The 138,455-nt window shown below is 44.4% G+C and overlaps 6 protein-coding genes across 7 annotated transcripts; 4 read left to right on the top strand and 2 right to left on the bottom strand.

The window, feature by feature from the left end:
- The first annotated feature begins 15,529 nt into the window (after positions 1-15,529).
- On the top strand, positions 15,530-25,781 carry papolg (poly(A) polymerase gamma). The gene is made up of 22 exons (XM_036546930.1): positions 15,530-15,646; positions 17,459-17,626; positions 18,154-18,220; positions 18,528-18,609; positions 18,775-18,884; positions 18,981-19,034; positions 19,189-19,300; positions 19,485-19,574; positions 19,701-19,839; positions 20,172-20,244; positions 20,345-20,465; positions 20,599-20,683; positions 20,834-20,887; positions 21,638-21,757; positions 23,009-23,118; positions 23,423-23,544; positions 23,792-23,952; positions 24,122-24,231; positions 24,329-24,549; positions 24,711-24,794; positions 25,334-25,393; positions 25,489-25,781. Exons 1-22 carry the CDS (start codon positions 15,630-15,632, stop codon positions 25,585-25,587), a joined length of 2,259 nt encoding a protein of 752 aa, XP_036402823.1. The 5' UTR covers positions 15,530-15,629; the 3' UTR covers positions 25,588-25,781.
- A 5,158-nt stretch (positions 25,782-30,939) lies between these two features.
- Positions 30,940-45,813, top strand: rel (v-rel avian reticuloendotheliosis viral oncogene homolog). Its single transcript, XM_036546744.1, has 11 exons — positions 30,940-31,109; positions 32,475-32,513; positions 33,329-33,468; positions 34,976-35,124; positions 36,735-36,826; positions 40,872-41,012; positions 42,200-42,304; positions 42,590-42,805; positions 43,526-43,594; positions 43,715-43,783; positions 44,300-45,813. The coding sequence occupies exons 1-11, from the start codon at positions 31,106-31,108 to the stop codon at positions 45,142-45,144; spliced, it is 1,869 nt and encodes a 622-aa protein (XP_036402637.1). The 5' UTR covers positions 30,940-31,105; the 3' UTR covers positions 45,145-45,813.
- Positions 45,814-60,823: 15,010 nt separating this feature from the next.
- On the top strand, positions 60,824-70,806 carry kiaa1841 (KIAA1841 ortholog). Its single transcript, XM_036546927.1, has 21 exons — positions 60,824-61,114; positions 62,197-62,348; positions 62,807-62,996; positions 63,265-63,358; positions 63,646-63,884; positions 64,057-64,115; positions 64,355-64,515; positions 64,759-64,845; positions 64,923-65,033; positions 65,214-65,337; positions 65,698-65,850; positions 66,348-66,496; positions 66,974-67,073; positions 67,322-67,354; positions 67,902-68,001; positions 68,695-68,783; positions 69,064-69,092; positions 69,727-69,800; positions 69,990-70,078; positions 70,363-70,457; positions 70,580-70,806. The coding sequence occupies exons 2-21, from the start codon at positions 62,199-62,201 to the stop codon at positions 70,614-70,616; spliced, it is 2,163 nt and encodes a 720-aa protein (XP_036402820.1). The 5' UTR covers positions 60,824-61,114; positions 62,197-62,198; the 3' UTR covers positions 70,617-70,806.
- A 9,106-nt stretch (positions 70,807-79,912) lies between these two features.
- LOC118789783 (exportin-1) lies at positions 79,913-102,562 on the bottom strand. Of its 2 annotated transcripts, XM_036546389.1 has the most exons (26): positions 102,180-102,562; positions 102,034-102,058; positions 99,544-99,675; positions 98,960-99,061; positions 96,499-96,571; positions 91,303-91,364; positions 91,103-91,147; positions 90,511-90,692; positions 90,184-90,232; positions 89,917-90,036; positions 88,316-88,444; positions 87,938-88,096; positions 87,660-87,857; positions 87,379-87,517; positions 86,754-86,935; positions 86,254-86,410; positions 85,136-85,299; positions 84,765-84,899; positions 84,018-84,201; positions 83,481-83,587; positions 82,946-83,140; positions 82,603-82,771; positions 82,286-82,420; positions 82,028-82,187; positions 81,618-81,714; positions 79,913-80,973 (listed from the first exon to the last, which is right to left on the bottom strand). In XM_036546389.1, exons 3-26 carry the CDS (start codon positions 99,667-99,669, stop codon positions 80,827-80,829), a joined length of 3,216 nt encoding a protein of 1,071 aa, XP_036402282.1. In that variant the 5' UTR covers positions 99,670-99,675; positions 102,034-102,058; positions 102,180-102,562; the 3' UTR covers positions 79,913-80,826. The 2 variants fall into 2 exon arrangements, with proteins under 2 accessions (XP_036402282.1, XP_036402283.1); XM_036546390.1 differs by lacking the exon at positions 102,034-102,058.
- Positions 102,563-112,484: 9,922 nt separating this feature from the next.
- On the top strand, positions 112,485-124,402 carry si:ch211-63b16.4 (kinesin heavy chain). Its single transcript, XM_036547172.1, has 21 exons — positions 112,485-112,491; positions 112,650-112,714; positions 113,040-113,123; positions 113,657-113,807; positions 114,696-114,769; positions 114,861-114,999; positions 115,678-115,761; positions 116,232-116,269; positions 116,538-116,561; positions 116,925-117,035; positions 118,171-118,250; positions 118,482-118,617; positions 119,162-119,245; positions 120,254-120,811; positions 121,772-122,047; positions 122,273-122,437; positions 122,810-122,905; positions 123,140-123,187; positions 123,363-123,592; positions 123,884-124,039; positions 124,270-124,402. Exons 1-21 carry the CDS (start codon positions 112,485-112,487, stop codon positions 124,400-124,402), a joined length of 2,739 nt encoding a protein of 912 aa, XP_036403065.1.
- Positions 124,403-125,993: 1,591 nt separating this feature from the next.
- Positions 125,994-132,197, bottom strand: LOC118790266 (T-complex protein 1 subunit delta-like). Its single transcript, XM_036547171.1, has 13 exons — positions 131,922-132,197; positions 130,911-130,963; positions 130,734-130,823; positions 130,368-130,476; positions 129,769-130,033; positions 129,499-129,631; positions 129,094-129,233; positions 128,810-128,906; positions 128,618-128,728; positions 128,019-128,149; positions 127,305-127,539; positions 126,716-126,850; positions 125,994-126,008 (listed from the first exon to the last, which is right to left on the bottom strand). Exons 1-13 carry the CDS (start codon positions 132,031-132,033, stop codon positions 125,994-125,996), a joined length of 1,626 nt encoding a protein of 541 aa, XP_036403064.1. The 5' UTR covers positions 132,034-132,197.
- Positions 132,198-138,455: the final 6,258 nt, after the last annotated feature.

The raw sequence follows: 138,455 nt of genomic DNA, 5'->3' as shown, positions 1-138,455 counted from the left end.
GAACCGGACAGACAGGTTTCGCACGCGGGCAGAGGGGGCTGAGCAGAGCGAATTTAAACGCTGATCTGGGGCAAAGAGTGACAGAGCGTGTTAGAGAAAGGAGAAAGACATGCGAGCTGGCCCAGTCCAGCTTCAGAGGGAGAGGTTTGAGATTGTTACAGCCCGAGCTTGAATAACATAAGTGTTATTTATAAACAAGACGTATAAAGAAAAGATCACTGGAGCTGACCACTTAAAAATACGGAGGTGGATATAATAAGTTTCAGATGTGCTCAGGTTGGGTCTACACGTGGGGGAGGGGTACAATGGCAGTGACAATAGATTCAAAAATAAAGAGGAACAGAACACCGCCTCATCAGACTAAATAATGACAGCAAGAGACACCAGGCAAATAGAAGCGATGACATGATCGGGGCTGTGTATGAAGTGGGTAGGAGAGGAAAAACACCCGAGCCAACTAATAAAAGTACTAGACTAGCGGCTGCGCGAGAGAATCACAGTAGCGAATTGCAACGCAAGCGCGTGCTGTACTGTAGACGCGGACTGGCCAGAGCGAGCAGGGACAGGGAGAATCAATGGGGGACGAGAGAGCGGATCGGGAGAGGAAGTTGTGCGACGAAGAAAAATGTGAACAGTGAGTGAGTGAAAATATTTGTCGGGTCAAGGATAGTTTATGCATTTGCTGGGCGAGCTCGGTGTGTTGTTGCGTTTCTCTCCGAAAGCGCCAGCGTGTTATGCGACTCTGAGGACTGTGTACGCGGTGTTTAGCTAGCTGTACTTGAGCATACATTACGTGAATTATTCTAAAAAACATTGTCTTAGTAACCATGAAAATACGGTTCAGAAATTTAACATTAACAAAATGACAATGATTCAGAATCGTGTTGGTAAGGTCTCCTTTACCGAAAATGAACTTTTGATCTATACCTCAGAGAAAAACTGAATGTTCGATTCAAAGTATGGATTTCTAAACTTAACCATCTATCCAAAAAAGAAACAACATCTTTTGCTTGGACTGCAAAAGTGTAATGATGGAATATCCCTTTTCCACTGTGTACCAAGGAAAGGAATCCTTACGAAACTTTGCACGTTGGGTCCTGCAGTGTATTTATTATGACGCGCATGTTAAAATCATAGCAGCACAGTAATACTACATTTACTTTAAAGGTGACCCTAGATACTCGAACTACGCGAATTTCCAGGTGTGCTTTCTTTGGTGATTTGGTTAGTGGCATTTACTAATTTATCAACATGAATTGACATAATTTCACTTTTTCACATGAGTGATACATAAACACATAGCCGGTTTTTCGCAAAAATATCAAAATACTAACATTTTTGCAAGTGAGGTGCAGTGAAAGAACTGTTTAAAACACGGTATAGCGATTGAGAGCTGGAGGGGTCAGCTTGTTAGGTCTTTTTAGGTTACGTGTATTTTTAGAAAAAAAAAAAGTGGGATTTGTCGTTTGCAAATAAGGAACATTTATGCTTATAAACGTGTGCTTACGTGAACTGAAACTGATCAGTGAAATAGTTTTACGCTAACACCAGATAATTCAAACAAAAACGTATTTCGGTGGAATTTCAAAAATCCTAGGTATTGAAAAATGGTATATACTTATTTAGTTTTTTACGCTTCATAACTCTACTGGAGAAGAGATAGTGACACACAGACAGTCAATGTCTTACTAAATGATAAACGATGTGTACATTTTAAAGAGACATTTATTGGCATGGCCGAACAATACCCTTACCCTTCATCGCGCGTCTCTCTGCATTTCGAAAACTTCTAGAAGCAGGCAAATGCTTTCCTTTCTAAATTAGCATGCAGTCTGTGAAGTGAATTTATCTACTAACTGATTGATATTACTGTTTATAATCGTTTAAAGGTGTATCAGTTTTGCCCCTCAAAAATTTTGTGATCAGTTGTTTCTATTTTACGCGTTTTTCTGTAAGAGCTGTACATGTACAGCATTACATTATACGAGTGGAAGAGTCATAGAAACTAAATGGGCTGTCTTTGAGAGTTCGTGCGATCCGAACAGACCACGGGGGTTAGCCGTCATACACCGCACACAAACGCTGTAATAATAACCTCATTTTTGTTATATAGCCTAATTTATCTTGTTAGTTGTGCACTACTCGCGTGAAAGACCGCATACGTCTAATGTGACGTAAACAATCACCAGCTAAATGTTACTTAGCGAGCGAATTGGCGTGTATCGTGACCCCTGAAAAGATCCGCTTCACTTTAAGTCTGAAAAGACTTTACTGTAACTAACATTCGCAATATTTGGGCTATTTAAAATCCAATTAAATAGATTACATCTGATGAAAACAAATGCGTTAGACCAACAACGAGTTACGTCTTGGTATCTGATGTTTTTGATCATTTTCTAACAGGGAAACGTCTGCAGAAATCCCAACGAATTGTTTTCATGCGACAGTTTTGAGAAACGTAGTTAAAGTTGGTGCATTTGATTGATACAATGCATAACATTTAAAATTCGCAGCAATCAGTGTCTTAAAGGTGCAATAGTTTTGCTAAAATGTTGACATGTTCCGACTACTAAACATTCTGAACATGGTTATCTAAAACACTGAAACTTCCTAAGGGTTTAGATTCACTCATAAGCAAACAAAAACGCATTGCTCTCAAAGAGTCATCGGTAACAATACGCGTGATAAAACAGCCGGGCTAGGCCAACGTAGCCTACTTGACGTGAATATTATCGAGATTTCCATTTCGCGGATTACGTTCGATACTTAGGCCGAAGCGAGACGCTTAACTTCATAGGTTTCACCATGAACGTTTCAAAGTTTTTTTTCCCCTTTAAAAATAAATAAATAAATAGCACGCCCCCTCCCTAACAGATCACGTGTGCCGCCTCAGTAATGTATCCCTATAATAACAGTTTCAGCATTCAGATGACGGCTCGTTCTGCGACTGCCTTTTGTATTGGGTTTGATTGCGGAAAGCCCCGGTGGGTGCCTCCCAGGCATTGGTCTGTCTTCGAGGCTGCAGCCGATTCAATAGCAAAGAGCGCTAACCTTGACCTCTCCCTAGACCCCACTCCATCTGCTGGCACAAAGCGTTTTTCCCCCCCTCTCCGTTTTTTTTCTTTCCACTCTTTTCCTGCATACTCCCCCTCTTCCTTAAGAGCCAACATTGATCAAAGCAAATCGAACGCTGCGCCTCCCTCATCCCGTTCCTCCAGGAGAGCAGGCTACGCGGGCAACGGCAAACCCGCGTGGACAAGCGGAATCTCAATATGTAAATGACAACCCGACTGATGCAATCATAAATCAGCCAGCCGTTGTTAAACATATTGGAGTATCCATCTAGACTACGGTGCAGTCTGACACGTATCACCCTATTTTTTCATGTGCACGCAAGGGAGGGCGCGCACGCAATGACTGATGGACAAGGGAATTTTTGAGCAATATTTTAAGTGATTGCATCACAGTGCTGCGCACCATTTTAAGACATTTAAAGCAATATTTATTATTCCGTAAAATCACCCGTGACACCGTTCAGTCGCTGTTACTTTTGCACAAGAATCCAATATATGCATTTGTAGCAATCATAAATAAGATTCGACAGTACATGTAAATGTCTGTAACCCTCACTTTTCCAGCGTTAGTGCTGGTATATTTTACAGAGCTAAACAAACGTATTCAAATAAATAAATATATAAGTGAAGGACGCCTCAAGAGGAGAAATGGTGAGCGAGACGCGGGGCGGTCACGTGTGCGCCTTCCACGGGCAGCAGCTCGCAGAAAATTGACTGACTGGCCGCTTGGGCGCATTTCAATATATGGAAATGACCAGGGGCTTACGCGATAAATCAACGCTCAACACTTTGTCATTTTTCTCTTTCTGCTTCACTTTTTTCATTTTTTCCCTTTGCCTATTCATCAGCTGCTTTGCTTTGCGCTTACTCTTAACATGTATAACCTACATGACAAAAATAGTGTGTGTGTGTGTGTGTGTGTGTGTGTGTGTGTGTGTGTGTGTGTCATTGCGCAACCTTGAAAACATCCGCGTTCGCTATGTTTATAAATTATTATTATTGTTATTATTATTATTATTAGGTTATTATTTAGTGAATTCATCCTGAGCTGTAACCGCCTATATATGTACAATAATATGAATACCCTTATAGTAGGGTAAAATGTAGGCCTGCAGGTCGGATGTAAATAGGATGAATAACCCATTACATTATTTTCAGTATATCAGCCCACCTCCAGCCAAATAAAATCAGATCAGTTCCAATTAGAACTGAAATCTAACGTGTTAAATCGGAGTTACAATTAAATCACGATTATATAAGAAACTAAACTTCAGAGCCCATTTTGAACTGACTCGAATTTGTTACTGCAATTACATTGTCCTCTGTGTGGACGGTAATGCATGTTCTCTGAATCATGGCCAACTGAAACGTGTTCCTCCATTTAAAGTAGCGTGAGGAAAATGCACGTTACTTTCGGATTTGCTGTACTTTGCGACACGTGTAGGCTATGTAACTAATATTTGTTTCCATGTTCACATACAGAAGGCCTATTCCACGCCTATTCCAAGTTAGTTAGTGTGATCTGAACAACTATTAAAGTAGGACAAATCTGTACAGCATTCATCTTATTTCTTCTCTATTCATAAATAACTGCATTGTCGAAATACAGTAATAAGCATCTATTATTGTGGTTAGATAATACGCATCTGAAATGTTAGCCTTGTTTGAGATTGCGTCGTGGCTAGTGGCGCTCTCGCTGAGAATGAAAAGAAGCAAGAATCGAGATTAAAACTCTCTCTCTCTCTCTCTCTCTCTTTCTCTCTCTCACACACACACACACACACACAGGTATTTGAAGTAGCCGTCATGTTGTCACACGTTGTGCATTCTTTCTATTTATCCGTTAACTGTTAGCGTTATTTGTTGACATTTAATTCGACATGTGTCAAGTAATTAATTGCTTGGCCCTGGCGCTTGCTTTCGATTTTACGGTACAAAGGAGCACCAACAATCTGCCAATTGTGTCGCTTTTGCGCAAGTATGCACTGCATGGTTTTGTTGGGGTCTCTGTGAGACACTGGGGCACCCAGTCCACTCCAGCTTGCTCGTGTCCTGTCTCGTGTAGACACGGCTGCACTGAAAGTGTTTGGACTCGAGTGTAGACAGATGGGCATCGGAGAGGTTAACACTGCCAGACCCCGTACTGACCTTTCTGGATGGAATTAAATCAATCTGGCCTTGAAGTTGCTACTAAATTACAGCCATGCATATCAAAGATATCACTACCAACATTTCATCGCGCCCCCCCCCCCCCCCCCCCCCCCCTCCGCCCTCCCAGGCTAGCGAGTAGTAGCGAACGGACTGTGAGTAAAAACATCAGATGGAGCAGCGCTTCTGTGCTTTGCAACTTCATTTTACCAGCGATTAATCGGGCAGCTAATCTTGGTTCCCTGCAATGTTCCAGTCGTGCAAAAACGCCCAAAAACAGATTTGGTATGCCTCCTCTATTTATTAGTTGATTCTTTCTTTCTTTTATGACGTTAGCGAAAAGGACAAACCACGCGACCCTTATGTAAAGTGTACAAAGATTTTTTTCAGTCTCGGGGTCAGTTCCTCAGTAACTCAGTTCCTAACATATGTCAAATGTATGCAATCTGTTAATCGTCCATTTTTTCGGTCTGAATGAGAATCCGTGCGTTCTGAACTATACAAAGGCCTGCGTATTCTTCTGAACAACCAGTGCCCTCGTCCTACAAAACAAAATGTGCGGTGAGTCAGTTTGACGGAAAAATGAAAAAAAAAACAGGCATTATCTTAAAATCCTTGGTAAGTCAGGCCTTGCCTTTTCGAGGGAATTTCAAGCTTTAGCAGTTCAGACAGATTCACAGGCTGCCAATTAATATTAATGGATAGATTTCACAATGTGGCATTGTCGCACCGGGCGATGGGTGAGCATGCCATCTGGGGTTTGGCAGGTATTAGATTTAATCAAAGGGATTACTGGGCTATGGGCGAAATTATAAAGCTGAGATGGTTAGACTTTTTATATAAATATCAGGACATGTGCGCGCGCGCGTGCATTCCTCAGGCCCAGGAGAGCACATATGTTAGAACATCACAGACTCACACGTGTGAGCATCAGCGTTCACAATGACTGAGGAAAAAAAATTCCCATACTTGCATTCATATATATCGACACAACTGTTTTGTCAAATTAATTACATTACGCCATTCTAAATTCAAACAGGCATGTTTCTCCGGCGCGAGCGCCCGTCTTCCGCGCGAGGTCTGCGGATTCCACCGAGCAATCTTCATCAATCTGCGGTAACGCATGGCCATGTTTATTGCGGTAGTAGTTAAGTCGTTGTTAATTTTACACTAAACGGTTGTTATGATGATGAATGAGGAGGCTGAGATGGCACGCAGGGGACTGCAGGCATTTATCTGTTGAGCGGGAGGCCTTGCTTTACTTTCGCGCATCTTCCATCCAGGCTGCTACACACGACAATAATCAGGAGTGCACGCGTCGCATATTCCCAGCGTGATTATTATTCCCAGCGCTGCCCGGGCTGGAATGTGTCGGCAAGGCTGCCTGCATGTGTTTGTGTAAAACAAACCGAAAAGATAAAAGATTTTGAGCACTTTTTTGCCCGATATGCGTCACGCTCTATCTGTGTGAAGGCTGTTCAGGGTAACGCTTCGCTATAATTCTGACTCGACAGGTAACGACAAGACGTTCTGTATCCAATTTTTTTAATTATTTTACATAGTAATGTATGGGTGCCATCTTGAGGTCAGAATACGGAAATGTAACGCTGGTTGTTTTTTGTTTGTTTTGCTTTGTTTTTCCAAATAGGCGATCATTATTCAAGAGTCTTCATCACCATTATTACACATATATTGCTGCTATTATGAGCTTTCTCTTGCTGAGCAGAAACATAGGACCTATCCCCATACGCTTGTATTTGACAGTTTAAAGGGATTAATTTTTAAAAATAGGTTTTGTTTTCTTAAACAGGCGAAAGAACTTAACGACGATGAAGGACAGTGGGTTTATACAGTGTGCCTTGGCTCGAGGCATTATTTCCCTGGCTGAAGACAAGAGGATGCTGAGCGATTCCTCTCCGAGTACCTGGCGTGAGCTACAGTCGGTTGCAAAATATTATCAACTAGCAACATTAATTTTTACAAGCGGTCAATCAAGAGGATATTAGCCGTGTAAAGTATTGGTAGGGCCAGTTAGTGCATTATTTTATGTCTGTTGCCGATCTCATCTCTCAAATGAATACATGGGTCCAACGGAGCTTTTTAACGTTGGGTTATTTCATTCCTAGTTTTTCCTTGAGTATTAAATAGGTTACCCTTGACTTACTTTCATTAGCTGTCGCTTTCGTATCTGTTGGACATGTTTCACGTGTAATTGCCGTTGATGTCTCCCCGGGAATCTGCATAGCTCTCCTGTTACTAACAAGGAGGCGATTCAAGCAAAGTCTTTCAGAATTAATAACGATTATGAAGCTGTTTAGATTTTTTCAACAGAAAACGAAAAGCCGAAAACGTGGCTTCATGCATTTCTGTTGGATGGCCCCCATGCAACAGTCAGCTTTGTACAGTTTTACAAGAAGCCTCCACAACTCCAAAGCTGTGCTGTCCGTACTGTACTTGGCCCACGGGGATTTATGGTGGTTACAGTGGACTCGTAACAAAAGCTCCCTCTAGTGTTTAAACACATCAGTGTCCGTTTCCACAACGGTCGGTTGCTGTTATTAGTACCACCATTAGTACTTGTAAGTCGCCGTCGAAGCCGTAGTAGTAGTAATATTTCTGGACTTAGGCTGTTTCTGTGTCATATGCGAAACCTTAATTATACGTATTGTTTTACATTTTTAAAGGAAAGCCCTTTTTCATCAGGCAACTTACACCACTGTAATGTTCTATATGCATTTGTGTATATATAGCCGCCACACCAACAAGTGTGGAAGGATTTTTTTTATCCGAAATATATCTCACTGCAAAAGTTTGGAGACGTCGGATTTGAAAAGAAAATGTCATGTTAAGCGACGCAATACTTTCGCCGAATCTTGAAAGTATTCCCAGTATCCGTCGATTTAGTTTCAGTACCTCAGTCTTAATCCTCAAATGCTAGAGAATGAAATCGTTTGTGACCGAAGCGTAACTGTTCTTGCGTTTATTAAGGTGGTGGAAGTGTTTAACGCGAGATCACAATCGTTTATGATCATAAATGTATAAATCGATAAATGTTTGCTTGCTATTCCTTTACTTGTCGCACGAAATGCTAAGCACACACTTGCTACAAATCGAAGATTATAGATATCAAACTTAATATGTTGTGGGGATGTTTGACAGTGTGCATTTATAGGTAACAATTCACAATTTCATTCCACAATATGCTTGTCGTATTATTTACTCTAAATGAATGTGCGGAATAAATGCTATTGTGCCACTCAACGTAAGCAGCTTTTAAATTTGTTTCTAATTGTTATACTCAAAGGAATAAAAGTGTCTGTGGATGTCAAAAAGAGACTATTATTGCTTCAAATTCATGTTGTTTTTTTTGGTGCACTAAGTCTTTGTATCATTATTATTATTATTATTATTATTATTATTATTATTATTATTATTATTATTATGCATTTCAAGCATATGGAATGATACCGTGTTTAGAATCCCACTTTCTTCCTTTGCCTCTCTCTATTATCCTACAAGGACCTACCTCAGAAAATGTCTCCCCAGCTTTAAGTATGTGTTAATTTCACTGGGTAACACAGAAGAGGTGTATGTGAATTTTTTATTGCTCTTAAGGTAAATTAATTTTTACTGTTTATCCTTCTGCCTAGCGTTTATTACCTTCTGTCCAATGAATGGGATATACCTTCAAGAGATTAGTGATAAGTCATGTATTTTTAATGAATATCAATAGGAGAAACCCCAAGACATAGCTTGCCGTCTAATTTGATTAAACTGTGCTTAAGGCAAGCGTAAGTTACTGACGAGGGAATAGCGTTATAATGACTTTGAGAGTATTATAGCTGGCTGTTTTAATGATTTAATGAACTGCCTATGTATTTAGTTATCGGCTTTTAAATTATTAGTGCCAGCGAAATAAAAAATAACTCATTTTGACACAACCCGCTTGATATGTCGTTTAATGTGAGAGCAACGCTGCGCATGCCGATACAGTGTTCACTGTAACCCCATAAAGGACGAGGCTAATACCGTGCGATGTGGACGCCCTTGACACGCACTAATCAGAGAAATTGAGTATGCTAATTCCTGTTTGGTAATGACCGGTGCGAGTTCAGATAAGGGCAGCTGACCTTGCCATCTGTCACTACACATAAGGTAACTGTCTAATGTAAAGATTCGACGGATTACAGCGCGTATGATAAGCGTCATACAGACAGACAAAGTAACGAAACAACCAGAATCAAGCTTTTCAAGTCGGTTGTCAGAAGATGAGTATGCATCGAAATGATAGTTTTAATGCAGGCATGTAGTGCTTTTCAACGAGAAAGCGGTGGACTGTACGGAGTGGATGGGGTGTTTTAACGCTTCAGAACCATGGACAGCGTCACCGCTTGCGCGCCCCGCCGGTGCTCCGGTAATTCCGCTGTACCGCGCTTCTCCGACTCGTGCAGACGTAGTTAGGTACTACACCATTACCACTTCGAGCTGATATGTGAAAAAGAAACACAGTAAGTCGTGCACCCCTCGCTTTACATCTTCCTGGGCGTGTTGGGTGTTTTTTTTTACCTTTCTGTTCGTTTCTGTTCTTTCTGTTGTCTAGCTGTGAATTAGCATCCATATGACTCTTGATGAAATTAACTAAACAATGTGTGTTGGATTATTCGATACGCATTCATAATGCACACACATCTGAGTACTATACATATCCACAACAAAGTCCTTTAGAGATATAGTTTCTGTGACACTGAAATGTTCTGGTGCCAACCAATCCACCCCTGCATACACAGACACACACACACACACACACACACGAAAAGGGGTGGAATATTGATCTCCAGGAGGGAAAATGAATTAGCTTAACACACTACTTTGTTCCTGCACCCCTAACCACATAGTGTCCCCGCACAGAGGCTATCTGGAGCTCTGCTATCACCCCAGCACTTTAATCGTACCGGCGCTTGAGGCATCTAAATATCGAAACTAAATATTGCTGGCAATTATCTTAATTGGCAATCTAAACTGAGGACTGATGGCAGACTTGTCCTGAGCAGCCATTTACTGGGAAGCTTGAGCATAAAGGTACCAATTGGTGGATGCAGTAGCTGCAGCTGCTGATATTAGTCACCTGATCTTTGATCAGAGGCAAACAGACCCTGAGCCAGGCTTTCCTGTATCCTCTGTGTACAGATTGTCCTGTTTGCGCTGCGCTTACATGGCCATTACTAATTGTTGGCAGAAGTCAGCGTAGTTTACAGTGGTGGGTGCAGAAGTGCCGGCACTGAACAGACAATGATGTGAGAGGACATCTGTGTCAGGCTTATACAGTAAATGTAATATGGCACTGCCAGGAGAGCTGGGGTGGGAATAAACGAAGGGTCTTTCCGGTATGCCTCAGTGTTTCACAGTGACCGAGGAAATATTCAGTATGTGTTCATGTGGAGATGTGATGCTCATCTTTTAATAAAAGTGAATCCACTCAACATCTTGCACCTGGTCATTTTCGAAATGACACAAGTAAAAATTGTAGTTTGGCTTTGTAGTTCTAGTTTTTTTCCAGTTTATTTATCTGCTTTTTGACATCATTAGAATGATGAGATGAATGAGGTTTTCTATTAGCTATGAGCTGACTTTATTTTATTGTATATGTTATTTTTTATTGTATAATTGTGCGTGTAATTTTATGGTGAAAATTTTAAGTACATAATGTGGTTTGATTTATGGAACATTTCTGTGCTTACTAGCTACCATCTCATTCACTCCGTCTACATACTTACATGTTGCATGATTATAATGTCAAAGTACAATCTATTTTATTAAAAGGATTAAATGAAGATTATTTTCAGAAATTGCTATACAACCCATGAAAATTTCACAATCCATCTGTGTTGTATTTAATGTGTCTGTGTTGTAAAAATACAGTTCCACAAAGACAGCTGAAAATAAAACTTTCTAGTCTATATTCTTTGTGAGTGTTGTAGCCTACATTCTTTATATGAAAGATCGTATCTGACTCACTCAGTAAATGTGAATGGAGGAAGAATCGTTTGATAAGAAAAACAGAACCAAACAGGCATACATCATACAGGGAAAGAGGGATGCAGCTTACCTGGGACTCAATGCAGTTTTTACATGAATTTCAGCAAATCCATTTGCTGATTATATGTTTCATGGTGATGCTCTCAGGTCCAGGCGAGGTCCCTGTCTCATTCATCTAAAAAGGCCAAGGTCCCACACAACGGCCAAATCACAATATGACAATTAGCCTCCACATATATATGAAGACTGTCTGTGTCTTATATGTATGTCTTGTGTGTGTGTGTGTGTGTGCGCGCATGTGTGTGTGTGTGTGTGTGTGTGCGCACGCGCATGTGTGTGTGTGTGTGTGTGCGTGTGTGCGTGCGCATGTGTGTGTGTGTGTGTGTGTGCGCGCATGTGTGTGTGTGTGTGTTTTACTCTCTACCCACTGCAACTGAAAGTAATAGCAAAAAGGGAAAAACAAGGTGTGACAACAGTTAGAGTATGGGTAGTGTGTGAGATCAGAAGGCTACGCCAAAGGAGGAGCCCAAGCACGTCAACCATCTTTTTAAGGTGTCTTACCATGGTATGGCCAGAAGGTGGCGCTGAAGACAGGTACGTTGCCTTGAGCTTTGCGGGACCCTGCATCCTGAGGTGAGCTGCGGGAAACACAACAGGTATGTGCAACACACGCACATATGAGATAAAACTCACACATCAATGCTTGTTATATGTACTACAAATTACCCATATAATATAAAATATCATGAAAAATACTTTCAATGTAGAGGTAAAAAAGACTACGTATGAGGATGTTCTCCAATCCAGTGAGAGAGGTGTGTGGAAGAAAACGACACGTGTATTTGACATATGTGAGGAATGCAGTCTGTGCTATCAATAAGTAAGTTCTGTTTTCACTGAAGTCACATTCCACCCTGACAAACCCGCCACTGTACATCACGGTGCTTGAATGTAGAGTAATGTAATATAAGGCGCCGTGGAGTTGTTATGTGGTTGACGTGAAATTACCACTAGGGGGAGACACATCGTGCTGTATTCATTTTTCCGTCAGTTTTGTTTGGAGCTTTCACAAGTCTTCTTTTCCTCAATCTCCTTATGTTTCCAACGCAGAAAAGACAAGTGGGATTAGAGCTTTTTGTTTCATTTCTGTTTCGCTGAAAACAAACTCTCAAGTGACCTCAGGTGTAGTTTTTGAAAATATTGGCTTCTACAGAGTATCTTCAGTTTATATAAGTTACTCATGAAATCAGATTGTTACATTCTTTTAGGAAATTTGTTTGCTTTTGCAGCTTATTTTCTTTAAAATATTTAAGAATAATATAATTTGTCTTTCTGTTATTTTTTGTCATATACTTTTATATAGGCTGTATATTGAATGCTTGTCCTAAATGTGAAGCTATGATGATATACACTAAGGATTTAAAATATGCTACCATTAATTGAATGAGTTTTAAGACTGTTCTACCAGTAACAGGCACTGCAAAAAATAAATAAATAAAAATACAAAAAAATCTAGCTGGTTTATTCAGTTTAACAATGGATATCATTCATAAATTAATTTGTTAAATATGGTCCATATTTACACAATCTTAGGGATCTAGCTTTAAAGCCAAAAAATGAACAATCCTAATGTGAAATCAAGGCTGGAAAAATGCCATTTGGATTTTAATCAGGTGATGGACCCCATAGTTGACCACAGGCCATATGAGACCCACCCCTTGCAGGTCGGTCATGTGCCTGGCATGTCCAAGGCAATAAAGTTAATTTGGAAACTGCAACCCCACCGCCAGGGATTATATTTTTTTCTCTGGCCCATAACACACTCTCCAGGTTTGATTTATTTTTTATCTCCACTTCTGTTGTCTTTTCCATGGTCTCCAGCGATATCGAAAGTATTCTTATATCTGGTCATACCACTGTGCTTCTCCACTTCTTACCTTCTTAATAAAGTTGGTAGGTCCCTGAGGTCAACACTAAATTCTACCCAGCTGCTGGATGTGCACTTTAAACAGTCTTTAAAATCACACATTAATCTTTCTGAAGAAACCAATTCACCCTCTGCCTCTTCATTAGGAGTGGTGTGAGAAGCCATGGAAGCATTCCAGAGAGGTTATATTGTTCATCCTTTGAAGAAAAGAGAGAAATCATACCTAAACAACTTGACTCAAAAAAACAGATTCTGATACCTGAGATTAACTCCAAAGATAATAAGTCATCAGCAAATGTATCAGTCTTGACCCAACTGAAGTACAAATTCAACTCTATTCTCTCCAGTTGGTGGATTTTCCTTAGTGTAGAGGCAGACAAAAGCCATTAGTGGATAATAAAGAGGGGAAGGTGCTTGCTGAATATATCAAAGAAAGGGAGATGATGAACGCAACATGTGCAGTCAAGGTCGAGAGAGGAAACCTTGTGTCAAAACCTTTTGAGATGAATGAGGCTCTCAGGGTCTTTTATGTAAGTCTCCATACATTTGAGCGGTACATATACAGGGATGAAATTAAACTATTTCTGAACACTTAGTCTTCCTTCTTTAGCGAGGAACAGTGTGAACTGGTGGCTGAACCTTGAACAGCGGAGGAGATGTCAGAGGTCAGTACAAATTTGCCAAATGGAAAACCTCCTGGTTTGAGCAGCCTTACAGCCAAATTTTTAAAGGTCTTCACAGCCAAGCTGTCTATATTACTAACAGATATAGTTATTGAGGCACTGGAGAAGCTTAGCCTGCCTCCCACTCAGAGAGAGGCACTTATTTCCTGAAAAACAAGGATTCCTCATATAGTTAGACCTACCAGCCTATCTCACTGATCAACTGCAATAGAAATATTTTACCAAAAAGTTTTGGCTGTCGTTTGAATACACTTTGATCCACTCTGATCAAAATGCAGACAATATCAGACACCTTGTTGATATTATTGAATATTATGGTGAATAAACATTTACATCACAGTTATTTAGCAGATGCTCTTAGCCAGAGCGACTTACACAGGTTACAATTTTACATGTTATTCATGTTTGTACCGCTGGATATTTACTGAAGCAATTCCAGGTTCAGTACTTCACCCAACGGCACAGCTGCAGTGCCCCAGCAGGGAATCAAACCAGCAACCTTTCAGTCACAACCCCTGCGTCTTACCACTATGCCACACTGCCATTCTACCCCACTGGCATTTGACAGATATGTGTGGAAATATCTGTTTCTCACCCTGGAATCGTTTTTGTTTGGGAAAATGTTCATTCAGATACAGCTTCTGTATGACCAACCAAAACAGCAGACTCAACCAATAGCATTATCTCATCTCATTTTGAACTTCATAGGGGCAGTAGGCAGGACTACCTCCTCTCCCCCTGCTCTTTCAGCAGGGAAGGGGCACTAGGGAGGGGCACTAGGGGGTCTAGACTGTCCCCTCTTCCCCTGCTTTGTCTTGGCTGTAGCCCTTGGTCGAGACACTGCACTCCCAGGTAGTTTATGAAAGGTCATACGCACATGACATTCTTCTCCTTGTGTCATAACTACAGTGCTCTCTCTCTCTCTGTCCTACTTAAAATCATTGATTCATTTTCAAGATTGTCTTTTCGCAGTGTCATCTGGCTGAAATAAGAGGCTCTCCCTCTGGTACCCTGTTGTCCAAAGTCGCTTTGTCTAGGGTGACCATACGTCCTCTTTTTCCCGGACATGTCCTCGTTTTGGGACCTAAAACATGCCTCTCTAAAGGAGGACTTGTCCGGGAAAAAGAGGACGTACGGTCACCCTAGCTTTGTCAGACAGTCGGCTTTTGCTGGCCCACGAAAGGCATCAGATATGTTGGCATCACATTCCCTCCTCAGCAAGTAGCCCAGATTACATCAGCGAATTTAAATCTACTGTATTATATCATGCACAACATGGATGACGTAAATTCGCATTCAGGAGTTGATTTGGGATTCGTTTCTTTTTTAAAGAATCGATTAAGATTCTGATTCCAATTCCAAGAACAAAGATCAGAGAGAACTGAGGATTTGAAAGACGCTTTGGTTATATGTCCAGCATCCAGACCGATTCGGTTGTTTATTTATCATCGTCATCACGCATTTAAAATGTAGAACTTAGGGATCAGTTGCCAGGGGGGTAAAGCAGGTTTATTTAAATCACGCAGCCCCCAGGCGACAGGACGTCCCGCCGCACCGGCGTCCCGCATCGCCTCGCATTTCAAACTCGCGAGCTGCGGCTGGCGGCCGCGCAAAGCCTGCCGGGATACGCGGAGCCGGCGGGCGCCATATTGGAACGCAACTATTGTTATAAATACGGACGGGGGGCTGCTGCTGGCCGAGTTTACATGTTTTCAAGAAAAAAATTCTGAATAAAATACAGCGAAAGCTCCTCAGGAGGTCATGAAAGAAATGTCAGCGTAAGTGGTCGCGTACTTTAATGCGAAGGCATCCGTGCTCGTCCGTTGCCCAGAGTAGATGGGGGCCAAGGTTGCCAGCTATGTTTGCTAGCCGCTAGCTAACTAGCATTAACAAAGGCCTGCAAGGTCCGCACACAACACGCTTAATGTCGGTTTGTTTTGACCTTAGACTTTATTTAGAGTTCTTGTTCAGTGTCTACATAATATAACAAGTTTAATATGCGGTTTATTTAACACAGTCATGCAGGATGTGGCCGGAGATACGATGTGTGTTCCCGGTTGACAGGGCGAGTTCCGGTAAAGTTAGCTAACCGGCTAACTGTAAACATCAGCAGGTTAGCCGCACCAACCGGGTAAAACTAACCGGTCTAAGCGCCACTGTTAGCTAAACTACAAAATCCAGAGTTGCTGGATGACTTATGAAGTGTTTTGTCTGTATTTGGAAACGTTTTTTCCTGCTATTGGGACAGTTGTACGTGAGTAAGCTGCCTATTGCGGGGATGGGAAGCCGGACGTGTTTGGCGTGCAGGTGTTTGTTTTTGTGCGGTTGATCAGCTAACGTTATCAGCTAGCATTAGCCGGCTCGCTAACTGTCGCCTTAGCCAGGTTGGCTGTGTTTTCTCTGGATGCTTTTGTGTTATGGTCCGGTCAGTAAAACCCAGCTGATAGCCGGCTGGCTAAGTCTGAGTGTACATGCTGACCGTCACGTCTCTCAGCTGGTCAGCAGCGTGAAAGCAGCTAGCTATCCTCATCCATTAGCGGAAACTTAGCAAATGTTAATTGTCTACCTAGATTGTTAGCCCTGTCACCCGCTTAAATGTAGCAATTTGGCAATTTTACTTTTAAAAATGGGGCTTGATCTGTGTCAGCCTGTGTCGTTCCAATGAAGGAGAGGTTTCGAGCTGAATTCACGATCAAGTTCATTGGGTGACCTAAATGCGTCTGACAGCTGAAATGTACCGGCTGAGTGGATACCGTGTCTATACTAAGGGAACATCCTACTGCCAAAATCCCGTGTGTTGTGGTGAGAGAATGAATCGTTTGCACCTGTTCCAAGATGTGGAGTTATGCTATGGCTTTTAGGGAAGGGGATGTTTTTTCTGCCAGAAAGCATGCACACCGCCACATAGTCATCTCCCGTGGTTTTCTGTATGCTTTTGAGTTTTATAAATGTGTAATCATTCTGGGAAAAGAGTTCCAACATCCCGTCACCTGTCTGTGTTTGGAATATGTTTGAAAGTATGCTTGTGGTTGTTTGCTCATGGGTTTGCTGTGTATTGCCGTACCTCATGTTAAAACTGCAGAGGGTTTTTGCACTGTAGAATCAAAAACCCAGATGCTCTTAATGGCACAATAATGTTAGACACTTGTGGATTAGCTTGTCTTGGCAATTGAACATCTTTGGTAGAACCATGTTAGGTCAGTGTGCCCAAATACTAAATACTAAACTTGGGCCAAGAGAAGGGTCTTGTATGCAGTGACGCTAGACCACATGAAGAAATGCAGAAACGCCTCTGAAATTCTGTATATAGACTCAATAGTCCAGTCTGTCTGCTTTGCACTGAAAGTTAAATCTCTCCCATTGCTAAAGCTATGTGTTCTGAATTTCTGATTTACCCATAAACATTTTTTGTTGAGGTCTTGATTTATGGAGGTCTCGAGTTATGGCAGCAGCACATATAGCACTGGAACCTCCAATACAAGTGCGCTGGACATACAGAAAGCAGGATCGGGATATGTGGTGATCCTCTAAGATGTCTTTGTAGATGCTGTGTATGAGAAGACTCAGAGGCTGTGCTTTGTGTCCTGTAGGAGCAGTAACAGTGTGCTTGGCGGGCAGCAGCCCCAGAAACACTATGGCATCACCTCCTCCATCAGCCTGGCCTTCCCCAGGGAGATAGACCACATCTACACCCAGAAGCTCATCGAGGCCATGAAGCCGTTCGGCGTGTTCGAGGATGAAGATGAGCTCAACCACAGGTGACGTATCTATGCAACAGTCATCCGGGCGTCATTTGGTCAGCACATGCAGGAGGGGTTTTTAGGATTGAAGGGACAGCAGCACTAAGCCACCCATGCTGGCAGGAGCTGCATGGGCTGGTTTCGTTTTATAAAAAGTCCAGAGGGAAGGACTTGCTCTCCCACAGCAATTGGAATAAATGCAATTGTATATACAAAAATGCTTTGTTAAAAAATTGATAATATTGTCAACAAGACTGGGGGGGAAAAACACTTTAATGGTTTTAACAAAATGTGAAACAAAAATAACTAAGTGATATGTTTCTTAAGTGTGTCTGGATTTATTCTATTTGTTGAGTTCTTGTCCTGTTGAATTTGTCACTAGATCTGTTTTGGACACGTGCACTGGAGTTACTGCAGTACTGCATTGAATGAACCACCAAGGGTTGAGCACCTCCTTGTCTTTTCTGCATACTGGTCTGTTTTGTGACAGATTAGCTGTCATCCTTTCATGCTGGTCTGAATGGTTGCTGCATGTGTTGTTGCAGGTTGGCAGTTCTGGGCAAACTTAACACATTTGTCAAGGAGTGGATCGCAGATATTAGTGAGAGTAAGGTAAGTGATGCAATGAAGTAATGTTCATTAGTGTGGCTGTGCGTTGATTTATGGGTTTTGCTTGATCTCTGCTGTATGTTGAGCTGGCTAGCCTGGCTATACTGCATCTGGAATCTGAACCAAAAGTCCTCATACCTCTTGTCTAGTCAATCACTACTCTAAAGCGTAGATGTATATTGTATGTACAGTATTCATCTTTGCAAGAAAAGAATGTTGCTTTCTTGTAGTTACCACTTCACGTGTGATTTTTCTGCTTATTTCTTTGGTTTGCAGACAAAATATTTAAACTTCATTTGTTCTCTTGCAGAATCTTCCACCCTCAGCAGTAGCTAATGTTGGTGGTAAAATATTTACATTTGGATCCTATCGACTAGGCGTGCACACCAAAGGTATGGGAATAAGAGTTTAATGTGCGCTGATACTGGTGCTGGATTCTGGCACTCGCGGTCTGTACCGTAGCATTGTGTTTGCATTTTAAACTTTGTGTGTGATCCTGACGGGGCTGATGGTGGTTGGAGCTGTCAGAGCTGTAAGGCTGCGTTTTGTTTTGTAAGGGGCTGATATCGATGCTCTGTGTGTGGCTCCGCGCCATGTGGAGAGATCGGACTTCTTTCAGTCCTTCTTCGACAAGCTGAAGCAGCATGAGGAGATAAAGGACCTGCGGGTGAGAGTTGTGAGGAGAGAGATTCTGCTCTGATGTGCTTCCCAGCTGTGGCTTCCTCAGTGTGGAGCTGAATGTGTTCCATTTGTTTTGGCACAGGCTGTTGAAGATGCTTTTGTACCGGTTATCAAGTTCAAGTTTGATGGGATTGAGGTAAGGAGTGTTAACATTTCAAATATCAAATACAGTGTGTAGAAAACAGGAACTCGTTTTACAATGTAGCTCTTTTCTGAAAAGATTTTTGCCCATTTACCCGTTAGTGCTTATTTGCCTCTCTCTCTCATCCCTCCTTGCTGTTTCTGGGTAGATTGATCTCTTGTTTGCAAGACTGGCCCTGCCGTCCATCCCTGATAACCTGGACCTACGAGGAGACTCCCACCTGAGGAATCTCGACATAAGATGCATTCGAAGCTTAAACGGTAGTCTGTTCTTTCTGCATGTTTGCATTGAGTTCACACACCATGTCAATAGTGTGTGCTAGGGTTTATATATTATCTGCTGAATCATCTCCTTTGTATTACTTTGTGGGCAAGATAAAGTTAATTCCGGTGCTTATAGAGTGTAATGCCTGTATTTTAATGTAATGTACGCTTGTTTCAACAGGTTGCCGAGTCACAGATGAGATCCTGTACCTGGTGCCAAACAAGGAGAATTTCAGACTGACGCTGAGGGCAATTAAACTGTGGGCCAAGCGTAAGTAAAACTGTCAGAGGGCTGTTCGTGAGCTTCATGTTTTAGTCTGGTATGTGAAGTGTTAAAATGAAAGGCTTGTTGTGGCGCATGTCTGTCGTCTGACTGCACACTGATGTCTTCCTGCAGGTCGTGGGATCTACTCCAACATGCTGGGCTTCCTGGGGGGTGTGTCTTGGGCCATGCTGGTGGCCCGGACCTGCCAGCTCTACCCCAACGCTGTCGCTGCCACTCTGGTCCACAAGTTCTTCCTCGTTTTCTCCAAGTGGTGAGTCCGTGGAAATCCTCAGGGGGGCGCTGTTCCTTTTTGTTTTTGTAGAAGTAAGCTGAGGTGCCAGCAGAAAAAGTTCTTTTACTTTTATTGGTTTTGCTTAGCAGATTCCCATATAAAGGGCTACTAGCATGTTTGGTATATTACCTGCGTATTGGATTCATTCACGTAATGTACTTTGGCTGAAGGCACAGCTGCAGTGTACTTTCCTGTGTTTGAGCCTGTAGACTGCAGGTTACAGGCCAGGCTGCACACAGTTAGCCCCTGACACTGTATGTTTGATTTGGCCTCTCTCTTCCCCTGACTCCTCCCCCTGACTCCTCCCCCAGGGAATGGCCCAATCCTGTTCTTTTGAAACAGCCGGAGGAAAGTAATCTAAATCTGCCAGTCTGGGACCCCCGCGTGAGTCTGCCTTATAGCGATATTCATCTGTTATTTGTTTCTGTGTGTGGAGGAAAGGGGTGTGACCGGTGTCTAACGCCTCCCCGCCTCGTACCCGCAGGTTAACCCCTCGGACAGGTACCATCTCATGCCCATCATCACGCCCGCCTACCCGCAGCAGAACTCCACCTACAACGTGTCCACCTCCACCCGCACCATCATGAGCGAGGAGTTCAAAAACGGTGTGTAGGAGGGGATCAGCACAGCCCGTCTGAAAGCTGCCGATCTCCCTCCACCCTCCCTGATCGCACGACTGTCCTCGGCAGATGCACGCTCCTTTGTGTGCTGAGACATGCCTTTGTTTAATGTTGGCAGGTCTAAGTGTCACTGATGAAATTCTCCTGGGGAAAGCCGAATGGTCAAAACTGTTTGAGCCGCCAAACTTTTTCCAAAAGTACAAGTATGTAAATATTTGTTTTTCTGTTTGTCGTATTTTAATTTACTTTTATTTAGTTCTGTATCCATGTAGATTTATCATCGTTGAGAATGTTTACCTGTTTTCAGATTTTGAAATGCACAACTGTTAACGTTTGCTCCTCTTATTCAACAGGCATTACATTGTGCTGACAGCCAGTGCGTCCACAGAGGAGAATCACTTGGAGTGGTGAGTGTGTGAAAGGGTTTCCTTCAGCTCCAAGCCATCAGCCCTCCCGTCTGCCTCAAGCCTGATGTTTTGATCACTGAGATTGACAGCCGGGTAGGAAAATGACGAGGCGAGAGAGGGCAGGAAGTTTGAAACCTTCACTGAAATAGACTCTCACCCCCAGACCAGTTTGGTCATGTTTTTGTGAAAACTGGCTGGCTGAGTGCAGCTCGCTAAGTTTACCTGTTTATCCGGCTCCACTATGCTGGCTCTGAACAGTAACTGTCTTTTCAGCATCTGTCATTAGCAGGCGACTCTCTCATTGTGAAGCTGTATGCAGGCATATACATATAACCTGTGGGTTCAGCTTTGGTTTCTCTGAGTGTTTGAACTATAAGCAGTTATAAACTGGCTGTAACGCAGTTACACATCGTTAGTGTTGCTCCATCTGTGAAGTCTTTGAGTCCGATGCTAAAAGTGATCGGTTGAAGTTGTGAGAAGCCCCCCTCCCAGCACTCGGAATGATCTAATTAGAATATTGAGACGTGGTGCTGCAGGGGCAGTTAGCCAGTGACGGTTGAAGAGCGGGTCAGAGCAGGTTCTCTGTGTGCTCGTATTAACGTTACTGAATCGGGTCACCTGAGATCTCCCCACCCACCCGACGGCATGCCCTGCCTTCATGGCCACTGTGTGTCTCATCTGACCTCCATCATACCATCATAAACAGCAGCCAGGTAGGATGCTGATCTTGTGCTCTTGTTCTTCCTCTAGGATCGGTCTTGTGGAGTCAAAGATCCGAGTTCTGGTGGGGAATTTGGAGAGGAACGAGTACATCACTCTGGCTCACGTCAACCCTCAGTCCTTCCCCGGGTCCAAGGAGAACCGTAACGAGTGAGTCCACGTTCCTCACTCTGACCAGCAATCGCATGCACCGGGAGCTCCTGGACTCACTCAACCCCTGTTCGGATTATTCTGGATCAGTGTAGCTAAAACCTCCCACAAGGGGGCGATGTTTGTACTGTGTAGCCAGAGCCACAGGTTGGAAGGGAGCTGTTTCTCAACGCAAGCGTGATTGATGACACCAGTGTGACAGGAAAGCATGTGAACCTGCAGGAGGGTGTGATGCAAGGGTTTGGCCCTCAGCGTAAGCACGTTGCTGTGTTCCTGTTTCCCACAATGCAGCTGTGATCTCATGTAAATCCCTCTAAAACTAGTCACTATTGGTGAGCCTGTGTCAGTGAACCACCAGATTGACTGGGGTTCATTATTGGTCAGCACTCTGGCTGAACGCTGTGAAGACCATCAGGCACTGCTGCCGGGGTTTGGAGCGTGGAAACGTGTCCGCTTTTCATTTCTGCTCGTTCACTCATGAAAACAGGGGTCCATATTCTACCCAATATGTCAAAACCCTTTCACACATTTCAGAACTGTTGACTGAACTGTAAATTTCAGAGGAGGAAGAGAATCCAGGGCCACAGTGTTAACTAGATGCTTTTGCCTTGTAAATATTTATTCTTAACACCTTTCTTCATGGTGTTCAGCTCTCATGGTGTTTGTCATTTGAAGTGTAGCTGTATATGAGCAAAACAACTTTGCTCACTTGACTTGGCTTGGTAAAATGGGAATGTACTACACGGATCTGGTCAGGAAACCTCCTGTTAAGTTACATTAGAAATGACCACATGGCTGATGAATGAACATGCCACCCAAGCATTAAAACACCTATCAATGTCATTCAACCTTCTACAACAGCAAAGCTCTGACTACACCTTAACAATGGGAAAGAGGAGGTTTATACTGACAGTGGTCTGGTTTGATGGTGGTAGAGAAGAAGAATAATTTCAAAAGTAAATTGAAAATTTTGAAGTTTGAAAGCTGTCATCACTGTAGTGGATGCACTTCCAGGCTAGGTCACAAGATGGCGCTGAAGTCTTCATGGCTGATCTCTGTAGATGCATGCCTCCAGATTTTGACTTGATGCTCAGTTTCAAGTTTTGCTTTCACATTTACGAAAGGCAAGACCAAATATCCAAGGCAAAAGTTTTAAACACATGAGACCTCTAGAGATGAACATGTGCGAGCTTAGTGCAATAGTGAGGCGAATGTGTGCACATACATAATTTCACTTTTCTGCTGAAACAGGAATGAATTTGTCTCCATGTGGTTCATTGGGATCATTTTCAAGAAGGTGGAGAATGCGGAGAGCGTGAACATTGACCTGACCTATGACATTCAGGCTTTCACAGACACGGGTAAGAGCCACCAGTCGGTGAACTTCTGTCCTCGTGTGATACGTGATATCACAAACGTAGCTTTGCTTTGTGTTCAGTTCTGTTTGTGTTGAAATCCAGTATTTCTCCATCAAAACTTTAAAAAGGTGGGTTCAAATACGTAAGGCTAGATTTCATCAGACTGTAGCGCTGGTGTGTTGTAAGCCTACCGTTGCGTGGTGTCGTGTTTTTAAAGAATGGGCTGGATATGCACGGGGCACAGTTTCCCCCGCTGAGATTTTGACAGTATGTGCAGCCCTGACGAAACCGCTGCCTCCCCCTGCAGTGTACAGACAGGCCAACAACATCAACATGCTGAAAGACGGCATGAAGATCGAGGCCACGCATGTGAAGAAGAGACAGCTTCACCAGTACCTGCCCCCAGAGGTGCTGCAGAAGAAGAAGAAGGTATATTATAGCTCACATGTCATTATATCTATATATCATTATTATATCATTATATATATTATATATATATCATTATAACTCAGCTGGCTGCAGTCTCACTGGAGCTGTGTGTGTGTAGACTTTATTCTGAAGGTTGACTTTGACAGTTGATTGTGTGTTAGTGTGAGTGGACATTTTTTATGAATGGATGCGGGTGTGGTTTCCTGTGCAGTAACGGCCCTGTGTCTCCGCCCCCTTTCCCCCTCAGAGCATGGCGGATCTGAACCGCAGCTCCAGCGGAGGGTCGAAGCGCCCCTCCCTGGATGGCAGCCAGCTGGACAGCTCCAGGGACACGGACTCGGGGACTCCCTTCAGCTCCCCGACCCCTGTGAGCAAGCCCAGGAAGCCGGCCTCTGACACGGACGACGGGTGCGTGCCCTCCTGTCCTTTCAGAAAAATTCTGTTGTTCATATTACATTTTATTCAATTTCCCTCGTACGGCTATGTTATGATTATCAGTGTATATACCGGGTTAATCTGAAGGGGTGCGTTACTGTGAGAATTCTTACCCTTGTCGTTTCACCTCTTTTCCAAACAGTATGATGTCACCCAAAGCCCCGCCTCTGCTGTTTGTGGACAGCTCCCCATCTGCAGAGACCACTCCCCACAGACCTGAGCAGGGCATGTCCATCCCTGTGATTGGATCAAGTGAGTGCTGCTGTCTTCACCAGTGTAAATTTAAAAAAAAAAAAAAAAAAACCCTTAATCCTGGTGGTTTTGCCTAACCCTGGTTGTCCCCACGCAGAGCCAGCAGCCCCTCCGGCCAAGCCCACGCTGCCCCCTGCTGGCAGCACCATTCCCACGGTGGTGGGCAGGAGTGTGATCCCGCGCCCCGGCTCCCTCGGCACCGCCCAGACCGAGCTGCCCAACGGCGTGGGCGGGCTGGCGCTCAACGGGACAGCCCCCAAGAGGCCCCACTCACCCTCCCTGGAGGAGTCGCCCAAGAGGCTCAAAGACGCCGACAAGGTGACCGCAGCCACGCCCGTCAGACACTGTGACACGCGGTACACGTTTTGTGGGACAGCAGCAGACATGTCCACATATACTGCCTGTGATCTGTGTGCTTGTTACTGTAGGGAGCCTAACTGTTCGCTCAGAGGTGACTGTGCTGTTTTCTTCCCTCTCAGCTGCTATATGTGGATGACTCTGCATTTAAAGAACCATACCCACCCCCCAGCAATGGGCAGGACCAAGGGGATGGCCCCTCTGTGGTGAGGACCGGGATCGTGCCCTTTTCACTGTCACCTGTAGCACGAAGCACCCATTTCCACCTAAATGACAGCGGTATAGAGCAGACACTCCTAAGCACATTACTCATGTCTTCTGACTGTCCTCCCCTTTGTCAGACTCTCCCCACCCTGATAACTGATAATGTAGATCATAGCAAGGTCATTGCTGACAGGCGGCTGAAGGTTGAGTCTGACAAATGAAGCGATTGCCACCGCAGTAACTTTCACACCCGTTTCCCTTTTCCTTTTCCTGTCTCGGTATAACCCCTTCAGCTTGGCACTGATGTCACCACAGCTCTGAAACCAGACCATTGTTAGGCTGTGCCAAACATGACTATTTTGAATACTAAAGGTCACATTATGATGTTATGTCAATTAGCAGAGATGAGCCAGTCATGGCAGTCTGGGGTTCAGATAGTGTCCTCACAGGTCAGGCATCATGGTAGTATTTCTTCATCCCACATTTTAGTTGTCATATATAATAAATAAAACCAAGTACCATAAACTTTTGTGTTTAACAGGAGGGTCTGGGAGGAGCCAAGGCCATGCCAATCCCAACCATAGACACATCGAGAACACAGGTACCGTCCTGTCAGTGCAGAGAGTGAGGTTTGCTCAGATACCCGTCAGGTCCGAGCAAACGCAGAGCGTGCTAATCTCACGGTGTCGTCCGCAGAGACTACCCAGCAAGGAGCTGCCGGACGCCTCGTCCCCTCTGCCCACCAGCAACCTGCGCGTGATCAAGAACTCAATCAGACTCACCCTCAACCGATAGCGAGGCCTGTGTCCAGGTGACCCTGCGCAGCTGCGAGGTGAGCCCCCTTTGCTTTCTCAGCGCTCACGCACTGCTGGTCCAGGGGCTGCGGAAAGAGCAGGACTGCCAAGGTGACTGCGCTCCGCTCCGCTCAGACCCCTCTCTGCCCCCCTGTGTGGCCGGGACCCGGCAAATCGCTCCTCAATAAACGGTAAACCGCCAATGAAGAGCATTGGAGATTTTTTTTTTTTTCCTTTTTTCTTTTCCTTTCTTTCTTTTTCCCTTTTTTTTTCTTTTAAAATGCCTTCATGTAACAGAATACTCATCACAATGCTGAGTTAAGCGTGATAGAACAAACAACTTGTACAGTAGGTATGGTTTATGTGTATAATTGTCTTTAAAAATCACTGTTTAGTCTTTTTTTCATACACCTTAATTGTAGTTTTTAACAAAAAAAAAAAGTTAAAAAAAAAAAAAAAAAGTACTGTTGATTTTTTTCCCCCCCATGTATTTGAGATTCTCCGCTGTTGGTCGACACGGATTTTTCTTCTCCCATTGGTTTTTTTTTTTTCTTTTTCTTTTTCTTTTCTCTTTTTTCCAGTTACTGTAGATTTTCCAATACAGTTCATGGGAGGACCTCTCTCTGGGCTCATCCGGGCACGGGCCTTACCAGAACCATGACACACTTGTCGGTCACAACCTAAAACCTGGTTTCCCCTGCAGTTACAGCCCTAACAGTCCGCCTTGGTTCTGACAGTGCGGCCCTGCAGTTTGCCAGGGGTCGGTGGGTTCTGGTTTTGGTGCCGCCTGTGGCCAGGTGCCGTGTGCGTTACCGAGATGGTTGAATGCTTTTGCTGTATAGCAGGATGAGTTTCCTTTTTTTCCCCCTCTACCACTCTAACGCCCTGGGTGTGGGGCGTTGGCAGCGTTTGCCTCCTGTGGAGGTTCTTATCCAGCTCCTCCTTGGCTCCTGATGTAAAGGGAAGGAGACACAGGATTTCTGCTCTCTTTCCACAGTGATCTCACGGGCATCTCCACTCTTCTGCTGAGGTTAGGTGTACAGAAAGCAGGTGTCTATTTAAGACTCATTTATTTTTCATTCTTGGGGTTCTTATCGTTTTATTTATACTTGGCATATTTGTACCGTGTGCTTTTTTTATATATCAAAAACATTGCAGTAACTTTCCTTTCTCATTAACAGTGTAAAGACTGCTCAAACTGAATGTGAACCTTTTTCATTTATCACAGTTTAAAAAAAGAAAAAAAAAGAAAAAAAGAAACTATTTCAGTTCATTTGGGTATTGTTTTTGTAGGGCAACAAATGTATTTGAAAGGGTATTTTTCTATGTAATGTATGATATTGCCTCCTTCAAAGACCATACATAAATCCATAAAACCCCAAAGGTGTCTGCTTGTTTTGTTATTTTTTAAGACTCTAGACTAACACATTTACAAAATGAAGACATTTTTCATGGATAGATTAAAACTTTAAAGGATATCAGCTGGTTATAGTAGTCCAGGGACATTCCTTCTGGTCTGTGAGTTCTCTCATTCTGTCTGTCTCTCTCCTCCAGTTTTTTTGCATTTGAAACCGAAATGCAGTTTTGTAATTAAATTTTAAAGAAGGGTTTCACCAACCTCATGTCTGTGTAATTATGAACTGATGAGTGTGATGACTCTGTTTTCAGATGGGCCTTTTACTAACGCGTTTCAATGACTCAGTGAGTTAATTGATGCCTGTTTATAATTTTACCTGTTGGTTACACCCTGATGAGAGCTGTTTATGCATAGATTATTGCCCCTGTTTTTTTTTTTTTTGTCATTTTAACATTCAACAGTAGACTTATATAAAATATAATAAAGGTTCTTTTACAGTTAACTTCTGTGGGGATTGCCTTGGTTCTTTCGAGAAGCTTGAATTTACTTGTATATCAATCAGTATACCAGTATATAATTTGTTATCATAAGCCCATATGTGGAGTAGTCTTTAAGAGTTTGCAGAAAACCGTGGCAGAGGACTTAAGCGCCACACCTTCACATACAAGGGAAAATGACGACTCCACACCGTTTCGTTGGCTTTTCCGGTCGCTGATGGGCACGCTGCTTTGGAAGTGGAGCAGTCAGGAGGTTCTTCGTTGAATTGGATGCATACAATCTGGCAGCGACTGAGTAAGGGTGAGGCCCTATGGGCACTAAGGTAAAATAGGTTGATTAACATCCCATTTGAAGTTTCAGGCGAGCTTTGGGGGAATCAGGAAATAGCCATAATAAAGTTCACTGTTGACATTTTCTAATGGTTTCCATTGCATCGACTATAGCAGAAATTAAGACGTTATTGTGTTACATCCACTTTTAAAGCAGTATACCCACTGCCGCTCCGAACTAGTTTGTGTTTCTTTTACACAGAAGAACTTGCAAGCTGGTTTACCTGAATCAATCTGGACACTCCAGTTCCGTTAAGAGTCGATAAGAGTACAGATCAGAGTCGAGCATCCTAGTGAACGATCGGTAAATTGTTTTTTATTTAATGGCGTAAAGCGTAACAGTGAATTGGAAATACTTTGGTGCCTACCACCTCGCGTCCAAGTGACCTAAAACTGTCCGACCGGAGCGCTGTTGGCGAACTCGCTGTGCTTTCATTTGCATTGGACCAAAAAGGTGCCAATCGTCTACACATTTTAAAGAGTCGTACATCTTTTTTTTTTACAAGTATATGTATTTTTTCTCATCTCGAAACAAAGCTGAAAATCATTGCCAGGAGTGACACTGTCTAAAATTCGTTACGTTTATGTCGCCCCCGCTGTTTCCCATCGCCTTTTCGCATGACGTCTCCATGCGGCGTGACGCGCTGTGCGGACAGGAGTTTAAGGTCACTCGCTGTTCGCGAAAAGGTAAAGCGTCGGACACCCGCACAAGCCCACCCCCAGACTTTAGGACAAGGATTCATGTGGGTTACTTCATCGCGTATGGGGCGTGCATTTAGAAAGAGCCACGGCGACCGTAAACACAATAGTAGGCTACGTTCTAATTGTAGTTCTGTTAGTGACTCTCCGAATCGCTATGAACAAAACGAAAAGCTACTGTGAATTAATTACTTGTGGATACCGTAACAAAAATAAAGCAGGCACCCAAGGATGTGAAAAATCCCAAAATAATCCATTCATAGGTTTCAATATGATTCTGGTCGGTACTATGTGACCGTCTTAATTCGTGTAAATTTACGGAACGGACGGTATGGACAGATATTTGCTGCCTGTCGTTGTGTGTAAAATGCTTGCTATATGTCTGCTAAATCAGCAGTCCCCAACCTTTTTTGCACCACGGACCGGTTTCATGTAGAATATTTTCCCGGACCGGCCGTCGAGGGGGCGTGCGTGTTGGAGTGTATCGCGACACGACCGGAATATCGATTACGCCTATTGTCTAAGTTTAGTATGGCCGCTTTTTCATAACATTTTAGTTTAAGTAAGTCTAACGTGATGACATTATTAAAAAACGTTGAGTGCACATTTCTCTCAATGACCATATACTAAAAACATTGCAACCCGAAGTGTGTTCCTTATGTCCAGTCTACTCCGTAAATTTCGTTTTTGTTTCCGTCATTGCGGAAAACCCCGCTTCGCAGAGATAGGATATTGGAAATGGAAGCAACGTTTTCAGTGCTTTTGTGCTTTTCTCAGGATATTCAGCCTTGATTTTAACGACTTTTTTAATCATGTCAGCTAGCTAGCTAGCACAAAGTTGGCAACACAGCTCAAGCAGACCGTATAGTAAGTGATGAACTCGCGGCGCGCGCGTTACTCAAGTTCAAAATCTGTAAACTTGTGGGCGTGAGAGATATTAAAGTGGTGCGAAAAGGACCAATATACTGCACCAAGTCCAATGTAATTAATGCCCGAATAGCCTATAATTGTATATAATTATTATTTTAATATTATTTTATTTTACCGATTAAAGAAATTTAAAAATAAATGATTTATCCTTTCCGTGCGGCCCGGTAGCGAATGTTTCGTGGCCCGGTACCGGTCCGCGGCCCGGTGGTTGGGGACCGCTGTGCCAAATGATGCAAATTTAAATGGTTAAAAAAGAAAATAAACTTCCTTGTTCGCATCGCCTGTGGGAGATTCCCAAACCGCCTTCTGTGGGCGTTCAAGCTCGCATGGGGAATACCCTAAAATTGGTAGCATAAGCATGTTAATAAAACAAACATTATTAATATTCTCTGACTTAAATACTGTTGGCAGGCGTTGCAATTATTGTCTTCTGTCTGTTTCGATTGATATCTACTCATTTCCGTCACTCAACCTTTACATTCAATCACCGGTTAACTATCCCAATTGCGCGCTTCGGTAATCATCACAGTTGAAGATCTTGTATATTTTACATCAGCAATGGTTTTACAAGACTGTTGATATAATTTTTAATCATAAATACGCCTGTGTTTGTCACAATATTTACAGTGCTCTCTTTCGCACCTGTAACCTTGTAGTGGTGGCACTGAGTCATGCGGTCTAGTTGACATTTGGACGACGTATGCATGTATGTGCGCTCCGTCTCCTGTGTGACGTCAGCTGAAGCCTACTCTTTTTCAAGGCATTTCAGTTGCTGGTGTCGTAAGTGTCTTTTAGACGTTTATATTCACCTTAGTAATGTTGCTGCATTATGAAATATTGTGTCAGTGTTTCTTTGCAAAATATTATTACAAATCCTTGTTTGTTCTTGATTCAAAAACATCAAGTGCATCTCGTGCTTCAAGTTCAGAGAATATGGCCACGTTATTTAAATGTCCTTTAGGAATCTGCTGAAACCATTTGCCTATTTATTAGTGGAATTGTGTCGTGATATGCTTAACCTACAGACTTGCCGGTAGAACAACCTGAATTTTAGTTACAGTACTGACAGCCATAACTAGATTCACTTTGGCTGTTACCCGTGCACCTTATTCTGTGATTTTGGTTTAGATGCATCGAGGAAAGAATGAAACGATGTTTTATTGTTGTTACAATTCAATGGCGCACACACAACAGGCGCTTCTGTGAATGACAGTAGTTAATTGTGAAATAGTCCGGCTTTTTTCAACATATACTAACAACGTTTTTTCTCCCACGGATAAATAGCCTCTCCTGCCATCATCACAATATATTTCTGAAGGCACCAATCTGTTTCAAAGTGCAAACTCATTAAGCGTAGTCTAAACTTTAATTTATATTTTGAAAATTCCCCCAGGAGCCTCGCATGCCCACCATTGTAGTCGGCGCTGACGTTATCAATGGACAGTCAGCCATTGGTTGAGCTGCGTCGCGTTTGTGTGTATTTGTAGGTGAGTATTTAAATTGTGCTACAGTGCGGCCGGTCTCGATCGCAGAGCGCAGGACTGTCACCCAATCCCGCCCACAAAAGGGCTGCGCCTCAAACTCTCGGCGGAGATAGTGGGGAATTCCCAGGCGTCAACATTTCTCATTTTTAAAATCAATACATCATCATCATTCAGTCCGGTCGTCTCATTCAAACAATATCCCGTGATAAGGGTGTTCACAACATGGGTGAGTACGGACACAAATTTGCATTACAATTCTTTCAAAGCAGAGATTATAAACTGCTCCCTGGCTTGTTTTATGCAGTCGGAAAATTATGTTCTGGTTCTTTCAATCGTACTGAATGAACGTATGGTGTTTGCTGGACTATAGTAAAGTTTAGCTCAATGTCGTCAGATTTATATCTGTGTTCAGTTCAGGTGCGCAACTTCTTTGAGCAGCTGAAGTTACAATGCCTATACGTTTATCAAAACGGATATTTTTAAGTATCGCATGTTTCATGCACACAAACAAATGAGACAATATGAAGTAGAAACAAGTCTTACAAAGCAAAGCAAAACACCAAAGTCGAATGTATTTCTAAGACTGGCTCTGTGTAAACATTTGAAATGCACATCCCAGTATATACTGTATGTAAAACTTGCCAAATAATTGTTACTTGGGACAGAAATGTCATAGATTTGACCAAAATAGTTATTCACGTTTCGTAAGTTTTCTTAGCCCAAGCGAAAACGGATGGTGTAAATGCGGAAGGAAAATTATGTAGGCTGACAGTGGGTGGACCAGAGAAACGAAAGGCTGTATGTTTTCAATATTTTTTAAAAAGTCACATTTAGTAACAATAATTTGAGGCTTTCGTAACATTGTCATCTGTTGTGATTTGATTATGACTGGGTAACGGACTGAATACAATGAAATGCTGTTCAGTAAAGATAGCACACACTAAGGGGGAAGTCGTGAAATTTAAACACATTCACAGTTCGCCACCAAACTAAGATTCATTGGCGCTTTCGTTTAGTCAGACCAAACTGCAGACTTGATTTGTAATGTACTGAATTTAAGTGCAAAACAATTTCAGATCACTGTTACCGCTGGGGTGCATGCGCTTGAGTGTGGTCGTGTGTGTGTGTGTGTGTGTGTCTGTCTGTGTCTGGTTGCGTGAAGGGTGTATGCATGCGCATGCATGAGCGCGTCCGTGTGTGCGCGCGTACTTGCTTGCTGAAGTGAGTGCACCTGTGTAGCGTCTGTGGCTGGAGTTTTGTGCGTCTGCATATATTTGTAGTTTGTTCTCGGCTTGTCCAGCAGGCATTCAAATACCCCACTCAGTTTTAAACGGAGGCAACGTTGCTGCCTTTGGGTCCCTACCCTATATTAGGTGAATTTTAGAGAGTGAATTAATGGTTCAAATTTGAAGGAAAATCAATATAAAAGGATTATCATTTTAAAATGTAAGATTTTAGTTGTTTCTGTGAAACTTTTAATGTCGTTTCTTTCCTGAACACTTTAATTGCTCACTTTTGTTCATCATTTATTTCCTTATTAATTAATTTATTCATTCATTTGTTCATCCATTCATGTGTTCATTTTTTACAGCACACATGCATTTGGTGCACAGGGACCCTCATCCCTTGGGTAAGTCTTGCGCTTCACGTAAACAGCCCCCGCCTGTGATCAGAAGTCAGTCAGTGTTGGATTCTGTTATTAAATGAACAAGATTAACTACAGTAAAAAAAAAAGATGTATCTTCAGCGTTAAAGGATTCAGGTGGTTCAGGTGCCTTCATCAGTGAAATGGCACTCGCTTCTTATATTTAGGCTGAAATAAGAGTGCAGTCAACTTCTGTTAAAGTCTTGAAAACAAAGGAAGGGGAAATCAGAAAATGTTTTAGTAATCTTGATATCAGCTATATCAACTCTCTATCTCTACATGTAATCATTCTGGATGTGGTGTTAAGCACACTTTGTTCTGTCATCATAAATGTTGAATCTAGTCTGTAATTGATATAATATTCTGCATTTTTAAACAGATAGATATTTCTTATGCAGTGTTGTCAATGAGTGTATTCTGGCTCATTTTGTGTCATGCAGTGTCCCAAAAGCTAAAGCTTGTGTTGAGAGGAAGTTGCTAGAACGCTTCTCTTTGTGTTGTGGTCAGGTTTAGCCCAGTTTCAGTACAGAATACGATCGACCACCGCTTCTCCATAACTCTGACTGCAAGTAAAACATGAACATTACTGATGCTAGCACTGCAGATGATTATAGCAAACACCAACGGGCTGTTTGTCCATCCAAGCATCCTTGGTCTAAACAAGGACCTTCAGTTCTTTTGTATGAATTCAAGATGCTTCCAGATAGCATTGCGTTGTCTGCCCTGTATTGTCACTTGCTTTGGTCGGGGGTTGGTGTTTTTGTGCTGCTGCTGCTCCATGCTCTGCCCTCTCTCTGCAGTGAATGAGCCCTCTGTGCGCATCTTTGAGGAGCCCAAACAGAGGGGAATGCGCTTCAGGTACAAGTGTGAAGGGCGTTCAGCCGGCAGCATCCCAGGAGAGAAGAGCTCTGACAACAACCGAACCTACCCCAGCATCCAGGTCAGTCCTTGCAGAGCCCAGAGCTACCTATCGCTGAATGGGACTGATCGGGCCGGAGCAGTGGAGTAATAGTGTAGAATACCATTCAATGCGTAGAAGCATTACAGCCTTTAAATCATGCTCAGTAGTCATGAAAGTTAATCAGGACACCTGTAATAGAGTAGATGTCAGAAATAATGGTCCTTTACAGCACAGGAGCTGAAGGAAGTAAAGTGCATGAATCTGGCCATAGAATGTCCTGGAATGATGCTGAAAAAGGAAGAAAGAAAGAAAATCTTGCTTCTTTTCAAATGCAACTCATCATTACATTGGCATTTAGGAAATGCTTTTATCCAGAGTGGCTTACATTGGTTATAGTTTTTTTAAAACAGGCAGTTGTGGGTTAAGTCCCTTGCCCAAGGATACAGCAGCAGTGCCCCAGCAGGGAATCAAACCAGCAACCTTTTGGTTACAGGTCCTGCTTCCTTACCACTATGCTACACTGCCACCCCCCTGCTCCCTCAATCACATTCGCATAGATGTGTGGGGGAAAGTGGCTGTTACATTTGGGGGAATAAAATTGGAAAGCAACTACAGTTTGTTTCGTCTGTAAAAACTGTTCAGAGAGTTGAGAAGGTTCACTCCTATCTTAATGTGGAATTAAGCTAGTTATGAATAACCGCTCCCAGTTTGACACAACGCTTTGTGAGAGTGTTACATGAATGGATCGGGTGGAGAGAAGGGCTACTCCACTGTCTTCAAAGTGAATGACAGATCACTTAGTTCACTCTTAATCACTGCTATTCCTGGACCGTGTGGTAGCTTTTGTGGAGAGTAGAAAGCAAATGGCTCTTGTCAGTGCTCTTCACTGTGCAGAACCCCTGTGCCTGAGAGACAGGCCCACTGCAGTAATCATGTTGAGAATTTTGATTTCAGAACATTACAGCTGCTCAACATCAGCACTTGTGGTTTCGTTTAAAATCGCTGGTGCAGCCTGACTAATCTAAATTGACATTATTCGTTTCTACAACGTGTCTGAAACCATCCGAAGGTTCTCTCCTGCTTAGCGGGTTCCGTGCAAGCTAACCTTGTAATTAATCGGGGAATCATGACCACATGAGCTACAACTGAGACGGCACAAAGAAACGCGGCACACCGAGTTAGCAATGAACGAATAAACAGTCATACAGCGTTGAAGCAAAAAAAGTTACGTACATTATCGCAGTACATTATCGCGGTACTTTATCGCGGCACAGTATCGCGGCACAGTATCGCGGTACAGTATCGCAGTACAGTATCGCAGTACAGTATCGCAGTACAGTATCGCAGTACATTATCGCAGTACATTATCGCAGTACATTATCGCAGTACAGTATCGCAGTACAGTATCGCAGTACATTATCGCAGTACAGGAAACACATTCCCTCAGTCCATCCCTTCCCTTTTCTTCTGTTCTTTTCAATTCATTCAAGTGAAGCCAGCCCAGGTTAACACTGTCACTGCTCTCCCCCTTCCCTTTTTTCTTTAGATTTTAAATTTCTTCGGGAAGGGCAAGGTGCGCGTGTCGCTGGTGACGAAGAACGAGCCCTACAGGCCACACCCCCATGACCTGGTCGGCAAGGACTGCAAGGATGGTTACTACGAGGCGGAGTTTGGGCCGGAGCGGCGCGTCATAGCGTGAGTCTCCCTCAGCGCTCTCCTCTTTCCCAGACACCTCTGCACACGTTCAGGAACGGATCACAAGCTCAGGGAAGCCGTCACAAGCCGTCAATCATGTCGCGGCCTCTACTTGCATAATAGAAAATCTGTTAACGGTTTATACACCCGTAATTAACCTAGAGGTCAGATAGAACCAAGCTGTTGATGTGGAATTTAAATTCTGTCAGAAAAAAATGACAGAAAAAAACTGTGTCAAATCTACTAATGTTCATACAATTAGATTTTCATGATTCCAAACATACAGATACCATCTTCACATTGTATATGTGTCACAGTGACAGAATAGTAAAACCTATGCAACCAGTACTTGCAGACAATTATGTCACATAACTTCATGCAAACATTTAAAGGGTATTACTAATATTATAAATGGCAACATTAGTTGAATCATTATGTGTCGTTCATGCCATTGAATTGTAAGCCACCCTTTGTACAGTGAATATTCCTCCCCAGATCTGCTGCATACCTGCTGCATACCCTCTAAAGGCTTCAACCACTAGGTTCAAACAGAACAGTGGAAACCAAAGGAGAAAAACTTCACATACAGCCGAATAATGTGCCTCACATCATACTGGGGCTGAAGCCTGCTTCTTAAATCCGTTGGCTTAAGAGAATGCTACTAGCACAGCACAAGGACATTCGTAAACATTGAAAAAGCCTGCATTTGAGAAACTGGGACAGACAGCTGGCTGGGTAGATATACCTGGTGACGTATGGAAAGTCTGTTTTCATCCAGAGAGTACAAGTCTGTAATACCGAGAGGCTTCTTGGCCACCAGATACCAGCTAGCTAGCCAACCAGCTTTCTGGTGAACTTAAAAGTTGTGATATATTTTAAAGTTTAACCTGTGAAGATAAGGATTTAGCTGATGGGGAGGTAATCTGTCACCAGTTTAGCGGCCTCACAAGACATTTCTCTGGTGAAATATCCTGACTCCGACAGGGCCCCTGTTCTGTGTTCTGTTGCCTGACCTCAGTCCTCCCATGATAACCCAGGCCATGGACTGCAGACTGAATCTTGGAGTGTGTTTGTCTGGGCAACTTCCCAGAAAAAAATAAACCTAGTTCAGTGCCTTATGGTGACAGTTGCTCTCGGGTGGCAGATAGCTGAGTATGACGTGTGTGTTGCGGGGCTGTGATGTCATCACATTCCCCAATTCCCCACCCACACACAGAGGCCCAGGCCCCCCGAGGGTTGACCAACCTGAGTCTCTGCCACTGCATTTCTGCTCACAGGGGACAGTGAGGGGATTCCCCTGGAGCATGGAGAGTCATATGCAAAGCATACCACAGCGGTACAATATGACCATATCTGGAAGCTGGGAGATCTCTCTCTCTCTCCAGCTGAGAGGGGGAGACCAAATTCCCACAAACTCACGGTTGACCACCTTAAACACGTTTTCTCAAATCCTTCCATTACAAAGTAGTTTATAACAAATGCACTCTTTCTCAGAGCTTCCCGGCCTCGGTCTGATCTGAGTGGCCCTGTCTGTGGGGCTCTTTATCGCCAGAGGAAATGGCTTTGTGGTGATGAAGGATGAGTCTGACTGTAGCGCACCTGTGTTTCAGCTTTCAGAACCTGGGCATCCAGTGCGTGAGAAGGAGAGAGGTGAAGGAAGCCATAATACACAGGATGAACCGACACATCAACCCCTTCAATGGTAAGAACCCAAAGCAAACATCCGTAATTTCCAGCCCCGTTGGGGGAAAACACCTCTTAGCTGGCCAGCGAGATTTACATTTGGTGGGTTGGGTTTGTGTCGGACCACCCTTACCACGGCTCGCCGTTACTGAAAATCTCTGATTATTTCCCTGTCCAGTTCTTTGGGGGGAGGGGCAGCTGGGGGGGGGGTCACAAATATAAGAATCCACATGGTATCTATTCCAGGATCTGGTTGGTTTTCAAAACAGTGGTCAGATGAGGATATTCCATTTGTTTGATACTTAGGGTCTGGACACATTTTTGTTTCTCATAAGATGGGTCTGCATAGCACTGTGATATTAGGGTTATTTTGTGGAAGGACTTGAAGGTCTTTGAATGCTTTCAATTTGTGGAAATGTTCTTGCAAAAATATTTAACTCCAGTCAGGCACCCACATTTTATCTTGTATACATTTTTTTTCATTTTGTACATTTGGAAAGTTATGATGAAGTTAACTTAAGAAAAGTACTCTTCTTTTTGTAACATATATGTCTGCCTGGTTTGATCCAATAGGGCTCCCTTCCTTTTGTTTAGTCCCCTAGGGTATTTAGTGTTTCAGGACAGTTTAGACTAAACGAGGTTACGCTGAGGAGCAAAAAAAAAAAAAAAAAAACAGGAACCAAGTCAACGCAATTCAGTTTGCACAATAAATCAAAATGACCACAAGTTTAAATGAGGCTGAGATGATTGCAGCAAGCAACACTTTACAGAAATGCGTTCCCTCGTGATTTCTGCTCAAGGCCTGTCCCCCCTGCAGCGGGGCCCAGCAGGGTGACAGAGCACCACACCGCTCTGAAAGAAGTATCACTTCAGCTGTGAAAACCAGCTGCTTCCGGCTCTCAGATACTGACACTCTCAACTTCTCCAAAAAAGCAGCCAGCGGGGCTAGCCGTAGGGGCTTGAGCCTCACTGATATCTGTCAATATCCACACCGAAATTTAAAGGACTTTTTCAAAACAACACTCATCCAGGTTTTCTCTTGTTTTGGTTTTTGGGTTATTTTTTTCTCCTCTGAATGAAAAACAGTTGACAGTCATAGCAGTCGTAGTGCCAGCAGTTTGGAAATGCCTGGTGGGACAGCAGTGTTGCTTAGTGGTAAAGAGCAGGATTTAAAACCCAAAAGTAAAGTGGGCATTACACACATACATCAGCTGTAGCGTGACAGTATAGTAGTAATTGTTAATTTATTAATGTGCGCTGATCAGTTTATGTTGAAAAGGGAATTAAGTGGTATTTTTGAAAGGACATGAAGAAGAATACAGGAACTGAACATTTATAAGGGAATAGGAACATGCCTGTCTCTTATCTGAACCTGCTCTCTGAGGACAGGATCTGATCTCTTTACAAGGCAGAATATCACTGAGGTGTCATCTGTCAATGCAGTACACTGTTTGTTTCTACTGAACTGAACTTCTATGTTCATCGATGGTGTCACATGTTAGGTTCCGCCTGGCACAGTAGTTGTCTTACTGGACTTGCTACAGTAAGACTGTAGGTTCTGCTGTTGTATTCCAATTTCCTTATAGATGAGAGGTCTTTCCAGGAAACATGAAGCTCGCTGTTTCCAGTCAGTGGAGGAATGCCACACACTGTTGAAATCCTTTTTGTGCAATGTTCAGTGAAGGGGGGGGGGGGTTGGTTTTCATTTGAAGCCTATCTAGTTTGGTTGTTAGGACTGGATACGAAATTTAGAAGAGGAAAAAAAAGAACAACATGATGTTGCAAGTCTTGCTGTGAGTCATAAGAGCAGCGCACACAATGGTCAGAGCATTCACACCCTCCCTCCCTCTCTCCCTCTCCCTCCCTCACACTCTCTCACTCTCTATCCCCACTTCCCACTGTCGGTCTGCCACCTCCTCTCTCTCACCAGTCTGGGGTTCCATACCAACACCACCCCCACTTCAGTCTGGGGTTCCATACCAACACCACCCCCACTTCAGTCTGGGGTTCCATATCACGCCCCCCCAACCTCAGTCTGGGGTTCCATACCAACACCACCCCCACTTCAGTCTGGGGTTTCATATCACACCCCCCCACCTCGGTCTGGGGTTCCAAACCACACCCTCCCCCACGTTGCTTGCCCTCAGTATGGGATTCCAAACCACCACACCAACACCTCTCCCCTCCCCTCTCTCTTTCTCTCTCTTCCCCTCCCTCCCTTCCTCCATCTCTCTCTCTCTCCCTCTCTCTCCTTCTCTCCCCCTCCCTCCCTTCCTCCATCTCTCTCTCTCTCCCTCTCTCTCCTTCTCTTTCCCTCCATACCCTCCTTCATCTCTCTCTCTCCCTCTCTCCCTCTCTCTCTCGGTGACTGTGCTGTGTAGTGTGGTCACACTGCGTCAGCCTCGGCCTCTGTCGTTATGGAGCCTGCGTCGGAGTGTCAGCCCCCAGCCAAAAAACCTGCTTTCCTTCATCTCTCACAGACGCTCTTCCATCAGTGGTGACATCAGAGAGAGGGTGGCCGTGTCACTCAGAAACACAGCAGTGGGCGGTGTGAGTGGGTGGATGCGAACGCACATGAACGCATGACAAATGAAAGAGTGAAGGACTGACTGACTGACGTGAGTGTGTGTGCGTGCGTGTGCGAGGGCCCGGAGGGGGGGGGGGGGGGGTGGGGGGGGGGGGGGGGGGGGTTTGGTCATAGGCTGCAAGGCAAGTAACATGCCTTTGAGTGACATTTTTAGCAACACGCTGAACATACTAAACTGTTATGCATGAGGATGTCGGGGCAGAAAAAAACAGCCAGTGTGAGCAGCTCTGGAAAAGAATACTGAAATCAGTGGGTTTGGCAAGTTTGTTGGTCATGCTTCTCTGCACTCCCTCTTCTCACCCTCACTCTCATTCTGTTTCACAGCCTCCCTTTCTCTTCCTCTTTCCCTCACACCCTCAGCGTACCAGCGTACCTCTCTTTCGCACCCCTTCTCTTTCTCTCTCTCTCTCTCTCTCTCATGACAGCAGTTGACCCAGAAATTGGTTCCTGTTCACTTATTTCCTCTTTCAGCTTAGCTGTCTCGTGTCTCATATCACACTCCAAATGCCTAAAGTCACTCATACCAAAACCAAATTTTATTGCAAAAACCTCTGTCCCAGACCATTTTCAGATGTAAAACAGGGAAAATTGGTCGACAGGTGTCCGCTGGCTTTCGTTTAAGTTTAGCATTTATTAATCAGCTTGACTGGGCCAGTTTCGGCCTCCTGTCCACAGTGCTGGCAGGGTATGGGATTCAGTGAGAGGGGGAAAACTCAGAAACCTTTCACTAAAAGATCATCACTCAGAGGGCACCTCACCGTATAAACAAAAGAAAAGCGCAGACACGGTGACTGGTGACAGTGCGTTTTAAACACAGATACTGCCTTCCTGTGTGGTTTGGTTTTGTGCTGTTTTGTGTGGTATCGTGTTGCATGAACAGCATCAGTGGCTGGTTACTCCTAAGTCATTGTATCCAAAATGGCGTAAACACACCGGAACTCTTCCATATTTCTGACCGTTAAAATTGACAAAAAACTATGTAAGACATGAAAAAAGGTATCACTTGACGTGTTACTCTGAGACTGTGCAAAGGGCATTGTGGTTAGGTTGGAGGTCTAGTCCCAGATTCCTGAGCTGTGATTGTGCTGAATGGATGTTAAAAACAGTGCACCCCAGTGCTCCTGGGTGAGCCCGGACAAGGGGCTTCTACTCTGTGATTCTAAAAGTTAGGGGTGAAAAAGAGGGGGGATGTACCATGTTGTTTACACATTTTGGGCAGCAGTGTTGCATAGTATAGCATGGTAAAGAGCAGGATTCATAACTGAAAGGTTGCCAGTTCGATTCCCCACTGGGGTACTGCTGTTGTACACTTGGGCAAGGTACTTAACCCAGAATTGCCTCATTAAATATCCAACATGCAAAGTTACCCATTTACATACATAGTACCCACATACATAGTAACCTATGTAAGTCGCTCTGGATAAGAGCGTCTCCTCAATGTCAGTAATGTATGTTCTGCTGTGCTGTGTGTTTGCAGTTCCTCGGGACCAGCTCCTGCAGGCAGAGGAGTACGACTTGAACGTGGTGCGGCTCTGCTTCCAGGTCTTTCTGCAGGACGAGACGGGCCAGTACTGCAAGGCTCTGAACCCCATTGTCTCCAACCCCATCTACGACAACCGTGAGTGTCCCTCCGATTGGCCGAGCCAGGTCACACAAGGTCCCTCCCTCCGAGCCAGGTCCCTCCACAGAGACGCCCAAAAGCAGAGGAAGTTGCTGGCAGAGAGACTTCCCTCTCGAATCGGCAGCCTGTGAGCGTGTGGCGATTTGAGTAACGGCTGTCTGGGACGTCGGCGTGGGCAGGGCACGGCTAAACAAACAGCAGTCACAGGGCAGACGTGGAGTCCCCTCTCTGACGCAGGCTGCCAGCCTTATCTCTGCCTCTCGCTCTCGGGCTGAGTGTCACCCTCCCGCATCGCACAGGAAGTCCCTGCTGCCTCAGACCCGCACATCCTGGCATGAACGAGAAGCACGCGGAAAAACACAGAGAGACGGGCGTCTGCGCTCGCGGCCGGGCCGCGCGGGGCGGCTGCCGCCGATGGCCCTCAGATAAAGAGTCAGAGCGAAGCCGGAGTGCAGCTCACCGCCTCTCGCCGTGCTGTGTGGGAAGGGGATGGAAAGGCTAGAGGGTCACGCTTCGCTGCTGCTGCGTCAGGAGGAGGGAGGCGGCGGTTTGAGTGGAAACTGCCACCATGCTTTCGCATGCGCGTAAATGTGAGCTCTTAAAAGGCAGAGCGTCGAAGGCCCATCGATCCGCCATGGCGCTGGTGAAGCTGCACAGTTAGCGTCTCCCGCAAAGCGCAGAAAAAAAGGGGGAACTGACCAGGTTCCCCATTATTTTTGTTTGAATATTCTCCAGCACATAATGCCACTTCCTCTTCTGAGAACATGTGTGGTGTTTTGAATTTCTCTGTTGGACAGTGCTGTTGAGAGTCATGCCAGGTTAAAGTTCCCTCACCTGACTGCTTCGGGGAAGGTGCCTAATAGCATGTCAGTCTGATAGTCAGGTCTGGAAAATGGACCATCCACAGACAGTACAGGGGCTCTGTCTTTACTCTGCACAGTACTGATTTTACTTCTGGCCTTGAAATGTATATGTACGTCCTCTTTTTTTGAAATCCAAAATCATAATATCTCTCGTGCCAAATGAATATGTTTTTGATTGACTTTACGTGTTTTTTTTATGAGGCTCTGACTCTTGTTGCTTAGCTATGTGGGGGTATAGGAGCGGCACTGAGCTCTCAGTGCGTGTGACCACCCCCCCGAATCTCCTCTCTCACCTGTGTGCCGAATCTCCCTGTTCCCCAGGAGCCCCCAACACAGCCGAGCTGCGGATCTGCAGAGTCAACAAGAACAGCGGCAGCGTGAAAGGGGGGGATGAGATCTTCCTGCTGTGTGATAAGGTGCAGAAAGGTACGCTCAGGCCTGCTAGGAAGGCACTTATTCATCTTACATTATTATTGCGCAACTTTACTACAGTGGCACAGAAGACACCTTCAAAATGTTTCTTGCTTATGATTTTTTGGTTGCATTCTTTCTTTCATAAATTCACTCATTCACCCCATTGCATCATTTTGTTCATTTGACTCAGTTGTCCGCATGTTCGTTTATTCTCTCCTCATGGAAGTCAATGCATCGTTTGATTCATCATGCACTCATTGATTCATTCGTTCATTCATTCACCATTCCTCATCCCAGACGACATCGAGGTGCGTTTTTTCACTGAGAACTGGGAGGCGAAGGGCTCCTTCTCGCAGGCGGACGTGCACCGGCAGGTGGCCATCGTCTTTAAGACGCCGCCGTACTTCGACCCCTCCATCACCTCCCCCGTGTCTGTGCGCATGCAGCTCCGCCGGCCCACCGACCAGGAGGTCAGCGAGCCCATGGAGTTCCGCTACCTGCCTGACGACAAAGGTGAGGCCTGGGCCTTCGGCGCACACCCGACACACCCGACACACCTGAGACACCCAACACACCTAGCACACCTGACATACCCGACACACCTGAGACACACCTGCGGCACAGGCTGCGTCTCCGCCTCCAGCCCTGGCTGTGTTCTCTTTGTTTTCAATGGGCTGTTACTGCTGATTGATTTATTGGCTAAAGTGGTGGTTAACAGGATTGGTGTGGCAGATAAAAAGCTGTTACATCTACATGGCCATCTGATATTGGAGGGCCTCTTTTAATAGGATGAAGGTATTATGCTATGAATCTGTTTTGTGTTGGAGTGGTGGGACCCATTTTATCTTTGTGTATTCCCTGTGTGTGTGATTGTGTGTGTGTTTTTGTGGATGTGCCTTTCCTTTGTGCATTTTGTGTGTGCTCTCTGTGTATTCACTGTGTGTGTGTGTGTGTGTGTGTGTGTGTGCACGCACACGCCTGTGGATGTGTGTGTTTCCTTCGTGTGGTCTGTGTGTGCTCTCTGTGTATTCACTGTGTTTGTGTGTGTGTGTGTGTGTGTGTGTGTGTGCACGCACACGCCTGTGGATGTGTGTGTTTCCTTCGTGTGGTCTGTGTGTGTTCCCCCTGTGTATTCACTGTGTTTGTGTGTGTGCGCGTGTGTGTGTGTGCACGCACACGCCTGTGGATGTGTGTGTTCCCCCTGTGTATTCACTGTGTTTGATTCATCCCCAGACCCCTATGGCTGTCAGGAGAAGAAAAGGAGGAGAGAGGACCTGATGAAATCCTTCCCCAGCTTCAGTGGTAAGAACCCAGCGCACAGAAATGGGACAGAAATACAGGGGAGAGACATCAGCCAGAGTTCACAGGCGGGAGTCAGAATGTGATCTCTCTGAGTGATCTGTGCTCTCCCCTCTGCCGTAGCCATGAACCCCATGAGCAGAATCAAGGCAGTGCCACGCAGCCCCATGACGTCCCAAAACATTAAGAAAGGTAGGAGATTTGAGCCGCCCTGTTCCTTCACCGCTGTGCATGCTCCACAGAGGCCTAACATGAGAGAAACACAGGATCCCCTCAGGGTCGTTCTCTTTTTCATATGGTTTTCATTCATAAAAAGACATTCATAACTATTTAACATTCATTACTACAAAGACAAAGCACTCAGCTGGATACAGCTCACACCAAGCAATGTTTGCTCCATGTGCTGCATGTTCAGCGCTTTCCCTGATCTTAATTTTTTTGTGAAATGATTGGTGCTTTTAGAGTAATGGCTGCAGTGCTTACATGGGAAATCTTTCATCATTAACCCTTGGTCATTTATTACGTTTTAACAGTATAGTTACAGACACTCAGAAATGGTTAACTCTCTCAGAGCCACAACAAGAACAACTGTAGCCTTCCACTGATGATATTTGCCATGAGCATATCTTGCAAACTGCACACTTTCATACAGTCGTATACAGTGAGTCAGCTGTATATCAGGTAATGGTGTGATGCTCTTCATTGCAGAGCCCCACAGCATGTACATGAAGCTGTCAGCCTCCGGCATGATGCAGCACAGCCCGTCTGTCATGCACAGCAACCCCTCCTATCAGCAGGCCAGCCCTCAGCGGGCCGGCATGGCATCGCACAGAGCCACCCAATCATCGCTGTCCATGAGCCAGGTCTGGCCGCACGCCAACCCCGGCCTTTCCCTGGAAGCCATCCAGATCAACGCCTCCTCCGGCATCGCCCCCGGTAACGGCGGCGGCAACAGCGCTGCCATGCAGCAGCTGCAGCCCAACGCGTCGTTCCCGAGCTCCGGGGACGGCAGCAGCCTGCCGGTGCTCACAGAGGGCGACCTGCGGCAGTGCCTGGGCCCCGAGACGCAGGCCCCCGGCAGCCAGGGGCCCCCCCAGCAGCAGCAGCAGGTCTCTCTGTCACTGCAGACAAAGGAGCCCGGGAGCGAGGGGGCGGGCATGCAGCCCTCCTGGCCCAATTACAGCGTCCCCACAGCCCAGGACACCTTCAACGGCTGCGGCATGGGAATGCAGTACTACCTGAGCACGGCAGACAGCGAGGACTTCCTGCAGAGCATTTCGGATGCCCCCCCGGGGGGGTTCTCCCTCAAGCAGGAGCCCCACGCAGGCCAGGACGCCGCGCCCAACGCCGCCATGATGTCCTCCTCCGACTGCCCCATGTCCTACACCCAGCTAATGCCCCGCCCCGTCAACAACGGGGGTGTGCTGGAAGGTTTCGGGCAGGCCGGGGGCGAGGTCTCCGGCACCCCGGGCCTCAAAGGCCTGCAGGCCCAGTTCCCAGCCGGCTCCGGCACCACGGAGAACCACTTCGACAACTTCAACTGGCCCTGGTGATTGAGCGGAGGGAGGCCCTAAGGCCGTCAGTGAGCATGTGCTCTGAGACCGGGAGAGGAGGTAAACTGTTATGAGTGTTGCTGTTTGGGTGAAAACTGGAAAGCAATTTATGAAATGTGTTTTTGTGGGCTGCTCGTTGAGTTGAATGTATCTTTCATCGCGGTAGTCATGATCAGTAAAGCGTACGCTGCCAAATGAGCACACAGAAAACTGGATCAACTGTTTCTTAAACACTTCTGTGTACCTTTTTCGAAAATTACTGTTAAGGGTTAGGAACAGCCTAACTAATGTCATTTTAGTATTTATGTGTTTGTAAATATATGAAGCCATAGTTGGGACTTACATGCGAAAGCTCTCGAGAGTGGCAACTTATACCATACTTCTGTTCCTTAAAAAGAAGTTATAGGGGATGTGGAATTCCTTGGTAATGGCTATGTCATATGTAAAACATGTAACAAGTTCTCAGAGCATTGTTCCCCAACTCGGTGAACAATATAACCCTGCCACACAAGCAGGGCACAGCCTGTTAAGGACAGATGTTTTTTTAAATGTTGTGTTCATGTTGTATTAATGCTTTTTCAGGGGTCATGCTACATGCAAAGGCTTCATTAACGATTGGATGTTTTTCAGAGAATGACTTGCAGTATGGTATATTTGCTTTTCAGACCCCTCCCCTCCTTGATTTTTACATGTGAGCTGAGTCTCACCTATCAATATCTAACAACATTTTCTTTCTGCTTTTAAAGGTTGCTGAAATGTATTGCAATCTGATGTTTTTTATGATGCAGTTTTGTATTTAATATATATTCCTCTAACATCTTAATGTATCAAAGCATTTCTTAATAAATACATTTTATTCAACGTGATGGGTTTACAGTGGTTTTTGAAACATGCTTAAACAATAGTGAACAACGATGAGGCCCAGATCACACTGTGAACCTTTTGCACAGGAAGTGAAGGTCCTGTCAGAGTCACACTCTGTCACATCAGAGTGACATACCTGCATGACCACAGCAGACTGTGCCACATGTCAATAATACTCAAATAATGTGCCCTCAACTCGACCCTGACTTCACCTGGATCAGTGGGGTCGTGTGTATGTTTACATGCAGCTATGAGAAGCTAAAACTAATGAATAGCCACAAACAATCATCACCAGAGTAAAACAACCTGTTTAGAGCCTGTAAAATTAATGGTTTTGTCTCCGGACCCCCGATAAAGCGAAGGTGTGAGAGATCGTGGTTACTCACAGATCTGCTGCTTTGATTTCTTGCGACACTTTCTACTGACTGGGTTGAGACGAACGCCATTGAGACATGAGTCATGGTGACTTGCATTTTGCACGGAAGAGGATTTCAGTGTCCTCTACAATAAACTTAGCACACATCTTCCCAGAAAGCCCCGGGGACATGACTGCAGTGAACCTGCCCTGGCTGCCGTGCATCACTGTGTGTGTATGCATCAGTATGCGCGTGCACCACTGTGCACATGCACTGCTGGGGTCACTAATACTCCCAGCGGGCTGAGACAGTCAGCCTCAAAACTGTGAGTATGCGCAGCACACCCCATCCAGGAAGAGAATAAACTGAAACTCGGGACAGGAGAAGAGCAGAACGCACACCAAAGTCTCCTAAGGAACTAATAGACAATACTCACCTACATTTTTTCAAAGGGAATTACAGTCCGGGTCTGTTATTTCAGCATGTTATGACACACTGTGTGTTGAAAGACTTTCAAAGCAACATCTTTAATTTGGCTTGACTTATCCTATAAGTAAAACTCTTGGATGTGTGTTTTACATGTTCTTCATGTTTTTTGTATGGGCACAAGCTATTTGCATGATGCAGCATCTATGGTACTGATGTTATCTATGGTAAGGGTGTATATCTATGGTACAGATGTATATCTATGGTATAGATTAATGCCTATGTAAGTGGTGTGGCCCTACAGTCCCTCCTACCGCCTTGGCTTCATAACAGATTATGAACATAAGAAAAATGAAAAGGGGAGGATTATGAGGCTTCCTTATTTCACAACTGAAACACACAGTGCCTCAGTCTTACATTTAATGCATTACAAAACCAGCATTGCTATTAAACAAAAGATTTTCCTGAATAAATGGACCAAACCATCTGCTACTTCCCTCTTGTCTGTGTGTTGTTTTGTCTAATCTCTGCATGTCTGTGAAAAGAAAAACAAGTTCAGTAGAGCTCCATTCATAGTGGCCCATGTTACATTTAGACACGGAACGCATCCATACGCCTGACAAAGGCACATATGTCACATGACATATTTTACTGTAAGATCTAAATGGGTAAAGAGTCGAAAAGGTAAGATTCCTGATTTTGGAAATAAAATTTGTAGGTAACCCCAGCCCCATAACATATAACTTTTCTGTGTGGTAAGCACCACAGTTTAAAGTGAAAGATCAAGTGTGATTGTATTCATTTAGATACTGTACTGTGAGCTAAAGCAGAGCAAAAGGTACATACATTAGTATATTTTTCAAATACAAAGAACATTTTTGAAAAATTACATGAAATTTGACACCCTGAAAATAAGTGTATAGAAACAATGCTGAGTCTTGTTCTCTTTGTGACCTCACAAAGCTCAGGTTTAAACAGAGTCAGTTTCTAAGTTCTCACAAGAAAAGCTTTAAAAAGGAAAACACATGGTTTCCTGTCTACAAGATGCAAACCACAACCTGCACTGTTCTACACACAGTTAACCCAAGCGAAGAGGACAGTAGCATATTGTACTGGCTGTGTACTGCGTTTTGGTTCATTGTTTGCAGGAGAAATGGCTGTAAAAGATTAGAAATCTGGGTACCAAATTTGATTAGAAATCTGGGTACCAAATTGTGCAATACTATAGTATCACACACTACATAATCTGTTGATTAACATCATATTCTATCACATTCATTTTTAACTCGACATTCACATTTTCCATATTCAAACATGATAGCTTGAATATTTTGGTTTGCATAGGAAATGCTCTTGGAAAAAAACCTGGAAAGCAGAAAAACTTAGGAAAATATTTTGCTTTGGCTTTCTTGTCTGGTCTGCTAGCTTGCGTTCTCAAGAGTTGTACTTGGTCTTTGTTAGAGGAGTCAGAGATTTTCTCAAGGTGAAGTAAATATAAAGATAATTATTTCATTAAATGGCAAAGTGCAAAAAAGCTGGTTAGTCTCATTATTTACAACGAGTGGTTAAAGAGAGACATGTAGCTCCTGTCATGGAATGTACCACATTTTTAACCGCTAGCACCATAGCAAGTGTCTAATCTCTTTATACGTATTATACAGTATTTATGTAGTGGGTGTATCAGGGACATTTATTCAATATATTTTAAGTAAAAAGATCCTAAACAATTTTTTTTAATTGAAAAAAAAGTTTAAATGAGGCTGAAAGGTGTGTAAACTCACTGTGGTGATTTCCTTGACCTGCAGTAGGTTGTGACAGGGCTTTCCTGCACATTGCTTTGCTAACTGTAACGAGGCTGTGAGTCACTAAAAGAGAAGTCAGTGGATTTTCAGATTACATTAACTATGACTTAAAACATATGTTTGACTTTAATAAGCATGTGATTTAAATGTGTACACAACTTCAGGAAGAAATGCAGCTCCCAGAGATGGTGCGCTATAACCTTAGCTCCATATGAAATTATGTCATACATACGCATTTTTCAGCTAGAATGTTACATTAGATATCCTAATTCACTGGCAAGAATTCATTTACCATTGATAGTGTCATTCACTGGTGGCCTTTGTGCAGAACATTAATAATCTGAATTTCAGTTCTGCTTGTAAGACATATCTTTTACTCCTGTCTCAATGATGAGGTCCATTTAACTGCCATTTTCTCAGGTTCTCCAAGGACAGCTCTTTATTTCGATGTTAAGTGCCTTTCTAATGTAATTTCCTATCTGATACGAGGAAAGACAGAACTGTGGGCCTGTGTCAGAGATTCGTCCTTCTCCTCCCCTTATGAGAAGACACTTCCTCAGGAGTCAGACGAAAAAAGGGTGTGGCAAAGGAGTCAGACAGACACACGGTGTGTAGGCAGCGGGGAAAGGCACAGCGCACTGTTAGGAGAGGACCCCAAACCGGCCTCATTCCGCCTGCGCGGGACAGAAAGCCAGGACGTGCCGTGACAGGTACGAGTTGAGGTGAGGGGACGCAGAGCAGGCCCCGTCCTCTCAGAAGACTGCTCTGCCTGTGAATGCCAGAGGTATCAGTGCGGAGCTACAGGCTCGAGTTCAGGGAGGCAAACAGCGGCATGGCGAGTGGAAATAAAAGTCACAGCACACTGCTGACACAACAGCGTCATGCCCTCACCCCAGCAGCACACTCTACTCACTGCCTCACTTCCTGCTTCCTGCTCCTTCCCATGCACACCTGTGAGCGAATAACAGGCTGTCCCAGAGCAGCGGAGGCAGCTGTATGGCTGCTGCGACTGGCCACACCCCCCTGCTTCCAGGAAAGGCCCCTCCCCCTGGTTCTCAGCACACTAATGGGAAATGAGCAGGTTGACGTGGCTGCCGTAAGTAATCCCAGGCCTGCAGGGCCCACCTGTGAGCCTGCCTCCTTTATTTCATCACAATGCATCCCCAAACAGTCATAAACCGACAGGAAATATCCATCTATCTATCTGTCCAGCCACTAATCAGACACGCTTTAAAAACACATCTGATCACGAACCCAGATATCAACCTAAACAAATTTTTTTTCCCAAAAAATTGTAGCATGGCGACAACTAACCAAAAATAAATCATTTTACATTTGGATATGCATTTTTAAAAATATTGCTGTTAGACCACTTTCAGTTGATTAATTTTTCATGCCATTGGTTGAATATTCTAACTTTAATGGGTTCTTTTCAATATGAATTGCTTCATGACAGCAGTTCTGCACTCTTTACTGATACTGACATACCACTGAGAGTGAGAAAGTTAGCCAGTATATACAGAATTGTTTTGTTAGATTTTGCCGTTATACGTGTCCTTTCTTGTCTTTGAGTGAGATTTCAGGGTCACCCACAAAAAACTTGCCCTAAAAACTGTTTATTATTTATAAAACTTGATTCATTGAAGTGATCAATTAATTAATTAGGCAGATTAATTCATTCTGTTTTTCAGTTAAGTTTGTTTTTTGTACTTTCTACTGTAATTTTGTTACATTTGCATTTATTGATTTAGCAAAGCTTTTTCCAGAGCGAGTTAAAAAGAGTGCATTCAATGGGGTTAGGCAAGCAGGCGTACAGACTGAATCATTAGTGCCACCCCTAAAAGAGCATCAACGCTTGAGACAAATTCTCAGGGGAATAAGTTCTCTCAAAAGGCACACAACCACATAATGCTACCAACATTTTCCAGCTACCAAGCTTGTGTCACCACAAGCTGGTATCGCTACAGAGCTTTACCACTGAGCTCTACCACACTGCTCCACTAGGCATTCACATTTAGAGATCAGACAGCCATCAGATTCCAACACGTAGCGTTTGCCACTGCGTGAGGACGGGGGAGGGGAGTCAGAGTTCAGGGAACCCTGTCGTAGCCTCAATGGATGGGTTTTGAGTCCATGCCGGAAGACAAATGGTGACCCCACTGTCCTGACAGTGGCCAGAAGCTCAGGAATATAGGGTTTGGTAGTAGATCGATATGAGGATGCCGTTCTTGTTACTGCTGGGTAGGCTAAGACCAGAGTTCTGAATTTTATCCAAGCCATAACAAGTAGCCATAGCAGAGGGTAGGGGTGTCACATGGCAGCATTTTGTAGGTCGGTTGAACTGTTGCATTCAGAATCAGCTGGAGGCCTGTTGGCACTTGCAGTGAGGTCAGAGAGCAGAGAGTGGTCCTGGCTGCTGAGCCCAGTGAGAGGCGCATTGTACCCCCAGACAGGCCTCAGTGCACCCCCAGTTGTCTCCTTATATTTGGATGTCTACATATTAATTATGTTTTTTAAGATATGACCATTTTGTCCCCCCCGTCGATTTCAAGTACACCCCTCCGGATTTTCTCCAGGCTCTAAGCCTGCGGCCAGACCACTATGTTCTGCAACCCTGGGGCAACTGACTGTCCCATCCTGACAGGGTCCCTCCTCTTAGCCACAATCCCTGTCTATACTGGTCCTTAACTGGTGGAATGAATTTCCCACAGGGGTCAGGACAGCAGAAGCACTGGCCATCTTTGACACAGGCCAAAGACCCATCTCTTCAGTCTGCATCTTGGTTCCACCTCAATCCCCAAACCCCTAACACCTGCTGCCTGTGTTACTTGCCACTTAATTGTAGTATCACAATGTGTTTCTGTAGAGAAGCTAGCCAATACTTCTCACATAAAATGAGACGAAAAGAGCTTAAAAAGAACTCCAACAAAACAAGAAAAGGAAACCAGCCTACACCAACTGACAGCAAGGAGAAAACGAGCCACCCTCCTGCTCTCCAGCCACACCTGTATTTAATCAGCCTTCAGTTAGTCAGGTAGGGCTTGTTAGCCAATAGGCTGGTTCCCAGACAAATGACAACATGTGCAAACAATTAACAAATAATTAACACAATTAAGAGTTAGCTTCTAGGAGGAGGTGAAGGCTCTCCACAGTTACAGCTACTGTGAGCTAGTGACTCTGTGATATATGATAGTATATGTATTTGACTTCCCTTAGTTTTCTAGGCTGTCTAGTTTCAGGCTAGCACAAGTTAACTTTGTGGTAGTGCTTGAACAGGGTTTTGCTTGCACTCACTGCTCTGGGAGTAGGCCCGACAGTTTGGGGGGGGTTTAGGGGTGCACTGCACCCCCAGACGGACCTCAGCTCACCCCAGTTGTCTCTTTTTATCCCGATGTCTGCATAGTATTTATTATGTTTTTTTAAGACATTCCTTTTTGTGCCCCCCTCTGTATTTTCTCCTGGTGCCAGGCCTGGCTGGGACTGTGGTTAGCCTGGTCTGAGAGTGTTGCTCATTTAACTTGAATGGGTATGCTTCTGTTCTCTTGTGCTGGAAGTCAAACTGGATAAAAGCTTCTGCTAAATATAATTTAATGAAATGTAATGTAAGGTAATGTCACTGTTGCTATGTTTTCCGTGATGAACAGGTTTTTGTCCAGCACCACCTTAGACACCTGGCAGATGACAGTCACATTTCCCCACACCAACAAGCATTCCTTCAAACAAAATTCAACAAAACACATTTACACCAAGATTCTGCTGACTGGAAGTTCAACTTCTGGAACTTTACACCAAAAGGCTTCCTGTTTCCCTGTAGCATTTTCGCATTTGAGGTCAGAGAGCTCTTTGAAGACGGCTGCTCAAAAGGTCATTGACCTCCTTGATCTCCTCACAAGTTGGGATATGGCTATGAAGTAATTTCCAAAAAGCTGAGTATACTACTTTACACTGCAGTGTCCTTTATTACGAAATAAGGCTGCAGGAACACTGGCCACCCTGCCAGGCGAAGGATGTGTGTCCGTCTTGAGGCAAGTGTAAATCATAAGGCAACAGTTGGAAATTTCCTAAACTGACTGGCATCTTCAGGTTAAAGTATCAGAAAGACCCATTCAAAGCTGCAAGCATGACTGGACTGCAGGGAAGAAGCCTGTTTTTTTACATTACATTATTGCCATTTAGCAGACGCTTTAACAATGTTATCCACTTATACAGCTAGATCTTTACTGAGGCAATTGTGGGTTAAGTACCTTACCTAAGGGTACAGCAGCAGTGGCCAAGTTGGGAATCAAACCGGCAACCTTTAGGGTACAAGCCCTGCTCCTTAACAACTGTACTACACTGCCACCCTGTACTGCCTCTTTTGAGGAAGTCAAAAAAATACAAGGACATTTTGTCCGATAAACCTGACTTCCTCTGCCTAGAAGCTCAATTCTGAACTTGAGCTCAATCAAAATGCATGTTCTCAACTGATCAGCATCTCCATACCTCAACCCAATCAAACACTTGTGATTTGAACTCAAGACAACAGTTCACAAACAAAAACCAAAAACTGACGAACATAAGGCAATTCTGCTGCTGGGTCAGGAATCCCACTCAGAAGTGCCAGAGCCTCATAAAACATTACAGGAAGGATCCTGTCAGTGTCATCCATGCCAGAGGAGGATTTACAAAATACTGATTACAGGGATGTGAATGAATGGAGTCCTTATGCTTTCTGTAATAAAATCAATTTAGTGTGAACAATCCTAATTTGCACAGTGAAATGCTATAGATTTTAATGAACACACTTTATTTCATTCATTTTTTATTACTTTTTTGGTTAGTATTTATTTTAGCATTTTTGTTCCTGTTTAGTCAGGGTATGAGTAAATATGAAGAGTACTGTGTAATTAAGATGATGCTGACTAACAATGAATACCTGGCAGTTTTTTCTTTTTTTTTGCAAATACCCCCAAAGACTTTTACAAAGAAACGTGTGAATTGAAGACTGGTTTTATGCCTTGTTAATACCTGAACTCAAAATAAAACAGAAACATTAACTGTGTCTGCGTCCCCTGCAGGGGGGAAAAGTTAATTTCATCGTAACTGCAGTCACACAGCATAATTCGTATGACTGCTTCATATAATGACAAACTCAGGTTCCAGCAGATGCAGGAATTCCCCTTCCGCGGCAGCCAGGCCTTATTTCAGCGCTGTGCTATCTCCCCTGCCCGCGCCTCACGTGTGGAGGCACGGCCCAGATCACACAGGCGTATAGCAGCACGCCTGAGCACACCCTGCATATAAAATATGATTCAAGCATTTCGTGAGTCATGCAATGAAAACTGTAGGGTGGGGGGGAGGGAGGGGGGGGGGGGGTGTCACAGGTTTAAAAAAAAACTTGTGTCTGTAAAAATAGAGAACAATGCAACCAAAAGTCAGCCGAATGTGCAGCTCTTGGTATGGCTTATATTTGACAAAAAGATGAGATTTGCAGAGTGCATACTGTAAGCCCCTGTGACATGAGGTTCAGAGAGCAGTGGGGGCCAGTTTCCATTCCTGAAACTGCACGTGATGGCACAGCAGTGCAGCGGCCTGCTCCACTTCCTCCTTCACACGCCGCCACACCCCACCGTGCCGTGCGCACAACGACAGAGGGACCGCGGGGACAACAGGAAAGAGCGTTTACCCCGCGGACCCAGCGTCGCCAGGGCAGGTGAGACGTGCCGTCTCACCGAAACGCCATGGCTTCACTGCATAGCTTCTTCCACAACACAGGAGCAGCAAAAAGCACCACCTACTTACAAAATAAACATGTTCCCAAAACTATTTTTATCACTGTCTCTGTTTCCCAGTAGGTCAGTATGCTACAGCTTTGAACACTTCAAAACTCTTGGAGGATGCTGGCCACTGGCAGTTTGAGGGAAAATGGAGGTAAGTGTCACTGGCCGTCTGAGTGCTGTCACGTAAGTGGGCTCTCCGATGCGCGGGGAGGAGGCTGGTGGTGCCGCTGCTGTCCCCGGGCGTAGCGGGGCCCGACCGGGGGCCTGTGGGAGGACACAGGGCGTGGGAGGGTGACAGATGAGCTCAAAGGTCACGGTGCGAGCAGAAGCCCACGCTCACAGTCTGCACGGTCGCCCACGCGGTGACATCCCTCAGCGGCTCCGGAACACCTCGCATCACGGTGCACTGGAGGGGCGCGCAGTCACAGCCCGCGGCTGCAGCGATCACGCCTCCCTTGCACCCCCCCCCCCCCCCCCACTCCCCACACCAGCACCCACCACACTCCCCTCCCCCCACTCCTATCCCCAAAGCTTCACTTCTGCATTTTACCAACAGAAGCAAACAACAAATGGGAACTACACAAACAGACTGATATAAATACCCTGCCTGGACGCCCCCATTTTCATCCTCCTCGTTTAAAGCTTCTACAGGCAAAAAAGGTTCCAGCTGTCCTTTTCCCGGGAGACTGGCGGGGGGAGGTGGCGTTTGGTAATGAAGTAGTCAGTATCTTTCACATTCTGTGAGAACCAAGGCTTCAGCTGTGGAAACCTGACTGAATCTCACAAACACTTCAACCATTTGCTCTTGTTGAATGTTCTATATTGTCTTTTCTCGCTGCATGTTTAATGCCATTTTATTTCCATAGCTTTATACATTTTCCCATTTCAATTAACAGTGTGTGGGGGAAACCCCACTTTTCAATTTCTTGAATAAAAAAAGAATGAGCGCTTAATTTAGCTGAGTCAGGCTCTGTGCTACAGTGTGAGGAGAACCCCTACTGGCAAAAATCAAAAATGAGTCAAAGAATACACATACACTGCTCTCTTTATACAAAAGTTTATATATCTCATAACTTAGGTGTGTGGAGCTTTGTTACAGCAAACATTTATAGTGAGTTTGTATCTTGTATCACACTCATTGTTTATCAAAAGGATTGAATAAAATGCTTTAAAATGACATCAGAATATTTTGCCACATTTAAAGAGGGGTTTACATCTCACAGAAACTCAGAGAATATGTGTAAAAAAAAAAAAAAAAAAAAAAAAAAAAAAAAACATTCAGTGCCAGGGCTTTGGTCTATATCCCCACACCTATGATTCTCACACCTGCATATTCTAAGCATGTAGTGTCAGAAAAAGACTGCTTTGCAAGGCTAGCACATTCACATCTCAGCACTGTCATTTGCCTGGCTTGTCTTCTATGCACGAGACAGCCATACCCATAGGCAGCTGGGTATACTAGGCTGTCAGGATCCAATAACTGGTCCCTTTCTCTGGGATAGTATGCCTAAGCACTAAGCAACTAAGCTACTGCGCACACAGACAGACAGAGGGACTTTGCTGACCCTCAGTGATTATAAAGTGAACGTCTGCCTCTTTCAAAAAACGTAAAATTAGTCCAACATCCAAACCAGCACAATGTATTCCTTCTACTGTCTGGTATTTGTACAGTGAAATGTGACTGCTTTGTTAGGAAAACCAATAATCATTTGTTTAAAAAAAAAACTAGTAAATGTAGGTGACAGCTTAAGCACACGCAGACACATGCAGAAATTCCACCACTTCTCTGTTAGCTAATTTCCATTAAAGGTCAGCGTCTCTGTTCAGAGGCTAGAGGCAGAGGCAGGAAACGTCAGTAACAACCAGCTATGCTACAGCAGGGGCAATACTGGTGGAAATTTGCCATACACCTACATCAGACGTAGTTTTGATGAAACGAACAGTGCCACCCACTCCAGGGTTAGGTCTTCTTGGTGACTTCAGTGACTGGTGTAAATCCAGCTGGTGCACACTGCCACCTACTGTACAGAGTGCACAACTCACGCCACACACACAGGCAACGGCACTGCTGTGTGGAAGCATTGCAGTATGTCATTACAATCTTTAGTTTTGAGTCCATTAAGAATAATCGATTATCGGAAAAATAATCTTAATAAACAAGCACAACAGGTACATCAAGATGGGCAGAGGCATGTGTGATAAAAATAAAATTTAGTGATAAAATGCTGAATATGAGTACAGTATGAATATGTTGAAGTTGATTTCATATAAGGTGATGCCCTATGAATGTATGTGAACATTAACCTTTGTATGACAGACTTTAAAGCCAAAACATAAGGTTTTGTTTAAAAGTCTCTCATTGTATATTTATCAATTAAATTTTTTAGGATGAAGGAAAGTTATGTTTTTCCATTTGCTGGAAAACAAATACAACCTTAGCAGGTACATAACTTCTATTTCCATTCAAAAGTTATTTTATTAGATTGTCAATGCAAACTACATAAAAATTTTAAGTTAAAAGGATATATGACAAGTGGAATTTCCAGTGGATTTCAGAGACATCTAAATGCACAGTGCATCATATATTATGTAAGCATGTAGTTATACTCAGGATGAACTAAAGTGTACTAAAGAACTTTGACAGAGACCGTGTATGTCACCTTAAACAAATTAAGACAACGCAACATTTCATGCTCCTATATGGAAGAACTGAGCCGTTTTAATTACAAAAGCTTACAAATAGTGTACAGCGGGCCCAAAGCTGGCCAAGATGTGCTTTTCCTGTAATATTTCCAATTATGCTGGATGTAGTTTGATCTCTCTGCTCATAAACATCTCATAATATTTCCTAACTGTCTACGCTGTGTAATGGTACAGATCTACATCACACACACTCAGGTAGGAGCACAGTTGTTGCGGCTGCTAGCCTGACACTGCACTGAGCATAACATGAACGTTTATCCTCTACTTTCAATCACATATGAGTTTATGTTTCAACACATACAGAATAAAGTTATGTTAATCCAACTGATTTATTTGTAATTCCATCTTTCAGCTTCCTCTCTTCTGTTTTTTTTCAATCACAGCAATCGAGGATTAGTTAGATGCAAACTTTATTACAGAGACTGTCTAGTAGTCATTTTAAATCATGTAGATTGTGCACTAGCTTTGGATATGGAAGCACATTCACCAAGCGTTCCCTGAATCTGCCACTTAAGGAATGGATCTTGAGTGGACAGATGAAGCCGGCTCTTTGACTGTCACAGTGTAGGTACAATAGAGGACAATAATTGACAGACCCCTTCAGGGACAACTGAAAGATACCGTGAGGTAGTGCGAAGAGAGATGAAGGTGGACTGGGCGATGGAAGAGGGACTCTCTGCAGAATCCCCCTCACCTCACCTGTGCCAGCCTTGTTTTTCCTCATTTTGGCCTCTTCAAGATGCTCATCACTGCTAACAGCTGATCCTGTGTCAGAGCGAGAGAAACATGCACGGTGCCGTGAGTGTCAGGTCACCCCTGTGATGAAGGAAAAGGATGCTGGGGGTTCTCCTCTTACCTGCTGTGTCAGCTGTTTGCAGAATTTCCTGCAGAAGGACTGCAGCTCCTCCACCACATCTTCTGTCTCTGTGAGCTGCAGATTCTTCCCTTCCACAGCCATCTCCAAACACTGACATTTTTCACACTAAATACAGGAAAACACTTCAGTTTACAGGCAATTTATAAGCAATTCGAACCAACCAATTATCTAGAGCAGCGTTTCTCAAACCTCTCCTGAAGTACCACCTGTCCTGCTTGTTTTAGATCTCTCCCTGCTCCAACACAGCTGATTCAAATGATCATTTTCTTATTAGGCAGCTTCAGGAGTTCATAACAAGTTGATCATTTGAATCAGCTGTGTTGGAGCAGGGAGAGATCTAAAACATGCAGGACAAGTGGTACTTCAGGAGAGGTTTGAGAAACACTGATCTAGAATGAACTGATCCTCTTTGCATGTTTGCAAACATGCTTTCTCCTGAAACATGCTGCAGTAAAATGTTTTTGTTTTTTAAGTGCTGAACTGAACAGTCTTCAGTTGTGATTTACTATGACAATGTGAGATGCCTTATGTTTTTCAGTCCTGGCCCTTGTGGACCGCTGTGTACTCGGAGTTTGGTTCCAACTGGGCTCAGTGAATCAGGTTTGACTTCTTAACTGAAACTTTATCTGGATTATTCAACACCGTATGACAGCTATCTGCTATAATTTCACTGTGAGAATTACAGACGAGTTTTGTACAACAAAGATAAAGCCCTAAAGGTCTGAACCAGAACCAAATATATATTTCACTGACATGGGGTTTAGGGAAAAGTACCATTTTTGGAGCTCTTTGGGTCTTAAGCTGACTCTCTAGAATGGTGATCTCCTGTCTCAGGGAAGTGTTCTCTTTGCACAGTTCTTGAAGTTGCCTCTGTCGTTCCCTGAGAATAATGTAAACAATCTGAGACGCACTGTTCCTAAGTTTTACAAGGTTTTATAAATGATTCAATTACATGATCGCTTGTGTAATTTTCCAATGTTCTTGTGGAGTTGATCATTAAAAAGAAAGAGAAAAAACCTTGAGTTCTCCTGAAGAGCATTAGCAATGTTTTGTTTCAGTTTGCAGATTTTTTCCTCAAGGAGGATTCTCTCTGACTCCATCTCTGTTGTTAGGTTTGCCAGGGCCTGGTTGTGCTGTGTAGAAGTTAGAATGCAATGCATATAAAGGCACTTAGAGACGGACTTCAAACTCCGGTCAAATGCTTTGGTGGATCACTGTTTTTACTCAAACGCACAACCCCTACCTGCAGTTTCAGCTCTCTGATGGTGCGTTCATAAGTTAGTGAGCTGTCATGGCTCACATAGGCTCCCTCTGGCTCCTCCACTGTGGCCTGACTGTGTAGTTTCCTCTGAGATTCTCCTTCTCTCCAGTGTTCTGCCCTCTGGGGAATAAGAATATTGTGTGATATACTGTAGGTGCCGTTTCCATAATTATTACTCTGTTGTGCGTTTATTATGCAGATTCAGCAGAAATGCTACCACAATTTCGTTCTACAGCAAACATGCTCACACGAGCGCACTGTTAGCTTACGCTTGGCATGCAAACGCTGAGGGTGTGCATATTAAGGCCTGTCAAAGCAGTTTGTTTAATAGCAAAAGGACCCTAAATAGCAGTGTAATATTTCCTGCATTAATGGTAATTTAGTACAAGCATTCCTCTGTACGCTAAGGGTTACGTCCTATTATATATTTTAAAGTATTTACAGTATTTGTGCAACGATCGTTGCATTATGTTAAAAAGTAAACATTTGGGTTAGAGTACCACATTGTTTTGTTACCTGAACTGATGTATCAAAGGTTACTTTCTTGCTCTTCGTCACTTTAGTGGGATTTGACTGCGCCCTAGGGACAACCAACGCTGGTCTGGTCTGGTGCATAAGGGCTCCTGTACCAGTCACTTGACACTGTCCAACTGTCTCCATCACTGTCAAATTGTGGTCAGATGTTACACTGGACATGACCTTCTTTTCTATTAGATAGCGTGTTTGTTTTAATCTACCATTGATTTCTTAAATAACTAACCAATATTTCTCTCCCTCTTAATATCTGGTAAACGTTAGCTCGAATTCCAGTATTTGTTGTCTACTTTCTATGACAAAACATGTAACTGTAGCTGGTTGGGTTTGCCAAATTAGCTAGCTAGCTAGCTAAAGTTAGCTTGCTAGCTTTATAATGAGTAGAAAATACATGGCTTGCTAGCTAGTGATCTCATCCCCTGCATAAACTCCAACAGGGGAGGACATTAAGATTATTAATAGGACTAAGACATAAGGATCGTAACAAAATAAATCGTGGGTATCTGGATAGCTTTTGCACTAAATTTCGCGTTAGTCCAGCCTCGAATCAGAGAAAGACGTTAGATAGCGAACGTTAAGAAAGGTAGCAACGTAAAGCGTCTGGCTAGTGTGTCCAGCTACCTTGCTATTTTATCTTGCAGTTCGCTTGCAGTGTGGAAAACAAAATAAATTTGCTGATTAAATTCCGAAGCTGCAGCTGGTCAATATAAGAGGGAATCACTCGCATCAGTCTACGACTTCCGTCTAGACAAGGGTGAAATTGTTACTTAGCAACGAGGCGAAGTTGTTACTTAGTAACGAGGCCGAACTGTTGCTCAGCAACGAGGACGCCGTATTGCACCTGCTGCACTGCGGCACCGGAAGCGAACAGAATGAGCTGCAGCGTGGAGAGAGAAAACGGCCGCCCCTCCTGCAACTTTCCCATTCGGCGACTGGAGGCTTTTCTACGCGAATTAGGGGGTTGTTCCTTCTCAGGGTGCCATTCTGATTGCACTCTTTCCCGGTCGATCAAATCGTCCCATTGTTGAATTGATTGAAGGGAGGGGTGTAGTTGGTCCTCCTGCTAGATTGCTGCAGAAGAACATCTTACTGTAAAGTGAAGTGCCTGTGATGCGAACCTCAGAATCACCGGACTGGACAATCTTAGTTATGTGTCTAGATAAATGTAACTTAAAATGTAAAATGTAATATTAAAAGTGCTGGCCGTCCGTCTGTACAGTGTTTTGAATTTGCTAGCCGGCTATTTAGTTAGCTAGCTGAAGAAATTACTTTGATTACTTGGCTTGCTAAAAATGTCGCACCTAAATTGCTAATATTTTGTTTAGTTTTATGAAGCGTCATTTAAGAAGAGGACCATCACTGAACGAAGAGAAATATCTAACATTATAGTTAAGTACCCTAACACGCAGGACTAGCGGTATAACGCATGCTTAGTTTGGCATAAATCATGGAAATGCTTGTATACTTTTTAGTAAAGTAGCTAAAATTTTAACAATTTTGTGCATATTGTGCATATGTTTAGTGGATCATTATGTTGCTTTCTTGCTCAGTTTAGTTGTTAAAGACTGCTTTCCATTATAATAATCATCGGGCATTGCTAGCTGGGTAGCTACCAAACAACGTCACTTTGTTTCCTGGGACACAATGTGAAACGGACACAGCAGGGACAGCGCAGCGATCGATTTATGTAACATATTAAGTAACATCCAACTAATTAACAGTTGTCTAGTTAGTTAGAAAGTATAGCTAATTCGATAACCCCAAAATGTTGGGGTTTAATTGCGTAGTATATGGCTGATGGCTTTTGTGGTACAAAGGGGTTGCTGACGTTAAACTGGTTAGCCCGTCGGCTAATTCAAGGTTAGCTGCGTTTCTAAATGCCTAGCTAATTGGGTAGTTCGTTAAGTTACGCAAGATGAACACCATTGCTGCTGACAGAATACTGTCAGCAAATTTTTTTTTTGGATCTTAACCGAAATTCCCAAATCGCAGTAATACAACCACAGTGATTTCTAGCTCGGCTAGCTACAGTTGTGGGCGGATACTTTGAAAATTGCAAGGTTGTAAAGAGACATCACAGATGTGATGGTCCCTAACAAGGACAAAGCCCGTTCGGTCATGAAGCGCATGAATATAGCTACAAAATATTTAATCCAACACTACATTTGGATGTTTGATATGTTGTAGTGGTAGTTAAGCAAATGAGGGAAATCATTCTATTTTGATGGCAAGTGTATGGGAAAAATTGCATTGTGGCAAGCGGCAGGCAATAGTCGTCGGAGTCTTATTCCGATGGCTCAGTTGGAGCAGGTTATGTACCATGAAAACACAGAATTAAGAGAGAGAAGATTAATCATACAAAATCAGTTATTGACACATAATGCCCCGTATGAAGATCTGTCATGAGATAAAATTCTGATTCTGATCTTAGCTGTAAATATTGCAGCTAAGCATATTTCTCTTTCTGTAGAAATGAGTGGCTTCTGCTCTGTCAACAACAATTTTCCGTATGATAACAACATCCTGGTGCTGGACATGGTGCTGAGTTCTCTCTGGGGAGTCCCGCAGCCCATAAACTGGGAGAACGTGGCAAGGCTTGTTCCTGGTTTTACTCCTAAGGAGGTAATCTCTTCACCACACCTCCTTTCACTTTGCAGCACTGGGGCTTCCCAAAACAGAATATCTTGAGTTATTTAGGCATTAATCTGGCATTAATATGAATATTATGTCAATTAGTGAAACCGGAATCAGACATTACACAGGCTTTGACCTAGCAGCAGTGTGGCATAGCATTAAGGAGTAGGTTGCTGGTTCGATTCCCTCCCACTGCACTGCTGCTGCACCCTTGGGTAAGGTACTTAACTCAGAACTGCCTCAGTAAATATCCAGCTGTATAAATGGGTAACACGTGAAAACACTAACCTATGTAAGTCACTCTGCATAAGAGCCTCTGCTAAATGACAGTAATATAATGTTTGCTTCACAGAGCGTTTCTGAGGCCAGTGCCTGGGTTGTACTGTATGAGCGCAGGTTTTGAGGTAATCTCGGGCCCTGCGGTAGTCACAGGTCTTTGTTCACAGTGTGCCCGGAGGTTCGAGGAGCTGAAGAGCAACGGGAGCTTCCCCCATGTGGACGAGCAGTGCAACGCGGTGACCACTGGGGACAGCTCGCCCTCGGACACCCGCTCCGCCTACATCACGTCAGCCCTGATGGACTTCCCAGGAGAGCCGGGGGAGTCACGGGCCTGTCCCAGCACCATCTCAGTAACAGGTGCCCCAGTGTGTCTCTGCTTACTGCGTCTGGTTGTGCTGTGACTGAGCAATGCTTTGGAGGAGTCCCCTTGATTTCCCAGGAGGCTGTAGTTTCAGTTATGTCTCAGTTATGTAACTGCTCTTTTTTGTGAAATGAGTAGGAAAGATAATCCGGTTACTGTTGCATTCTACCATTTGTCCTGTGTTCCACCGCACACAGTGCTACCCTTGAGAGGCCCCTGCACGAATGCAGTATGTCTTGTTTCTCACCATCTCGTTGACTTCAGGTGTGACCGTGTCTGCTTCCGGTCGAGGCGATGTGGATGAGAGTCAAGTCAGCGTCTCAGCCGGGGAGGGAGAGAAGAGTGAAAGAGGAAAAGGGTAGGGCACGTTCTGTCATACGAAACCGTAACATCTTAAGAAAATCTATCGAAAGGCAGTTTGTTTTTGTCGTTCGTTTCACTACACACTTCGCCAGCTCTGAAACTCAATTGCTGCTTTCATTTTCCACCGAAACCTTGTCTCTGAAGCCCACGTATTGCTGAAACGTGTGTCTTTTTTCCCCTGTTATGCAACAGGGTGGCCCCCAGCAGGACCACAGGTTCTGAGTTTGTTTCTGGTCCAGCAGTGACTCAGTTACAGACCTTCCTGACTGCCCCCCCCCGCAGGCCAAACATGGTGATTCACGTCTGTGACGAGACCAAAAACCTGAAGCAGGACTTCATGTGCCCACGGGACCTGCTCGTCAGCGAGATGAAGTACTTTGCGGAGTACCTGTCTGTGGACACCCAGCGCTGGGAGGATGTGGACATCTCCGTGCACTGCGACATCCAGATCTTCGACTGGCTCATGAGCTACGTCAAGCGACGCGGTGGCGCCGAGGGCGGCAGAGACAGACCCAAGCTAGGTAACAGCAGCAAGCGCATACCACTCCCACCTCTGATGTCACAGGTGCTCGGGCCATCACTAACTGTAGTTTTTTTTTTTTTTTTCCAGTGGTGCGCTGTTTTTTTTATTTGGTCATGGATTGGTGGTGTGTTTGCGGTTGTGTGTTATTGTGGTGTGTTTGTTGGTTTCAGAACCCAGCAATGTGATCTCAATCCTGATCTCCTCCGAATTCTTGAAGATGGATACATTAGTAAGTGTTGTATAGTGAGCTGGGTGCCATGTGTATGTGCAGGGCAGGCTGCATGAGTCCCATTAGTGGGGGATTGTTGTGCATGCATGACTATTAAGTGGTAACATTTACTATAATGTAGGCTACATCTTTTAGAATTCCTATGCTTATTAAATATATATCGTGTGATGGGCTATTTTGACTTGCCGTTTGACGGGCCTGTTTCATAGTCCGTGTTATGTGTGTTTGCACGCCCGCAGGTTGAAGAATGTGTACAGTTTTGCCACCAGCACATGAGTGCTATATTAGCGACACCATGCAACATGAACTGCATCAACAACAACATAGCTACACGCATCGCTGATCTCTTCACTCACAATGAGGCAGACGAGGTCAAGGACAAAAAAGACAAATTCAAGAGGTAACGGAGAAGGCCTGTCAATCAGGCCAGTTATTTCTGTCCCCTAGTGTTCTGCCAACCTACAGGTCAGTTCCTCTACTCATTAGCAGTAGTAACCTTTGCATAGCAATGGTTTTGTATAGTAGATATGATTAATATTTACAATATTTTCATATAAAATCAAGGTCTGCTGCATGTATTTAAAACTCAAAAATCCAAACATATATAACATGTTCTGTATGATTCAATTTCTCTTTCTCCCAGCAAATTGTTTCAAAAGAAAATAGAGAGGCTCTTTGACCCAGATTTCAAGAATCCCGATTGCCCTGGAAACGCCGCAACGCTGTACCGGTGAGTGTGGTTTCAGGACGTGAGGTAATGATCACTCACCGCATGGGCCAAACTGACTGCGCTCCATCCCGCTGCAGGTGTGGACTGTGCAATAAACTTCTGACCAAAGAGGTGGAGAGAAAGATCGCCTGTGTTCCCGGGAAAATCAACATCGACACCCACGGGGGCATCATATACAACCACACCAGGTACCGGCCACTGGGCAAACTCTGCTTTGGGGATGACTGTCTCAGCACATTTACATACATTGAAACATTACATATACAGTGTTAAAAATATGTAGGAGTTAAAGGTACTGAAACATTATGAGGACTGGTTTACTGCCAGTAAGTGCATTGTTCTTTTTCCATTGTGTTTTTGTTGCTAAGGCATAAGAGCTGGGAGATCCATGACTACCTGAGCAGCCTGTACGAGGAGCTCAAGTCCTGGCCCCTGGTGTACTGGAGGATCTGGGGCACCATCAACTTCCTATCGTGCTCTCGCTGCGAACAGGTGGGCGTGGCCACAGTGTCTCACCTGAAATGGCATGCCCCTGAGGAGGGAACTTCATCCAAAGATTCATTTCACTTCAGTTGCAGAACGTATTCAGTCCCTAAACATGTTCTCTGCTGTATCTGTGTTTTTTAGAAACACACAGTTTATATTTCTCAAACTCTCAATGCCCCTGAGATGCATAAAACAGAATGCTTACCACGATAATCATCACCGAGGATAAGTTTTCCTGCCCTCAAGGTCAGATAAACGCACATGTAAATAAATATAATGATTGTAGAGTATAGTCCTGTCATTTGGTTTCTTTGGATCTGTGCGTGCAGAGTGGGTTATGACGTGGTCTTCCTGGTGGTCCTTCAGGTGTTTCCATGCTCGGAGCTGGCACAGTGCAGGTACCACCCAGAGGATGTGCTTTACCCCAGCAAGGCGATGGAGCAGGGCTGGCATGGCACAGGCCTGTACCCCTGCTGTAACCAGAGGGTCATGCGCTTCGACCCCACCTGCATGCCCAAGGTAGGCAGGCCCACACAAAACACACTCGCCTCAATGTCTGCCTACAAATTGTGCAATGACATACAGCATTTACAGGACAGAACCTTCACTTTAGTTTTTTTGGGGTTTAAAAAACAACCTGTGAGTTGGAATCCTTAAAGAAAAGTTCAAAATGAATAGTTTCTGAATTATCACCACTGCCTGGACAACATCACAGTGCATGTCTCTGAGTGTCTGCATGTCTCTGAGTGTCTGCACGTCTATGAGTGTCTGTGCGTCTGTGAGATTCTGTGCGTCTGTGAGATTGTGTGTGTCTGTGAGCCCCTCCGTGTCTGTGAGTCTCTGCAGGTCTGAGTCTGAACGTCTGTCTCTGCGGGTCTGTGAGTCTCTGTGCATCAGTGAATCTCTCCTTGTCTGTGAGATTCTGTGAGTCTCTCCGTGTCTGTGAGATTGTGTGTGTGTGTCTGTGAGTCTCTCCGTGTCTGTTAGACCGTGCTGATGTGTGTCTGTGCCGTCAGGGTTGTAAGGTCCAGGACCACATGGTGAGCCCATCTGAGCCCGGCACCGGTGGGGATGAGCAGCCGAACCCGGCGCAGACCAGAGTGCTGAACGACCTGCTGCTGCACAGAGACGCAGTGTGCCCGCCCGCCGCACCGCTACCAGAGGGGTAAGACTGCAGCGGACCTGCGGCGCGGGGGGGGCTTACTTCATCCCAAGCATGCGACAGAAATCTGTCTCTCAATGGGAGGCAGTGTAGCATAGTGGTATAGATCAGGGCTTGTAACTGAAAGGTTCCTGGTTTGATTCCCCACTGGGCCACTGCTGCTGTACCCTTGAGGAAGGTACTTAACCCAGAACTGGCTCAGTAAATATCCAGCGGTATGAATGGATAATATGTAAAAATTGTAACCCGTGTAAGTGGCTCTTGATAAGAGCGTCTGCTAAATGACAGTCAGGGAATGAAAGACGCTGTAGCTTGGTCGTTTACTCTCATGTTAGTTGAATGGGTGGACTCCCCATGGGGCGGTGTGTAGTCCATCACTCCCGCCACTGTGCTGACGGTACCTGCTCCTCATACCTGTGATGGCCTGTGCTCCTCTGGATTCTGCAGTGCTGACCCGGCTCTCTGTGCTGTGTGGGGCAGGAATGCCGAGTCAGGCCCCGGTGGGGGGCGGGTGCTGGACTGTGACATCGTGCTGGAGCCGGGGGTCCTGGGGGCGCAGAGACCAGGGGAGGTTACAGCGGTGAGTGCGCGTTCCACATTCATGCACAGGAATAAGGATGCATACCCAACATTTATATTACACAGAAAATGCATTCTGCATTATCTAGTACCTTTGCGTGCTTTATGCATGTGTTGTATAGTGCATCGAGATCAAACACTTTTCAGTAATAAGGTAAATAACTATTATCTGAAAATCTATCCAGATCAAACAATAAGGAACATTTAACTGCTCTTTACTTACATCTGTACGTCTGTTGTTTTTTGCAGTTTTCGTTGTTGAAAAACTGGGGCCTTCAGCTGGTATGTCAAATGTTACAATTTGAGTAGATTATGAACTGGCATATTGATTCACTTGCAGTCAAAAAGTTATTCACCACATACAGCAACACATACCTATGTTAAACTCAACAATGGGTATGAGCTGGCCTTCAGTCACCCGACCTGAACGCATTGAGAAGCTTTGGGATTAAATTATACCCATGATGCATCAGCATATCCATGTGAATCCGCTGGGAACTGTGGACTCCTGCTAACATTACACGGGAGGTGCAGCCGCAGGAACGCTTCTTGTTTGATTACACGGAAAGGAACTGTGCAGCCACCGTTGCGTAGCTCGATCTAAAAGTTGAAGATGTAGTGATTCGTTTATGTATGGTGTCATGCATGGTATTTATAATCAGGTTTTTCATAATCAGTCATTTGTCCCAAAGCTTTGTGGTTCTTTTGAACTACCAATTTCATAGCTAACTATTTTTAGTTCACATTTTTTCCTGCTGTGTTAGAAAGCGTTTTTATGATAATGGCTTCAGGAACAGGGCCTCAGTGTGTTACGTGGTTACCCCTGCAGAGACAGCAGTCCCTGTTGTCTGAGGACGAGGAGTATACAACTGGTTCGGAGGTGACCGAGGACGAGGTCGGCGATGAAGAGGAAGTCGCCAAGAAGCAAGGTGAAGTGACTTGCAATGCAGTGAGTTGTTATAGCCACTAGGTGGTAGTATTCAGCTACTTTTTAAAAGGTGTGACCAGATGAAGAAAGCTCAGGACATGTGGACTTGCACAGGATGTTAACTCCTTACCCTTCATGTAAGAGAGAAAATAAATGTCAGGAATAAACAGTCTCTAAGTCTATGTTGTTTTTATGAGGTCAAGATTACTAGAACTTGGTTGCGGGCTGTGTATATTTAGCAGTATGGTGTTTCAGTATGGTGTTGCATAACATAGTTTTGTCATAAGTATGTCACATGATAGTCATAACATTATGTCACGTGCTTTTTGTAAAGACCTGTTCATTTCAACTTCCATACTGTCAGAATAGAATTAAGATCTATGGGGGCAGATGAGTACCCTGACATTTTTGAAGAACTTGATTCACCCTGATAATTAGAAAGGACAAAATATCAACATTCCCTAAGGATACTACATTTTTATGCCAATAGGAGTAACCTCACAAGTTTATTTTATTTATCTTTTATTGGTAATATTTTCACTTTTGGCAGGTACACACATCAGAACACAAGAAACAATAAATGGCTTTTTAATGTGACGTAACCAGGTGTCATATAAGACTACTGCAGTAGCCTATTCATTAAAAAAAATGTAATAGTGGTGTTCTTTTGTCTACAAATGTCTCATGTCCACAGGTGCAAAGAAGGCCAAAAAATCAAAGAGGCCTCTGAAGAGGCAGGTGTCGTCCCCGAGTTTCCAGCGCAAAGAAAAAACAGTGGAGAAGGTGAGGCACCTCCTGTCTGAGGGCTTGTTTTTTTTTTTTTTTTTGGGGGGGGGGGGGGGTGTCAGTTCTGCCCAGATGCTGTGCAGGTTCACTGATTTTTTATAGTATGTAGATCAGTTTATTTAATGACCCTAGTAAAGAGGATGAGTCCTCCAGATCGTTTAAAGATCAGTGAATCTTCACAGCATGTGGCCTGTGATGGCCTTCACGGTTCTCTTGGTTCATGTTGTAGATCCTGTCCTGGGGTCAGGATTCTCACTCACCCTTTGTCTGTCTGTAGGCACCGTCCCGGGACAGTACTCCATTCACGTAAGTATATCTGACAGTACTCCATTCACGTGAGGTGTCTGATAACCTCAGAGGGCTTGCTTTTGCCTCCCAGAATATGCTAGTGTCTTTAGCAAAAGCTACTGTGCATTCAGATACAGTGCCACTGTCTGGTCCCTGCAGGAGTAGTCTGTGTTTGTAACATCATTGTGAAATTCTCTCACCTTTTTAATTGCCTCTGCAGTTGCTTTTGATGATGTATTGTCATTTGCCAGCCATTTGTTTCCTCATCACTGATTCAGTGGCAGTATCCTACAAGCAGTACAATGGTGCAGTCCTTGGAGTCTCTGAAATACATGAAAAATATGCTTTAGGATGCTTTTACAAGGATAAAAGCAAAAAATATTTACGTACCTTTTTGTTTAGTTTGCATTAATGCAAAGTTGAAGGTACCTGTTTGCACTTCTGTAATTATTTGCTTAGACAAAAAGTAAAATCTTTGATAGATTGTGTTTTTATTCATTTTAGTTCAAATGTGTGATCCATTTTTGTAAGTGGTGGCAAATCGGGCATCGACGACTCATGTCTTTTGAGTTAGCAGCCAGGACCTTCTCAGCTGTTAGTGGGTGAAATTTCGGCCGCATTCAGGACCCTGGTCATGGCTTTGTGTTCACAGAGTGAGTCTGCAGAAGAGCAAATGGGATAGTACGCGCTCCATGCGCTTCAACCAGGACGCCCAGAGAGAGGAAGGTACAATGGCTGCATTCTCTGTCCCCTGTCAGCACAAGCTCACTGTTTAATGCGGTTATTCACTTGCGCTGTGTACAAGCTCATTAAGTGTGTCCACATCTCTGAGGCTGATACATCTGCCTGAATGTGTGTGTGTGTGTGTGTGTGTGTGTGTGTGTATTCACTGAGTTCTTTATGTGTATTCCTCAGATCAGCGACGGATGGTTGAAATCATTGGGCACCTCACTAAGATGAGGTTCGGTGATATGGAACAAACCCAATCGAAGGACATAAAAGAGGTAGGTGGATCTGAAGACTGTCAGAGGTCATGACCTTTAGTTACATCTTCAGAGTACATTTCTCAGTGAAACATGATCCAACCTTTCACGTTGTGCCTCTGATCTGTGTTTGGAAGTAAATGGAGTAAGTTACCGTTAATATTCCGTAAGATGGGCTTCAGGTGATAACATTTTCTGAGTCTGTGTGTGAATTGGGATCTCTCCCTCGGTATGCTGTTGAAAGTGTGCCTTGGTAACAGGGGCAGGTTTTGGGGGGGGGTTTGTCATTGTGGCTCTTGTTTCAGTACGCAGGGGGGATCTACGCCAGACTGGAGGCCCAGTTCAGGGCATCCTCACAGAATGCCAGCCGACAGACCAGCTCAGACGGCAAGACTGTCAGGTGAGTCTCTCAGAGGGAAGCACTGTACCTGCAGTTGTGGAGACCTCCTTTTAAACTGTGACCGCTCAGTGAAACAGCTGCTGACTATTCTCTCTGTGCCTCTGGTATCACCTCTTTCCCAGGGCTAAGGCTCGCATAACACAGGCCCGGCCCACCTAGAGACCGCAGAGGCGTCTGGAGAACAGGAAGGAAGCGGAGGCGCACTCTGGCGGCTGTACTGTGAAGCTGTTTGCAGAGAGGCTGTACTGTGAAGCTGTTTGCAGCCCTTCCGAACCGTAGCACCCCCACACCCAGACCTCTACGCCCACCCCCCCCCACTACCACCCCCCCCCGAGCTCAGGGTCCAGCTTCGGCGTCTCCCCCACGTGGCTCAGCTTTGCCTCAGGGCTGCGGCCCACTCAGCCTAAACTCAGGTGACTTTGTAACGTTCACCTCCTCCTTGCCCCCCTTCTCCGGCTGCTTTTGGTTTGAACCCCCATTGCGTCTGAACCCCCCCACGTGGAGAAAAAGAGGAATTGCTCTACACTAACAGGCCTGCCACCACTGTCCCAGTGCTATATAACAGTGAGAACAAGCAGCAGTTTGCAAGACCTTACGTGTGAAAGGGAGCCGGCCGCTAAAGCCAAACTTGTTTTTTTCTTATTTCTTGCCTTTTAATGTGTTCAGAATAATTCCCAGTTCATTTGTTTTAAATCTAACATTGTGTACAATGCAGTATTTCAGCAGGTTTGTTGTTGAGTTGTCTGACCTGACTGCAACCCTTTTTTCCCTAAAATTCAGGTTTAAACACTGAATTCCCGGATCGTACTACCTGAAATCACAATGTGTATGAATATTTCTTTAGGCCACAGTTACAGTATTGAATAGGTTAAGATGACATATTCATATTGCACTAATAGGATTAATAAAATTACAAATGTACATTAACAGCAAGCATGTGTATTTAGAATTTTATTTCTTCTTTATTCTCTCTTCTCTTTTTAAAAGTTGTTCTTCAAAGCTAGCATGTTTAATGACAAAATGAAAGTACATTAATATCCCTGTAAAGTGAGTATAAAAACAGTCAGCGATATATTCAGTACAGGCTCTGCATCTTGATGAAAAGAAGAAGTAAAATGGGAAAAAAAACTGTACAAAAAGAGGAGAATGTTAGTAACCTTGTGGTAGGTAATAACAATTCTAATGTCATAGATTATCATTGTTATGAAACCTGCATAACTCTTCCTTTCTCTGCTGAAATTGATGTGTTAGACTAACATTCACTTACAACTGCAATATCACGCTCAGTAATAGAGAAATTGAAGTGTGTTCAGATGCAACCTCTGGCAGTTACAATGTGTGAATAGCTTAGGTTAATGAATTTCTCTTAAATTAGTTTGATGCAAGTCACAACTACCAGCAAAACTGGCCCTACTGTGTCATTGTCCCATTGCATTGTGGGATAGGGCCAGCAGATAGGATTTAATTGGGAGTTACACTGAGAACTAGCACATATAATTTTCAAACAGGTGAAGCAAAGTGCTATTCCATTAAATTACTGGATTGTTCATGCCGGTATGTTGGCTCAGGCTAGGCTCAAGTATAGCAGTAATGCTACAGCATGAAAAGGTTGGAAACAGTTGTTTGCACATGTTAGTCATGCGTTTCAGTTGTAGACCTGGGATAGTATGGCATCAGTTCCGTTTTGACAGGCCTGTGCAGTTTGTGGTGGCTTGTGCCTGTTCCTGTGATCAGCCAGAGATTTCTTCCTCCTAATGCATCAGCATCAGCTTGTAACTGAACACCTGGCAGTTTGTCTAAACTAGTTCTACAATACCTTACACTACACTGCTCTACACTATATTGCTCTACATTACACTACACTACACTGCTCTACACTATACTGCTCTACATTACACTACACTGCTCTACACTATACTGCTCTACATTACACTACACTGCTCTACACTATACTGCTCTACATTACACTACACTGCTCTACACTACACTGCTCTACACTACACTGCTCTACAGTACACTGCTCTACACTACACTGCTCTACACTACACTGCTCTACATTACACTGCTCTACACTACACTGCTCTACACTATACTGCTCTACACTACACTGCTCTACACTATACTGCTCTACACTATACTGCTCTACACTATACTGCTCTACACTACACTGCTCTACACTACACTACAGTACACTGCTCTACACTATACTGCTCTACACTATACTGCTCTACAGTACACTGCTCTACACTATACTGCTCTACACTATACTGCTCTATACTACACTGCTCTACACTACACTACAGTACACTGCACTACACTACACTGCTCTACACTATACTGCTCTACAGTACACTGCACTACACTACACTGCTCTACACTACACTGCTCTACACTACACTGCTCTACACTATACTGCTCTACATTACACTGCTCTACACTACACTGCTCTACACTACACTGCTCTACACTACACTGCTCTACACTATACTGCTCTACACTATACTGCTCTACACTACACTGCTCTACACTGCTCTACACTACACTGCTCTACACTATACTGCTCTACACTACACTGCTCTACACTACACTACAGTACACTGCTCTACACTATACTGCTCTACACTATACTGCTCTACAGTACACTGCTCTACACTATACTGCTCTACACTATACTGCTCTACACTATACTGCTCTACACTACACTACAGTACACTGCACTACACTACACTGCTCTACACTATACTGCTCTACAGTACACTGCACTACACTACACTGCTCTACACTATACTGCTCTACAGTACACTGCTCTACACTATACTGCTCTACATTACACTGCTCTACACTACACTGCTCTACACTACACTGCTCTACACTATACTGCTCTACACTATACTGCTCTACACTATACTGCTCTACACTATACTGCTCTACACTACACTGCTCTACACTACACTACAGTACACTGCTCTACACTATACTGCTCTACACTATACTGCTCTACAGTACACTGCTCTACACTATACTGCTCTACACTATACTGCTCTACACTACACTGCTCTACACTACACTACAGTACACTGCACTACACTACACTGCTCTACACTATACTGCTCTACAGTACACTGCACTACACTACACTGCTCTACACTACACTGCTCTACAGTACACTGCTCTACACTATACTGCTCTACATTACACTGCTCTACACTACACTGCTCTACACTACACTGCTCTACACTATACTGCTCTACACTACACTGCTCTACACTATACTGCTCTACACTATACTGCTCTACACTACACTGCTCTACACTACACTACAGTACACTGCACTACACTACACTGCTCTACACTATACTGCTCTACAGTACACTGCTCTACACTACACTACAGTACACTGCTCTACACTACACTACAGTACACTGCTCTACACTACAGTACACTGCTCTACACTATACTGCTCTACATTACACTGCTCTACACTACACTGCTCTACACTACACTACACTGCTCTACACTGCACTACACTGCTCTACACTACACTACACTGCTCTGCTCTACACTACACTGCTCTACACTACACTGCTCTACACTACACTGCTCTACACTACACTACAGTACACTGCTCTACACTATACTGCTCTACACTACACTGCTCTACACTACACTGCTCTACACTATACTGCTCTACATTACACTGCTCTACACTACACTGCTCTACACTATACTGCTCTACACTATACTGCTCTACACTATACTGCTCTACACTACACTGCTCTACACTACACTGCTCTACACTACACTGCTCTACACTATACTGCTCTACACTACACTGCTCTACACTACATTACACTGCTCTACACTATACTGCTCTACATTACACTGCTCTACACTACACTGCTCTACACTACACTGCTCTACACTACAGTACACTGCTCTACACTATACTGCTCTACATTACACTGCTCTACACTACACTGCTCTACACTATACTGCCCTACACTATACTGCTCTACACTACACTGCTCTACACTACAGTACACTGCTCTACACTACACTACACTACACTGCTCTACACTACACTACAGTACACTGCTCTACACTACACTGCTCTACACTATACTGCTCTACACTACACTGCTCTACAGTATACTGCTCTACACTATACTGCTCTACATTACACTACACTACATTACACTGCTCTACACTACACTATACTGCTCTACATTACACTATACTACATTACACTGCTCTACATTACACTACACTGCTCTACACTATACTGCTCTACACTATACTGCTCTACACTACACTGCTCTGCACTACACTGCTCTACACTGCTCTACACTACACTACACTACACTGCTCTACACTATACTGCTCTACACTACACTACACTGCTCTACACTATACTGCTCTACACTACACTACACTACACTGCTCTACAGTATACTGCTCTACACTATACTGCTCTACATTACACTACACTACATTACACTGCTCTACACTACACTATACTGCTCTACATTACACTACACTGCTCTACACTATACTGCTCTACATTACACTACACTGCTCTATACTACACTGCTCTACACTATACTGCTCTACATTACACTACACTGCTCTACACTACACTACACCGCTCTACACTATACTGCTCTACATTACACTACACTACACTACACTGCTCTACACTATACTGCTCTACATTACACTACACTACACTACACTACACTGCTCTACACAACACTACACTACTCTACACTACACTGCTTTACACTACACTACACTACACTGCTCTACACAACACTACACTACTCTACACTACACTGCTCTACACTGCTCTACACTACACTACACTACACTGCTCTACACAACACTACACTACTCTACTATACTGCTCTACATTACACTACACTACATTACACTGCTCTACACTACACTATACTGCTCTACATTACACTACACTGCTCTACACTATACTGCTCTACATTACACTACACTGCTCTACACTACACTGCTCTACACTACACTACACTACACTACACTAGTAATGGGAGCAGAGGGGGAAAGCAGTGCAGTGCACCCTCTTTCTTTATTAGCTGGTTGTTTTTAATGGACCATGACATGAATGAGAGCTGATAGAACCAAACATCTGCCTGTTATTTACGGGCAGGCAGTTTGCTTCAGGCAGTAGCAGCTGCCACACGCCGTGCCTTCTGTACGATTAATCATTTCCTCCAAAGTCCTTCAAGGACAGAAGGATATGATGGGTCCGGGTGAGAAAACTTGCTGCACTAAGACTGACTTTTTTTACATTACGTTGGTTAGAGATCATGTACTGAATGAACATGCACTAATGAACCTAAATTATTGTCTAAATAAGAGGTTTTGATTTTTTTCCTAGCATTTCTTTTTGCCAAAGACCAGAGTGTTAACTATATTTGCAAAGGCATTGTGTTAATTCCTTAAAATTGTCCCATTAAGGCCCCTGTAGAGTGAGCAGATTTGATTTTGATGATGATCTGTTGTGGTCTGGGGGCAAATTCAGAGGTGAAGTAAATGTAAAGGTGAAGGTCAAAGTTCAAGTTCTTAAGTCCCTTTACCATTTTTCCTGTCAGTCATCTCTCTTTACGGTAGATGGAAGACCTATGTCCTGCACTGTGGTAGTTATGTTATTATACACTAGGTGGCAGCATTGATTTTGCATGCTTGTGTTTGTGACGTGATGTATTGGTCCTCCCTGTTTCTACAGTAAAATCACAGTGACACACAAATGTGATGTAAATGAGGAATTTTTTGCATAATGGAGAGAATTAGTGCAAAATAACCAAGCTTAAATGAATATTATGTTTCCATCTAATTGGTTTAAAGAGGACCCACTCTGGATGAAAGGGCAAGGAAACTTTTAAAGATGTATAGAAAAAGAAAAAAATCAGGTAGCATGTTGGCTCCAAACGATGTGCGGTAAGTGGCTCGCAGTGATGTGTGAGGACTTAGAGCAGAGAGAGAACTGGTCGTTTTCCTGTCACAGGCGAGGGAAAGAGGGCCTGTGGAAGGAGGATGCTGACATGTGCAGTTTTCCTAAGAGCCACAAGAGGAGACAGGCAAAGCTTCTTCAAAGCATCTTCCACTGCAGCGTCTGTGGAAGGGGTCCAGCCAGGCCAGAGAGCCTGAAACCGAGAGAGGTGCTGGGGACGCAGGCATGCGCTGGTTCAGGAGGCCAGCGGTACCGCAGGTTCCGTGGGGAGGAGACGGATGAGCCAGGCCTCGGCCCGGATCCAGACACGCTGTCCACAGCCGGAGGCACCGGGGTCCTGCGTGGGGTCATCAGAGTTCAGAAACACATTGAGACCTGGAGGCTACAGTGGTAGAGCCAGGGGCAGCTCCCTCCAACTGAGGTTTACATGATACCCAATCACAGCGGATGGCGTCAGGTTATTGTCCTGGCAATGAGCCAATCAGGTCTGGCGAAAGATCTTGACATGAGTAGCAGGTGAGTCTTCATTTGATTAATTGCAATGACTGTGTTTACGCCAGTGCCGAAATGGGGAGATAAATATTAGCACTCACAGAAATAGATTTTCTATTTATTCCCTGTATTTTAGAATTTAGTTCTTGGTATGAGTGTGGAATTTTGTTTCATCACTAAAATGAGTATCAGCATTTACTCTGTGAAATTGAGGGTTAATTTATGTTACATTTACAGTAATGTAACACAATCTGTGTGTGATGCATTCTGATACGTAGGCCTCCTTCGAGGGTGAGTATTCCCGCCAGCTGGGGTCCGTTTCTTATGGCACAGAGTTCATCTGAATTCATTCTGATGGGAGTGAGAGGAGGCAATCGACACATGAACACCTGCAGATAACAGAGAGAGACTATTCTACCTGCACCTGAACACCTGCAATTACGGAGAGAGACTGTTCTACCTGCACCTGGACACCTGCAGTTAAGGAGAGAGACTGTTCTACCTGCACCTGAACACCTGCACTCCAGCATGGTGTCTTTTCTGTGGCCTGCACCAGTTAAGAGCAGAACAGGGATAGACTATTTTCATGTCAAATTTGGCTGTCGTACAACAACGTCCACATTCCTCTTAACATCAGACCGATGATTGGATAGCTTTATGTTCATCTTCCTGATCTTCAGTCTAACCTACTAACATTTCAGTGATAAAAAAACCCAATGTGAAACCACCACATCGCAACACTACGCTTCTACCGAATGATCACATACAGTATGTATTCCCTGCTGTCTCTCTCATCTCATGTCCCTTATCCCAGCAACCTACACATATGCAAACACCAGTCTCTCTGTTGGCTACTGAAATGCTGATTTCAGTTATATAATGTCAGCTTAGTAGCCTCCTTATCCAGGGCAGGACTTTACATATTATCCATGGAGGCTGTAGCCCAGTGAGCCAGTTATGCCAAAAAAAAAAATGTTACTGCGGCTGCCTGCAGTTGACCTTTTGCCGCTACTGACCAATGCGTTTCAGCATCGGCAGCACCTGCACAGTGTAAACCGGCAGTGTTGCCACGGCAGTGAGCTCTCTTAGCAAATAAAATAATCACGTTCGGAGACAGGAATTCAAGGTGTTTTCAGAAATACATGGTTAGTAGATCTACTGCTCTCCTTTCATGAATTGAGAGAAATACAGTCTAGTCTAGAACAGTTTATACACACATATATACATATTTACTGCTGAAAGGTGCCAATATGATTCAAATCCAGCCATCCTCAGCATGCATCCCTAGAGTGCAGAGAAACCCCCACCCCCTCTGCCCATAAAAGGCAAACATTTCAGTGCAGAGCGCTTAATCTCCACCGTAAGGAAATCACTGCAGAAGCTGCTGCCAGGTGTGGGGCTATACAGCATATCGATACCGGTAAACCGGCTGCATTGGAGAGGAGTTTCTGTGGATAGGGCGGTGAGCGCTGCGGTCGACACCGTGAGGGACAGGATCGGCAAGGTACACTGTGATGCACTGAAACGGTGCGGGCCAAGCTGGCCCGAGACCAGCGCTTCTGAGACCCGTCCAGCTGCACCTCACAACGGATTCCACGCATGGCTCTGTCAAAGTGGGTCATGAGCAGCCCGGGCTCATGTTTCTCTGCAGCCACCCCCCGCGAACGGGGTTAGCAGTCACCTCAGCACGGACCACGCGTTCCGCCAAACCCGACAGAGTGGCTCTCACTGAACGAACGCGACACACTGATGCACTCAACGCGGAGAACGCTCTCAACGCGGAAAACGCTCTCAACGCGGAAAATGCTCTCAACGCGGAAAACGCTCTCAACGCGGAGAACGCTCTCAACACGGAGAACGCTCTCAACGCGGAAAACGCTCTCAACGCGGAGAACGCTCTCAACGCGGAGAACGCTCTCAACGCGGAGAACGCTCTCAACGCGGAGAACGCGCTCAGGTCAACTGATGGGAGGATTTAAACTAGCTATTTCCCAAGCCTGACTACATTTAAGTTTCAAGAGATGTGTGCAAATGTTACTTACCGAACGTGCTGCACTTACCGTTTCCACTGTGTGAACTACACTTGTCACAAGATTGAATCGAACCCTCTTTGAAACAGACAATAAAATGGTGTCTTTTTGTCTTTTTCTTGAGTCGGGTCTGTGGGGACTCCAGCGGGCAGAGACAGCACACCTGCACAGATTCAGATCTTACAGGCGCTTTCAGCACCATCGGAGATGCTGTCCTGCTGAAGGGGGGTCTCTTTCAGGGGCTGCGCTATTGCCATGCAGTTAACAATCACACACTCTAATGTACGCTTCCATAACTTTCTACATGTAACACTATAAATGGTATTATTGACAAAAGGTCATCAAAAAGTCATCAAATTCTGGAAACCAAATTTATCTTATACAGGGAAACTTGTGTAGCTTAGCTGCCCTATCATGCAGCTGATTATACTTTGCTCCAGGATGCCAGTGTGTGGGATTTGAAACTGCAGCACATGCCACCCTCTCTCTCCTGGGAAAATGAAGCATTGAAGTCTTACAAGCCTCTGCCCCTCCGCCTGATTGGCTGGTTAAATGTGAGGTTTTCCATTTTTAAATGGAAATCTCTTCACTTTAAGTCAGCTCTCCAAACAACTTGGAAAGAAAAAATTAATTCAGAGACAGAATTATAAAATTCTTTCAACTTTAATCAGTTTCAAAAAAGTTCCACAACAAATGTAACACTTAGAGAAGGGATAATTTGCCATTAAAGATCAGTATTTGGGTTTATACATTCTTCTAATTAGACTGTTGGCAATTACGTATTCTCTGGATAAAAGCCTCTTGTTTATTTGGATAGAATTTCAAGATAAAAATGAAAATGCAAAAATACAAAATTAAATGTAAACCAAGTTTTATTTTGCTCTAAGTAGTGTTCTTGAAGCACTACAGCATGGTAAACAATGTAAATTAGTACAATTCAATCTCAAAAGCCATTCAAATTAACATGAGTTGTTATAAAGATGCAGCCTACATTAACCCATAAATATTTTAACCACTTTTTTTTAGACTTCGATTTAAATGAAGGCTCACAAATGAGCAACAATCCTCATTGAGGAAAACAAAAACCTGATGTCGGCCAAGCGACAGCACACGCACGCTCACGGAAAGAGAAACCCGACTGTGTGTTCCCGTGGTGACGATGCTCTACGTTTTGGGATGATATGCGGCTGTTCCCACCAAGCGACACAACGTCCAGCACGACCGTGAGACCAGCAGAACGGCGGCACCACCGGCACTCAAGCAGCATCTTTCACACCTTCATTGGTAATCCACTAAGTGCACATTCTCATGCTGTGTGACGGGGGGCGGGGCCGGGGGTGCCACACCCTGTCAAACCCCGCCTCCGCCCGGCCACGCCCCCGCCACCCACGTCCCCGCGACTCCAGGGACCCACTTCCTGTCTGCAACACCACAGTTCCACAAGCCTTTCTGCAGATGACCTTTCACACGCTTCACCTTTCACACAAAAACCGCTCTCTTGCCTTTATATATCTCATATATAAACAAATAAATGGGTAAGAGGGGGAGAGGAGGGGGAAAAAAAGTTTAAATGACTTAATTCTGACAACCTCATGCAGCTGTAAATAAAGATGACCAAACGTAAGCTTGAATTAACAATGGAAAGATATTACACAAAAGGATCCATATAAAACGCATACCATGTAAAAAGGGCCACTGGGTGACATTATCATTTACATATTGGCATTGTTTTGGTCGACAGACGCCCAGGCAGCGGGCTCTCCTGCGGGCAGGCTTACCGGCCGGCCGCAGAAGGGCTACCACCACACCTGGCTGTTTTTGAAATTTTATTTCTCTTAGTTTGAGCTGTACACGGCGTGTGAGTTCAGTCACACATGTCCTCTGGAATCTCGTGTGGGTTGAGGATCCCTGGAACGGACATCTGCAGCTTGTGTTTCTCCTCCTGGGCCTGGCGCAGGGACGCCTCCCTCTCCTCCAGGAACAGGTCGGTGGTGTCCTCGCCAGCAAACTCCTGCGAGAGGAAACGAACACCGTCTCAGCCGCTCAGGTTCCACCCGGCCCCCGCCAGCAAGCTGTCAGCTCCCCGACAAACCCCCAAACGCAAATACACGCACGCGCTAACGCACACAAGCCCCCATGCTGCCCCGCTGCACGCACGCTAATGCGCACACACACATTTTAACACACACACACACACACACTCTCTCTCTCTCTCTCACACTCACACACACACACACACACACACACACACACACACACACACAAATATCCACACGGACACACAGATCCCCCTGCTCCACATACACACTGGCTAAAATCCATTGCTTTCACATGCACTGATCTGTACATCAGCCTAACGTTCATTTTGCACTGAAACCCTGAAGTCCATAAACACGCTCAAGTGCGGCTTTGTCAAGCAGACGAGCAAGGAAAACAGTCCTTTTTACTCCACTTATTCAATTCTGTTACTCAGTAACTTAATACTCATAATTAACATTACTGAGTATAAGAATTCCAACTGCAGCAGGTATGGGATAAACATGAATGAGCCAATAACACAACTCTGCTGAGCTTTACTGCGCTGCTGATACGGTTTTTAAAGCTCTATGTGCATTAGTGTGTCTCTGAGGCCGTGGGCTGGGAGGGACGGGTCACCTTAATCTGCACCAGGAAGTCCCGCAGGTGCTCTTTGAAGGCAGGAATATCTTGATTTAAGCTGAACAATCCTGTTACAAACACTTTCACCTGGGCACTGTAAGGACAAACACATAAAACACGTCAACACAGAGAGAGACATCCGTCCTCGCTGAACTCACAAAGGTGAAAAACAAAGGAAAGCTGGGAGTTCGGGAGACAGAGAGTTCCAGCACAGAGCTCAGCTCCACGGTGGCCTGGTCCATGTGGGCACAGAGTGTATTCATTACTGCACGGCCACTCAGCATGAAAAAATCTCAACGAGTGAACGAGGCCAGAGAAATTTCATACTCAATTATTCTGAAATGGAAGTAAAGCGAGGTGAGCTTGGCACGGACGCGACGGCGGGGCTCGCACTCGGAGCCACTTACTCTTGCAAGTGCGGGAAGGCGGTCTTGAGCAGGTTGGCCACGTACTCCTGAATGAACACCTGGTTGTTGACGGGGTTTGTTGGGTTGAGCGCGGCGTTGATTTTGCCTTCCTCCACCAGGTTGAACATGTAGGCCAGGATGGAAGCGTGCATCGTCAAACCTGCGCAACACCACGTCGTGTGTGAGCACACACACACAGCCTCGGCCCGTTACAGTCCCCGGAGAAAAACAGACCCGGTAAAACACACGCCCTCTCACCTGCGGTGTGAGATGTGTCCGTGACGACGGAGAAGATATGTTGCAAGATGTCGCAGAAGTACGTCTGATAGAAGCTCTGAGCGGCAGCCTCTTCCTGGGCCACGTTTTGGAGGAGGGTGTAGAGGATCTGAAGACCTGGGCATACAAACATCACACAGTCCATAAATACAGAAACATCATTCAGAGATGTTCATTTGTTCAAGAGAAGGAACAGCAACTTCATTTTGGCAGTACGATGTTAATGATGCGTAAATCACCCCCGTGTCTGCATACAGGAAGAGCGGAATGAGCAGCTACGTGAGTTAGCGGCAGCGTACCGGTGTCTGCCACGTTTCTCATGGTATGCTTGAAGGCCCAGATGATGGAGTCCAGCACCAGTTTGAATTGGGCTGGGGGAATGGCCAGGAAGGCTGGGAAACAGTGCGAGTTGACCGCTTGCAGCAGGTAGAAGAAGTGTGTTCGATGCTCTGGGTACTCCTCAAAGTCCTGCGGGGGGAAAAGCACATGATCAAACATCAGGGTTGACACCGTTTCTACTCTCATGCGCACTAATGCAGCAGACGCATTATCAGGGGAAGATGAGTGTCGTATCTTATGCTTACGGCACAACCAGAACGAGCTATGATTCAGTCCGACTTGAAACGAATGAATCCTACTCACTTTGTTGATCATGTTCAGGGTACATTCAAAGACGGCGTCGAATATCTGGGGGATCTCCCCGGTGATGTGGCCGCCCAGCTTGTTGACGATGGTTGCCATGGTGCTGAGGACCTCGGGCTCCCGGGCAGCGGGGACGTTTCTCTGGTAATCGATGAGCACGGCGTCCAGCAGCGGCGGCACGAAGTTCTCCCCCACCTGCGAACACAGCTCCCACGCATCAGCACACAGCTCAAAACACAGCGCAGCCTAACCGCGGCTTATTAAAACAACATCACATGATGACGCATAATTCAACATTTGAATTGATTAAACTACTGAATTCTACTTTTGAATGTTTTATCACAGCATCATTTTAAAATGCATTTCACTGCCACTACTGAAACAAACTAGGAATTTGAATGTAAGGCATCTTAACGCTGGTGATTAAAAGCTTCACGTTTTTGTCAGGCAGCATAAAATTAGCATTTTCTTAAAATGTTACACTTTGATTCTGACATCCAAATGGAGGTACCTTTGACAAAACTGAGAGGCTTACCATTTGTGGATCATTTGAGCGACTGACCCAGCCTGAAATCAGTTTCAGCGTTTCCCTTTTAACTGTGCGCATGCTTCTAATCAAAGGCTGCTTGGTGACCATCTCTCCTGCAGAGGAAGAGAGAAGCACTCCACTTCAGCATGAATCAGGCTGACACAGTGCAGTCACATGCAAACTCACTCATTGCTCACGCTTACCGCGGGCAACTGTCTCCTTCCCAACTCCTTCCTTCAGTTTCATTCTGTTCGGCTATTTATAGATCAACTCAGAATATCTATACACTCGATTCCCTAGACGATACGTGAAACTAGGCAATGCCTGCCCCTCCCTGACACCACAGCGCAGACACACACGTGAATATGATGAACAGATGTGTGGACACGCAGACAGACACACGAACATGCAGACTCACACGCACACACACACACACACACGCACACGGATATGCAGATTCACACACATGGACACGCAGTCACACAGACTCGAGGTAACGCACTCTCTCACACACACACACGCGCGCGTGCACACAGCGCTCACCGTTGGTCTGGATGGCTGCGGAGATGTTCTCACTGAGGCACTTGTAGACGTTGAGCATGTCCAGGTAGATGCGTCCGAGCTGGATGACGAAGGGGTGGCCCACGGCCTTGCAGGCCCTCACGTTGGTCTTCAGGATGCTGCCCAACTGCTTCACAGTCTCTGGGTCTTTCAGGATGTCCACGTTCTGAAAGGGTTAAAGGTGGCCACAGTTACGCTCTGGGACAACGCTGGATGCACTTATCAAACAAAAAACCCGGACAAACATTTTCAAAATTGCAAGGAGCAGCTAAGTGGGTAAAATTCACAAAAGTTTACAAAGGATTAAAGCTCAAGAAAGCATGACTGTACTGTAGCTCAGCCTTGATATCCACACCATCATGCCAACCTGACGACTCTAAACACACAGACACTAAGTAAACTTTCAGAAAGCCTTAATGATTACACACAGGAACATGCTCCCAAATGGGAAGCGCCACCAGAGAAGGGAAACGAGCCACTAAACAGGAAGCCAACACACTTCCCTCCACATCCACCAATCCGGTGCACCGTATGGAGCAATGGCACAAAGATGCTCTCATCTACAAATGATAACCTACAGCAATTCAACACACTATAATCACACTGCACTCAAGTAAACTTCTGCGCACAAAACAATGAGACCTGTCAAAAAATACAAAGTAGAAGGTGGATGTGATAAATAAGAGAAGTAAATAATAAAGATTATGAAATGATAATATAAAGACTCACCTTGGTGGCCTGCTGGATGATGCTGTCCCACACCTGGTTGGGCAGCAGCATGTATTTCTCAATCAGGTGCTCCTGGACAGCCTGGTCCGTCTGCGCCCCGATCATGTAGCCCACAGCCTCGTAGAACGTGTGGACCTGCGTGTACACACACACACACACACACACACACACACACACACACACACACACACACAGAGAGAGAGAGAGAGACACAGACGCACACATACACACACACAAAGACAAACAGACAGACAGACAGACAGGGGATTAGAAAAACCCTCTTCTGTCAGAGCTCACATGTGCATAGCCGCAGCGTGATTGGAGGAGCAGCCGTAGGCTCTCGGCGAATCGCGGCGCAGAGGGCGGCTCACCTGCTGGGGCTGTAGGTCGCAGATGATGGTGTTGATGTTGTTGAGGATTTCGTCGATGAAGGGCATGACCTCGCCCACCTGCACCTGGACGAAGTGTCTCCTGCACTTCTGCGCGATCTTGATGAAGGTGTCACACGCCATGTCCTGCACACCGTCGTGGGTCTCTGCGAAACGCCACCGGGGGGGCACACACACACATCCTCACTCACAAACATGCTCATACTTTACCCTCATTCTAAAGAATGCAAATCGCAGGAAAGCTTTGCTGTAGTTATGAGGGTTCCAGTCACCCTGACATTTCCAATTCAAACTGAAATCTCTGTCAGAATGTACCTTCACAGAGCGAATGTGTATTTTTAGGTTGATGAACAATCACACTATAATAGAAACTGCTCATGCTTCATTTCAGCTGCTCGGCTATACTTAAGCTACCCTGAGCCAGGGAGCTGCATGCCAAGGAGGCCGAACTATAGCTCAGCCTAACTGCATTAGCCCTTGAAAAGTCAAAATATCAATTCATGCATTGTTCTCACCCTGCTGCAAACAGTTTATGCAGAATGGATTTCATATGAATTAATAAGAGAATCATGGACACAGCCTGGGTTCCATGCTTTCCTACATGCTTCCAAGCCAACAACCGTAAAGCATTTCCCTTTGAGGATCCTATGCTCATTCTGAATGCATCAAGTAGAAAGGGCCAACTGGTCACACGGACTGGAATTATGACGTTCTTTAAAAAATGACATTCTTTAAAGCCTTTAAAACTGAAATTTGCCACAGGTAAAGACAGCGCTCGAGGATTAACCGACACCTTGTGCAAACTTTGAGGTCTTTTTCACAGAGACTTGGGAGCAGTCTTTGTGACGTATGGACATACTGCCAGCGAGAGGCTTTTTACTCCATAAGCTGCCTGTATGATATATGGTGACCTGAAGTGTGTGCCCTGTGAAACAGATGCTACAGCAGTAACGCCGGCTCCTGTCAGCCAGCCGTAAGCACACAGCCGGAGCGGCCCTTCCCCCTGTGTGCGGCTCTGTGGGGGTGCAGCCGGGACCGGGCCGGGTCGGCGCGGTGCTCTCAGGCAGGCCAGTGCGCCGAGCTGCAGCTCCCTCACTCACCGTGCATGAACTCAAACAGCTTGTTGACCACGGTTTTGAGGAACTTCCAGTGGGCCCGCAGGAAGCGAGGGTACTGGCCCACGATGTACATGATGTTGGAGGCGATGATTGCTTTGTTATCCTTCCCCCTCTTCTGCTCACACAGTCCCAGCAAGTCCTGAACCGACGACAGACACACTCAGCTACCCTGCAGCACAGACGCCTCCTTCCCCAGACTCACACTGCGTTACTGTCACTTAGCAGATGCTCTTACCCAGGGCGACTTCCACAGGCTACAGTCTCATCCATTTACACAGCTGTATATTCACTGAGACAAATGTGGGTTAAGTACCTTGCCCAAGAGTACAACAGCAGTGCTCCAGCGGGGAATCGAACCGGCAACCTTTCGGTTACAGCTCTTTACTTCTGTGCCACCCCGCTGCCACAGGTGTAGCGGTGAGAAGCAGCAGTCACAGCACTCACTGTGATGGCATCCAGCCTGCTGTCACGCACGCACGCACCTTGATGACGGTGACGAGGAACCTCTTCTCGTCCTCCTCGTGCATGGCCCCGCTGATGGAGCCGATGGCCCAGCACAGTGTGTTCAGGTTCTTCCAGGACCACTCGGTGCCGTTCACCTGGTTATGCAGCTTCTCCGTCATGATGCGCTCCGTGTCGGCGTAGTCCAAGTGCGTGAGGTACACTGCAGGCAGAGAGGGAGGGAGGCAGAGGGAGGGAGGTAGGGAGGGAGAGAGAGGGAGGGAGGCAGAGAGACAGAGAGAGAGAGAGAGACAGAGAGAGAGAGAGAGAGAGAGAGAGAGAGAGAGAGAGAGAGAGAGAGAGAGAGAGAGAGGGAGAGAGATGGAGGGAGGTAGGGAGGCAGAGAGAGGGAGGGAGGCAGAGAGAGACAGGGAGAGAGAGAGAGAGAGAGAGAGAGAGAGAGAGGGAGAGAGATGGAGGGAGGTAGGGAGGCAGAGAGAGGGAGGGAGGCAGAGAGAGACAGGGAGAGAGAGAGAGAGAGAGAGAGACAGAGAGAGAGAGACAGAGAGGGAGGGAGAGAGATGTCAGTGTTTTTAGAGAGCGGCGCATTAGCAGAGTCCGGTTGTGAGATTGTGACGTCCACCCGCTGGCTGTCACCCCACTCACCCAGCGTCTCTCGCATGTTCTTGTACAGGTTGATTGAGTCCGTGTCTTTCATGAACTCTCTGACCACTTCTCCCTGGTCGTTCTCCACCACAAGCACTTCCTCTGGTTTCGCCATTCGGCTAACCATCAGCAGACGGACCTATCCGGTTTGGGGAAAGTGAAAGTGTGATCGTCAGCACATTCTACTTATGCAACTTAGTAATGTTACTTTTGCATAAGCGCGCACACACACACACACGCATACAGACGCAGCACACGCGCATACAGCATACAGCACTCACCTTGGACAGCACGGGCAGGTAGAGCTGTCGTCGGGGGGGGACGTCGAAGTGCTGGCTGCCGGAGAGCAGAGGGGAGGTGGAGGTGGAGAAGGGGCTCTCCCTGTACAGCTCAGCTGCCAGGTGGTTCCAGTACTCCAGGCAGATCTTAAAGATCTCCGTCTCCTCCACCTCCGACACCAGCAGCATGTAATGCAGGGCCTGAGGGGAAGACGAGGGGGATTAGCCAGGGCACCACAGCCCAAACGGGAGGCCACCTCTCCAGCGACAGACGGCCTCACCTCCATCAGCGTCTCCCTCAGGTTCAGCCTCTTCTCGATCAGCTGCCCGTGCTCCTTCAGGAAGGTGCACAGGAACAGGCTCAGGTTCTGGATGAAGTTCTGCTCGTCGTCTTTGCCGTTGGAGTACGCCAGGCGGATGTTGGTGTTCAAGGGAAGCATCTATACAATGAGGGGACAAGCACAGCATTATGGAACTTCAGCCTTCCAAGTAACCGACACCTCTGCCGACCAATCTAAACTCACCCACATTAACAAGCTGCATGTTTAAGTGTCTATTATGTGTTATTTATGCACAAATCTGAGACTCTTGAACGCTGACGTATGTAACTACAGCTGTTACTGATGAGCAGTGCCTCTCGGGCCCACTGGCGGGTCTACCTGTTTCAGCTGCATCATGGTCAGGGTGAAGAGAGTGACAAACTGCTCCTCGTACTGGCTCACGCTCACGCCCGCGATCTCCGTCAGGCACTTCAGGGTCACGTTGCGGAACATCGGGACGTTTAGAAACTGCAGACAGACATACGGCCACTTAGCAATTCCTCTGCAGTCACAAAGTAAACACAGCTCCAAGAAACCCATTCACCTCCATCGAGAGTGCACCCCCCCCATGCCAAACGAGCGCATTCCGCTCACCCCCCCATGCCAAACGAGTGCATTCCGTTCCCGCCTTTCTCCTTCGAAATGTATGAACGCTGACCGACTACCTGCCGGTGCAGGAAGTATTGGAAATATCACCATTCGTTCTACTTTTCCTCCAGTTCTTACGCACTTGCAAGCAAACCAATGCAAGCACGCCTTTGTGGGAGGGTCAGAGTGAAAAAGCAGCTTTCCCACTGAATGCTATATCATGAAGCATAACACCATCTTTGGCACAATGTTTGGGAAGTGTAAATGCGCAGCGTCCACACCTGCTGTATGAGGCCTTGTTGCCAAGGGGATGAACGTAGAGACTTTGAAAAGGGCTTGTAGTTGTTTTGTTGTGAAACACTTGGTTGCGTAACTGGTATGAATTAACTTAATGACACGCTTTTCACACAGTCGTTTAGCTTGTTCAGTCTGCATGGGTCTGAAACGAGTCTTGAGCGCCACAGCTGAACCCAGCCAGAACATAATCACTTTGTGTGTTACCCCAACCAACCGAGCTGGGAAGGGAGGGCACTTATGTGGAAAGGACAGCAATTCCACAAGAGTATAGTATGACGCGTGTCATTGTCATAATCATCTCTACCTACCCAAAAGGCTGCTGGTAACAACAAAATCATATCACAATCACGTTCAGCAGCTTATACATATCGAAATTATCTTGGCAAAACCTTTCCTTTAAGATAAAATGCAGTGAACTTGGTGAATAAAGCTCCATACAAAACAAAAATAAATCCCACAGTGACATTCAGCAGCTGAACAATTCAGTCCATCTGTACAGTATAGTGAATAAAGTCTGTGCATGTAAACAAAATAAAATGGGAAAATTCAGCTGAACAGTTCAACAAAATGAACAGTCCTTTTCAGGGAAATGGAAGGCACATTGGAGAAAATAAGCTTTACCTGTCTAAATAAGTAAGTAAATAAATTAATCCTCCATTCAAGCCTGATATGTGTGGTAGCCTTAAAAACATGTACATATGTCAGTCATCCAAATGAGATTTTAGCCCAGATATTACACAGCAGTGCAGACAAAACCTGCACCAAAATCCAGAAGTGCTGAATCTGACCCGACCCGACCCAAACCTGAATGCTAGAACGCAATTACAGCCCAGAAACCAGCCCGAACCAGACAGGTTTCTTCAGGTCCTGTTGGGGTCGGGTCGGGTTACAGGACTTTAGTTCAGAATGGATTCCTTTTTGGTTAATGCATGGTCCATAACAACTACATAAAGCATTAAATAAAGAAAAACATATTCCCACCCCCTGCTTTTCCCAAAAAAAAAAAAAAGGCTCAGGGCACACCAGGTCCAAGCCGCTCAGAGTAAACAGAGTACCTTGTACACAAGCGTGCTAATGAGTTTGGTTTCGAATATGTATCCCAGAGGAATCCAGTTCAGAAACCGCAACAGCGTCTCCAGCGTGGCATGAACCAGGGGGGCATTCTGGGAGTTTTCCTGGAAAGGAAAAGAGAGAGAGAGAGAGAGAGAGAGAGAGAGAAAGAAAAAATCAAACCATTTGCTTTGCTAAATACGATCAGGAAAGTTTTAGAAACCTCTGCTTACACTGTAGAAAAATAATATGTCAATTAAGGCTGTACTCACCATGACGAACTGACAGAGCTGGAATATCTGTGAGAATTCATTGCACATGCTAGGGGAGAGAAAGAAAGAAGTTATTCTGCTGTTCTGTTACCTCGATTTACATAACTATCACCACCAGCACAACTTCAGTGGAAAAAGACACAAACTACAGACCATTCCTCACCCACAGAGTAGTCTGTTGGCAGGATACGTAATGAGCTAAATAGACCTGCTGGCTGAGATTTCCCCAACATGTAATGGCTCAGTCATTTCTGCACCCCGAGTCATTTGGGAGCTGCACTGTTCCTCAGACCTTTTTTGGACACAAAGAGGCAGAGTCGCACCCACCTGTCTTTCAGGTGCTTGGCCTTGACCTGGGTCATCTGTCCGCTGGAGAAGTCGAAGACCTCCTCGCTCAGCAGCTTCAGGATGACCATGTTGTTCTGACACAGGCTCTCGCTGGTGCGGCTCGCGCCCACGATGTCACTGATGAAGGTCGGCCAGTGCTTGGGCCACTCCTGCTTCAGGATCTGAGCACACCACAGAGATGACCTGTGACACCTTCTCCTCCTATGGTTCTCCATGCAGACAACAGTGCCTCCCAAATGAATCGCTTGGCGGTTTAAAATGTTTTAATGTTTATATAACTCATTTTAGCTGCTAAGCAATAACCACAACATATCTGACACAAATGACCGTGAAACATGTTTTTCAAATCTGTTGTCTGCAAAAGCGAGTTGTCTGCATTTCTGAAAGGAGACCATTCAATTCTGCTAATGCCTACCTACACTTCTTCCAGACCTCAAAAATCTACTATTGAGCAAGTCAGGTGTGCATCAATGCCTGCGGATATCAGACTGAGATTTACTTTTTTTGTCCCGAGGCACTGATACTCCTGAGGGGAGCAGAGACCTCATGCAGGAATAAAACAATGACCTACCTGGACCAGGATCATGTTGAGCTTTCCAATGTACACCTTCTCCTTCTGAAACATACCAAAACAGGCAAAATATAGAATATCTACAATTTATAGATTTAAAGTATATATCTGAGACCAATCAAACTTCAATTCATTTTTTGCCATCTTGACAAATTTAATCTAACAAGGGACCAAGGAGTTACAACAGCAGAATTTCTTACCTCTACATTTGATGCATCTGACGAAGTCTTGATTATAAGACCGACAACATACTTTTTTATTCCTAGGGGATAAAAAAAAAAACAACAACAAGGTTTATTTTTCAAAACCGGGAAATAATTAGCACTTGCTTTCATGTGCAAAAGCCAATCATTTCAAACAGGACAGGGAGTCATCCAAACAAGGAAAATGAAATTTTGGAAAAAAAAAAGTCATTTTCATTACTTAGTCAAAGACTTAGTCTTTGAATGGAAGTGCTGCTTGTGTGAACAGAAATAGAGAGAGAGACAGAGCAGCTTCCTGTGCATGATCAGCAGCTGAAATGTGTTCCACATCATGAACAAATGGTCCTGTGAACTGTACTGCACTCTGCTCGGAGACAGGCAGGGCTATAGCTGCGGTCATACTGACACTGAGAGTGAGAGACAGGAACAGCATTATGTGTAGCATATGCACAGACCTGGCTGCCAGGTGTGTCGCTGACGCAGTGAGAAATAACATACTTGCCAGGTGCCCTGCATTGGTTTGCCACTTGAACAAAACTCAGGCATCTACGGTCAGAAGTGGGAAGTCTTAGGTCAATGAGAAAAATACTTTGTGGAAATAAATTTGAAAGAGAGAAAAGGAAATATTAGAGAAGCTGTGATTAAATTTGTACCGTTATATGAAACACCAAAGTCCCCAGCCTTAAAGTTACAAGGTGGGAGTACAGGCAATCTTAACAGTTTTTCTTAATATACATTTTTTTTAAACTTTCCTTTTCAAAAGCCAAATGGGCTTAAGTCAAACAAAATCTCAAATATTATCTGTTTATGTGTAAGACATCAAATTCAATCCTCAAACCACTGAGAAACAGGTTCAGCAGCTGCTGCCATATTTGTACAGACACTTATTCTTGTTGCTTTGCAGAGAGCCATCAGGACAGTGAATTGCCATATTGCCACCCATCTCCTCAATCATGGGATCATAAATCAACAAATCTGTCCACACTTTTGACCAGTCAGTTTGTTCAGTGCTGCCAGTGGGAGTTACGCCTTGAGGAGACGTTAGTAAAGCATCAGATGAGCTGATGTGGTCCCACGAGGGGAGAGAACAACAGCTAAAATGAGATAAAAATCAATAAAAAAAGGAAGTGGCTGTTTATCAAAACCATTCACCACAAAGCATTCGTCAAATCATTTGTCAAACGGCTGTGGTACAGACACAGTGAAGACTGTGGTGTGGGAGAGCTGACAAAGAAAAAACACTGCAGGAGTCTCGGCCTGGCAAGAACAGGGCCAGCCATCCACAACGACAAAAACCTCAGTGTGAAATACAGTGCCACCAAGCAGAAACGAACAAAAAACCCTTTTATGAAAATGCTACGTTTTAGTACTAAATTCTAACTCTAGAATTCATGCAATTCAGCCATTTGTTCATAATTTGTTTGAACATTCCAGATACAACAGAGGCTCAGGTCTTACTAGAAATAGAGACTTACCTTATGACTATAAATAATTAAATTCTAAATTCTGGGAAGATACATCTTGGGACAAAGCAACAACAATTTGGCTGGAAAATTCTGCCAGCATTCACATTTAATGGAGCCCTACTTTACCCTCTTCAGCCTGAGCTCCAGACTCCCGTCCAAGCCGGCTTTCTGAATGTCAGGACACAGTTAAGTTTTAATAGTCACTTCAGGCAGCATAAACATCTAATAGCTGCCAGACAAAGGTCAGGATTCAAACACCCATATTTCAGTCTGAGGAATATCTGCAGCACATGAGCTTAGGACGAGACTAGATGCTGCTTTCCCACCCTTCACCGGACAGAAAACAAAACCAGCTGCGTAAGAAACCAGGACACACGGGCAGCAGAACAGCTGTAGGCATTTCTGTATTCCAAATTCTCTAACCTGGAAATGGCCATGAAATAATGCTCAGTAGAGTGCTCAGGTGAAGAGCTAAAAAGGATGCGGGTAAGTGGCTGCAAACCCCAGTGAAAAAACCTATCCATTTTCTAAATGACTCTTACTCTGATTCCACAGAGCCAGTATATGTTGGACTGTGCTGTAAGCAGGGGTGCAGACAGCACGCCCGTTTCTCCTCCAGTGAGAGTGTTAAGAGCTGTCACTTGGCAGCCCTTACAACTCACCATGTTTACAATTCTCTCAGTGTAATTAAGGGCCAATACATTACACAGCTACGCTATTAAATTATTAGCCATGGATCATTTTTATATTGATCATAAATAAATCTAGCTCTGAGGCTTGTGAGGCAGGTACCATCTCTTTCTGCAGTAACTAAGGGACTAACGGCCATCTAACAGTGGGACAATCTAATCAAGGAAAAAAATTTAAAACTTAACAAGCTGTGACTGAAGTCTAATCATATTTGAATCTATGAAACCTTTAACAGTGCAAACTTACCATTTCATGTTTTAACAGGAGCCAAGCCTTGAACAGTTTCCAAATATTTGAATTCAGGTTATTCCTGGCTGGCACACTGAACAGTCAGAGACGTTTTCAGTGCCACGTTAATAAGCATGTTCCAGTCCTGGTAAATTCCATCACTGCTGTGAGTTCTGTGTTTTTAAGGATTTAATTACAAGCTCACCATTTAGGGGGAATAAGCCAGTTCCTATAAATGTCACTTAATCACAGCTAACTACATCGTCATAAACTGTATCTCTAAGACCAGCTAATTATTAATGGAAAATTACTCATAACCTTTTCAAACGCTTTTTTAACCAAAGTTGTTTTTATTTCAATATTGTTTAAGTCACTACAACATGTCACGACCGAAACTTCGTAATAACAGGATAAACCAAATAGTATTCATGGGTGCCCAAAGTATTCAGACCACCAGTTAAACGCCTATTGCGACACATAAACCACCATTAAAGCTACCCTAAGGCCTGAGCAGGAATATCATTCGTAGTTTGGAAGTGGCTCTTCTATGAGCTCGGACTTCCTTTAGCATGTCCAGAATGCAGCTTGAGTGCTGGATCTCACCCACATCCAAGTACAGGTTCAATCCAATTAAAGTCCTCTAATACTGATAACTACAAAAGCTGCCCAATGGCATGATGCACAGCTGCCACATTACATGAAAAAATTCACTGGATGTAAACTAAACATCCAGGGCCAGACCTACAGACTAACAGAGATGCATCACTTCAAAGATATGCATATAATGCCCAGTACTGGCTAATAGCCTCAACAGGGCTACGACGTCAGTGTTGAAAATTTCAGCAACATTACATGAACGCCATTTTAACCTGTGAATCCCACAATTAATTTTATTACTCCTCAATCACTGGGTGTTATCAGTGAGACAGACGAGTCGCTGAATACCTCAGAAAAGTCATTAACAGCCTTCGTTTCTGCTACTCAGCAGACGCTGTGGAATCCACCCCTCTAACACCAAGAGCAGCTGATTCCTGTCATCAGCACTTTCCCTCTGAGCACTGTTTGAAATATCTGCCATTTTAAGCATTACAAGAAAAATTACTTAAAATGTTTAAATTAAAAAAGGACAGGTTTTTCATATCAAATCACCCATCAACACAGTTTAAATTCAGAGTTAATTTTTTCTGTTTATGGCCAGTAAAGGTTAAGCAGTGACCTTGAAAGAGGAAAATGCAGAATTATGACTCATTATGTTCTCCACTGACCCTGTGCGAAGGCTAGGAACACGTTTAGCATGACTGAAAGCAATGATTATTGAGCTGAACTATTTAACGAGTATACAATTAATGTGTTCTCCTAGAGAACATCCAACCGAGCGGTAATGACTTTATCCAGGGAAATTTACAATGCTAACCATTTCAAATCTGTTTTAACCCATTAACACAGCTGGAGCCTGGCTGGAACTGGTAGTTTGCCTAAGGCTTCCACTGTATTGTCCCATCTGGGACTTGAATCCATAACCCTTATGCCTAGTGCTCCGACTACATGCAGCTCACGTACCCCTACCCTCAGTGCCAGTGGTCCAGCCCCTGTCTGTACAGAATCCCATTCACCTCTCTGTGAAACGGCAGCGGCACCATGCCTCTAAGAGTCTTGTATTGTGTGGCCATGTTTTATGCATCCAGAGGTCACCACCTATGAATAAAGTTTAGAGCCCATTCGTTTCTACGGCTTCTTTTTATGTAGGGACATGCAGGGCCAACTACAGTAAGGAGACACGCTTTTACCCAGGAACAACCGTGATCAGTAAAGTAAAGCTGTGCGCTGGTGTGAAATCTAACACACACTCTTTGAGGTTAGCATGACCACACGGGGAAAAGTCAACTTCCAACTTAACCTCAGGGTTACCTTCAAGTTTAGCCACTTTCTGTTCGAAGTTAACGATACACAGAAAATTACCTTAAATTTCTGACAATAATAAATGATAACCATCACTATCCTGATGTATCGGATTAAAAAAGCTAGTTACCTATCTGACCTGTATTGTAGCTTGCTTATGAAAACCAATACAGAGAGGATTACAATAATGTGCTATGACCAGCAGGCACAGTACTCCACATATTAAGATCCAGCTGATTTCCTCCAACGAACAGAAGTTTTAAATTCATTCTACAGATCCTGTACATTACAATGTGATGCGAACACCTGCATATCTACCTGAACTGTATACAGATTCAGGAAATCTGACAATAATCTAAGGAGCCACGCAGACTGAGATGACTTTTCCATTTCAGCTTGTTTATCTAGAGTGATAAATCGGCTGTGTGGAGGAATGAGGCTGATTTTGATGGGTTTTCCCTGGGACACCACACTACCACTGCTAGATGCAGTGGTATGTTTTCCATTATTCTTTAACCCTAGACCTGTCCAGCACTGAGCCATGTGAAGCACCAACACGACCAACCGGGCAGAAAACTAACCAGCAGGCTTCACAAGGAAGGCGGAGCAACAGCAACAGCAGCAAACCGGTTGGAAGACGCTAATGTGACATCACAACCAAACCATCTCATGTCCAGCTGAGGTAGCCCAAACCTTTATAGCCTACATAAATAAATGCATTTCAATCCCTTGAAATCTTTCAGTTTAAGGTGGTGTCATTTAGCATTAATATGAGAGAAGGGAAAAGCACTGCTCGTCTTGGGCTTGGAGTAATGATCGAAGAAAAATGTTAAGCATTCAAAGAGAATCTGACCCTGCCCTTGAGTTCAGGTCTGGTGCCAGCACCGAGGCGGAGGCGAGCCGCTCTTACCTTCACACTGATTTCTGGGAAGAATCTTCCATCTTGTTTTTATAACCGTTTCCAGTATCTGCAGTGCATAGTACTGTAACGCATGAGGAGAAGCTTCATTAGGTCCAGGGATGCATTTCAGAACAGCTGAGAACATGTATTAACACTGCTGTAGATTTAAATAAAGACAAAAAACACAACATTTTGCTCTTAATTGTGCCTGCCTGAAATATAAAATTTGCAAATATGTGTGGAATTTTGTACAAGCACATTGCATCAGTTCATGCACATTTCACTATGGAGATTTTTGGCTTTTTTTTCTCTGCAAAGTGCTGAGATTTGGATGAAACCGTGTAGAAGTCGTGCTGTTTTTCCCAGTATCACACCAGAAAGTGAAAGACAGAGCAGAAAAAAAGGGGAAAGGTCCGTGTTCTTGTTGTTGGCTGCTTCAAATCTGACAGCCTCAGAAACACTGCACATTTCAAAATAAAAGCTGTTGGCCTCTCTTGCGTCTGGTTAAGACTGAAAAAACTGGACCCCTCTGAAGGACACAGCTTCTAGTCTTACTGATATTGTTGTCGGGTCAACACACAGTGTGCGCGCACGCACTCACACACCCACACACGCGCAATACGGGTGCTCAACACCCGAGGTAACAGCCAACACTGTAAACCAAATCAATGAGAAATTCCTGTTTTCACCTTGAACTGGTGTGCCTCTTAAGGAACAGCAAGACAAACCACAGGTTTACTTTGAAAGCTTCAATCCCTATGTTTAATTCAATCTTTTATTTTGTGCTATTATATCAAATTAAATAAAAATGCTATTTAAAAAATGTCAAATGTTTATTAACTATTATTGACATTGTTATTAATATTAATAGGATCAACAGTATTTCAACTGTAGGGATCATTGATTTGAGGGTGAGGAGGGAGAACATAAGTGGGAGAAAATCAGGAGGTCGTGCACTGCGAGGTGTTAATACGTCACAGCAGGAGGCATCCTTTGCAATGCGGACACGTGAGTCATTAAAGGTGAACTCAGCAGATACACTGCCTATACGCTACTTACTTGAATCAATGTCAACTTTAATTCCTTTACCTTGTTTAAACCTTGAAAACCTTCACCTTTAAAAGTGCACCTTTAACTTCCACACCACTTAAAAAAAATAAAATAAAACCAAACTAATACAGAACAAAACTTTGCAACATTCTCACCACCACTGCTACTATTGCAAGGTTTTTTTTTGGAACGGAGAAGAGATTTAAGTCAGAGAAGGGAAAAAAACGGGAATAGAGACACACAGACACTCATGATCCCTACAGGAGAAATACCTGCCGCACACCTCTCTCTCTCTCGATCATGACAGCCTACTGCCTACAGTCTGAACCCTCCCTCTCCCAATGAAACAAATGCAATAGAAATTGATGAACAGAAGTCAGTCAAAGGGAATCAAAAGGGTAGACCTTGTGGAGGCCTGCCGTCAAAGCCTAGCTGTGTCAAGGTGCACAGGAAGACACACCCCTTTTCTTCCTATTACAAGCAATCAACATAATGGAACATTATGATTAATATCAAATATTAACAGCTTGAATTAAAAAAGTTTATAAAAGAAAAAAATCAATTAAAAAGCCAAACGTTCAAGTGCTTAAACTATGCACCGTCTTAATATATAGAAATAAACGAACGAGTAATTTAGATAAATTTAAGAAGTGTTTACCTTTTCTGTTTTCTTTCTGTTCCTCTAATGATCTCACTTTTGGCAAGTTACAAATTTGAGTATTTAAATACTGTTGACAAATCAACTCAAACATTAGTACTGACTGTCAGCGTTAAGAGCAATTTTACAGGCAAGCAAAAAAAGGCAAACTGATTTACCATTACTTTGAGGAAGTCTTTGAAACAGAAGATTACATCCCATCATCCATTACAAATCAAATACATATGCATGAGTATAACACTGTGAGCTCAAGGTACATTCATGTCACCCATTAAACAGAACTGACATATTGTGTCAGATTATTAAAAATACATTGCAATAGCACAATTTGGAAAAGCGGTGCCCAAACTGTTTCCTGATATGAACAGATATTTGAAAGATATCCTTGTAAAGCATATGATGTTCTACATGAATGATGAACAAGTAAAGTTTAGTACTGGGTGACCTCAGAGTGTCACATGTAGACTTGAACTGAGAGAGTTCAGTTGAGAGAGAAGGGTTTTTAGAAGGGGTTCTGAACACGGTAACAGAGAGTAACTCAGTGTTACCGCTACAAATGAACACCACCAGAGGAACAACCACCAAAACAAATCAACAAAAAAGGCAAGGAGTATTTGTGACAAAGGGAGAGCAACAGGGCTCAGCAGACATATCCAAATGATGTAACTGCATTGGTTTGGTTTCTATCATGCCAGATAGTTTTACAGGACTTCCTCAAAGTACAAGATCCCATCAGCAGTCCACCCATCGGGCGTGGCTTACTTTGGTGTTCATGTTCTGTGAAAACTCCAGTATGGTGTCCACTCTCGTCCAGGCATCTGGATGCTCTTTCAAATGGGTCAGAACTTCCTGTGCCATTCTTTGCTACAGAGAAAATGCGCACAAATGAAATAACGGCATAAATGTGACATTTATTTACATCATTCCTTGTACTGACAAAATTTGCGCACAAGTGTGATGATGCTGCCACAACCATTAACCATTACATTCATCCACTTTGTATACTTTTTACAATAAAATACCATATTTCATATACCTACACAAGCAACCATTGTTTACACATTCAAACAACCCATTTATCAATAAGCAGCCATTGTTTATGTATTCAAACAACCCCTTTAGGAATAGGCAATCACTGTCCATGCATTCAAATAACCCCTTGTGCTTTCATTTGTCTTATTTGTCCTAAGTCTGATCTTAAAACTAGCAAGACACTATAGAGCATACCTAAGCATCACTTATTCTAAGACAAACTGCCAATGGCAGTCTGAGGTCCACACCAGCCGTAATGCTCTCAGGCATATTAAGGAAAGCACGTGAAAAGGTTAACCAGCTTCCATTATTACCTGTGGTCCTTCACCGTGGTACAAACAATTCACCACATTGTCCAGCAGGTTAATATCCAGTTTCTGGCTGAAGTCCAGCAGCTGCCGAGCTGCATGGTCTGCTAACATTGTCATAATTGCTGGCATAGAGATCTGCAAGGGTAGGAGGGGGTGGCAGTGAGGGGAAGAAAAACATCCAACAGGCAAAGTCATGTGAATCGAACAGCGATTTGGGCACACAATTCCAAACAGCTGACCCCCCCCCCCCCCCCCTCCCTGCAGTGCATCTCACAACAAGCCTTATAAAGGCTTGGGCTGGGTAAGCTGCATCCTATTTGTTATTTTCATCAGTGATCGGAGCTCTAATCGAATCTACTCTTGACAATTAGTAGACAAATACAGGGGCGCATGCAAAGCCCGGACTCAGCAAGAAGCAACGGAAAAGGCAGCTCATTACAGTTTATCACACTTAAGCATGTGAAATGCGTGAAGCCATGAATGCACTCTAGACTGTAAACAAATCCACTTTACGGATGACGAGAAACACATAAATAATGTGTTCACGTGGTTTACACTACGCTGAAACTTAACTTCATTAAGGGGGAATTACATAAACAGGCAGGACACGTGGTCTGCGCGTCCGCTTATAGAGAAGCGCGCACTACGTCACACTGTTTACATCTGCAGCTGACAGGCGGGGCTCCGCAATCAACACTTTCCTCATTAACAAATTATGCGGAAAGCGCGCCGATGGTGCGGACGTTACCACGGCTCTCACTGTTTCTTCAAAGCATATTAGTCTTAAATTACAAAAGTACCTGACAATCTGTAGTAAAATAAAACGGTGCTTAGGACTCGTTCATCCAAGGATTAAGGCGTTATGTTGTCAGGTTACACTGGCTACACTTTTCATTTCACAACGTTTACTATAAAACAGTTTTCCATATGATCATATGGAAGGTAGCCAGCGTGGAGTGAAAAGCCCTACCTACTCAAGCGCTAACTTGCTCCCGAAAATTACGATTCCCTGTTAACTAAAGATAACCTGTTGATAGCTTCTGAATTTACCCGCCCTTTTCCAGACAACCACAATAACTGAGCGAGCAAGACCCACAAAACACACGGGTGCTTTAGTTAAGCAAACAGTCGCCACAATTAACGAATACAGTCAACTAGTAAACTAGATGCTGTGGAAAAAACACGCTTTAGCTCCCAGCTACCTGGCAAACACGGAGCGTCGCCCTGATTCGCATGCAGCTCTCTGGACTCGCCTGACACAGCTAGCTAACTGCAGACAGACCCAGCTAACACGGCTAGCCCTGACAGGGGGAGACCCAAGTTCTGCAGAGACACACAGCTTCTCTTCAAATTAATTCATCTGGCTAACGTTGACTAGCTACAATGCAACCCATTTTGTCAATCAAACTAAAATATACCAAGGAATCGGGCAAGCTAACGTTATGCGTTAGCTAGTCGACAACATATACACGGCATAGACTAGCTACGCCAGTAGTTACTGCTGCGATTGAGTAAGCATTGTCCAATATCCACGCTTTAATGCCCAACAATTTGTCCTTGACATTCAGAAACGTGGTATCTCCCAGGTCATCGTACATTCTTCCTGTGTGAATATAGGACAATTGACGTAGCTAGTTTGCCAGCTAGCTTTAAAGGCTTAGCTAAAAGCTTGCTAACACGCTAAAGATGTTCTTTTCGCTTAGTTAAGCTGGAAAAACAATGCTCTCCATTAGCTAGCTGCACAGCGTTGGGTTTTCTCCGCACACGCACGTAGCTAAGCATCACTGAATTAAACAACAGGTCATACATAAAATGTGGCTGGCTAAAGCAAGCTAGCATGACAATGTCCAGGATACATCTCAGCAGCCCCACAAGCGAACCCCTCCCACCTTCTACAAGCTAGCAGTCAGCTCGGTAATGTTAGCCGACCAGCATTAACTTATAGGGCAGGACGCGTGATTTCAGTGCTTTAGCCAGCTAGCCTAACAATTACTCTCCTGACCGCTGTTGTTTTATTGTAATTCATTTCTGCTGGAATTTAACCATACCCATGGGCTGCAATGAACCTTATCTTGATAATGTATACCGAGCAGTTCATCGCAGTGCATTAGTTAGCCTAGCAAGCAACTGCACAGTGTCTACCAAGCAGTTAAATCACAATTCATTAGTTAGCCTAACAAGCAACTGCACTGTCTACCAGGCTGTTTTAATCGCATACCATTAGTTTGCCTAGCTAGCAACCGCAACGTGTCTAGCGCAGTGCATTAGTTCGCCTAGCTAGCCTCTGCACCGTGACTACCCCTTCATGGAAGTCCATTAGTTAGCCTAGCAAGCTAACCACGTCCGCTCACGCCACGGACACCAAAACTAGTGGGAGGCACGACTTCATTCAATTGCGATTCAGGCCTTCGTTTAACACGAGTTCCCATGTCACACAACACTCGACCTAGCCCGTATTCCTCAAAAAGCCTTACCTACGAACAGTTTACTTACCTACGTTAAATCACTGTTCCCCCTCCTTTTGGATTTTTAAGTCCAACAGTAAATGAGAGTATAGTTAATTATTTGTTCTTTCAACAATTCTGCAATTGTGAAGCCAATCAAAATGCTCTATGATTGGTATACAGCCCACAAATTACCTGCCAAAAATATCCAGGCCCTTGACTCAAAGAAATCAGGCTTTCGCCAGTTTGATATTGCTGGCTATCAAGACTGGATTCAGTACCGTTGATGGAAGCTAATGCTAACTAACTTCGCTAAGAATGGTCTGTAACATTAGCTAGGTAGCTACAATATTCTCTCAGAATGACTACTGATAGCTGGCTGATAAGGACCACTGAATGGGTTCCCCAATAATAATCACGGCACGCTATTTAATTTGATAATCCGATTCATTTTAGAAAAATAAAATAATCCTTGGATTTACAATTTGGTTTCTTTACTGAAATATTTTATGCAGCGGGGCGGTGTGAGAGACTGTATGCCTTGCGCTTCTTCTCCTCTCAAGCAACAAACCCATAACCGGTTGAAACCGGTTCAGACTGGGAGATTCCATCTCGGTTTAGTTTTCAGCCGATGGCGCCGCGGAAAGTTTGGACCCGCGTCACGCCCACCGTGCGCTCCGATTGGCCCGATTTTAGTACAGGACTTCCTCGATGGTGTCTTACAGGGCGGACCTGCTGTCAATCAATTTCAATTCTCGCAGGCGCCCACGCGACTGCTCCGCCCTTGGGTGAGAAATGGTGGGCGGGCACAGGCGGCATAGCGCGTGCTGCCGCTGCTCTGAGTGGCAAGGCGCGCTGTCAGTTTCATTCTTACCCAAGTGCGCCTGTTAGTTACAATGAATCTGCAAGTTGCCATGTAACGCCATTGGCTCAAAAAATCATGATTGACGTTTTGAGACGTATTTTTTTGCGATGCAATTTTAGGGATACAATTTGTAAGAAACTCATATAACCAGTTAGGTTACTTTCTTGAATAAAATTCAAGAGAATATAACGCGTGCGTGGCCATATTGTAAAATTGCTTGTATGAAAACAGAGTAGCTTGTGATCGCACGGCTTTCTCGTGTGTCCGTGGCGCTTGTAACCTGGTAATTTTCCACTCGCCACGGAGGGGAGTGGTTGCATAGTAGCAGGGTATGATGGGCGCATGGCACGAGGTGGAAGACGGACACAGCGGGGGGAAGCACGTTTCGCGAGCCGAACAAACAGCAGGAATTGCGCTAATGAACACTTTTAGGAAGTCATATTTTGCAGTGGTTGCGTTCAATGACAAGCAAACTACTGCATGTAATGACCGCAGGGAAGGGTGCATAAATGTCTGCGTTTTTTTTTGACAGATCACGTGATTCGGTGCGCTACTTGATGGAAAAATACAGGACTTCAGAGAGGCCAGCCAGCTACAGTAAATCCGTACAGTAATAGGAAAGAGCACGGTTTCATTACCCTGAGCAACTGCGTTTTCTAATATTTTGTGTCCTAAAACGTCGTTCGGTACCTGTCACATTTCCTTGTAAAACACTTAGTTATTTTAGCTCAGTCAAGTTAGATGTATTAGACCATCTAAAGCTGAGTGTTTCAAAAGGAAACGGTTTATGCAGGCAGTTTTCATCGTTGGTCATAATGAGAATGGGCAATCACGGGGAAAATGAGCTTTTTACTTCTATTCCTGAACACCCCAAAACATTTTGCATGAATGCGACAATGTACTAATAGGCCACAGATGTTGCGGAAGACCGATATTGCAGTTAGTTAAAATATAGGTATTAAGGACTTCCCAAGGGATCAGCTGAAGCTAGTATTTATGCAGCCAATACGCCATCCCTCAATTTTCCAAGACCTGTTTTCTTAGAGAGACTACAATACAAGGTCTGAGAAAAAAACACATAAGTCACATTCCTATTTTAAAATAAAGTAGTGATTCATGCATCTATGTAAATATTAAGTATTGCAAATTTGTTGCTAATTTCTCCATTTAACCATTCAGGTCCATATCTGAAATGTCTGCCTGTTCACTCCCATTGGATATAACTGCACAGAATAAAGATTTGCATGGCGTACTGCTTCATTTGATTAACAAGCAAGTTTGTGCCATAAGCAAAGATATTTTGGCAGGTGAGTGACTCCCACAATTAAGCACACTGTTTCAGTTGTTCGGTCTTTATTTGAAAAGGTCTTGCAACTACAGCAACTGAATTTGAAATGCATTCTTATACAGCACACATACTGATATGACGCTTGCCTTCTCTGTATGTAATTCTGGAGGAGACTTTCAAAGTTTCTGTATACCTGACATGTGAAATACAACTCTGAGTATTATTCTTCATAAACACAGCATCTTGGTACCTGCCATTCTTGCTCAGATCATAAGAACTTGAAATACTTATTTTTGTTTTCACTACTCTGCCCTGTAAGTGAAATAACAGGATGATGCAGAGTACTACATACTTGGTGCCAGGCTTCATGATACAGTGCATTTTGGTAACAGTTATGCATATGTGTTGTTATTGCTTTCATATAACAGGAAGCAGCATGGTAATAATGAAAACACTGCACTGGCTCTGAGCGGGAGTGTGCAAATGAGCTTTTTGTGACTGGGACTCAGAGTTTGACAAATTAGGGGGCATGCTCACAAATATTAATATGTCGGGGAGCATTGTGTCTCCATTGTCTTCATTTTTATGTTGCTGTGGATTGTTCCTGCCGCAGTTATGTAAGGGAGCACACTCCATAACCTGCAATGTGACCTATTTTTCATGGTAGTCATGAATGTGAACATGGAGGATGGTGCTGAGTAGCAGTGCAGTTCATCTTGAGACATGGCCAATGATAATAAAATATTATTGTTCTTCTTTAGATGTAGCGGATATTTAAAAGGACACAGTACTGTATGTTGTTCACTTGATTACCTAACATTAATGTAACTAACATTAGTTCAAGACTGTTAGAGTACCGTGTTTTCTTATCTCTCTGATTTATTTTGGTTTTGTGAAATATGTTCATTTTTATCATATTGACACAAATTGTAAAATGAATTTGTAAAATGCAAACATTTCGTAACTGCAGGAGTCTGCGTTTTTGGTCTGTTTTTTTTTTTTTTTTTTGTTAACCTGAAATGCGCTGTGCTGTGTCCTGGTGCAGTGTTTGTTCCCTAAGCCTGTGAGGTTTCACTGTTACACACGTGAGAATGGAGGGGTGGTATGCTGCAGCCACTGGATCTGACTGGTAAAATCTTGTTCTGTCTGGCCCAGGCCAGCCATTTACTGTACTTACCACTGTCATTACATCACACCAGGGGGTGACTTTTGGGTGACACTTGCTTCAAAGCTTAAGTTTACAAAAAAAAAAAAAAAAAAAACACAGTTGCATTGTTCACATAAAGTGCTAGCAATGCTTCTGGGAAAACATTGAGTACGGCATTATAGTACAAGGAGAAGAATGTTAAGAATACTCCTGTTATAGAACAGCACTACATTTTAGACACTTTATAAAGTGCAAAACATCTTATGATGAGCAAATGATATTTTTTTATCTCGTATCGATTAACTGGCTTGGCAGGCAATACAATCCAGGAAAACTTTCCTCTTGACTGTGGACACCAGACCCTTGTCTGCTTTACATTTTCCCCATAGAGTGAAAGCGAAATAAATTATATAAGCAGTTTGTTAACAGGAAGGTCCGGCTTTTCACGGTGCCCTGGGAGAATCGCTAATGTTACGTAATAACATAGTTGGAGTGAATGTGTGCTTAGTGTCAGCGAGATATATCTATATATATGTTTTTTTTTAAAGTACACAGCGCCATCTGGTGTGACAGAGTGCATTGCATCTTCACAATGGAAATACCTCTGTTGGTTTGTTAAAAAAAGTATTCAGTGAAAATATTTGGACGATGCTTTATTGGTCAAAGGAAAGGAAACCACTAAAAATACATTAAAAAGCAATGTGCATGCTAACTATGCATAGACTAACTATGACGTCCTTCCCGTGATTTGTGAAAGGTCTGTGTCATTTTTAGAAGCTCTTTCAAACGTAAGAGTTGGTTCTGTTTGAATAGCTATGTTTTTGTGAATGGAAGTCTACCAAAGTAAATTTACCATAAATTTGTATTTAATTGTTTAATTTCTTAAAAATAAATACATAATGGGCATTTTAACCATTTTATGAGCACTATCACTACCACTATCCCTGTAAAAAGGCATGGCTGAAGTGCACCTTTTGCATGCGCTGTTGCCACTTTTGGGAGGAGAGGAGGCTATTTTTACATTTAAAATAGATTCCACCAAATTCTCCTCATAGTAATGAATGCCCCACGTGGTTTAGATTAGTTTAATAGTATTACAAGATTGTCTGGTGCTATAAAAATTTTCCAAGGTAGTTGGAATGTCTGTACTGACACTAAAGATTATTATCAGCACAGTGGAACATTTGATGATCAGACTATTTATTAATGAATCGCCGTCAACCAACTGCTGATTAGAACACAAAACACAACACCGGGCTTCTAAAATTGCTTGGTATACATCTGTTTTCACCCTAAAGTCATCCTAAAGTCTACCAGGGTTTATGAGTAAAGGACTTTGATAAGCGATGTCTGCAGCAAACCGGCTACGTCTGCCAGCATCTAACGGAGGGATGGGCGCCCTCTATTGCTTAGATTGAAAACCAACTACACCAGACAGGCCACTTTCAGCGGCACCGCCTCCGGACAATCCAGAGTTAACGAGCGTCTCGTTTTTGGTCAAAAACGTTAAAGAGGAGAACTGTGGGCGAACGTCATTGGTGAACCTTTGGAATGTAAGAATGGGACGCGCCCACAGTTATAACCACCTTGATCTGGCTCATTATCTTGTCTGTCATCTTCATTCGGGAGCCCACGGCAATGTCAGCGGGTTTGGCTGATTTCAAGTTTGAAGTCATTCCAATGGTTTATGCAAATCTAAGTGAACAATGCATTGCTGAGCGGCTACGTATCTTAATTTACCCGGAATATTGGTGTTATGTAATTCAGTGCTGTTGAGCAAATTAACCCATGAGTCAAACAAAAGCAAAGGAATGTATATACTGATTATATACTGATTATCTATTTTACTGACACTGACAGATACAGAATCTGTCGTGGCAAAAAAAAAAAAAACTACGTGGAGACATGAAGTGTAGTGTGGGAATAGGAGAGAGGCCTCTGGGGGGCTTTAGTATAGCTAGAAGATGTTGTAGGCTGTATGACCTCTATTAAACACCAATACCATTTGGTTTAACTAGAGTTGCAGTGATATCTTAGTTCAATTTTGTCCATTCTATTTCAAAATCACAATCAAGTTCTGTCAACATTTGGTGAATTGTATCAAATCAGATATGGAATTGGATGGAATTTAGTACTTTTTGTGTAGTTACCAGAGGACAAAAGTGATTGACTGACCAATTTAGAAATATTGGCAGATACAGGATCAGATGTGACAGTAAAATCGACCAGCTGTGTGAAAGACACACTGAAAAGCAATTACTGCAATTGACTTCTTCAGAACATTGGTTCAAAGATTGAGGCCGCTACATGTAGGCTATTTATATCCGTTTAGTTACCGTAAATTAAATGTTGAAAGCCGGTCCCTGTGCATACCGAGTGGTAGAAGTGGATTTACTACCGGTGTTTCAGTGTAAATATTCATCAGTTTCACCCTCTCATAAAGAGGAGTCTGTGTCCAGTAGCTGGACTAACATTAGATGAATATTAATTATCATATGTCGCGCGTGTGCTGGCCCAGAAATGGTAAAAACAGGAATTATCACGATCGACAGACGCTTACTGTTGGCGAGAACTATTTAGCGTCTAAATAATAAATGAAGCCAAAGTCCCACCGTGAGTGTATCACTCAGACTTCAGCGGTTTCCTGTACGTGTCTGTCTTCCAGTCTTTCACTCCTGTCTGTTAAAGCTTTGCTGTTATAACCTATAAGTAACATGGTACCTGGTAGTTGGCCATCATTGTTTCGAAGATTAATGTTTTTAGCTGTAAGCTTTTTAGAAAATCTGTAGTGTAGCCTACTAATTAATTGACAAGAACCCTGTAACCCCTCCGAATAATCGCAGTTCCAATATTTTGGCCAAAAAACGACAGCAAAATTCCACAGGAATCCGCAGGAGTGTGCTCTGGTGTTTCGCGTTCTTGTGTGCATGTCTCCTCAGCATGCACACAAGAACACAAGTCAGTCAATGCTAGCGGAGGAGAGGGGCGTGCAGCCTAAGTCATATGGCAATTGGGAAAGCGTAGATTTAATAGAAATTTAATTAGCACTGCATAAAAATGGAACTAACATTCACCGCCTTCCTACTGATTTTCTTTATGATTGGACACCAGTTTGTAACTGACAGAGAAAGCTCTATTTTCACAAAGAAAAGCGTTGTAGTTTCCAAAAATGTGCAGAAATATCCAGCAGGAGGTCCAGATTATTGGAAAAGAATGCACAGAAACACTTCTAGGATGGTGTCAAATGGTGTAAATAGAAAAACACTGGTATCAGTCAGATAACTTCTCAAAAACAATATTATATTTTATATTTCATGATAAACATATCTGAAAAGGCATGTATTCAAAAGACTCATTGTTGTGAGTGACTTAAGGCTTCAGCTGGCAAAACTGCCCTACATTAACATAACATTGTCACAAACTGGAAAATTTGCACGCTCTTGGTGTCTGTGAGCGCAAGTGTTTGTGATTTTTTTTTTATGTGATTGTGCATGGAACGTTTTGTACCACACGAGGAACTGGCTGCATTGCCCAGACTGAAGTAACAAGACTCCTTCTAGAATAGTCTGCCAGCACGCGTACATACCTTTCCTTCCCACTGTCCGCTGAGATTCGTGTCTTGGCAACATGACATCACCAAACAGTTTGGCACCAGGATCAGTACCTGTAGCGTCTATTCCAAACCACATTCTACACGCAAGCCTGCTCCTCATTGGTCAGCATTATTAACCACATCTTAACGGTTTAATTCTCTGTAAGCTGAGCTATCCTGAGCCGCAGGGCAGGTCTGCTTAAGGGAGATGTCATAATACACCTGAGCCATTAAAGAAAGCACATATGAAACAAATGGACTACTTTTATTCATATATAAAAAGAAACATGCGAACAACAATGATAACAAAAATAAGAATAAGGTAAAATTCACTTTGAAGTATTTGAAATAATTTATGTCCTTAAGGTAAAAACGGGTTGTTCAGAATGCTACAATGAGCATCCTCTGTGTTCTTCTCAAACAGCCCCAGTTTCTGGTTACAAAGCATATTTTAATACTGCATGATTTGAAACTGCATTACTGTTTCATGTTTCCCTTTAAAAACGTCAGAAAAGGAAGAGATGATGATAGTTTTGCCTAAGAAGACAATGAACAATGGTACAATGGGGGGGGGGCAGAAATGCTGAGTTGTGATGATAACCTGACAGGAATTTGCTAGAGCTCACACTTACATTTACATTTACATTGAGCCATTTGGCAGATGCTCTTATTCAGAGCAACTTAGCAAGCAAAGGTGCATAACTATACATAATTAGACCACATGAGCAGCAGTATGCACTGAAAGCCCCAGGTCACAATCTGAGCAGGTGTCAATCCCATCACACTCCTGTGACAAACAGCGTCAGACTGACTACAAACCAAGAGCAAAAATAATCAAAAATAATATTTCAGAGCTTAACAGTGTTACCGTGTTAGTAATTTAGTGTGATGTAGGGAGTGTGATATCTCCCACCTATAGCATCAATGAAAGGTTTGACTGTAGTGACTAAAATAAACTGGCTATAGAGGTAGTGTGGCCACAAGAACCAGACCTGTCTGATTGCCACCCCACAGCACAGAGGAAAAATGCTCCGTCCACTTTTCACTTCACATTGTTTTTATAGCTTCTGTCTCCTTATTCAACCACTTGTTCCATCCATCACCTGTAAAAAGCAAAGCTTTTCATAAGACGTCCACCACATTTTTGAGTATGTGCTGCTCAGAATTTTTTACACATAGGCATTTCCTGCCAATTGCCCTGATTGCCTATGTACTGTATTTTTCCTAATTATTGTGTAACTTTTCTCAATTAAAAAATGTATTTATCTTATATTTTAATATTGGTATACATTACACTGCCTCAGTAAATATTACTGGTGTCATTATTAAGGCAACGGTGACTGGCATTTTCACTTCATTCATCTACACGTATCTACAGCTAATCTGAGTGCGTGTGATGTCTGTTGCACGGCTTTTTAACAAACTCAACAATAACGAGAGGAACAAAGGGATAAGCCATCAGCACCATGAGTCAGTGTGGCACAGCTGGTGGTGTCAGCTTCAAGCTGTTCACTGTACATTTCAGAGGAATGTTTGTCCACACTGGTGGTGATTTAGCTCCAGGCTCATTACTGGGTTCCTGTCAATGGGCTTTTCTCCGTTGTCTATGCCATTCCTCTCCAGGGGCACAAATGCCTGGTTATGATGTGGATTATAACAGATATGGAACTTTGTACCTGCTGGACTGTAGGTCATTCAGTGTCATTACTTGCCATTTCCCCCACCCACTTCTAACAAGAGAAAGAAACCGTATTAGAAATGGTGCTGGATTTGATGCAGTGAATTCTTTTCCCTGAGACCCCATAAAATAAACTGTAAACCCATCTGAAAAGAACAGCATGGGGGTCAAAGAGCAAGGGCAGTTAGCTCTCAGCGCTCAGCGTTCCTGTCTGACTCTGGGGAAACAGCTCGTAAATTTCTTTGTATGGGGTTTGCGTCAAGGTGGCTGTAGGAATCAGGACAAGACATTCCCTGCATTTGCAAATGTAAAGAAACTGTATAGATTTTTCTCCTCCTTTTAAGTTTAGGAATATGCTAACCACGATACATTCACTAATCAACAGGCTTCCCACTTCTTAGTGAACATCAAAGTGCACACCTGTTACCTACCCTCCCCTAAATATGCATAACAATTGGACAATGGAAGTAGAACTAATCTAATGTTGGATAAAACACTCTAATGCCTGCCTTCTTACAATAACTGTCAAATGCTTATTTTTTTAAAAAAGACGTCTCTTTTTGTTTCTTAGTCAAGGTTAAGGATAATTTGGGAATGCGTCCTGATCTAATTCCGTGTGAGATGAAAATTCTTAACATGAGAAATGAACGTGTAGATTTGGTGTATTGTAACTAGTTAAACTGGTTAATAAGAGTGTGACTCAGAGCTGTCCTGCAGCGGGTGGTCTGTGATGTGACACCACCTCCGCATGCTTAGTGCGCGGGTCACGGCGCACGGAATGCAGGACCGCCCGAAGAAGAATCTACTCAAGACTAACCTAGCCGATGTCCGGCGCGCCGTTTCCAAACGTACACTTTTTGCGGATAATTTTCTATCCTGAATTAGCAATAATGGCTTCATCTGTGTTTATTGTTTAACCATTAATATCCTAGAGTAGTGTGCTAGTAAACCGAAAAGTTGCGGGTACTGTCTCTTGGACAAAAATTGTGCTTAGATTAAATTATTTTCTTAACAAAAGAAAACAAATTCCTTCAGACAAGGAAATGTGTAATAGAATATGGGGCAAGTCACATTTCGTGTTTTATATTCTTGCGTATCAACAACGAAACGCCACTTTAATTTACACAAAGATGCAAGTTTAAGTCTTCACTGACAGTTACTCACAGAAACCAACTGCCCTGAGGATGGACACTCAGCAGCAACATCTTCAAAGGTAGGCCTATGTATTAATTTATAAACTACTTTTTACTGTGAGAAAATATGTTCTGAATATCATTATTAACATAATTGCTGTGCTGTCGCCAGCTTCGGGATACAGTCTCCAGTATCTGTGGTCCAATGAGATTGTAATTCTTCCCCTGAGTAGCGATGTTACCGTCGCTCGAGATCGCGAGCGAATATGAGTTGAGTGAAGGTCTTAAATTCCACTCGGACCTGCCGGATCGGGGAAAGTGTAGTGTCAGTCACGCACGGTAACATTTGAAATCGTCATCTTTCTAATTATGGGCTTTGCATTCGAGCTTAATGCATTACCTATCAAGACAACGTATAGCTTGCATGTTAAAGTAAAACCTAATTCGCGCCTTTGTTTTACAGTAGACGTTGAGCCTTTGGACAAATTGGCGAGTGTACATTTACGTTAAGACCGTTTTCAGTCTTACTGAGGTATTTCTTTCCTTTGCTTACAGCAGTGGCCAGTGGGACACAGATCCCAAGGGGAGCAGCGCAAGGGAGAAAGGAAGGATCCTGAACAAGAGCTTTCAGGTCGTCATACGACTGTGTCCCCAGGAGCAGAGGGAACCCCAAACAGGTCTCATCTCTGTCTTATCAGTACCCTGCAGGTAACACATTCTACAGTCCCCACCGACAGCCTGCGGCAGGACCATGCACAAAACAGTCCTGATTCTTAAACAACTCCAAGCGTCCAGCAATGGAGGGTGGCTGAGGTCTGGAGCATTGTCTTCACCTTTACAGCTAAATAAGACACAATGCATCATTAACCGTATTGGCGTACAACTACAACATGATTTAATACATCATAGCATGTAACGTCCTTTATATTACAAAATAACAACACAATTTATTGCCACTCTAGCAGAAGATGCCAGAAGTTCCATTCAGGTGAAAGAGCCAAACCGTATCACCGTTGACACAGGAAGGGTGAGTGTCTGTGATGCTTGAATGAGCATTCTCATTGGATGGGCTGTCCCAGGGCTCAGGATGAGTGACACATAAATAAAGATGTGGGAAAAACATCTGTAATCTGACAGAGGTGCGGAAAGGAGGATGTGGCAGTTCATCTCTGCAGAGACTGTCTGATGCAGCACAGACACAGTGATACATTGGAATAAATATGCAAGCACTGTAGTGTGATCAGTGTTAGTGGCAATGCTTTTTCACACACGTAAGACCACCTGCAAAGGTTATCTTTGTAATATTAAAAGTGTATGCAGTGAGACTGATGGTGAGGTGTTTCGCTGTAAAGGGTCACCCGCCCCAGAGCCTGGATTTTGATGCTGTTTGGGATGAAAGTGCCACTCAGAAGGATGTCTATGAATCCACAGCCAAGGTAACAAGTGTACCGTTATATACCCCCTGTGTGAGCAGAAAATACAATGACTGCTCCACCCTCAGGATAAAAGCTTTCAGGACACAGAATCTGCTCTTAAAATTGCGCTCCAGGATGCTGTCAAGAGATGTCTTGCTGGTTTCGGATGGCAAATTCCCCAGAAGCATAATATCTTTGTTGAAATGAAATATTATGATGAACCACAATTATTAAATATTGCAGTTATTTTGTCTCCTGCACATGTCTTGTTTTTAAATATCTTAATTGATAGAAGTTGATATATTGTCTGTTTTAAAAGAAATAAATATTTAAAGTACATATTTAAATCCATTTTGATGTATTCTTATTTATAAAATTGGTAATTACTATTTGTATTATTTCAGTATCGATCATTATTTGTATTAATGAATAATAATCATCATATCTAAGCCAAGTGAAGATGTGTAAAATGAGTGCTGTGTAGGTATGTGCACGTTTGGGATGTGGAAAGGTTCACATAGAGAATGAAGGCATGCTGATGTTTCCTGTCTCAGCTTCTGGTGGAGTCCCTTCTGAAGGGCTACAATGGCTGTGTCATCACCTACGGTTCACCTGGCAGTGGGAAGAGCTACACCTTGCTGGGTGGAAGCCTGACTGGCAGGCAGAGGGGCATCCTCAGTAGAGCTGCGGAGGACATTTTCAGCTGTATCCTTCCTGCTAACCCTAACCCTGACCCCGATCCTGACCCTGACCCTGACCCTGACCATGACCCTGACCCTAACCCTAACCCTGACCCCGATCCTGATCCTGACCCTGACCCTGACCATGACCCTGACCCTGACCATGACCCTGACCCTAACCCTGACCCTAACCCTAACCCTAACCCTAACCCTGGCCCTGATCCTAACCCTAACCCTGACCCCGATCCTGACCCTGACCCTGACCATGACCCTGACCATGACCCTGACCCTAACCCTGACCCTGACCCTGACCATGACCCTGACCCTAACCCTGACCCCGATCCTGACCCTGACCCTGACCATGACCCTGACCCTAACCCTAACCCTGACCCTGACCATGACCCTGACCATGACCCTGACCCTAACCCTGACCCCGATCCTGACCCTGACCCTGACCCTGACCCTAACCCTGATCCTGACCTCGATCCTGATCCTGACCCTAACCCTGCAAGGTCCCTCTCATGCTGCACAAGACCTAGGGTTTTCAGCCCAGGTCAGATGGTCCTACACTATGAGACTGTGGCATATGAAACATAATGCAGTTTAGAAGAAGCCATAAAACAGCATGAATAAGAATACCTTAGTCAGGAATGGGAGAAATCTCTGCTGAATTCTTGTCTGCTCTGATTTTTTGTACCATCCTGTGTCTTTCTGAAGAAGTCTCAATGACAGTCAGTGCAGGTAATTAACAATGTGCTTGATTTGACAGGAGAAGTTAGATAAGGTCTGTCTTTAAGGAGGAACAGAAATCAAGTGTCAGTAATCTTGATTAAACATGAAGGACCCAAAGCCTTGGGGCAGTTATGCATCATTCCGCATAGAAAAGGCAATAACCTTTAATTTATGGGACCAGCACCAGAGGCACTGACCTGCAAGATCAGAGTCTCCTTTATTCATGTGTCCAACGAGAAGATTTATGATCTTCTGGTGAGTATCTCTTTTGCCACAGTAACAGTTCAGAGAGGCAGTTTAAAGCTGTTGATATGGACAGACCAAGGTAATCAGTTCCTCTCTGCAGGAGAGCCAGCCGGCGGAGGTGTGTCGGATACACGAGGGGGAGGAGGTGGCATTTGTGGAGGGACTGAAGGAGGTGGAGGTGAGCTCCTCCCAGGCTCTGCTGCAACTCTACAGACGTGGGGCAGCAAACAGGCACACAGGTAAGGGATCAGGTGGAACAGGTGTGCAGGTAAGGGATCAGGTGGAACAGGTGTGCAGGTAAGGGATCAGGTGGAACAGGTGTGCAGGTAAGGAATCAGGTGGAACAGGCACACAGATAAGGGATCAGGTGGAACAGGTGTGCAGGTAAGGGATCAGGTGGAACAGGTGTGCAGGTAAGGGATCTGGTGGAACAGGTGTGCAGGTAAGGGATCAGGTGGAACAGGCACACAGGTAAGGGATCAGGTGGAACAGGCGCGCAGGTAAGGGATCAGGTGGAACAGGTGTGCAGGTAAGGGATCAGGTGGAACAGGCACACAGGTAAGGGATCAGGTGGAGCAGGCACACAGGTAAGGGATCAGGTGGAACAGGTGTGCAGTCAGATGTATTCAGGTGGAGTATGAATATGACAGTTCCTGAAGGGGAGCAAAAGTCACATACTGTATATAGAGGTATGTGCATGGTACTGACACCACTGATAACGTCAGGGGAAAATTTAGTTTCACAATTACTTCTACACTGAATCACAGTCATACTGCCCGGATCCAGTCTTAACATGTGTGTTGAGTTCTACTCGACCAATCAAACACTCAGGCTCCTAAATACCTAGAATATTCCTGCTGTTAAATATACTGTATATTTCCATGCTTGGTAATTGCCTGTTTCTGTCTCACTCAAAGGGGTGTCGAAGGGCGAGTTCGCCAGCAGAAGCCACGCCATTTTCACCATCACTGCCATCAGCATGAGCCCGCAGGAGCACAGCGGTAAGGCTGCAGCCAGCGGCATTTTGGGAGCACCGTTGCTGTCTCTCTCCATCCTCACATGTGCAAAAGAACCAGGGGTTGTTGCCAGTGGCAGACACGCCACACTCAGTCGTTAGGCAGCAAAGCAGAGCGAGGCGGTGGTAGGACTCTCTGGGCTCACTCGCCTTCTAAGCAACTCGGTGGAGAAGTGTCACATGGTGTCTCTATCTCATGCTTGCGCTTGACTCACTCTGTCGTGCACGCTTCCTGAAACGCCCATCACACTGCAGGCTTGTGCCGGTTTAGCTGCTGTTAAGCACCGAGCTCTGAGCAAGCTCTCTGGAGGATCCCCTCTGTATTCATGTCCCAGTCATATCTCAAACATGCAAGGAGAGATGGCACAGCCGCGTTAAATAAGTGAAATCAGAGGGAAATGAGTGTCTGTAATAATCATTTCAATAAAACTGTGTACTCTCTCTGGTACGTTTTAGCCCAGGGGGGACTAGCGACCATCAGCAAGCTCACTCTGGTAAGATGAAAGCATTTGTTTAATTACTGCCCTGTCAGATTGGCCAAAAGAGAGTTACTGAATGTGTGGAATTGTGGGCTTAGACTGTTCTTCCTGTCACAATTTACGTACAGTATGACAATGGCTCGTACACCCCAATGTACAACCACAGCTGGCAATTAGAAAAATTTTAGAAAGAGTTTTTAATCATTTTTTATATTTCAGTTTAAATATTGTTGAATTAAATGACAGCAGTTTTCTTTCAATGCCAAACTGTTGTTCTCTTTAGGTGGACCTGGCCAGCTCAGGGAAGGTAAGGACAATGAATTGAAATGGACCCTGCTTGACTGTTCACATTCAGTAAGGACAATGTCATCTAATGTCTCTGCTTCCCTGAAAGAATCACTGCAGCCCACATTGTTCAGAACTGTAATACGCTACAGGACCTCCCATTTGTTGAGTGCTTCTCTTTGTTTTATTTCTGTTATTATTATGGTCATTGGTCATGTAGAAGTAATCATGCTATGAGCTCCAGTCCAGTAAAAATACTCTTAATGCATCTTAAAACTACATGAGTATGTGACCAGTGATCTGCAGTCTAATGACCTGATGAAGTGATGATCATACACAGCAAGCAGTAGTGTGTATGCTGCACTCCCATTTGGTTCCTCTGCAGGCTCTCCCTCGGAGTGGTGCTCTCATGGACGGGAGGAGATCTTTCCAGATAGTCCAGGAAAACGCCCAAGAAGCCAAGATGCTCAAGAGGTCCCTCACAATATTTGGAAACGCAAGTGATGTTTCACTCCTTAATTCAGCTGAACCCTTGATTATCTCTTTCCACCTTTCAGGAGAGTTTATCCAGTCCTGCTTCTCTTTTCCTGTCTGACCCAACACAACAGCAATACTAGCGTAACATGCTAGACCAGAAACATTAATTGTCAAAATTAAGTTAAACTACAAATTTGGAACTATATTCAATCAACATTTGTCTGACCTCACAACCTCACAGTTGGGTGAGGTCAGTGATTGAATGAAAATTGTATGAAAATAGGCATCTGCATTTAAGTTTGTCAAAGTTAAGAATAAAGGTTGTAATGAATCAAAGCCTTACTGTTACGCACCAAACAATCTCTGATTTATTGAACATTGATCAGCATATCCACCACACAACAGTCTCATTGAACATAATGTGAGAAAAATAAACCAGAAATGGTTTGAAGCCAAACAATAAGTCTGCATGCGTTTCTCTTCAGAGGGAGTCCATGTGTGATTCTCCTTGCTCCACTCACTCAGAGAGCTGCTAGGACTCAATACACAGGGCCGCTTTTAAAAGGTTCAGCATCTTTTTATTGGAAGAAAGATGTCAGGTTTCAAGAGAAGAAATTGATTTAACAGATGCCCCTGGCCCCACTACCATGGCAACAGGGAGATAAGAGAAAGGCCTTTGCTCCCTCCCTGGAGTGGTTTTGGTTTTTTAACTGATCAAGATCAAGAGTGTGTGTTCATTATTTATGTAGAGATAAACAGTCCACTCAAAAGCCTTTGAGCCAAAGGAGTGGTTGTAATCGTTACCTCAGCTCTAGCAACAGTAAAACACTTCATTTCTCTGCTGATCTGTGAATTGAGTCACTGTAAGCAGGGAAGATATAAACAAAAGCTAAACTGAATTACAGTTTTCAATGATTAAGAACAAACAGCAGCATTTTCACGTGAGTTGCATTAAACACATAAAGTAACATAAAGATGTTGTAAATTACCTGCATATGAAAAATATGCAATATGTCATTCTTAAGGTTATTTATATGATGGCTAGGATTTTTGCGGGGTGAGAGTAAAGTCATATTAAGCACAGCACACCTGCCATCAGGTGATTTGGTGAAGTGTAAGTGCCAGATTGAAGGTGTACATGCTTCTAATTTCAGGTGGTTTTCGCCCTCAGCACTGCAGGCTGTCAGCATGTGCCCTACAGGGAGTCCAAGCTCACCAGGGTTCTGAGAGAGTGGTAAGCTCCATCACTCCTGCTCACCAGGATTCATCAGAGAGTGGTAAGCACTATCAGTCCTGCTCACCAGGGTTCTGGGAGAGTGGTAAGCACTATCACTCCTGCTCACCAGGGTTCTGAGAGAGTGGTAAGCGCCATCACTCATGCTGCTGGGGCTGAGATAACCGCAAGTGCACCCCAGGTGTCAGTTTGCTAACGACGCCCCTCCCACCCCCACCCCATGTTCTGCAGCCTGGGGGGAAACTGCCGCACCTCTCTGGTGGTGACCGTGTCGTCCAGCCCGTCCTCCATCACAGAGACGCTCAGCAGCCTTCAGTTCGCCTGCCGCGCCATGTCCGTCCCCGCCCGCGCGGTCCACCGCGTGCAGGTGCTCACTCAGCCACGCCCACTCCAGCACCCCCACCTGCGCAAACACCTGCCTCTTACCTGTATCTGCTGCAGCAACGCGGCGCTCAGGACTGTAGCATATATGGGCTGTTTGAAGGGCACCATGGGTGGTTGTATGAAAGAATTACTTTATTGTCATTTAGCAGATGTTCTTATCCAGAACAACGTACATACGGTAAGTTACAATTTTATCAATTTTAACAGCTGGAGCCAAATGTGGGTTAAGTACCTTGGCCAAGAGTTCAACAACAGTGCCCCAGCAGCGAATCAGACAAGGAGCCCTGCTCCTTACCACACTGCTACCCTAATTAAAACCAGGAAAACCCTATGTTGTGTTCAAATACATATTCTGTGGTTGCAATATCTGAAGGAACCATAGATATGCACCATAGACACTGTGAAAGTAGAGGTCACAGGGACAGCGCACTCCTCTGCAGCCCTCTGTAAAGTAGTCATTTTTAAAATCATAGGACACCGACTGTGTCTTTAATATGTTGTCAATTTCTGTGCTTTTATCTGTTTAGATGCAGAGTGTGAATTTAGCCGAGAAACCCCGATCGAGCCCCAGCCGGCGGCCATCACACCAGCCGGGCACCTCTGGCACCAGGGTGGGGACATTCGGCAGGCCCTGAAAGTGTGCCCTGCTCTCTGTCAAACCCTGCCTTTGTGTGGGAATCAGACCGCAGCCCTCCGTTAGCAGGAGAGCAACCGCAGCGTTTGCATTTCACACTGCACCCACTCGTGATCAAAGACCTCATAAAAGTTAACACAAGGGGCCGTTAAAAACGTTAGAGTGATGGGTGTACTGTATATCCTTTTATTTGGATTGTTTTGGCCCAGATCTCCATCCCCCCAAAGATTCTGACTGTATTCCCCCTCTGTTAAATTAAGGCAGCTGGCTCTGAACAAAAGCTGAATTATTGAACAATGGCAGAAACTGTTTTTAGAAGGAAGAATTTACTGGTGTGCATTCATGTTGTGCCAGCGATCTCCTGGAGCTCACCACTGCAAACCTTTATGGGGAAACTGTGCCAGTGGGTTCTTTATTAATGAATTGTAACTGATGCAAAAACGTACTGTTCTGTAGAAAAGAAAGAATATCTCTGCATATTACTCAAATATTAAAAGCACAGCAATCCAGTTTCCACAGGGCAAAAATCTATATAAACATACAGCACACATTGTTCTTTATGTCAGTTTACATTACATTATTGTCATTTAGCAGATGCTTTTTCCTGAGCAACTGACACAGGTTACAGCTTTACATGTTATCCATTCATACAGCCGGACAGTTACTGAGGCAATCCTGGATTAAGTACCTTGCACCAGGATAGAGCAGTAATGCCCCAGCAAGGAGTCAAACCTGTAACCTGTCAGTTACAAGCTCTTGCTCCTTACCACTATGCCACCCCCCCACCCACATTAAAAACCTAAAATTACTAGACAATCAGTCATTAGTCCTGTATGAATTGATATTGGAAGATTACAGAAGATACCAAACCATGATGAATCATCAGGAAAGGACATGAACGTGTGAATTGTCATGAAAGCTCCATTCATCCTCTCCCTCGTTTCTGCTGATCTGTACCCATACTGCTTGCTTTAACACCCTGCAGGTTCCTCCCCTCCAGACCCAGACTTGCCTGCCGCCCATCGTCTCCAGCCCGCCGCACCGCTCTGGATGCGGGCTGAGGCGAGTGGAGGAAGGGGAGCAGAAGGCCTTCCTGCCCCAGCTGGGGTTGGCCGAGGGGGGGCCCCAGGCGAACCGGTCTGCGAGGGGGGTTAGGCCGGTGGAGGAGAGGGGACCTGGCGCCCGCTCTCTCTCCAGCAGCCTGGTGGGGTTCCAGCCCCACGAGAGGAACCCCAGGCCCGAGGTCCACCCCTCCCCCCGCGCCTCTGTGGACAAGCTCCCCCCCTCCCTCCCCCTGCCCGCCCCCGCTGCCGTGGCCGGGGGGGCTGTGGAGTGCCCAAACTGCAAGCGGGAGAGGAAGATCAGGGAGGAGTATGACAAGTTCATCGTCCAGGCCCGCAGAGAGAGGGACGTCCTGACCCAGAGGGTGGAGGAGCTGGAGGCTCAGCTCCTAAAGAGGGGGAGTGAGGAGAGAGAGGGGAACGCTGACCCCGTCCCAAATACACCGAGAACCAGAGGAGCAGAGAGGTCGGCTGCATCTATGGTAATGAGGGATCTTCTGAAGGATTATCTGGAAAGAGATGATGGAAAGGCCAGAAGGGTTGGATTCAGACATGATGGATACTGCCATTCTATCAATACAATACACATTTTAGTATAACATGCATATGTCTGTTACCATAATATGATATTAAGAATACTTTGGATTTCCAATCAGTGGCGGCTGGTGAGCTGGAAACAGGGAAAGCCCGAACACTACCTTTAAATTTATCATTACTTTCAACCTTTAATCAATATATGTAAATGTTGAATTAACAATCCTTGTTAATTAAACAATCTCATGTTGTAGCTTTTGCAATAGCACACAAAATCTGCAGTGTTTCGCAAGCGTAATCATTTATTCTAATTACGCAATTGGTGTTGATTATTCTGTGAATTATTTGTTTTATTGTTAATCAAGGAGGATAAAGGGAACAGTTTGAAAGTAATGATAGATTTAAAGGTAATGTCCGGGCTTCCCCTGTTTCCAGCTCACCAGCCGCCACTGTTTCCAATGTTTCCAGACCCTAATTTCTATCCACAGTGAACCACTGGAAATGAGGGTTGAACTGAGTGGTCACATTGTTAACCAGGCATTTCATTTTAAGATTGTCTCCTTGTGTGAAAATGTACCGTGCCTGAAAATGGTTTGGAATTAAAGAATTTTCTTTTTCACAGGGTCAGGAAGTACACGGCACGCATGATGCCCGCTTTCGAGGATAAACTGACTGGATAATACTTTCTGTGCCTCTGGCCCTCCATCATAAATTTAGCTCTTGTAATGACGTGCAGGGCAGCAGCTCATTCTTTTCTTGGTGTCTCACCATCAGTGTTTTCTTTTTTTTGTTATACACATGCGGTTGCTTCATTAGATCTGAGCCGGTTGTCTCAGACTGTGGACTGAGCTGTTGCTGGTGCTGGTGGATTTAAAGTGCATTCATGTGTAAACTCTGCCCCCGAGCAGGGCGAGGGTACAGATGACGTCACAGGCACGAGGCAAGGAGAGGAGAAGCCAAAGAGGGCACTGAGTGGCATGCTCCCTCGAGCTGACATCATCCCCCAAGCTGACATAATCACCCGAGCTGACCACACCCCCAGAGCTGACGTCATCACCCGAGTTGACATCATCCCCCGAGATGATATAATCACCCGAGCTGACCACACCCCCAGAGTTGACATCTTCCTTCAAGCGGATGTCATCCCCGTAGAAAACGACAGCAATCAGAACAGACAGCAAACAGTGAGTGCTGTGAGGGCAATCAGCCCACGTCCTTCGCGTTAATTCATTTAGAAACGTACAGCTCCTCTCACAGTAATGATTACACACTGATTGGGGCACTCCAATTTACAGTAAACATAGCCTTGAAACAAACAGAAGAAGGCTGTAATTATCGCGGGCGATCATATTGTGAGGACGGTCTGTGAGAGAAGCTGTGATCGTATGGAAGTGTGCTCTCTGCTCCAGGACAGCTTGCGGAGAGAGACGGCGGAGCTGAGGGCGCAGCTGGAGGAGTGCAGGAGCACCCACACCGCGCGTCGGGACAGAGGAAGGACAGCCCTGCACCAGGAGGAGCTGGAGAGACGAGGGGAAGCGTTCCAGCAGCAGATCCAATCCCTGCAGAGCCAGAAGGTGAGACAGGAGAGGCACTCGGCTCGAGGCGATTTGCAGGTTGCAGGTGTGAATGTCGCCACCAGGTGGCACTCTCTGTTCCTGATTTCACCGCACCAGGTATCTGTACCAGTTTATATACTTATTTCATAAATATACACAACTGACTTTTTCACTACATTGATACTTAAGTGTACATATTAATCACTTATCTGTTGCATTATTACATTATTTTTATTCAAAATAACATAAATGCGTGGCTGTTTTATGTCAGGAACAAACCCCTTTTGCATATTTTATTGGCACGGTTCCCAGTGCTTGAAAAGCAGCTATGTGTGAAAATGAAAGTTTGCGTGCAGTGATACTGAGGCCCCGCTTCGTGTCACCCTGCAGGAGAGCCTGGTGTTGGAGCTGCAGCGCACCAAAGCAGAGCACAGCAGGCTGACAGAGAGTTTTGCTCTTACCCTCAATGACCTGCAAAAGCAGAAGGTGCTGGTTCAACAACACAACACAATCTCACAAGGCATCTCACAAAGTAAATCTTATTAGCATATTTGCATTAACAACAAAATCAAGTACCTTGGTTTTATACTGATGATCTGTTGTGTCTGGTTAACATGCATGCATTATTTTTCCATTAGTCTTTATTCTTCTCAGCACTGTATATTATTAGATTGGATGAATAAATTGTTAAACATAATGATTACTATGTTTCCTTAACAGGATAAATTGTTATCACAAGTAGAGGAAACAAAAATGCTTTATGAAAAGGTAAGCTGCTTGAATGATGACCAAGATAAATACTTTTAATAAAACAGTGAGCTGCAAAATATTTCCCAGCAATATTGGCTTTAAATACACCTCTGCAGTGCTGAGATCTGGAGTTGTGTGTGTGTGTGTGTGTGTGTGTGTGTGTGTGTGTGTGTGTGTGCGCTGCCCCCTTCAGGTTAGGTCAGAGAATGGAGGTCTGAGGGAGCAGGTGGAGGCTCTGTTGAGAGAGTGCAGCTCCAGGCCCTGCCCTGATCTCCGCGGTAACCCTGGGCCTCCTCACGTCCACACGGTCACCACCAACACGGAGATGCTGGTCGTCTCACACCAAGTGTCCCAGCAGTGCGCCTCAGGCAGGGACACCTCCGTGGCTAACACAGCACTGCTGCTGACTGCTGAATACATTACGTAAACCTTAACGGTCCCTGTAAAGGATACTGTAGGTTCCACAGTCATAAGTATTTTGAATATTGTGGCTTTTTGGCTATGGTTGCTGGGAAAATGGGCTTAGAAATTGCAGTGACATTCACTCATAACTGAGTAGATGAGCTAACAGAACTGAACTGACTATAAACAGCTTCCAAAATGGCAAATTCCTTATGTCACGTGAACATGCTTTCTTACATTTATAGTACCTGCTTTATTGACAGTTCAGTATCCACAAGTGAACCGGAGGTCTTCGTCCTGACCTTGTGCCAGCTTGATTTCTTTTCTGATGTTTTTAGAGGGCCAATGTTGCTTCAACAGCTGTAACGGATTCCAGAGTTCTGCGTTTCCAGGGAAACCCACCGAGCCTTCCACCATGAACGATTATGATGACAACCTGCTTAAAACTAAAGACACATTCAAACAGCTGTGAGCTACTTTAATGACCTTACATTAATTTTACACTCTGAAGTTACCTAATTACAGAATACCACAAAACCAATGCCTTTTTTTAACAAATTTTGAATCTCAGTAATTTAAGGTATAGTCCGGTGTTGCAAAGTGCTTGCCGCGATAATTGAGGAGTGTAAAGAGTGTGCTGTCAGTCATCAGGGTCGTGCTGGTATCCTGACTCGGGTGTGTTCGTTCCCATCCCGCAGGAGGAGGGAGCACAGCCTGTTGCTGGATGTCATGCTGGTTCTTTATAAGCGGGGCTGGTTCGCTGATGACGCCGTTCCGTACGTCCAGAGGACTCTGAGAAAATGCGGACTCAGACTGAATGATGTGGACTGAGCTAAATGTGTGGATCTCCGACAGCCAGAGACGGAGAACACAGAGAGGTTCTGTACTTTCACCAGTGACATCACATTCGTGCCTTTCAGTGTATGGAGTGAGATCGCATTCATGCCTTACAGATGATAGGCATTTATGACTGCAAAGATGGAAGAACAAATTGTATTTTCTATTTTGCATGTAGTGCATACTGGATTTGTGAAATGTGTTCCCCTTGAGTATTTATTGCAAAGAATTTACAAAGAAAATATTTCATATTGTCAACAAGAATGTCAATTGTATATAAATATTCATAGATCCAGCTACAATCTTTTTTTGTCAGAATATTTAAATTTTAAAAAGGCTAAGCTGGAAGTGCATCTCTCTTGAGGTGAAAAACCTGTTTCAACATTTGATTTGCATTAAATTCATAGGACTGGCACATGCCTGCCTCAGTATCAAAGGCCAAACTGGGCTCTGTTAATTCATAAATTCATACACCAAGAATAGTTAACTTTGGTTTACAGCACTTAGCTCTTAATAAAAGACATGTGGGAGAGGCGGAGCAGCTGATTATTGTCATTCCGGATGGACCTGTACGATCACACACAGGAGCCGCTTCCTGTCCTTTCTTCAGCAGCAAGTTCTCTCTCCGTCTCTCTCACAGCGTCTGACTCACACTGACATCTGGCGGAGCTGAGTGAGGACGAGGCCACCAGAGCATGTCAGTTCCAGGCCTGGATCCACAGCAAGTGGGTGGAGGTTAAGAGGGGAGAGGTCCTCTAATCGGAGTGTGCCTGAACACGCTCCTTCAGGGACGCTTCCCTTACATTATCTATACGCTGCAGAGAACGTCCGAATCCTCAGCAACCTGCCCCGGGGAGAGTGCATGTGGTTTGGAGCGTAGGAGACCAGCACAGTTAAGCACCCAGGCAGGTATCAGGGCAGCGTGTGCTGGGAAGTCTTGCCTGTGCACAGATCAAGAACTGAGGGTTTCTTTTCAAGGCTTTTGCCAACTTTGTTAACTTTGACTTAAAATGTGCTTCTTAGTTTGGAATATTAATAACACACCACATGCACAGATCTATCTAAAGTGTTATTCAGTAAGTGTTCAGGTGAAAGCTGTAAAGCCTTTAAGTGGATGAGAATGACCAAGTGGATTTTGTTATATAACTAAAGTAGGTCTGAAATCAATGCACTCAACTCACATTTGTTAATAATTATGTTTATTAATGACCGTCTCACAATGAAAAATCCATTTTCAGTCACACACATGCAGAACATAAGATGTGTGAAGTTTCATTCTGCACAATTTAAGCAACACCTCCTGAAACAGGAGCAGATGTTCAAATCACAGGTGCTTTGAGAGGTTATTATCTGGTAATGAATTTGAAAGACCACGTCGTTAGGTTTCTGAGTTTACTCGCTTTTACCCTAACGAGGCCAGGCTCATTTGAAGAAGGAACAGTAAACACAGCAGATGAATGCAATGAGAGCGGCTGCATTTATTACACTTTTATTAAACGTAACAAACACACAGGCTGAGCGAACGCTGGCTCTGACCGGCCCCCCCACACCACCCCCCCCATTCCATCCCCATCACCTCCATTCTTCATCGAGTGTTCACCTAGAAAGGAGAGAGAAAAAAGAGAAAAAGACATTTAATACTAAAGTCCAAGCACATTTGGGGTGCTCTGCGATACAGCGATAAACTTCCCCTTGAGCAGAATCCCCAGCGCCACTGGATCTGAAGTGCACTTCACAGGCAGTTTGAGTGCGCTCAGTTTCAGACGTGGCGAGAGCTCTTAACGGCTGCCTCCTGCTCTCGGGTCCTGGCCTCCTCTCGGCTACAGCAGCTCTGATGGGTTTGAGCCTTTTAGAGCCACTGCACGCTGGCCAGGCGAGGTAATGTTGTCCTCTGTGAGAAGGCTATGCTTTCTCCTATGAGAATGCAATGGTTTTATGCTCCTTTTCTGAGCACAGTTTTCCAGCAAGAAGCCTCATCTACGATTTATTACTTGCTGTTCTGTACCCGCTGGCCTTGTTCTAACCGGCCTTAGATGTGTACAGCATGTTTCATGCCATAATGGCCTTGTTGTGACCAGCTTTAGAACATGTGCAGTGTATTTTATCCCTTCATGGCCTTGTTCTAACCAGTATCCGGACATGTTGTACATTAATGGCCTTGCTCCAAGAACATCAGCCCAATAAACACATACAGGTCCAAACAGCACAGTGAGACAGCAGCTCATATGCAGCACTACGCTCAAGCATCTGTGGAGGTTGCCGTGGAAACAAAAGCAAGGCCACACGCGGAGACGTGGACCCCCCCACCCCCACCGCGCGGTCCCTCACCACATCGTCGATCTTCAAGATGCTGCGCACGGTTTCTGTGGAGAGCGTCAGGGCGCTGATGGACACCAGGAGAGGCTGCACCACCAGCTCCTCCAGGATGTTGGAGATGCCACCCTGCGGGAGGGGAGAGTCCCAGACAGAGAGAAATACGGGAGACCCTCACCACCCGCCGAATCGGGGTGTGGAACATTCACGCCAAGCAGCATTCCCTGTCCCCCGGCTCACTCTGTTCCAGGGCCTGACAGCCACACTCAACCACACACTCTTACATTCATTACCCACACTGCATGCATGTATTACATAAACATACATACTCATCTTCTATTTCATGGATATATTACTTCTATAGTAAAGATGCGCCTGCTTTTATGCCATGAACAAATCACCCTTGCGTGCAAGTTTATATTAAGAGTACAGTGGATTTCACCTCTCACAGGGATCTCTAGAACAGATCCCCATCAAATGGCAAGCAGTAAGCAGTACTGTGTAAGCAGTACTAAAGCACGACACCACAGCCTGGACACAGAAATATGAAATTTGGAGACTCAGTCGTCCCTCCCTGGCTCACCTTCCGGACGTTGATGCCTGCTGTCCTCTCCCCCTGGGCATGTCGGTTGCGCAGCTCGGTGACAGTGGAGATGGGGTTGAGGCCGGCGTTCTCAGCCAGCGTGGACGGCACCACCTCCAGGGCGTCGGCGAAGGCGCGGACGCAGTAGGCCTCCATTCCCGCCAGTGTGCGCGAGTACTCCGCCAGTCTCAGCGCCAGCTCGATCTCAGGGGCACCCCCGCCGGCAATCAGGGCTCTGAGCAGCCAGGACAGGCCCAAATCAGTGACCCAATCACCCCACACATCCACCACAACACCCCTCTCACACGCAGCACAGCAGTGTGAACGGAGACTCATCAGTCAAATATCTGAACCTAATGTCGAGGGCAGCAGCGTAAGATAATGGTAAGGAGCAGGGCTTGTAACCAAAAGATTGCTGGTTTGATTCCCCACTGGGGCACTGCTGAAACATACTTAATTGCTTCAGTAAATATCCTGCTGTATAAATCAATAACTTGGAAATACTGTAACCTCTCGCTCTCAGAGAATTTAAACTCTTTACCTCTGGATAAGAGCGACTTACATAGTCCTCATTTACCATCTGCTGAATGACATTAATGTAAGGTAATGTAGCAACGAGAAGACTGCACCAGGGAGGCATTAACAGCTGTGCTTTCCACTCCCGCACAGAGATGTGCAGAAGAGAGATCACGCCGCCTCAGTAAAGCACTCTACCTCTTCTTCACCAGGCAGCGGACGACACACAGAGCGTCGTGGATGGAGCGCTCAGCCTCCTCAATCACCAGCTTGTTGGAGCCGCGCACCACGATGGTGACCGTCCTGCCCGGGCTGGCACAGCCTGTGATCTGCACCAATCAGAGCAGCCATTTTCCCAATAAACAACATGGGCGAGCAGCCATTTCCCCAATAAACAACATGGGCGAGCAGCCATTTCCCCAATAAACAACATGGGAGAGCAGCCATTTCCCCAATAAACAACATGGGCGAGCAGCCATTTCACTCTCGCGGGTAACAGAGGAGGGACAGAGAATAACAGGATGCAACTCTGTGACAACCATGTGTGGCTCCAGGAAGCGTCCAAACATCAGCCAATCATGTGTACACACCGATATAATGGAGTCAAGGTTTAGGATTAGCCTTTCAAAGGATAAGAAGATAAGAAAAGTTTGGAGTTGTGCTCTAATCTTTTAAAAGATAAAATGGGAACTGCATGAAAATCAACCCCTAGGGCAACACCCATTAACTGAAGTGAAAAAACTGATAAATGATAAATAAGTGAAATAAATGATTTCAGAACAGTATAAATTCCATACCTTGACCAACTTCCCAGAGCCATCCAAATTCACCTCCTCTGCCAGCTCAGCGGTGCCCAGCATCTCAGGGGTGAACTGGTCGATGTGGGCAATAGGCTTGGTTCCGATTGTCTGAATAAAGGCAGAAAGATGTCAATCTGCTTACCTGTAGGGACCATCCATCACCAAGACAACAACACACAGGTCCACTACCTTGCAGATGAATTCGATGTCCTCCCTCTCAATCTCCTTGACGACCATAATTTTCATCTTGTTTAGGAAGTGCAGGGCCAGGTCACTCAGAGCATCCCTGGAAAAACAGGCCTTTATTACCAACAGCACTTCCTGCAAGTACAGCCAACACATACTAAACAGCCGTCCATTCGGAGCTGCAGTTAGACAATCTCAGCTGAAACGGAAGGAGAAATGAATTAATGACATTAGCTGCCCCGGTGGAGACAGTGAGGTACGTGACTCAGAGGAGCACTGGAGCGGACCTGAGGATGGATTTCTGAATGAGCAGCACGTTGCAGCCCGCCTTCTTAATCTGTTTGACCAGGTTGAGGATGTAGGCTCTCTCCTCGCGGAGCACCCGGTCCATCTGTGCGTAGTCCGACACAACAATCTGGTTGTCCATCTACCCGAGAGAGAGTAGAAATAAATGACATCAGCTCACATTTGGTAACAGAGAGCAAGTTGTTGACAGGCACACTTGGCTTTGCACAGGGGGTAAAAAAGGCATACCGAATCTCTCAAACAAAACTGGAGGGTGGTGTGTAACAAATTAAATTTTTTCTCAACAATATGATTCACTGCTGCTAAAACAGCATTCGAGGACCATTGCTAGTTTCCATGCAGTGCTTTATTCAAGAAAACACTTAAAGGGCCTACTGCGAACTTACATCTGTCTTGGGAGGTGACAGGCAGAACTGAATGAGTCCGATCTTGGCCTTCTCCACCCGCGTTATGCCCGTGTTCACCACCCTCTGGGTCAGAACCAGCCCATCCACCAGCTCACAATCATCTATGGTTCCCCTGGAGGGAGAAGAGTGAAGCTGCCATTTCATGCAGGCGGAGCAGAGCTTTCATTCAGAACTCTAACCCTAACCTGGACCCCTCTGAGGTGAAGACACTACATTAATGACTCCTGTTCCTGCGCAGATTCTACTCACCCGAGCTTCTTGATGATTTTGATGTCGTTCAGGTTGACGCTCGTGGCGGTGGCGGGGTCGATGACCCTCATGACGGCGTCGACGCTCATGGGGGCCAGCAGGCTGGAGTACTGTGACACCACCTTGGAGCTGAGGGACGTGGCAGCACTGTTGAGAAGGGTCTGTCTGTCGCTCAGCTCCACCGGCTGGCTCATGTCAGTCAGAATCTCGACCCCGCGGTCCACCGCCTTCTGGAAGGACTCGGAGATTATGGTGGGGTGGATGCCTGACACAAAATAAAAACAAATTAGGCCACATTTACATAAAAGTGGTGTAGAGGTAGGGAGTGAGGCTGGTAACCAAAAGGTTGCTGGTTCAATTCCTTACTGAGGTACTGTTACTGTACCCTTCGGCAAGGTACTTTAAGCCACAATTGCCTCAGTAAACATCCAGCAGTAGAGATGGATAAAACTGTAACCTATGTAAGTCACTCTGGATACAAGCATCTGCTAAATGACAATAATGTAAGGTAATGTAATATTAAAGAACTGAATAACTGTACACAACCTACATGAGTGACATAAGACACACCTGTGTATAAGGTAATAGAGCAGAGATACCTTTCTGGAGCAGTCTGGAGCAGGCATCAAGGAGCGCCCCAGCGATGATCACCACAGAGGTGGTGCCATCCCCAGCCTCTATGTCCTGAGCCTTGGACAGTTCCACCAGCTGTGGGAGGTGTGGGGGGAGAGGCCAAACACAAACCGTTTCAGTTATCCATTCAAAGGTAGACACTGCCACATGGTACATTTGTTTAACCCCCCCCCCCCCCACACACACACACACACACACACACACACCTAGGTAATGCATTAAGTAATCTGAAAACAGAAAATTCAAAAAATTTCCCAGAACGTTATCCTTCACTTAAAAACATCAACAATGCCAGCTTCTAGGCCAAATAAATCCCCCCCAGTGGAACCTACCATTTTAGCAGCAGGGTGCAAGACCTGCATCTGCTTGAGGATGGTGGCTCCATCATTGGTGATGGTCACGTCTCCCTTCCCATCCTGAATCTACAGTGGGTATTGAAACAATCAGCACCCTTCCAGACACTTTGCTAAAAATAACGTTAGATCTGAGAAAGAAATAATTTATTTTACCATTTTATCCATGCCCTTGGGGCCCAGGCTGGTTCTGACGGCATCAGCAACAGCTGTCAAACAAAGCAGACAGTTCCTCTGCAGGACAGCTCACATTGCACGGGCATAATTAAAACGCTCCACACTGACATTTTAAGGTGGTCAATCTCCAGTCAAACGGTTCTGGGAGCACGTAATAGAACGTGCATTACTGAATGGCATTTTTCAGTCACTCCAGTTGTATTGTGCAAGCAGCACATGTCACACACACAAATATACCAAATAAATTTGGTAAGGCGCATAAAAGTCAGTTATTGAGAATCTGAAGCTTTAACTATCACAATGCAATCTAATCGAACATGAAACATCAAGAACCATCGGTAATTGTATAGCTTGAATAAAACTTTTATTTCGGTGTTGTTGATCCAGACAAATCAAAGAGCAACCAAGACTGTTGGCATAAGTTGTGGTTTCTTTCGTAACATCCAGCAGACGCTAAAAATGACCACTACAGCTTCTGGAAAAATCATCTGCTTGTTTATGGCATCAGCTTGGCCGAGGCGCTACGCAGATCCGCAGATCGGTCTGGCCTTCGGACGAGCTGAGAGCAGACCCGGATGATCAGTCTGACTGACGCATTCAGAAGCAAACGAGTGCACCTGCTACAGATCGATGATATTAATTCTAAATAAACGTTGGGCAGAATGAGCATGAACAGAAACTCTTCAGAATAAAAAAACTGATGCCCCTAAACATTAGCTAGCGAGTTAACCAATCTTGCTGCCAACAACACACAAGAATCGGAATAGTCAGTACTTGCTGAAATGGCATCATGGAAGCTAGTTAGCTCATTTAAAACGGATAAGTGTACTAATTAACCAGCTAGACTAATCGGTTTAACCTGCCTTTGCAGCTGTCACCTGCAGAAGCTAATCGGCGAGAAAACAAATCAAAAACAACACCAGCATGTTATGAACTGGTCCACTGTAGCTGCTTAGTCTAGCCATCTCTGTAACTTAAACCAAAATATACCTTTCGCGGCGGAAATGTTGCTGAACCGAACCTGGGCCGGTTTATCCCGGTCCACATACGTGCCCCGACCTGTCCCAGGGGCACCCTTCGGAGCTGCGAAGGCTTCGGCCATTATGCTTTACTTCCAGACACAAGTCACCGAGGCAGTGGGCTAGCGTGATTTGCAAATCTATCGGAACGAAATCGTGCTTTCCCCCATCAGTGGCGTCGGAAAGTTTGAGGTGCAGTTTCCAGCCCACAGTACTGGCAAACGAGCTCGCTCTCCAGCACCATCAGCTGCGACAAAACGGGAGGGGCTCTTTATTCCTCGCGCCACATAAATATGACGAAAATTGCTGTCCTCCAAACTGCCAGAGGTAGTTGGCTCAATTTTGAAGAATAACGCTGAGGTGAAATAGCTCGTAAAGTTTTTCATGATGGAGACCTTCAGCCGTGTAGTAAGCCATTTTATTGTGCTCATTTACTGATCTATTCTATATCAAGCATGCGGGATATAGTTTATGCACACATTAAGGCGCACTGTGGTTATTTCAAGGGGGTGTGTTGGTTAGAAACGAGGATCTTTCAAAACACATTTTTCCCTCAGTAGGTTTACTGCACTTAAGAGACAGGTGATGAAATGATAGCGTTATCTAGCTAGGTAACATTGGATAGATACGTTACAGTGCTACCGAACTAACCGAAATATACGGTCGCACCGATGTTAAATTAGCTAAAGCTATAGCTACACATTAAAGAAAGTGTTAGTATGGTGTATGAGATGCGACTGAGACGTTCGCTACTTTTTTCCCACTCTCACAGTTAGCTAGCGTGTTAACCTTGCTGTAATTGTAGTGAAAGGCAACGATGTCCCGGAGAACATTATCCAGCCCAGTTTAATATTTTGGCCTGGTAGCTAGTCACATCAAGGTCTTAAAAACACCCTTACTTAAGGCAAACTGGCAGCTTTTTCCCCCCAAATCAACAAACTGATCAGATACTGGCAAATTTCACATCCGGGGCACTACAGTTAATACGACATACAGACCGTTTTTAGCAGTTTGGCTGTCTTTTTGCTACGTGCTTTATTTTAATTTTATTTTATTATAAAATTTTAATTTTAAATCCAGACACTTACTGACTCTGAACAAAATATTGTGAAAGTCGAACTGCCACAGTGGGGCGCTCTCGTCATTAAGTTGCAGTTCGCCGCTCTGTAACTGCCTTTGTGGGCTGTATTCAATTGTTCATCATTAAATTAATATGAAATCAGTGCAACTTAATATTCAACTAAATGAAATGGAACATGACAGCATGTTCCTCTGTCAGGCAAATATGTAAATCTTTGCTTTTTAGGGGTATGTGAGCAACTCCATCAAGTGTCAGTAAGGCATTAATACAGCATTTACAGACTGATGTCTGACACAAAGTTGAAATAGAAGTTGTGCAAAACGAAAGGAAATGGATTGACGCCTTTCAGCTCCACCGTGCGGTTTTGCCACCCGTTTGATGTGCGTTAGCACTGCAAAACCACCTCGTTTACTGGAGAGTTACTACTTTGTCGTAATGGGATGGACAGAAATAGAGATGCCAGTTTACTAAACATAACTATACTGTGTGTGGCAAAGTAATAATAGATGTCAAACAGCATAAAACCAACATGACAGCAACTGGTGCCGATCGGTTTTAATTTCCGTGCAGGTGTCTGCGTTTCAGAGCTTCATGTGTGATTGTGGGAGTTAATGTAATGGGAAAATGCAAGAAATACAATTTGCATTAATGCTATGTTTAAAACGTAGCATAATGTGTCCGGGGTCATCTCGCCGTAAGCATGAAGCAGTGGAATCGCAATGTATGTTTGTGTAAATAACCAATCCATTTTCTCCCCGTCATGTAACGAAAAAAAAAAAAACCTAAATTACAAATAGAAACATTAATGTTACCCTCTGACAACGTTGCGAGTAAAGAGTGACTCTGAAGAAGTTCTGGGTAAGTGGAGACTGTCGTGTTCCGGTGAAGAAGGTGTTTAAAGTGTAATAACAGACATGATACTGTAAATTAATTTTGAAAGTCATTATCTTTGAAAATGTAGGCCTATGATGATTTTGAACAACGGTTTTGCGTGGTATAACTACAGGCATGCTCTGGACTGAGCAGTGTAAAACCCCGGACAAAAAGCCCTCTTTCTGTAATACCAAAAAATATTGTCACCTCAGAGATGATTATGCTTCAAAATATTTAGGTCATAGTTCATCATAGTTTTACTGGATTGATCCCCCTCAGAGGAAGGGTTACTTCTCCACTAACCATTTAGAGTGTTTCCAAATAGCGAATGTAGCTCAAAATGGTGCTATGCTGTGGTTCCGGACAGAAGTAATGGATCTGCTACATTACACTAACCATTCTTAATGGCAGAAGCAGCGTATCTTTTTTCTATTTCTTTTGGAGGTGGAAATCCCCTTTCATACTCCCACACGTCACACTTCACACACCCTGCTCTTCGCGTTTCAGTGCAGCATCAGTTTCTTTTCTCTTTTAACGCGAACTGGTTAAAAAAACGTACCTGTGGTTGGGCTTGTAACGGTAACCACTTTCCATGCCTATAGAAGTGATTCAACTGTAAAATGGGTGAAAAATCATTTGTCGAGATGTGGGTGGAGTGCCTCAGTGTCAGTTTACAGTATACCTGTGTATCCAAGACAGCTGCCACTCATGGTTTTTAAGAAAAATCCAGGTTATTGAGAAAAGTACAATACAGGTATATTAGGGTTTTAACCAAATATTCAGATTCATAGCCTTGGGAACAATTATCTGGAATTCCACAGTGGTTAATAACAAGTATAACATGTACATAACTGACATAAAGGTCTTTGAATCCTTGGCAGGCAGCCTAAGAGAGAGATAGAGAGAGAGAGAAAGGTATTATAAAATGGTTCTAATATTACTGTTTTCTAGCAGTCTAACACAAGTGTGCGGATAATGTAGTTTAAATGAAAATCAGTACCCTGTGTGCCAGACGCTGTGAGATCTCAGACAGACACTGGCGTTGGCGTAATTGCCCCGTCATTAAGAGTGATTTACGTTCGCTCGCTGCGCTAGGTGAAGGCCGCCGCGTTGGCTCTTTGGCAGTTGCAGCGTGTTTGATATTAGCCTTGCATCTCTGCAGTGCTTTGTAGTGCAAAAGCCCTTCATTACAGCACTTCTGGTTCCATTATGTGCTTGTGCCGCTGGAGCTTCCCCAGCTGTTCTGCCTGCAGTTCAGTCTCTGTTAGGTGGTCTAGGTGATGTGACAGGCTCCCTTTTCTTAGAACCTGATTGAGTGATTTTTCCAGGCCTCCTGCTCGGTGCAATACATCTCGCTTATTCTCCTTTTATTTCAAAGAATTCCGATTTGTCATGAATTCAGCACACTGCATATTGAGCAGGTACACAAATTAAGGAATTACAGCAGGAACATTAGATAAAGTTAAACCCATTATGGATTAAACCTTCTTTGTGTACAAAGAGTATTTTTTACACATTCTTTTATCTCCTTTAGGCCTAAAATCAGTGGTGAACCTTACAGGGCTGAACCATAACTTTGAAATTCTTGTGGTTTCAGACACCTGACTGTGAGGTTACCTTATTATGAAGTATTGCAGTGATAACATGCTATATATATCTCACTCATTCTCCACCTTTTTTATATGATCTATAAAAAGAATTTCAGCAAACATGATACTGAAAGGTTAATTGCGCTTGTTGGCCCTTAAGTAACAATCTCACATTAAACAAATTGAGAAAATATGGCGTCATGTAGCCTTTTCCTCCCTCATTTCCCTTATCAGAAAGGCAATACAGTTGATTACCATCCCCTTTGACATGCCGACATTTAAACTGAGGAATCTTCCTGCTTCCTGTACAGTGGTCACACAGATGTGCTGCTGTGTTGTTGTTGCCCAGAACTAATGAGACTTTTTGATTTGTACCACAGAGAGTCACGGGCCAGTCTGTTATCATAGAAATACTACACAGAAAATTCAGTTAAATCAAAGTTCTGATGTAATTTACTGTAATGTGTTTTAAGATAGGATGGTCTAATTCACCAGGTACAAATCTGTATAGACTGCTGAGGGTCTGCTAAAATTAGCCAGCATGGATTCAAGGGACTAGCTGAGCATGAGGATAGTCCCACATACTAAATAAAACACATTAATTGAAAATGTAAAGACTGAAGAATCTGCCATTTTTTAATTTTATACATATATATTTATATTTAAAAATATCATATATATAATATTTTTATTATGATTCTTGATTTAGACATCATTGCTGAGGTATTACTGTATAGTGGAAGATATGCACAAATTCAGTGACAAAATGCCTACCATCACACCTTTAAATTTTGCACCATTATGGGGCAGCAGTGTAGCATAGTGGTTAAGGAGCAGAACTTGTAAGGGAAAGATTACCGGTTCTGTTTCCCCACAGGGGTACTGCTACTGTACCCTTGGGCAAGGTGCTTAACCCACAATTGCCCCAGTAAATATCCAGCTGTATAAATGGATAACATTGTAAAAACCTGTAATTGATGTAAGTCGCTCTGGATAAGAGCATCTGCTAAATGCCGGTAATGTATAATCATTGAAAGATTATTTTACTGCGCAGCATGGGGAAAAATAGACTCAGGTCCTACAGGGCTGTGTACCGTGTATGGCTGTGCAGCAGGTCTGAAGCTGCTGTTTGCTGTCGCATCCATGGTCATTTATTTTCAAATCAAATGTAGTTCTTTTCTGCAAATGCTGTATGGCAAATGTGGTTTTTCCTGCAGTAGAGGCATCAGACCTTCAAGCTGCCTTTCCCAGGGCAGTGCAGCTACACGCTCTTATTTTTAATGATTAATCTTCAAAGCAAAAAAAAACATGTCCTGGTGGACAGGTTCTTATACTTTCACTGGTAGACCTTGTTCAGAATTCTGTGAAATATGTACAAACAGGAAAACTGGAAGCCAAAAGCGTTTTCTCCTGAGGTCAGTGTTGCTGAACCATAATGCTGACAAGCATGTAAGAAAGTTACAGACTTGGTCATGCATTTGTAAGGATTGCACAAACGTGGTGCGCTGTAGTGGAGCGAGCAGGGGGCAGAGGGTGCGGCTGCCCCGGGCCCACGGTTCTTCCAAAGGGGCCCACCTTGGTCCCAATCTGCCTGACTGAACATGCATTTTTGTTGTTTAGTTGAATATTTTGAATAAAGTTTGTGTGTCTTGCTTGCGCTGTCCAGTATCCTTGTGTAAGTGTAGAAACAGAAAAATTACGCCCTCTGTCCAAGTCCCAAAGTAGGAACTAGGCGATCACCGGCTGTCTTATTTCCCATCGCCGTCACCGCTGACGGAGCCGCGGTATTTAAAAACGGTCTCACGCAATGAGATGTGCTGAAATAGCACACCTCATTGTAATCCACATTTCTCTCTGTTCTGCCCTTCTGTCTCCGTAAGTTTCCCCTTGGATCTGTCTTGCATCTATGGAGATGCAATAGGCCGTATAAGGGCCCAGTACAGGTCCTCGCCCCCTCTACAATGAGCCATCGGCTCCACCCCTGGTGGTGTGGTATGGTGTGACATTATTTGGAAATCCTGTAGGGGGCAGCACTTGGATTTTTTTGTTTGTTGCTTTTTCCTTTTTTTTGTCATACAGAAACCACAAATGTACCAATCCCTTACATGCAGATTCTGGGAAAGGCGTAGCATATATTACCACAGTTTTTACTGTGAGGTAAGTGGGTGGAGTGCAAACTGATCCAAAAACTGAGTGCCTCTGAATCTGTTCTATTAATGCATGACCGCAAATTATGTTTTGGCGAAAACACTGTGGAGGGTGGAAAACAGCACCCAAGTTTTGCAAGTCACTTAGAATCACTCAGTGTGTCTCTAAGGGTTAGTTTGATGTTGCAAGATTAGAAATTGACCTGATTGAATTGTTTTAGGCGGCAGTGTAGCATAGTGGTTAAGGAGCAGGACTCGTAACCGAAAGGTTGCCGGTTCGATCCCCGCTGGGACACTGCTGCTGTACCCGTGGGCAAGGTATTTAACCTACAATTGCCTCAGTAAATATCCAGCTGTATAAATGGATAACATTGTAAAGAACTGTAACCTATGTACGTCGCTTTGGATAAAAAGCGTCTGCTAAATGAATAAATGTAAATGTTTTCTGTGTTAGGTAGATTATGAGAGCATGGCCTGGTTGACTGAGTGGATTATTTGCGGGGATGAAAGACCTCAAACGGGCAGCTCTGTACCTGTGCTGTGCCCTGGAGGACCCCTGACGCCCCCTTTTTTCCTGATAAGGTGGGATTTGGTTGTTTTTAAAAGCCTTGACTGATGTCTCAGGAATGTACGTGTTTTTTATCAGAACAGGAAACAAACCCATGCAGGTGAAATGAATCATCTTGTGTCATCTCTTTTTCTGTGTTTGTGTGGGTTTTTTCTCCAGTGTCCAAACACAGGCAGTGTTATTAAGGCATGTTACAGCAATGAGTTGGAAGCAGGTTCTCATAGTGGCACAGTGACCTCTGAGGCGC

The sequence above is a fragment of the Megalops cyprinoides genome, chromosome 15 (assembly GCF_013368585.1).
Source record: "Megalops cyprinoides isolate fMegCyp1 chromosome 15, fMegCyp1.pri, whole genome shotgun sequence".
Lineage (NCBI taxonomy): Eukaryota > Metazoa > Chordata > Actinopteri > Elopiformes > Megalopidae > Megalops > Megalops cyprinoides.
This window is presented reverse-complemented; position numbering and strand designations above follow the sequence as displayed.

Excerpts from the sequence above, each read along its gene's own strand:
- papolg (XM_036546930.1), top strand. Across the intron at positions 19,575-19,700 it reads AATTAAACTGTGGGCCAAGC|GTCGTGGGATCTACTCCAAC; the intron begins GTAAGTAAAACT and ends GTCTTCCTGCAG. Across the intron at positions 25,394-25,488 it reads TAGACACATCGAGAACACAG|AGACTACCCAGCAAGGAGCT; the intron begins GTACCGTCCTGT and ends TGTCGTCCGCAG.
- rel (XM_036546744.1), top strand. Across the intron at positions 32,514-33,328 it reads CAGGGACCCTCATCCCTTGG|TGAATGAGCCCTCTGTGCGC; the intron begins GTAAGTCTTGCG and ends CTCTCTCTGCAG. Across the intron at positions 36,827-40,871 it reads ACACATCAACCCCTTCAATG|TTCCTCGGGACCAGCTCCTG; the intron begins GTAAGAACCCAA and ends GTGTGTTTGCAG.
- kiaa1841 (XM_036546927.1), top strand. The coding sequence starts at position 62,199 with ATGAGTGGCTTCTGCTCTGTCAACAACAATTTTCCGTATGATAACAAC. Across the intron at positions 64,516-64,758 it reads AAAAAAGACAAATTCAAGAG|CAAATTGTTTCAAAAGAAAA; the intron begins GTAACGGAGAAG and ends TCTTTCTCCCAG. Across the intron at positions 65,034-65,213 it reads ATCATATACAACCACACCAG|GCATAAGAGCTGGGAGATCC; the intron begins GTACCGGCCACT and ends TTTGTTGCTAAG.
- LOC118789783 (XM_036546389.1), bottom strand. The coding sequence starts at position 99,669 with ATGCCAGCAATTATGACAATGTTAGCAGACCATGCAGCTCGGCAGCTG. Across the intron at positions 90,037-90,183 it reads AGCTCTGTCAGTTCGTCATG|GAAAACTCCCAGAATGCCCC; the intron begins GTGAGTACAGCC and ends TTTCCTTTCCAG. Across the intron at positions 87,858-87,937 it reads TGAGGGAGACGCTGATGGAG|GCCCTGCATTACATGCTGCT; the intron begins GTGAGGCCGTCT and ends TCTTCCCCTCAG.
- si:ch211-63b16.4 (XM_036547172.1), top strand. Across the intron at positions 113,808-114,695 it reads TGCGGAGGACATTTTCAGCT|CACCAGAGGCACTGACCTGC; the intron begins GTATCCTTCCTG and ends TTATGGGACCAG. Across the intron at positions 115,000-115,677 it reads GGCAGCAAACAGGCACACAG|GGGTGTCGAAGGGCGAGTTC; the intron begins GTAAGGGATCAG and ends TCTCACTCAAAG.
- LOC118790266 (XM_036547171.1), bottom strand. The coding sequence starts at position 132,033 with ATGGCCGAAGCCTTCGCAGCTCCGAAGGGTGCCCCTGGGACAGGTCGG. Across the intron at positions 128,907-129,093 it reads ATTCAGAAATCCATCCTCAG|GGATGCTCTGAGTGACCTGG; the intron begins GTCCGCTCCAGT and ends CTGTTTTTCCAG. Across the intron at positions 128,729-128,809 it reads ACATCGAATTCATCTGCAAG|ACAATCGGAACCAAGCCTAT; the intron begins GTAGTGGACCTG and ends GCCTTTATTCAG.